The sequence below is a fragment of the Salvelinus namaycush genome, chromosome 2, assembly GCF_016432855.1.
Source record: "Salvelinus namaycush isolate Seneca chromosome 2, SaNama_1.0, whole genome shotgun sequence".
Classification (NCBI taxonomy): domain Eukaryota; kingdom Metazoa; phylum Chordata; class Actinopteri; order Salmoniformes; family Salmonidae; genus Salvelinus; species Salvelinus namaycush.
In genome coordinates this window covers 49961564-50105742 of record NC_052308.1, presented here as the reverse complement: position 1 = coordinate 50105742, position 144179 = coordinate 49961564, and the positions used below count along the sequence as shown (strand labels likewise).

Genomic DNA, 144179 nt, shown 5'->3' with positions numbered 1-144179 from the left:
ATCAATGTAAAACTGATTTATAGCTCAAATATGCACATTTTTTGAACAAAATATAGATTTATTGTGTAACATGTTATAGGACTGTCATCTGAGGAAGTTGTTTCTAGGTTTGTTTGGTTGGATCTTGGTTAGTTAGGTTGGCTTTGTGCATGCTACCTGTGCTGTGAAAAATGTCTGTCCTCTTTTGTATTTGGTGGTGAACTAACATAAATATACGTGGTGTTTTTGCTGTAAAACATTTTAAAAATCGGACACGTTGGCTGGTTTCACAAGATCTTTATCTTTCAAATGCTGTATTGGACTTGTTAATGTGTGAAAGTTAAATATTTAAAAAAAATAGATTTTGAATTTCGCGCCCTGCAATTGAGCTGGATGTTGTCATAAGTGTACCGACCTCGGGCTTGCAGCCATAAAAGGTTAATGAGCAGTTCTCTCTCTGTGGGTCTAACCCCAAGAATTATGGAAAACAGTTAACTTCTTCAGGCTGCAAGCCCGACACCGGGCTTAATATGACAACAGCCACTGCAAGTGCAGGGCGCGAAATTCAAAATCTATTTTTGTAAAATATTTAACTTTCACACATTAACAAGTCCAATACAGCATTTGAAAGATAAACATCTTGTCAATCCAGCCAACATGTCCGATTTTTTAAATGTTTTACAGAGAAAACACCACATATATTTATGTTAGCTCACCACCAAATAAAAAAGAGGACAGACATTTTTCACAGCACAAGTAGGATGAAGTAGCATGCACAAGCCAACCTAACTAACCTAAAACCAACCTAAATAACCTAGAAAAAACTACCTCAGATGACAGTCCTATAACATGTTACACAATAAATCTATGTTTTGTTCAAAAAAAATGCATATTTTAGCTATAAATCAGTTTTACATTACTGCTACCATCATAGCTACAGTAAGAAATCGCACGGGAGTAGCCAGAGAAAATACAGACACCAACGTCAACTACCTTATTACACATCAGAAAACATTTCAGAGAAATATATGGTGGATAGCTAATGAAAGAGAAAGATCTTGTGAATACAGACAATATTTCAGATTCTTTAAATGTTTTACAGCGAAAACACCACATATATTCATGTTAGCTCACCACCAAATACAAAAAGAGAGACAGATATTTTTCACAGCACCGGTAGCATGCAGCTAGCATGCAGCTAGCATGCAAAGCCAACCTAACTAACCTAGAACTAACCTAAATAACCTAGAAAAAACTCCCTCAGATGACAGTCCTATAACATGTTACACAATAAATCTATGTTTTGTTCGAAAAAGTTGAATATTTTAGCTATAAATCAGTTTTACATTACTGCTACCATCTTAGCCACCATCATAGCTACAGTCAGAAATCGCACGGCAGTAGCCAGAGAAAACAGACACCAACGTCAACTACTAATTTCACATCAGAAAAGATTTCAGAAAAATATATGGTGGATAGCTAATGAAAGAGAAAGATCTTGTGAATACAGACAATATTTCCGATTTCTGAAGTGTTTTACAGCGAAAACACAATATATCGTTATATTAGCTTACTACAATAGCTAACACACAGCAGCATTGATTCTAGTCAAACGCTAGCGATAGCACAGTTCGACAGATATATGAAAAAGCATCCCAAATTGGGTCCTTATCTTTGTTGATTTTCCATCAGAATGTTCTCCAAAGGGTCCTTTGTTCAGAACCGTGTTCATTTGGACCTAGAACGAACGATGTCCCTGTTGAATTAGCATGGCACACTGGCCATGCCGTGCTAACCTCTCCGTCTTGACAAAATTCTTGCGTCGCATCACGTCTAAAGTCCAGAATAAATTTCAATAATATAATTAAAGTATATTCAAAAAACATACTTTAGGATGAGTTTGTGACATGTATCAAAGAAAATCGAAGCTGGAGGTCATATTCACCTATAACGAGTGTTTTCCAGGAGCGTAGTCCAGTTCCTACTTCGCGCCCAGAAAAAAAAATAAAGTGCGCACTTATCACTCAAAGAGGTTCTTTTCAGTCCCTGACAGAGATAATCAAGTCATTTTTTCTCTCACTTCCGCATGACAACCAGGGGAAGATGTGTGACGTGTTTGTACAGTCCTAAGTGCCAAGGCCTTTTATAGAGAGTATCTTGAAGAGAGACATAGCTTCTTGGAAATGTCACTTTTTACAGAAAATGGGCTGTAAAAAGAGTTATGTTTCACTTAGAGAAATAATTAAACCTGTTTTAGAAACTAGAAGGTGTTTTATATCCAAAGGTAATAATAATATGCATATTGAACGAGCAAGAATTGAGTACGAGGCCGTTTGAAATGGCCACCTCTTTCCACTGCTGATACTTACTGCTGATTTTTGAGCCATAAGAGGTTAAAGGGCTGGAGAATAAACCCTCCTCCTCACAGCTGCCGATGTCCCTTAATGTTGATGATGTGGTTGTTACTGACAAGAAACACATGGCTGAGATCTTTAATTACCACTTCATTAAGTCAGGATTCCTATTTGACTCCAAATAGACTCCATGCCTCCTTGCTCGTCTAACATTTCCTCATCTCCCACCCCTTCTAATGTGGCTACCCCCGATGCTTCTCCCTCTTTTTCCCCTGCCCCGCTACAAAGTTTCTCCCTGCAGACTGTCACTGAGTCCGAGGTGCTAAAGGAGCTCCTGAAACTTGACCCCAAGAAGCCATCTGGGTCAGATGGTTTAGACCCTTTCTTCTTTAAGGTTGCTGCCCCTATCATCGCCTAGCCTATCTCCAACATGTTTAACCCGTCAGTAATCAACTGACTGGCTTTCTTCATGCCTATAGTATTCTCTCTGGTATGCAATCTGGTTTCCGCTCAGGTTATGGATGTGTCACTGCAACCTTAAAGGTCCTCAATGATGTCACCATTGCTCTTTTAAGCTCTTTTATTGACTTGGCCAAAGTTTTTGATATGGTAGACCATTCCATTATTGTGGGCCGGCTAAGGAGTATTGGTGTCTCTGGGGTGTCTTTGGCCTGGTTTGCTAACTACCTCTCTCAAAGAGTGCAGTGTATAAAGTCAGAATTTGCTGTCGCAGCCACTGCCTGTCACCAAGGAAGTACCCCAAGGCTCAATCCTAGGCCTCATGCTCTTCTCAATTTACATCAACAACATAGCTCAGGTAGTAGGAAACTCTGTCATCCATTTATATGCAGATGATAGTCTTATACTCAGTTGGCCCCTCCCTGGATTTTGTGTTAAATGCTCTACAACAAATCTTTCTTAGTGTCCAACAAGCTTTCTCTGCCCTTAACCTTGTTCTGAACACCTTCAAAACAAAGGTCATATGGTTTGGTAAGAAGAATGTCCCTTTCCCCACAGAGCTTGAGGTAGTCACCTCATACAAGTACTTAGGAGTATGGCTAGACGGTACACTCTCCTTCTCTCAGCACAAATCAAAGCTTCAGGCTAAAGTTAAATCTAGACTTGGTTTCCTCTATTGTAATCCCTCCTATTTCACCCCAGCTGCCAAACTAACCCTGATTCAAATGACCATCCTACCCATGCTAGATTACAGAGACATAATTTATAGATCGGCAGGTAAGGGTGCTCTCGAGCGGCTAGATGTTCTTTACCATTCGGTCATCAAATTTGCCACCAATGCTCCTTATAGGACACATCACTGCACTCTACTCCTCTGTAAGCTGGTCATCTCGGTATACCAGTTGCAAGACCCACTCGTTGATGCTTATTTATAAAACCCTCTTAGGCCTCACTCCCCCCTATCTGAGATATCTACTGCAGCCCTCATCCTCCACATACAACACCCGTTCTGCCAGTCACATTCTGTTAAAGGTCCCCAAAGCACACACATCCCTGGGTTGCTCGTCTTTTCAGTTCGCTGCAGCTAGTGACTGGAAAGAGCTGCAACAAACACTCAAACTGGACAGTTTTATCTCAGTCTCTTCATTCAGAGATTCAGTCATGGACCCTCTTACTGTCAGTTGTCTGCTTTGCATGATATATTGTTGTCTGGATGCCTTATATGGAATAATGTGTGACAAAAGGAGTCTGTATTGAAAACATCAGGAGAGATTTAGGCAATCCCAAGTAAAAAGAGCTCTGCAGTACTATTAGGCCTATGATGTGAATTATATGGAGGATGTACTGTTTCTGTGTGTTAATGTGTATGTGCATGTGTTTTCATTCAACTTTTGTTTTCCAAACCTTTCCCTTGAGACAATAAAAAAAGATGGGAAGGAAGTTGTGTTGAGTTACTGACTAGACTGGTGGGGGTCGGGTGTGTAGGCGGCTCGGGTTGTCTGGGCAGTCCTGCTGAAATTTGATATATAGGCTGTATTAAAGACAATCAAAAGTTGTCTTTGTACTTTATTTGTAAGAGTGGTTCATTTGTTAGGCTATTGGTTAAAGGTGCAACACAATATTGAATTATCATGGATCTAGTTCAGGTTATTTATCATTTAAACTCTTACCCCCAGACCCCCTGCTAAGTTATGTCCCCCTCTGCAAATAGCACTGCTGGGTGATTAAAAAAAGTAATAGTCAATGGATCAATAATATTATAACATTCTCAGCTACAAAAAAAAAAATGTTTTTTACAAGATCGATTAAATCTATTAAAATAGAAATGTTAAGAACTTTTGTGAGACATCACAGCACAGTTGAAAAATATCTGACAGATAGAAATCAACTGGGTGGTGTTCAGAGATAGATGGGGGGGGTTGAGTGGAGCTGAAGGATGGGACTAAAAACAAACAGAAGTTAACTATTGTAAAATATTCTGTGTCTGTAAAATTGATATAGTATGTATAAGCTGGAAGTAGAATCCTAAATGTTGTTATCCATTAGTTTACTCCAAATAGAGGGGGGGGGGGGGGGTTAGGTGAAAATAATATGTGGGGATTGGAAATTATGCAGACAATCACATTGATGAAAGCCTCAATCTATCTGCAGTATTAGAGCTGATCTACCCCCCCCCCCCTCCAAATTTAAAATAAATAATTATGTGCCCCCCCACTTCTAAAACTAAAGTTGCACCCCTGAGTATGGTAGTCGCTCTAATCACCTACTCTGAAGCGCTACTGTGCCCAGATACTGTATTTTAGTGTTCAAAATACACTTTTTGCAAAAGTTGCAAAAACACAAACAATGTACTAAGATAATAGCATTTGTGGAAAACACTACTTGGGAGATGCTAGATAAATGTATTACGGCAAATCTGATCATCATTACCATGCATTTTGACATCAATGTAACCACTGCCCAGTCAAAAGCAGTAGTCAAAGAGTTGCTCGCTGCTGCATTGGTGGAGGTGGAAATCCTCCCAATGAGAGAGACTGATGAAAAGGTTGCTCCCTTAGATGTGCAACTGAGGTAGTTAGAACTAAAGGCAGAGTTGGAGCAACAGAAATTAGAGTTAGAGCACAGGGAAAGACAAAAAGAGCGACCATCCAAACAAGAACAAAAACATGAGCATGCCTTTTGATTAAGAGATTTGGAAGCGCTCCAAAACCAGTCAGGCCATCCTGCACCCTCCACAGAATTCAATATTGGTTAGAACAGCCAGCTTCTACTGCCTTTCAATGAAAAGGAGGCGGACGTAGATTTTACTCTGTTGGAGCGGATTGCAACATTCCTAAAATGGCTGTGCGATACCTGGTCACTGCTCCTCCAAAGTGTTCTTATGGGAAAAGCTCAGAAAGTGTACTTTGCTATCCTTCGGAATTACGAGTGGGTCCCCGAGGCATACAGACAACAATTCCCAAAATTACAAAAAAAAAAGAAGATTGCAAAGTAATGTTAAATTCGCAAGGGGAAAAACATGTCTATTTGATCGGTGGGTGTGGTTCTCAAGAGATCAAGGACCTTGAAGATTTAAAGACATTCATACTGTGGAAAAGCCCACTGTTGATTGACACTAATGTGTTTTGTGCAATCACCGTTTGCACACGGCCCTGCACGCCTGATACAAGCCTGCATCTGTCAGCAGCTCTAAATCGACTCGTTTCAGGAAACTATGTGTATGTTGCGCGTCCAGTGGTGACCCGTCATTCAGGGCAGGTGACCCCCACCTGCTTTGAGCCCCACATTTTTTTTAAAAACTCAATGATATTTTGGCATTAATACGTGTCACATATCAGTTTGCAAACAATGTAAAAAGAAAAAAACATATATCATTCAGTTAATAAAGCCGCATACACGGACATGGTCTCTTTTTTGTTTTCTTGAGTAAGGCAGATCAAAAATGCAGGTGTTTCAGCCTAGCCCAGGGCTTTCTGTGGTGGTGGGGCAAACCAGCAGAAAATACAGAGTGTTGCGCCGTGATTGACTCAGTGTTCTGTCAGTCATGGGTACACTACGTCACCGCCAAGTCTAAGGTTAGACCTCGAAAATTCTAGCCCCTTGTGTTCTGCCATAGAGTTACATTAGAAATGCCGATCCAAGAAGGCTCAAGGTCATTGGCCACAGATAAAATGACGCCAAATCACGTTATATGTACAGTAGCTTAGATTGGACTGATCATGTCAACATCATACTTCCAAAATCTTAGCTAGCAGTCATCATTTAAAAAAAAAAAATATTTCACCTTTATTTATTATTTTTATACACCTTTATCATCATGAATCAAGCACACAATCTACTGGCACATCCTTTTTAATCCTTGTCATATGAAGAGAAATTATAGAGAAAACGTATCGGTGCTCATCGGCCATTGTACATTACACAACAAGTTGGAAATTGATAATGTGGGCTGTGTCGTCCCAAATCTGGGATTAAGGGGCTCTTTTCCAAGTTTAAAATGATAAACATTCAATGTTGGCCATGCTGTCAATGAAGCATGATTTGTGCCGCTCTCAAAACAACTATTAACTCGGCACTGCAAAAACTTGAATAAACAAGCTCCGACTGGGAAAACAAGTTTTGAACGGTCATCCAAATCGGAATTGTGTATCCGGCCTCTTTCTAGAGCTACGACCTGAAGATCAATGACGTCATTGTGATTCGACCTTGTTTTTTATCAGAGTTCCCAGTTGTTTTGAAAGCACCATAAATCCAGACAATGTCAGACATTGACACAATTTGCCCACGAAGAACCACCGCATCACCTTCCTGTTCAAGTGAGCACAGCACAAAAAGGTGGGTCCAAAAATGTATTGTATACTACTGCATAAATTATGTAATATGCCAGGGAGATACAGTTGAAGTCGGAAGTTTACATACACTTAGGTTGGAGTCATTAAAACTCGTCTTTCGACCACTCCACAAATTTCTTGTTAACAAACTATAGGTTTGCTAAGTCGGTTAGGACATCTACTTTGTGCATCACACAAGTAATTTTTCAAACAATTGTTTACAGATTATTTTACTTATAATTCCCTGTATCACAATTCCAGTGGGTCAGAAGTTTACAAACACTAAGTTGACTGTGCCTTTAAACAGCTTGGAAAATTCCAGAAAATTATGTCATGGCTTTAGAAGCTTCTGTTAGGCTAATTGTCATCATTTGAGTCAATTGGAGGTGTACCTGCGGATGTATTTCAAGGCCTACCTTCAAACGCAGTGCCTCTTTGCTTGACATCATGGGAAAATCAAAAGAAATCAGCCAAGACCTCAGAAAAAAAATTGTAGACCTCCACAAGTTTGGTTCATCCTTGGGAGCAATTTCCAAACACCTGAATGTACCACGTTCATCTGTACAAACAATAGTATGCAAGTATAAACACCATGGGACCACGCAGCCGTCATACCGCTCAGGAAGGAGACACGGTCTGTCTCCTAGAGAGGAACATACTTTTGTGCAAAAAATTAAAATCAATCCCAGAACAACAGCAAAGGACCTTGTGAAGATGTTGGAGGAAACAGGTACAAAGGTATCTATATCCACAGTAAAACGAGTCCTATATCGACATAACCTGAAAGGCCGCTCAGCAAGGAAGAAGCCACTGCTCCATAATCGCCATAAAAAAGTCAGACTACGGTTTGCAACTGCACATGGGGACAAAGATCGTAATTTTGGGAGAAATATCCTCTTGTCTGATGAAACAAAAATATAACTGTTTGGCCATAATGACCATCATTATGTTTGGAGTTAAAAAAGGGAGGCTTGTAAGCCAAAGAGCACCATCCCAACCGTGAAGCACGGGGGTGGCAGCCTCATGTTGTGGGGGTGCTTTGCTGCAGGAGGGACTGGTGCACGTCACAAAATAGATGGCATCACGAGGAAGGAAAATTATGTGGATATATTGAAGCAACATCTCAAGACATCAGTCAGGAAGTTAAAGCTTGGTCGCAAATAGGTCTTCCAAATGGACAATGACCCCATGCATACTTCCAAAGTTGTGTCAAAATATCTTAAGGACAACAAAGTCAAGGTATTGGAGTGGCCATCACAAAGCCCTGACCTCAATCCTATAGAAAATTTGGAGGGCAGAACTGAAAAAGTGTGTGCGAGAAAGGAGGCCTACAAACCTGACTCAGTTACACCAGCTCTGTCAGGAGGAATGGGACAAAATTCACCCCACTTATTGTGGGGAGCTTGTGGAAGGCTACCAAAAACATTTGACCCAAGTTAAACAATTTAAAGGCAATGCTACCAAATACTAATTGAGTGTATTTGTGTATAACTTCTGACCCACTGGGAATGTGCTGAAATAAATAAAAGCTGAAATAAATCATAATCTCTACTATTATTTCACATTGTTAAAATAAAGTGCTGATCCCAACTGACCTAAGACAGAGAATTTTTACTAGGATTCAATGTCAGGAATTGTGAAAAACTGTGTTTAAATGTATTTGGCTAAGGTGTATGTACACTTCTGACTTCAACTGTATGTATACTGTAGCTAAGAAAGTAATACTAAGTGTATGTCGTGTAGTAAGATGTTAGTAGCCCACGTGGCTCACCCTAATAATTTGGTATATTTACCCATCTTAATTTCGCCTACTGTTCTAACTTGGTGGTGCACATTTACTGTAGCCTAAAACCTGTTTTAGAGAAATGTAGTCATTGAATAATATAAGAGCTTTCATTCTGCTTATATTCCCCCTTTATTTATCTTACGGTTCTGACTTGGTGTACAGGGCGAACACTGTAAGAATGGCCCATGTTCTGAATTCTGTCGCTGTACATTTAAAAAGTGCCCGTCCTAGCTCGCTCATTAATGTCTTAATCGAAATTTCGGATTGCCTCCTATGCACTTGTCCCCGTATGCCATAGTTTGTATATCTCAATTGTCATTAGAAACCACATTTGTTTAAGTAAGTCAGCCATATCAGCTATGTTTTTTTAAAAGGCAGTAAATGAGGCTGAATGAACTGTTTCGCTGCCAGACAAGGCTCCGCTGATAGCCAGGTGTAGCAGTGGTACTGCTATTGGGACAGCTTTATGTAGGCCCTAACAGTTTGTGGGCACCGTTTGTCACTGTTATAGTGCAATTAACGTATTGTGTTGTGTTGTGTACTGGCTTTGCTGGCATGCATTTGTTATTTTTTTGCCCCACCAAGATTTACATGCTAAAATCACCACTGCACGCGTCACTACTTCACAGGAGAGGAATTTGAACTTAAACATTTTTTGGGGCAGAGATGCCTTCTGGAACATGTGAACTTTCACGTGCCTTACTAACAAACTTGTATGCCATCTGTAAATACGAATAAAATTGTTAAATTATGAGCATAGTTGGTTTAGCCACGGAAACAGACTTTAACCTTCCCGCTGGCCATGATTGGCTGACATAATGGATGGCTGGACATGCCGAGGGATGAGTTTGGATTGGTATGCCATGTAGCACACTTCTGTCTATAACAACATGAGCTGCTCAGTATGTGTAGGTAATCCTTTCTAACGCAGCTTTTTTGAAAGATATCACAAAGAACTGCAAAAGTTTTGCTAATGTTCTTCACTTTCTGGAGGACCGAGTTGTGAAATCAGTGGAATGCCCGGTGGAAGCAGAGTATAATAGCTAATGAGATGGAGAAAATGTAGGGGTTTGATTGTAAATATGCGGAGGGAGTCGAAGAGAACACACTGAAGGCTGTTGTATAAAACACATGTCTCCCCGGGTTATATCTTCAAACTAAGCGCAACCATGGCATCCGTGACAGAGAGGGAGAAGCGTTCATCCATGTATACGGTTAAGAGAGTCTAGCTAGCTACATTTTCAGATATAATACATTTCAAGTTTTGTCAGTCATTTTCATTGCAAGTTGAAGCGTACTGTTAGCTAGCTAGCGTTAGCTGGCTCGTTCATGTGAACCTAACTCACAGCAAAAAAAATTAAAGAAAACAATCCAATGTTATTTGTTGCCTAGACTTTACTGCAAATGACACTCAAGTCTTGAAATAAAAAACAATACACTAATATTGAGGTTAGCCATGACAGCCTTTATAATAGAACGCTTGTGACCACACACAAATATTGCACTTTGGAAAAAAACATCTTAAAGTAGAAATAGAATGAAACATACAGGCATTCTATTTTTGCTCTATTATAGTGGCCACTATAGACATCGATCAAGCGCACAAGGCTACAAAAATAACGTTTTACTGAGTAAAAAAATTATAATCCCCCTCACTCTCACTCTCTCTCTCACACACACACACACACACACACACACACACACACACACACACACACACACACACACACACACACACACACACACACACACACACACACACACACACACACACGCGTGTTACTGTCAAGTTCAACACAACAAAAGCAATATCTTTGGGCTACATTGTACACTTTCTGCCTGTGGACATCTGTTCTACAATGTGCCAGCAAAAGTGAGAAAGAGGGAAAGTGTGTGGTGTTCCTTTCACCTCTATAGTGGCATCCAGTTTAAGCCAGGCCCAGCTCCAGCTACACTTGATCCGTGAATCCACTTGTTTAACAAGCAACGCCTCATTTACACCTAATTCTCTCATTCTGAAAATTAACCATATACTGTAGAGGGAAAACATTTAGTTCACAGATAGTGGTTAGTTCGTTAGCTAGTTAATATTTCACACAGATTGCCATGGTCCAGTAAGCAACTAACGTGTTATAACTTGAACGGCAAGGAGTCGTATACCAGTTAATACTATAGCGAATTGGTTAGGTTACTAATGTTAGCTCATCTGATATTGTAACGTTAGCTAGCTGTCTGACTTTATTAGCAAGCACATTTTAGCAGCAGGAACTCAATTATTTGATCAGATAAGTTGGCTAATGTTGCTCAACATTTCTCTGGCTAGCTAACGAAGAATTCGATCCAGCTAACAAGATAACGTTACTTAACAATGCTAATACTTGTTCCACCACGCTTTCTCCCTCATCTCAAACTTTCAAAATACCAGTAGTTTTTTGGTTACAGCTCATGAAGTACGCTTCATCACCTTCTCGCCCCCGTCTCCGCGGTCAGGCTTCTCACCTAATGTTACCTCTTCTTTATCGTTCAGTTGCAGGTAAGGCCAGCTGCTCTCTGTGGCTGGGTAGAGGGCCTTCAGTGGGGCCATCCTTCCTTCACTCTCCTTGTTAGACAATTTTACCATTGATCATACTCTTTTGCAGGTGCAGCATGCAGCAGTGGGAGGCCAACTTGCCCATCATCTGTTATGTTTGATGTTGTTTTCGCTACCCTTGATGTCACTACTTGGCTGGCTCCCCACCTCAGGACGATAGGTATTTTACTACATTACAGCTTGTTGTAAATTGTATGTTATTGTAAATAATTTGAGTAATGTTTTGAATTTTTCTAAAGATGTGTTTTCTTGCAGACCGTGGGAAAGTTGGTAAGTTGGTTGGTAAGTATATAGTACATGTAACTAACTGTCTTGCAATGTTTACAAGCATGTAAATATTTGTATATTTTTCATTTGCATATTTTTTCTGTGAGTTGAATGAGTCTGCTTGCTGGTAAATATTAGAAACTTGCTCAAATTGGCTGTACATTTGCATAGTTAATATATTTATTGCAAGTTAAATGTTCAATTGAATGATATTAACTGTTCATTTGCCAAGTTTCTTACTGGTCCTTAATTAATTAACCCCTTCCCCCTAGTCATTCATATTTTGTGCCAGAGCCCATTAAGTAACCTTTGTGTTTGCTTTTTCATCCCACCACCCCTGCCTCCTTCCCTTTACTCTGCTTTTGATCTCCAGGGGTTCTGCCATTTTCCGAGACTGAGGCGAGGAGACAAGATGATGACCAGCTTGATTGACCAAATTTCAAGCCCCCCTTCCGAGACTGGCTGCCTGTCAAGTACAAGTGACAGAAAGCCGCAGCACCTCCTGTTTCTTGATTCTGCCTCTTCCCTGTCCTCATTCTTTAACTCTTTCTCTCCTGTCCCTCAAGACAAAATTCTGCATCTAGTGACGTTTGTTTGCCCAACAATCTGCCCACTCATCCCATCCCCTGCTCACTTCTCCATCTCTGGAAACCTCCTCCCATTCCTTACTGCCCTCATCAACCCCTCTTACGTTAAAAAAATTACAGACAGGTATCCTTTCTTTTTTTTCTATGCCATTAAAATGATAGCATGGCTAATTAAAGATTTTGTTTAAATTAAATCAATCAATAACTGTAATCAACATACTTGATCTACCTGTAACCTGTGTGTTTGCGTCTCTGTCTCTTCCCCTTTAACTCTGCTCCAGTTCTCCAGGAGCTAGGGGTTCAGCCTAACACCCAGATGCGGATCCACCTGGTGTCCTCCATTACCAACCACCCTCCAACTTTTCATTATATAATCTACAGCTACTCTTATTGGCATTATCTGCTAAGAACGCTTGCTTGCTTTATCATACTGGGTACATAATACTGTATGCGAGATACACAGATGCACTAAAAACACTAGCACTGCAAACACTCAGAACGAAGAGAGCAGCAGTGCCTGGACTTCGCAGTCTCCTTCTTCAAGTCCTCCTACCAAGACTGGCTGCCTGTTGAGAACAAGTGACAGGCAGAACCACCCACCCACACAGCACCACCCACCCCCCCACACAGCACCCTACTCCTCTCTATTCCACACACCATAATTGAGTATTTGAGTCTATGATTGCCATGTGAGTGTAGAAAAAAAATATCTGTGAAAATAAATGAATGACACACCTGTAGCACAAAAAGATCAAAGTTTATATTCAGTATTTAAATCTTAAATATTGCCAGGTTGGTTATCACAGCTGTTTCACAAGGTGTCCATTGTTATTGTTGTATCCTAGGACCTCCAATAGGCACATATACACTCCGTGGCCAGTTTATTAGTTACACCATCCGCTCACGAAAATAGTTCGCTCCTACAGACAGTGAGTCACGTGGCTTGCTATATAAATCAGGCAGACAGTAATCCAGTTACTGTCCTATTGAACGTTAGAATGGGCAAAACGAGTGACCTAAGCGGCAGCCAGATGCGCCGGTTCCAGTATCTCAGAAACGGACGGCCTCCTGGGCTTTTCATGCACAACAGTGTCAAGGGTTTACCGAGAATGGTGCGACAAACAAAAAACATTTAGTCAGTGGCAGTCCTCTGGGCAAAAACAGCTCATTGATGAGAGGTCAAAGGAGAATGGCAAGAAACAAGCAAGCTACTGTAACAGGTGGCCCACAAACAGGCAAATAACGGCGCAATACAACAGCGGTGTGCAGAACGGCATCTCGGAAGGCACAACTCGTTCGTTCGTTATCATGAATGGGCTACTGCAGCAGATGACTACACCAGGTTCCACTCCTATCAGCTAAAAACAAGTGGGCTCTAGTGGGCACGCGATCATCAACACTGGACAATTGAGGAGTGGAAAAACATTGCCTGGTCCAACAAATCCCAGTTCCTGTCGCGTCATGCTGATGGCAGTGTCGTGATTTGGAATGAGCAGCAGGAGTCCATGGCCCCATCCTGCCTGGTGTCAACAGTACAGGCTGGTGGAGGTGGTGTAATGGTGTGGGGAATGTTTTCTTGGCATACGTTAGGTCCCTTGATACCAATTCAGGTTGTTCTGGAGGAAAAGGGGAGTCCAACCCGCTACTCGATGGGTGTACCTAATAAACTCAGTATATATTCAACCACGAGGTTGTACTAATAAGATATGCAAGATACAACAAAAAAATCATAATAGAAGACGTGAAAACATATTATTTCAATGTAGACAAGATCAGGTGAGGGAAGCCCAACATAAAAACATGCCAGCAAGACAAGCTTGTGTATGAATCAAACGGAGGAATGGAAATTAGCTGACTTTGTGATCTGTAAGGTAAGTAACTTTAATGTGTCAAGCAGATTAGACATTTTCTTTGCTATTTCCAAAAAAGTAGCTGTAAGGGTTGCGGAACTGGTGGCAATGAAGTCAGACGCAGGAGAGCAGAAATAGGTAATAGCCGGAGCAGTTTAATTTCAAAACAAACGGCAATAAAAAAATTACTTACATGGGTACGCCGCGCACCAGTAACATAGTGCACAAGCACTTACAAACAAACAATTCCACACAAGGACATGGGGGGGAACAGAGGGTTCAATACACAACACCTAATGAGGGAAATGGAAACCAGGTGTGTAGGAAAACATGACAAAACAAATGGAAAATGAAAAGTGGATCGACGATGGCTAGAAGACCGGTGACGCCGACCTCCGAACACCGCCCGAACAAGGAGAGGAAACAACTTCGGTGGAAGTCGTGACAGTAGCAATGTTTAAGACCTGGATTTCATGTTGTTGAAATGTTAACAAAGTACCAAAAAGTAGTTCAAAGTAATGTTTTCATCTTTTAACTAAACAAAACTAATTTAAGCAGTGAAATTGTTGCAGAAATCAGCTTCGTTTACATACCCAGGATGAAAAGAACATCAGTTTGGCTGTAATGATCTCCAAAATTTGAGGCATTATCTCATCACACCGTTGTTATGGCAACAGACGCTAATAGGGGGGACACTTTTTGTCAAGTGGACATTATTTGGCATGACATGCCCAGGGCCGGGTCTTTTTTTACTGAGTCCAAATAGTTTTTAATAGTTTGCAACTCAAGCCATCTATGAAAAGCTGAGACTAACAAACACGAACATGTTTTACTCTATGACGCTCACAAGCTACACAAGAGTCATTAGAAGGTGACCGGGAGTCGCATAGGGTGGCGCACGATTGGCCCAGCATTGTCCGAGTTAGGGGAGGGTTTGGCCGGGGGGGCCAAATCGCGCTCTAGCGACTCCTTGTGGTGGGCCGGGCGCCTGCAGGCTGACTTCAGTCGTCAGTTGAACGGTGTTTCCTCTGACACAGTGGTGCGTCTGACTTCTGGGTTAAGTGGGCGGGTGTTAAGAAGTGCGGTTTGGCGGGTCATGTTTCGGAGGACAGATGACTCGACCTTCACCTCTCCCAAGCCCGTTGGGGAGTTGCAGCAATGAGAAAATATTGTAATTGGATCGCAATTGGATATCACAAAATTGGTGAGCAAAAGGAGGTAAAAATAAAATAGGAAATAGAAGGTAAAGGGTTCTTCTACAGAGGAAATCCAAGGACATAGTGTCTATAATACTGTAATGAGCTCACAGTTTCTGTCACAAACAGTTGTCAATGACTAGTTTTATATTAATTTCCCATTGAGCAAACAATTTATGTACTTACAGCAGTCAAATACATTTATTTTAAATGAAAGTAAAAAAAAAAAAAATACGTTTTTTTCGCTTTGGTGGACCTTATTTTTGTGTTGTTGACGTTTGTCAATAACACTCATAAATGCAACTGTTTATGTGAAATTGTTTTGTGTTCTACTTGTAGCCTTGGTCGTCCTGAAAATAAAATGATAAAACACTTCATTGTGAGGCTAAATATAAGGGCTGGACATTTAGATAAATGATGTGTCTAGTCAGTGAGATCATTTTTATAATTGGATGAATTGCGGAGCTGTGCTTCAGCACCACCATTTGTGGATGAAATGACAAAGACTGTAGCCTACATGAAATGTTGGAGGATTTAGAAATCGTAACGTGATTCCCTTCACCTGTTTTTCCAAAGAAAATTCTGTACTACTTATTAATTGTTGTTTGTGACTGTCATTTTGCTGCTATTGACAAGCCTGTTAAAGATATTAAAATAAACTTTTATTGGTAGTCTGGTTAACTTTGGTAAACTTTCATTGGTAGTCTGCAACCACAGAGCTTAATGTTCACTTTTCTTGCGATGAACATTCCATATTCAATCCATTTAAAATAGAAGTTGAACTACACTTTTACATGTCATTAAAATTGTATTGTAACCAAAACTGGAAGCCATCTATAATTGACAGACAATGTTATTTTTGCCTGGATTAATCCTTGAGCAAAATAAAAACGGAGGAGCTAATCCACCGTGGGCTCTGCCGGCTCAAACATACTGTCAATCCATCATCAATTAATCCACTCCTATTTTTTGTATAGGGGCAGTTTCTTGGACACAGATTAAGCCTAATCCTAGACTGAATTTCACTTTTAAACCGGACTGCCTGAAATTGCATTTCTTAGACATGGCTTAAAATAGTCTCAGATTTGCCCTAGTCTAGATTTTAAAAGTCTGACTTCCAGAAGAACGATTCGAGTTAATCTAGATCTAACTGAAGACTTAAATTAAACCTGGCCAGAGGCAGGTTTAGCTTCAGATTAATGAATGTTGGCCCCCAGGTTAACCTTGGCAATGGAGGAAAATGGATTACCTGGACTATTTCAATGATGACCAAGAACACCACCAAGGCCAGACAGAAGTGTGGTTATAGACAGGAGCAACCCATTGAATGATTTTGATTAAATCAATTTACATGACCGTTTCTGTGCGTACAAAGAAAACACAGCTGACATTTGTTTGCTTGAGCCAAGGCTTTCATCTGACTCTCTTTGTGGAAGGCCCATCCCTCATTCCCTACAAGTACTGGTCACCTTGAGATTTTTGGAATCTGGAACCTTCCTTCGTGAAAAAGGAGATTTGTGTGGTGTAAGTGAAGAATAAATATATGTGAACTGAAGGACATTTACATCAAGTTCCCTGATGCTGCTGCCCAAACCAACTACAAGGTAGAGTTATATGAATATGAGAACTTCTCTGGAGTCATTGGCTGTATAGATGCATGTCGTATTCCCATCAAGTGTCCCTCTACAGCAAATGCTGAGGAGCACAGGAATCTCAAAAACTGGTTCTCAATAAATGTACAAAGTGTGTGCACTCCCAATTTGCAGTTCTCCAACATTGTTGCACATTGTAAAGGTGGAACTCATGACTCAAGGATTTTCCAAAAATCCGCTTTGTATGCTCAGCTTGAAGGAGGACAACATAGTGGAATCATACTTGGTGACAGTGGGTATGCACAGACCAACTTCTTGTTCACCCCCTATCTTCATGCAATAGGACCTGAGCAACAACGATACAACAAAGCTCATATCCGCACCAGAGGTGAAGTGGAGCGCGTGTTTGGAAGAGTCGTTTCCAGTGTCTCAAAAACACATTGCACTATCAACCAAGAAGATGTTGCATCGTCATAATTGTAACAGCAGTGCTTCACAATTACCTCAAACAGCATGCTCGCCCAGACCCTCGCATTGAAGATGAGGATGGCCCAGATGTTTCCATGGTAGAGGCAGACAATGACAGAAATGGACAAAGAGATGCTTTTGCTATGCAGCACTTCTCACCGCAAAGATAGCTCAAGTGATTGAAGCAAACAATAGCCATGGATTGGTATCAAAAATGTTTTTAGTTCTCACATGGAAATATCGGGAACCCGAAGTAGTGCTGATTTGAGAAGAACATTGGTACTGCTGCTACTTCATGTTTCTCTCCTCCTTCATAGCCAACTCAACATGAAGGATGTGCATCTTCATATCATGCTCTTCTTTTAAATACATTAGTTTTCACTAATGAAATTCCATGACCAGTTCTTTTGGTGATAAGCACAATTAATATTAGCAGCACAGATGCGAAGCAGTGGGAAGGACGCGCCACACACAGCCTACATCAGCTGGTGAGCTGCGGGGGAGCAAGCGATGAGTGTGGGCAGACAGCCACACTGGCTACGCATCGCGCAAGCGACTCTTGCTTCCCCGTAGCTAACCAGTCACCATCAGCCTTTTCGTTGGCGACCCTTTGCCTGGTTAAGAAACACAAGCTGCTTCACGAAATGAAAAACAATAGTAGCATTGAGTTTAATAGTAAAACAACAATCTAGCCATGTTTTTATCTCACTTGAGTATAGAAAAGTTGTCTGCCTTTGTAGTCTCAGTCAACCCTCCCAATTTCCTCACTGCATTTCATAGACAGGTTCTGTAGCCAACGATGCCCAGTCTCCCTCTTTTGCTCAGAGAATACGGCTTGATTCTAGCCCTTACTGTTCAAAAGATATGACCCATAATGGCTAAGTTTGTTTCTATCTTGCAACCTCAGGAGGCTGAAGAAATTTGGCTTGTCACCTAAAACCCTGACAAACTTTTACAGGTGCACAATTGAGAGCATCCTGTCTGGCTGTATCACAGCCTGGTTTGGCAACTGCACCGCCCTTAACCGCAAGGCTCTCCAGAGGGAGGTGCGGTCTGCAAAACGCGTCACCGGGGGCAAACTACCTGCCCTCCATGACACCTACAGCACCTGATGTCACAGGAAGGCCAAAAAGATAATCAAGGACAATAACCACCCGAGCCACTGTCTGTTCACACCACTATCATCCAGAAGGTGAGTTCAGTACAGGTGCATCAAAGCTGGGACCGAGAGACTGAAAAACAGCTTCTATCTCAAAGCCATCAGACTGCTAAACAGCAATCACTAACTCAGAGAGGCTGCTGCCTACATTGAGACCCAATCACTGGACACTTCAATAAATGGATCACTAGTCACTTTAAACAATGGCAATTTAAATATTGCCACTTTAATATTGTTTACATATCTTACATTACTCATATCACATGTATATACTGTATTTTATACCATCTACTGCACCTTGCCTATGCCGCTCGGCCATCGCTCATCCATATACTTATATGTACGCATTCTCATTCACCCCTTTAGGTTTGTGTGTATTAGGTACTTTTTGGGGAATTGTTAGGTTACTTGTTAGATATTACCGCACTGTCGGAACTAGAAGCATAAGCTTTTCGCTATACTCACATTAACGTCTGCTAACCATGTGTATGTGACCAATAAAATTTGATTTAGCTTGGTTTGACAGTACCGTGCAATATCGAAGAGCCCTTACTGCTGCTCAATCAGCCTATTCTTCCAATCTAATTTATTTTTGATACAGTTGAAAAGCTAACCAAAAAGCAGCATTCCCCAAGAGAGGAGTTGCTCAAACCAGTTCGATAGAACTGGTTCTTATTGGACGGAAACGTGCATGTGAGAGCAATAAATTATACATTTAATAAAAACTGTTGCACCTACAAACTTAGTCAATCCTAAATGTTTAAAGTCCAATGGTCACTTTATGGACGCTATAGTCTTGTTTTAATCCAACGTCTAGAATTTGAGCAAGGTAGGCGCTGAAAATACTCGGAAAACTAAATTGGTAACAACCCTGTTAAAAAATCTGCTATGTGTTTCTCAGCAATGGCTGGACGGATCATCAGGGAGTGTGTTGTATACCTCCAATGAAGTTGATTTGCGCACTATAATCGAGATTGGTATCATATTGGCTTAGATATGATGGTAGGGAGATTTGAATTTAACATTGAGCTTCAATCAATCCAACAATAGTAGTGCTGACCGGCGCGACGATAATATCCATTCATATCAAAGTACTGACAGAATAATATATAGTCGTCTGAGTAAGAACACTTCTATATATTTTTTATTTAACTAGGCAAGTCAGTTAAGAACAAATTCTTATTTTCAACGATGGCCTAGGAACAGTGGGTTAACTGCCGATGTTCAGGAGCAGAACGACAGATGTTAACCTTGTCAGCTCAGGGATTTGATCTTGCAACCTTACGGTTACTAGTCCAACGCTCTAACCACTAGGCTACCTGCCACCACATATAACCAGTTAAATAAATACACATAATATGCTAGGGGAATGATTATGATTGTATGTATTGTAGACTAGGGGCCACGTTATTATTAGTGTGATTATTAGACCTTGGCCAGTACACTGAGGGTTAGTCCTGCTACAGTTTGATGTATGACGTCAGCACTCATCATCCCGAGATGGGTGAATTGGGATCTATAGTACTTGGGCTAGAGGGAGGGTGCCCTCTACTGGTTTCTCAAGACCACTTCCTGCATTACTTGTACTTTATTAATGCCAGTCAGTGTAAGTCTGCCACAGACAGAATCCGTGAGAGAAAACGGAGCATGACATCTATATGGTTCTTAATATTCATTTGACAAGATATTTATTTGACATACATTAATGTGGGGTTTTGATCAAAGATGTCATACCCATAGGAGGCATAAGGGAACGTGCCCCCTCAGATGTTTTTCTTCCAGATGTTAAATTAATGACTAAACTTAAGTTATCATAATTATTTATAAAAATATCTCTCAACAGTATTTTGCGGAGGGGTCACACTGACTGGACCAGGCAAAGAGCCGCCCCCCCCATTCTCCCTAGTAAGTGGTTCAGTCCAAAGTGCACAATGGAGCAAAGATATGCTAGGAAGGATGCTAGATACTCCAGTGCATGCAGACAGTATAGTCAGTGGAGTTGGAGATCCGGTGATGGGCAGGACTTGCAGGAGGTATGTTTGTACATTAGTTTTGATCAAGCTATGTAGCCTATTGATTCCTTCTTGATGAACTAATCAAATGAAAATGTTTTGTTTCCTTGTCATACTAGCCACCTAGCAGTTTTATAAAGCTAGATAGTAGATAGGTTCCCAGCTAGATAGGTTCCCAACCTCATAACTAGCAACCAAGCCATTTCAGGCTATCAATCAAGTTAAAGTAACTTGTCTAACTATCTTAGCCGGCATGCCTGTTGGCAAGGTTGCTAGACTTTAGAAAAGCAAGCAATTACTAAATGCACTGAATAAGACTCACATTCACATTCCTTTCAATCTATTACCCTGATTTTAGCAGCGATGCAGAGAAGCCTATTTTGTTTCTTTAAAAAAATAACCACCAGTCAGGAGGATACAGACAGCTCAAGAGGTATGCTTAGATATGCAGAAAAATACTTGGTTTAAATGTTATCTGGCACCATATAATATCATGACATTTGTGTATTAATTTTGATGCCATGATCTGTGCCTGTATTGATGATGCGTGTTATTATCCCATGTACTGTGTTGTAATTAGGATGTAATATTCTAAGCATGTTTGTGCATTATATTGAGATGTGTGATTTACAACAGTCAGAATGACACTGTCATTAAAATGACCTATGCAGAATTATATTTATGTATTTATACATAGAAATAGGCTAAATGATTATGGCTCTAGATTACAGGAAAAAACTGTTTCAGATGTTTAAGAAAATGTATCCGTTGTGCCCCCTCTAAAATAATACATGCATGACGCCCCTGGTTCTGATTAATTGAAACAGGTTGTGTCTTCAATTCAATACAACTATCAATCCCAGTAAGAGCATTACCCGCATGGCCACACACTGGTTGAATCAACGTTGTTTCCACGTCATTTCAATAAAATGAAGTTGAACCAATGTGGAATAGACATTGAATTGACGTCTGTGCCCAGTGGGTAAGCATACATAGCATGAATACGTCTACACACAAGTCTATAAGTCTACACATAGCATGAATAAGTCTACACACAACTCAAACCTGCTCATACAACTCAAATTCCTTAAAGGTGTCTGAACGTATTTAGAGGAACAATATACTGTAATAATTAGCTGATTGTAAAAGAGATGGCTTTAAAATGATATACATTTTCAACCCTTTCCTGTCCTAAAGTTTTATATCTATAGAAGTAATTTGATCAAATCATCAGATGCACTGACGTGGCATTTCCTGTCAAAGCATGTTTTAACCCTTCTGACACACCTGTGGCTTATCTGTATTGTGTCATCCCTTAGTGACATGCTCTTACTTGCCAGTCAAAGTTATTTCCAAGTAACTATTAAGTAAATATGACTATTTTAGCCTATTGGTCATAAATTAAGGTATACAAATACATTTGAAAAACATTTTTTTTTTTTATTCGGTCAAATCCACCTCGCAGGGATCTACGCCACTGCTTTTAACTATAAGTTACGTATAACTATAAGAAATCTAAAATGTGTCAAATAAATGATATCCAACTCAGGACTCCAGCTATGCATTTGGTTTGTTAACTTGCTAGCTAAGTGACTGATGTCAAGATCAAGCTTCTTGGTTACAGCAGAGACATTCAATCCCCTCCTGGATCAAGATCCCTGTTGCCTAAATTGTTTTGTGCGTCAATTTTTTGCTGTTGAAATAGCGCCCCTTGTGTGCACTTCCGGTAATACTGTAAACCCCAGTATGGTAAAGAAATGGTATGACGGTTTGAAAATCTGGTACTGTCCCACCCTAGTATGAGAAAAGACCTTAAAGCAGTAACTATAGAATAGTGAGAATTCTGTTGAAATGCATTACATTTTCCCAAAGGTGCTTCAACTACAAATACTTTAAAAATATATATATATATTTATTATACAATGTTTTGCTGACTTTATGGTTTTATTACTGTGCCAGTTTTGCATGTGAGCAAAGAATGACCTCACATTGATTACATTCCTTCCTGGTAAAGGAAACAAGATTTATCTGCAAAGCCAACCCCCAGGTGTGGTGGACAGTATCTCAACAGTTCATGTTCTAAGAAATCTATGTTCTATTTTCACCTTTTGTGAAACCTATGTTCTAGGTTTAATTTCTGCAAAAACTGACAAAGGAAGTGTGGTGTCGTTGTTGCTAGGTAACGATCTAGTGGTTGTTGATCCACAGCACAAATACTGCAGCAGCACTTCCTGAAATGCCCACACACCACTGTGACTGACGTGTAGCATACTAGATGTGATACCCACCACAATGGTTTGGTCATTTTATACTGTAGGTTCCATAACATGCATTACGTGTGTTGGTGTCATCGTTGCATGGGTGGGTAAGTGTGAAATATTGATTTGCAAAGTCAAACAGAAGGGATTCAGGGACTTTGTGGTAATCAAGCAAGTGAAGTGAAATGGAATCCACAGTGGCAAGAAAAAGTATGAGAACCCTTTGGAATTACCTGGATTTCTGCATAAATTTGTCATAACATTTAATCTGATCTTCATCTAAGTCACAACAATAGAAGAACACAGTATGTTTAAACTAATAACACACAATTATACGCTTTCATGTCTTTTTTGAACACACTGTGTAAACATTCACAGTGCAGGGTGGGAAAAGTATGTGAACCCTTGGATTTAATAACTGGTTGACCCTCCTTTTGGCAGCAATAACCTCAACCAAATGTTTTCTGTAGTTGCGGATCAGACCTGCACAACGGTCAGGAATAATTTTGGACCACCTCTTTACAAAATTATTTCAGTTCAGCAATATCCTTGGGATGTCTGGTGTGAACCCCTCTCTTGAGGTCATGCCACAGCATCTCAATCGGGTTGAGGTCAGGATTCTGACTGGGCCACTCCAGAAGACGTATTTTCTTCTGTTGAAGCCATTCTGTTGTTGATTTACTTCTGTGTTTTGGGTCGTTGTCCTGTTGCATCACCCAACTTCTGTTGAGCATTAATTGGCAGACAGATAGCCTTACATTCTCCTGCAAAATGTCTTGATAAACTTGGAAATTCATTTTTTCCGTTGATGATAGCAATCTGTCCAGGTCCTGAGGCAGCAAAGCAGCCCCAAACGATGATGCTCCCTCCACCATACTTTACAGTTGGGATAAGTTTTTGATGTTGGTGTGCTGTGCCTTTTTTTCTCCACAGTGTTGTGTGTTCCTTGCAAACAACTAAACTGTAGTTTCATCTGTCCATAGAATATTTTGCCAGTAGCCCTGTGAAAAATCCAGGTGCACTTTTGCAAACTTCAGATGTGCAGCAATGTTTTATTTTTGACAGCAGTGGCTTCTTCCGTGGTGTCCTCCCATGAACACTAGTCTTGTTTAGTGTTTTACGCATAGTAGACTCGTCAACAGAGATGTTAACATGTTCCAGATATTTCTGTAAGTCTTTAGCTGACCCTCTAGGATTCTTCTTAGCCTCATTGAGCATTCTGCGCTGTGCTCTTGCAGTCATCTTTCCCTTACTGCCACTCCTAGGGAGAGTTGCAAAAGTGCTTTCTCCATTTATAGACAATGTCTTACTGTGGACTGATGAACATCAAGGCTTAGGTCTTCTGAGATCTTTTGTTCGAGGTATGGTTCACATCAGGCAACGTTTCTTGTGAGTAGCAAACTCAAATTTTGTGAGTGTTTTTTATAGAGTTAGGCCTCTCTAACCCACACTTCCAATCTCATCTCATTGATTGGACTCCTGACTCCAATTAGCTTTTGGAGAAGTCATTAGCCTAGTGGTTCACATACCTTTCCCAACCTACACTGTGAATGTTTAAATTATGTATTCAATATAGACAAGAAAAATACAAAAATTTGTGTTTAGTTTAAGCACACTGTCTATTATTGTAACTTAGATGAAGATCAGATCAAATTTTTTGACAAATTTATGCAGAAATCCAGGTAATTCCAAAGGATTCGCATACTTTTTTTCGCCACTATGTTAGGAAGCGATGGGAGACCACCACCCCTTTGCTCAGTCCAATGTTTAGAAATGCATGCATTTGTGTAAGGTCTGTAATAAGAGATTGGTGGCCAAATCAGATTTACACCCTGGAACAGATAATGTAATAACACTGCATACCATAACTTGCCATAATGTAATAACTTTTATAATATAATCAAACTGGTTAATGTAATACATTGACGGATAGCGTAATGAACAGAACGTAATAACTCTATCCTGACAATGTAACTTATTACATTTTCCGGTGGGTATTACATTCAGGTGAGTACATTTTTTTAGTGAATAAACAAACCACAGATAACGTAATACCATACTCCACCCTGGTGACGAGGGTTTAAATGTCCTCCTTTCATGTCTGTTTTCCTCTCTTCATGTGTATCCCACTCTACTTTCCTACAGTTTTGTAAAAACTAAAATATTAAAGGAATCAGAATTTGGATGTGATTAAAAGAAAGCAGCTGACATTCTTTACATTTCTTCACCACACTTACATCTAAGAACGAAAGAACAAGTCAAACAAAAGTGTCAACTGTTTATTACATCTTCATAATGTCATTCAAATAGGCTTTCAGCCTGATCATTGGAGATACTTTGCATATATCACCAGGTTAGACAGAGTAAAAAGAGATAGGATGCCGTTGGGGACACAACTATTCCCTGAATAGGGAATAGTGTTCCATTTGGGACTCGACTATACACATACACCACACACAGGCAATTTCAAACTATAAAACTAGTATTTAAACAGGTCCTGTCATTGAAAGGGAAGTCATTTATATATCGTTGACCCTCTGTACAATTCCATTACATGTAGCATCTTTGCATAATATAAATAACAACTCAAGGTTGTGTCAAGGTTCATCCTCTGACTTAAAAAAAACCCTCAAGCATTGGGATGAAAACACAGGGCCCCGTATTCAGAGTAAAACAATCCATATCAATTTGATTCATTATGATCTAAAAGGAAAAGTTGATACTAGATCAGCACCCGACTCTGAGACGCTTTATGATTACGGATTATACTACCGAAGGGAAACAGAGGTACTTGAGCTAGATAAAAACTTTATCGACTTGACACTGTTATACTTAGATCAGAACCCCTCAAAAAGCATTTCACCCAAATCAGAGTACATATCCAAATAATATACAATAATCGTTTCCCAATTGTTTCCCCCTGATGCTAAGCTGTATCTGAAAAATAGACTTGAGTTCAAAAGCACCCACTCAAATAGGATGAGAGAGAAGTTCATTGGCAGGGCATGGATAGAATCCATCTCGGTTTCTGAAAGTCACACTGTAGCAAAACGGGCGCCTGGGTCGTATTCAACAGGGCAGAACGTAGGAAAATGTTTTAAAGCATATTTCAACTGAAAATGGTTCTTATTGGACTGGCAGTGTAAGTAGTCCCTTCTTGTTTCAGTACGTTTTCTACCATTTGGTGCCTAATGAATAGGACCCGGTTTCGGGAGCCCTAGTGGGGAAGTCATGGCTTGCTCTATGTGATGTCCTTCAGTCTCGGTGGCCGGTGAATGTTTCTGATGACGCACTTCACCATCCACTCGATGCCTTCGTTAACCCCCTGCCTGAGAGGGAATTCATTATGAGCAAAGAGTACTGCTTTTCTTAAAGCAAAGATGACAAATAGTAAATTTGTGCGTGCCTGTACACACACACACAAGTTCTCTCAGACCAGATGTACAACGGAGAGTAAAGTGGAATAGAAAACTCTGTTCTTACCCTGTTAGGGCTGTGCAAGGCTGCACCAGGCAATCTCGTTTACCGATCTTTGGAGCGCAGTCGCTAAAAGCGGTTTTGATGTCCGGCACAGACATACAGTTCTACCGAAAAAAACACAAAGAAATATGCCTAAATGGATACGATCTTAGAGATTTTCAAAGAGACAGAATTGACCTAGCAAGGGATAGCTGTATGTGGTGGAAATTATCAATCACATTTATTTCAAGAGAACAATAACACCGCATTAAGGTGAGCTTGAACACTGAGTATACCAAACATTAGGTACATCTTCCTAATATTGAGTTGCACCCCCCCACCTTTTGCTCTCAGAACGGACTCAATTTGTCGGGTTATCCACAAGTTGGGATGCTGGCCCATGTTAACTCCAATGTTTCCCAAAGTTGTGTCAAGTTGGCTGGATGTCCTTTGGGTGGTGGACCATTCTTGAAACTCAAGGGAAACTGTAGAGCGTGAAAAACCCAGCAGCGATGCAGTTCTTGATACAAACCGCTGCGCCTGGCACCTAATACCATCCTCCGTTCAAAGACACTTACATTTTTTGTATTGCCCATTCACCCTCTGAATGGCACACATACACAATCCACGTCTCAAGGCTTAAAAATCATTCTTTAATCTGTTTCCTCCCATTTCATCTATTCTGATTGAAGTGGATTGAAATGACATCAACAAGGGATCATAGCTTTCACCTGGTCAGTCTGTCATGGAAAGAGCAGGTGTTCTTCATGTTTTGTACACTCAGTGTATAGTACGGGTATGGTATAACATATTATAACACCGAGTCATCTATGAAAAGTATGCATGAGGGATGGAGGACTACTTTGTTGTGATCATATTATAGGCCAAACAACTTCTGCTGGCAACAAGCCTTGTCATATTTTAGTTTATACAAGAAATGGTTAGTTTAGACTTCTTTTCAAAACAACCCCAGACTGGATTAGATAGGCCTACCTCCACATCCTGCTTGTTGGCGAGCACCAGGAGAGGCACACCTTCCAAAACCTCACTGCTGATCATTTTCTCTGGAAAAAAAGAAAATGGAACCGTCAGTCCAAGCTATGGTTCAATACTTGACCCTTCTGTTAGGAAGAGTGGATTTGCTGACTCCCTCTCATGAGACGCTAAAACACAACATCACAGTTTTTGCTTTGTACTGCTCGATCTTGAAAACTATACTGCTGACATGGACAATTAGGGTCGTTGCATTGCATTGGGCAGGATTAGGCTAGATTTGGCAGCCGGCTGCGGCGGCACTTTAGGGCGGCATTTTGGTCATTGGCTGCCCCTGTCAGGCACCCCTCATCGGCTACTACACCGCCGACGGCGCCCCAGCCACCAGCTCATAGCCGCCCCCACCACATTCCCGCTTCTCTCGAAGTTCACTCCCACTAGCTATGGTGATGTGTGCTTTTTGTGATTATCCAATTGTGAAACTCACCCTCTCTCTCTCTGATTGTATTAACAGTGAATAAAATACTAAAAGATTGAATTAACTATCCCTTTAAAGTCGTTATATTGGTGCAAGCAGGGGCTAGGGAGTTTCCACCATATTTCTCACACCAGTCCATTCCTTTTACATCCATAATGTGGAGTGTACATTCAGTAAGTGAATCAGACTGTAGCCTATGACAAATGTCACTATGTGCCCTCTTGACGTTTGGCATTCTTCTCTAAATGCTTCAGGCAAGCTAGTGAGGAACTCACCAAATGCCTCTTTTGATTCTGCTAGTCGCTCCTCATCGGTGGAGTCTATAACATAGATCACACCGTGGGACTCGGCGTAGTACTGCGGATTCACAAAGCAAACAATGCCATGTTTCAGTAGTCAACCTCAAATCATTGTACTTGAATGACAAAAACAGACATGACATCTAGCTAGATATGGTGTGTGTGTGTGTGTAATTTGATATCGGTGCTGCTCACTTTGTCCCATAGCGACTGAAGCTCCTCTTGACCACCAAGGTCCCAGAACATTAGACGAGCTTTTCCCACATCGATTGTGCCGACTGCGTGAAGGAAGTAGTCAGAAGAACATATTAGAATGGCATGGCCTCTTGAAAACCAATGTGCTACAATTGAATGCAACACAACAAGCTCAGTCTTACTGGTTTGCTATACTTACTGTTAAGTCCAACTGTAGTGGTGATCTTGGACAAATTCATTCCCTTGTAGTTCTTACTGAACTTGGTCTTGGTCTGTTCCAAAAAGGTCTGTGTGTAGAACATACATGACTAAATCAAACAAGCAGCAGCAGTTCATCCAACAGAGACAAACAAAGACAATGCGCGGTGCTCAGCGTGCTCTTCCAACGAGAGAAAACTGCTGAGACAGACTTACCGTTTTTCCTGCATTGTCAAGTCCTAGGATCAAGATGCAGTATTCGTCCTTCTGGAACACGTATTTGTACAGACCAGATAATAAGGTGTACATCTTCGAATTGTATTTTTTTTTTTTTTTAAATACAAAAAATAAACACTTGCTGATGATGCGCAAGGCAATAGACAACTCACATTGTGGAAAGATTCAGCTGTGTGGCTAGCCACGTTAGCAAGTCAAGTTAGCTAGCTGTTGTTATGACTAGCTACTTGTCTGTGGTTTGAGGCAGGCAAGCTAACATTACCTGTCCGTAATCGATACTAGCTAGCTGACTTACTGCCACTAAATACTAAAGTGAAATATAATGCGCCAATCAAGGCACAAATTCCTGGCTAGCTACAGTGCAGTAGCTTGCTAATGCTAGCCAACGTTAGTTAACTGTCTAGCTCAAGTTAGTGCTGCTGCGTGTAAAACGAGATTTGCGAGCGGACAACCTTCAGCAACTTACAAACTGCATAAGGAAATCAAGCTAAAATGATTAGCTATGTCGACAAAATGTCATCTAGCTACCTTGACAGATGGATCTTATTTTATCACAACTAATTTGGGTGTAAACACGGTGGCCATCTGTATTTAGGAAGTAGCTGGTAAAGCAATGCATTGTGGTACTTCTTCTTCGATGGGGTTTAACGGCGGTTGGCATCCAATGTTAATGGTCCATTGCCGCCGGCAGCTGGAGGGGGCATTGAACAAGAAACAAAAAAACATTCCGGGAAAGGCGTAAAACGACTTCATACAAAATAAAACACGTTAACTATAAATTGTTTAAATAAATAAAATAAAACATCATACTTCAATCACAGTCCACTCCAAAATACATCCCTTGTGATGGGGCTACATTCACCAACAGAATTTATTGCACTGTCTCGGCTGTGAAATCACAAAAAAAAAAAAAACGTTCAGCGGCATTCACAATGATTCCAATTTTCTTAGACTTCTTTTCCGCTTGTGTTGTACAGTTTATGACCATTGAAATGAATAATACAAAGTCCACTTTTTTAACATGCAGCACTTCACTATCTATCGGTTGATGAGAAACCTTGTCGTCGTGGTGGCTCTACTACCATTGCTTCTTCCCCGCCTCTCGTTACTTCAAATTTTATCACCCCCTCCAGATAGGAGACGCTGGACACATCTTACCCTTGCCACTCCATTCTCCTTCACCCTAACAGGGCACTCCAAAAATTCAGGCACATGTTCACCTCCATAGCTGCAGCATTTGATTTATTATTTGCTTCAAAATTGTATTCACATTTCACATTTCTCTCTCTCTCTCACACACACACACACACACACACACACACACACACACACACACACACACACACACACACACACACACACACACACACACACACACACACACACACACACACACACACACAGCCTCTCTCTCTCTTTGTGTGTGTGTACGAGAGAGAGAGAGAGAGAGAGAGAGAGAGAGAGAGAGAGAGAGAGAGAGAGAGAGAGAGAGAGAGAGAAAAAAAATGTAATGCAAATTGCTGCTTGTAAGGACAGACTGTTGGTAAGGACAGTCATTATCAACCTGACAATAACTGAAAAGGTTCAAAGCTCACATGCTCAATATTGTATTGTTGAGAACACAATCAGAACTCTATTTTACATTTAATCCAGCTGGATACAAATTCGACTCTGACCAAAATATGCAGATTATTTTATGATGTACTTAGCAGCACCAATGGCTGTCTAGCTAGCTTGCTTTCTAGCTAGCTAGCTAGTTTACTTCTTGGGCAACAATATTTCTGCCAGAAGAGGATGGTGGGGGGAGCTATAGGAGGACAAGCTCATTGTAATGGCTGGATAGGAATCAATGGAATGGTACCAAACACTCAGTTCAATTGAATCCATTCCAGCCATTACACTGAGCTCATCCTACTATAGCTCCTCCCACCAGCTTCCTCTGATTTCTGCTAAGTTTATTAGCTAGCTTACTAGTTAGCTATCATTCATATACATGTGTCATCAAAAATAATGTTAGCTAGTTACCTAGCTAGTATTAGCTGTGTGAATGGCAGTCTAATCACATTGATTGGGAATTCACTGACTGGCTATAGCTAGCTAACTAACTACATCATACAGTGCATTAGGAAAGTATTTAGACACATGTTCCACACTTTTTTTATGTTACAGCTTTATTCTAAAATGGATAAAATATATTTTTTCCTTTCTCCCCAGATATGAGTGTTTTGTCACATCCTGTCAGTATCATTTGTTTTCATTCATTTAAAGCGTTGGGCCAGTAACCGAAAGGTTGCTAGATCAAATCCCGAGCTGACAAGGTAAAAATCTGTTGTTCTGCCCCTGAACAAGGCAGTTAACCCACTGTTCCTAGGCCATCATTGTAAATAAGAATTTGTTCTTAACTGACTTGCATATTTAAATAAAGGTAAAAATAAATAAAAAATGCGGTGGGGTTGTTTTTCAGCAGCAGGGACTGGGAGACTAGTCAGGATCGAGGGAAAGATGAACGGAGCAAAGTACAGCTCCTGAGCGCTCAGGACCTCAGACTGGGGCGAAGGTTTATCTTCCAACAGGACAACGACCCTAATTACATAGCCAAGAAAACCCAGGAGTGGCTTCGGGACAAGTCATTGAATGTCCTTGAGTGGCCCAGCCAATGCCTTGACTTGAACCCGATCGAACATCTCTGGAGAGACCTGCAAATAGCTGTGCAGCGACGCTCCCCATCCAACCTGACAGAGCTTGAGAGGATTTGCAGAGAAGAATGGGAGAAACTCCCCAAATACAGGGGTGCCAAGCTTGTAGCGTCATACCCAAGAAGACACGAGGCTGTAACCGCTGCCAAAGCTGCTTCAACAAAGTACTGAGTAAAGGGTCTGAATACTTATGTAAATGTGATATTTCAGTTTTCTAAAAACCTGTTTTTTCTTTTTTGCTGACTTTATGGGGTATTATGTGCAGATTGATGAGAAAAAAAATCTATTTAATCCATTTTAGAATAAGGCTGTAACGTAGCAAAATGTGGAGAAAGTGAAGGGGTCTGAATAGTTTCCGAATGTATAACATTGCTGTTGAGAAGTAAAATCTAAAATTTGTTTCTGTTTTTACTAAGCCAGCCATATGGTTTTCAACAATGAACTTAATTGCAATCCTCACTTTAAAAACATTATTAGTGGCGATGACAGCTTATCAATTTTGAGATAAATCATCAGTGAATGATGAAAAGACAGTTACATTTTCAACTTGATCAAGGCTTGAAATAATTTACTTGTAAAAACCTGAGAAAAGGTAATGAGAGCCACTTAACCTTCTGAGTCTGTCTCACTAATAACCATAAGCAGTAGTATAATTTCTTAAATTGTTATACAGTAAATCACCAGTATACAAAACACAAGACAAAGTGGAATCTACATGTATTCAAATGTAGTACTTTCTACAATGTCTGTGTGCATCACAGTTATCATAAAGATATCAACAACACATTTGTTTAAAACTGACTTTCCTTGAAGAGCAAGCAGAGACATTAAAATTCCGACATGATGATAACACTTTACCGAAGACATTTTCTCGACTATGTGAACTTCTCTTTTTACTCAGATTTGCTTCCATCCACTCGTCTTCAAATATTTACATGTTCACCTTCTGTGCCATTTCTTTTCATGATACATTCTTATTGATACATTTTCTCTTTTCACTCTTCATGAGTGTCATCTCCCTTTTTATGTTGATTTTATTCGGACTACATTCCTTTGGAATTCAAACTCCTCTTTAGCACAAAATGCAGGTTGCACAAAAAACTGACTGCCATCCATTGTCACTTTGTGTCACCACGCTGTCAGATCATCTCTCTCTCTCTGTACACTATAGAGGGGACTGCCTTTCACTAAAACACAAGACAAATGCTGCCAGTCCCTGTCCTCTTTCAACCCAGGACACTCAACCCTAAGGCACTTACACGATCACTTCAAATGGGTTGGTACATTGTACTGTATTGTATGCTTGCCATTATCTATTGAAAATGCATCCCTTTTAATATATATATTTTTTTTCATACAATATATTAATTTTTTTAATTAGATGGAACATTTTATATACAATTTATAGAATTTGATCATGTGTTCAACAAATGTATTTCCCTGGTCAAAACTGTTCATTTGAATATACATTGCACAAATTATATTGTTCAGTCCATCTATACTGTACATTAACAAGAAATGATGTCACTGTTAAGGCATGTTCTGTATTGTCCTGATAGGAGTCATGCATTTGCAGTATTATAGTATACCAAGTCTTTCCATCAGCAAAAACAGTGGCATACTACAGTTTTGTTCACAGCAATAGGTGAAAACATCACAGAGTGCGCTTGAGAATAAGGAAAACCATTTTTTGTTTTTCTCAGAGAAGAGGAAGACTGACTAAACATCCATTTTGTGACAATACAGCTTGAGAGTGTGAAAATGTCTTCCCATTGCCATCGGGATTCTTCACCTTGATGACACAGTTTGGGTTTGGACTAGAAAACAACATGTAATATACTCACCTGTATGCTGCTCTGAAAGCTTGAGCATTTTGTTCAGAAAAAAATATTGTGAAGAATTGAATAATAGTCAACATGTAAACTCAGCAAAAAAAGAAACATCCCTTTTTCAGGACACTGTCTTTCAAAGATAATTAGTAGAAATCCAAATAACTTCACAGATCTTCATTGTAAAGGGTTTAAACACTGTTTCCCATGCTTGTTCAATGATCCATAAACAATTAATGAACATGCACCTGTGGAACGGTCGTTAAGACACTAACAGCTTACAGACGGTAGGCAATTAAGGTCACAGTTATGAAAACTTAAGACACTAAAGAGTCCTTTCTACTGACTCTGAAAAACACCAAAAGAAAGATGCCCAGGGTCCCTGCTCATCTGCGTGAACATGCCTTAGGCATGCTGCAAGGAGGCATGAGGATTGCAGATGTGGCCTGGGCAATAAATTGCAATGTCCGTACTGTGAGACGCCTAAGATAGCGTTACAGGGAGACAGGATGGACAGCTGATCGTCCTCGCAGTGGCGGACCACGTGTAACAACACCTGCACAGGATCGGTACATCCAAACATCACACCTGCGGGACAGGTACAGGATGGCAACAACAACTGCCCGAGTTACACCAGGAACGCACAATCCCTCCATCAGTGCTCAGACTGTCCGCAATAGGCTGGGAAAGGCTGGACTGAGGGCTTGTAGGCAGGTTCTCACCAAACATCACCGGCATTGATTTCTTTCTTCTTAAAGTATAGTCCTTCTAAGAATTATTGTTCATGTAACACAACACATAGTTGTAGTCTTCCCGGTCCTGACCATTCTTCCTACCCTGACCTCGAGCATGCCTGCCATTCTGTCCCTGATTGATGCTGCCTTAGATTACTGACCTCTGCCTGCCCTTGACCTGCCGTTTGCCTGCCCCGTTTTGTAATACACATCTGAGATTCGAACTGTTGCCTCCTGTGTCTGCATCTGGGTCTTATCCTGAGTCGTGTTAGTAACGTAACAAAATGTGGAAAAAGTCATAGGGTCTGAATACTTTCCGAAGGCACTGTATATCTAATTGTGTGTGTGTCAAAACTTGCACATTTGTCTGTGTATGTGTGTGCGTGTGTGTTACTTGGAGAAAGGGGAGTGTGTGTGTGTGCGTACTGTTTGTTTGTGTTTGTGCAGTGCCTACAGCATATGTGTGTGTCTGTGCAGTGAGGGGCACAGAGAGCCAGCCAGCGAGGACCTGGGCCCAGATTCACAAAACCTTCTTAAGAAGAAATGTCTTCTTAACCGCCATTTTTCCTTAACCACAGACTTATGAAGAAAGTTAAGAAAAGTTGCTATTCCTCAATACATTTATTGGAAAATGTTCTTACGTTTTTCCTTAGAAAAAAAGTGAATCTTGAACATAATGTTTTAGGATTTGTTCTTGGAAATGTACTTAACAATATATTACAATATTCTAGAAGTGTTAAATAGCTAGTGTCAGCTCGTCAATTTGCAAAGAATAACTTGGCTAACTTAGCTAACGTTAACGTCGTTAGCTATGTTGGCTTATGTCGTTACGCATTAGCTAGCTAGCTAGCTACCTAACTTACCAGTCGCGCAGTCCCTCAACCACCTTCTCCTCCAGCTGGTCCATATGAATGGTCGATCCCCCTGCTTCCGTCTTCTTCAACTCATTGCTTCTCTCATCCCCCTTCTTCTTAGCAGCCGACTTGATGTCAGACCACTTTTTTTTACGGTGTCACTGTCCCTTGCCATACCCCAGATGGCAGAGGCAGACTCTGCCACTCTCGCCCATCTTCTCTTTTTGGTCTCTGCAGTGACCCCGCAGTTATCGAGTCTCCGCAACAGCAACCTTTTCCTGGTTGCTATTTCCTCCAACATCACTTCAAGCTCCTGTTTGCTGAAATCTTTATTCCGCTTTCGTTGGTTATCCATTGTTGTTTTTGATATAGCTAGTCTGATGGCTATAATGTGTGAAAAATAACATTTGTTTTTGTGTATAAAGGCTTCGCGACTCATCTAAAAAATATATTTTCGAGACAAAGCAGATAAATAAATGTAATAAAATTAAATATCAACACTTTATTATAGTGGGCCAAATCCTATCATCCCTGTCACATAGGCTTATTTGTTGGTTTCAAGCACGTCATTAATGTCAGCGCCACATAAGTAGATATTTACGAAGTTCGTAAGAATATTATGAATTCCTAAGAACATTTTGAGGAATTGCACTTACGAACTATCTTATGAACTTCTTATTTTTTTCCTTAAGAAACTTCTTAGGTTTTTTCGTGAGTAGTGTTTTGTGAATCTGGCCCCAAGTGTCTTTCAGGTTCTCTTAGAGGGGCTGTTTGTGGAGAGAGGCCAGAGTGTGAGAACACAGGCTGTTAGATCAAACCCTTGAGGGCACAGAGCAAACTTAATGTAGCTCTCTCATGCATGCTCTCCCACTCCTGATATCACACACCAACAGCCCCTCAAGGCCAACATTGCTGTTTTTACCTCCATAAAAGCACATAACTGTAGAGGCTGACAAAATGACATTCTGAGACGGAAGATCCTATATTGTATCAGAGCGCACCACACTGAACATTATTTTATGAAAGCACTATTTATTTTGTGATGCTAATGAAACTTAGTGCATACAAAATATGGTTGAGTAGGCTTTGACATTTTAAGGTTGAGACCTATTGGATTAAAATAAACCTAGGCCTGTGAAGAAAACATATCAAAATATGTCAAAGGTGATTTCAATGAGTGTTCGGTGCCCTATTGTGATTCAGCTCTGAAATTACATGGGTTACATTCTATTAGTCAGTCGGCAGCAGGGGCGTAGGAGTGACTCTGACATTGGATACAGACAAATCTTAACTTATAAATGGGCAAATCTACAAGGCTAAGGGGGGTGTCTTACAGAGGGGCACTTGCTATGGTACAGTCCAATCAGTCTTAGGGGCCATGGCAATTCATACTGTACTGAATATCAGTCTGAATGTTAACCTTATCACATGTGAGTTCCAAATATCTCTAACGGTCACCCCAGCGTGAGATTTTTTATGCGAGTGATGTCAGAATGTACTCACTGTTCCAAAATGTGATTGTTATGCAACATGACAGTTAACCCGTGCTGCCCTTAAGCCATGGCACACTGTCTGCAAATTATCCTCAGGCCATACTTGTCAACTTCAAATTATTTTCAAACAACGGTTTGAATTGCGGTGTGGCCACCTCCTCGTTAATTCACATAAGAAGTAGCCCATTTCATTGTTGCGGACAATTTATGTTTGAGGCTTTACTGAGCTGCACAAACTTCTCTCTTTGACGAAAGCCCAAGCACTTCCCCAGCGTTTCCCCAGATCAAGTATGCAGACATTTGCGCATCTCTAGTCAGAACAGGCCTTGCAAAAACATTTTCCCCCTGGCACATTTTCTGGCTGGAGCCCACATTGCCTTCATTGTTGTTTTCCTTACAAATAATAACTTTGCATTCCTATCTACTGTAGCATACCATATGTAGGTACAGTGAATTCGGAAAGTATTCAAACCACTTCCCTTTTTCCACATTTTGTTATGTTACAGCATTATTCTAAAATCGATTAAATAAAACATCTCATCAATCTACACACAATACCCCATAATGACAAAGCGAATACAGGTTTTTAGAAATGTTTTCAAATGTATTAAAAATAAAAAACTGAAATACTTTATTTCCATAAGTATTCAGACCCTTTGCTATGAGACTCAAAATTGAGCTCAGGTGCATCCTGTTTCCATTGATCATCCTTGAGATGTTTCTACAACTTGATTGGAGTCCACCTGTGGTAAATTCAATTGATTGGACATGCTTTGGAAAGGCACACACCTGTCTATATGATATGCAGTACCAGTAAAAAGTTTGGACACACCTACCTTATTTGTACTATTTTATACATTGTAGAATAACAGTGAAGACATCAAAACTATGAAATAACACATCATGTAGTAACCAAAAAAGTTTTAAACAAATCAAAATATATTTTATATTTGAGATTCTTCAAAATAGCCACCCTTTGCCGTGATGACAGCTTTGTACACTCTTGGTATTCTCTCAACCAGATTCACCTGGAATACTTTTCCAACAGTCTTGAAGGAGTTCCCACATATGTTGAGCACTTGTTGGCTACTTTTCCTTCACTCTGTGGTCCAACTCATCCCAAACTTTTACAATTGGGTTTAGGTCGGGTGGTTGTGGAGGCCAGATCATCTGATGCAGAACTCCATCACTCTCCTTCTTGGTCAAATAGCCCTTACACAGCCTGGAGGTGTGTTGGGTCATTGTCCTGTTGAAAAACAAATGATAGTCCAAGTGCAAGGCAGGTGGGATGGCGTATTGCTGCAGAATGCTGTGGTAGCCATGCTGGTTAAGTGTGCCTTGAATTCTAAATAAATCGCTGACACTGTCACCAGCAAAAAAACAACAACACCATCACACCTCCTCCTCCATGCTTCACGGTGGGAACCACACATGCAGAGATCATCCGTTCACATACTCTGCATCTCACAAAGACACGGTGGTTGGAACCAAAAATCAAAAAATTGGACTCATCAGACCAAAGGACAGATTTCCACCGGTCTCATGTCCATTGCTCGTGTTTCTTGGCCCAAGCAAGTCTCTTATTCTTATTGGTGTCCTTTAGCAATTCCACCATGAATGCTTGATTCACGCAGTCTCTTCTGAAAAGTTGATGTTGAGATGTGTCTGTTACTTGAACTCTGTGAAGCCTTTATTTATGCAATTTCTGAGGCTGGTAACTCTAATGAACTTATCCTCTGCAGCAGAGGTTACTCTGCGTCTTCCTTTCCCGTGGCAGTCCTCATGAAGCCAGTTTCATCATAGCGCTTGATGGTTTTTGCGACTGCACTTAAAGACACTTTCAAAGTTCTTGAAATTTTCCGGATTGACTGACCTTCATGTCTTAAAGTAATGATGGACTGTCGCTTCTCTTTACTTAGCTGTTCTTGCCATAATATGGACTTGGTCTTTTACCAAATAGGGCTATCTTCTGTATACCACCCCTACCCCTATACAACTGATTGGCTCAAATGCATTAAGAAGGAAAGAAATTCCACAAATGTACTTTTAACAAGGCACACCTGTTAATTGAAATGCATTCCAGGTGACTACCTCATGAAGCTGGTTAAGAGAATGCCAAGAGTGTGCAAAGCTGTCATCAAGGCAAAGGGTGGCTACTTTGAAGAATCTCAAATATAAAATATATTTTAATTTATTTTACACTTTTTTGGTTATTACACGATTCCATATGTCAGATGACCTGGCCTCGTTATTTCATAGTTTTGATGTCTTTTAGATGATTCCATATGTCAGATGACCTGGTGTCACGCCCTGACCGTAGATTGCTTTGTATGTTTCCTGTTCAGTATTTTGTTTCACCTTTCAGGACTGTTCGTTTGTCGATTTTTGTTGTTTGTCAAGTGTTTTTGTATTTTATTGAAAAAAAATATGACCACTTACCACGCTGCACCTTGGTCCTCCTCTCCTTCTCCAGACGACAATCGTTACAGAACCACCCACCAACAACGGACCAAGCAGCGTGGTAAAAAGGAGGAATGGACATGGGAGGACATTCTGGACAGCAAGGGATCTTACACATGGGAGGAGATTCTGGCTGGAAGGGATCGCCTTCCATGGGAACAGGTGGAGGCAGCCAGGAGAGCGGAGGCAGCAGGAGAAAGGAACCGGCGGTATGAGGGAACACGGTTGGCAAGGAAACCCGAGAGGCAGCCCCAGAATTTTTTGGGTGGGGCACACGGGGAGATTGGCGGAGTCAGGTAGGAGACCTGAGCTAACTCCCCGTGCTTACCGTGGCGAGCATCGTACTGGTCAGGCACCGTGCTATGCAGTGGAGCGCACGGTGTCTCCAGTACGTGTTCATAGCCCGGTACGTTACATCGCAGCTCCTCGCATCTGCAGGGCGAGAGTGGGAATCGAGCCAGGAAGGAGTGTGCCAGCCCTGCTCTCTAGGCCTCTAGTGCGTCTCATCGGCCCGGGTTATCCTGCGCCAGCTCTGCGCACTGTGTCTCCAGTACGTCTGCACAGCCCAGTGCGTCCTGTGCCTGCGCCCCGCACGTGCAGGGCCAAAGTCACCATACAGCCAGGACGGGTTGTGCAGGCGCTTTGCTCGAGACCTCCAGTGTGCCTCCACGGCCCAGTGTAACTGTCACGCCCTGACCGTAGATTGCTTTTTATCTTTCCTGTTTAGTGTTTTGTTTCAGGACTGTTCGTTTGTCGATTTTTGTTGTTTGTCAAGTGTTTTCGTATTTTATAAAAAAAATATGACCACTTACCACGCTGCACCTTGGTCCTCCTTTCCTTCTCCAAACGACAATCGTTACACCTGGCCTCGTTATTTCATAGTTTTGATGTCTTTTAGATGATTCCATATGTCAGATGACCTGGCCTCGTTATTTCATAGTTTTGATGTCTTTTAGATGATTCCATATGTCAGATGACCTGGCCTCGTTATTTCATAGTTTTGATGTCTTCACTATTATTATACAATGTAGAAAATTCCAAAACCCTGGTGTAACGTCCTGACCAGAGTTCTTATGTGTTGTGCTTGTTTTAGTGTTGGTCAGGACGTGAGCTGGGTGAGCATTCTATGTTGTGTGTCTAGTTTGTCTGTTTCTGTGTTCAGCCTAATATGGTTCTCAATCAGAGGCAGCTGTCAATCGTTGTCCCTGATTGAGAATCATATATAGGTGGCTTGTTTTGTGTTGGGATTTTGTGGGTGGTTGTCTCCTGTGTCAGTGTTTGTGCCACACGGGACTGTGACGGTTAGTACGTTTGTTGTTTTGTATTCTTGTCTAGTTTTCATGTCATTAAATTATGGAAACTTACCACGCTGCACATTGGTCCTCCGATCCTTCTCGCCTCTCCTCGTCTGAGGAGGAGGAAGAGCTAGACTGCCGTTACACCTGGAATGAGTAGGTGTGTCCAAACTTTTGACTACTGTACATCGAGATTCGTAATATGCTGAAAAGTGGCCAAACTAAATTCATATTTTTCAGGCAATGGGCACAGCCATCTTTGACTTTGTTTATTTGCGTCTTACAGTGAATAGCATTCTGGGATTAGGGAGTTTTGCTTGTCAAACATAAACAAACATGGCTGCCATCATAAAGAATTTATCTATTTTCTAAACAATACTAATTTCCCCTTGTGCTCACCACAGATGTGGTACATTGTAAACACGTTAGGTCGCTATCTTATGTTTAGTTATTTTTTTGTCCCCGCAACCTGTTATTTAGAGTGGTTTGGCTGTGGATGTTTTCCGTGTGATGTTTTGATGATGAAGTTTGCATTTATCTTTTACAATAGAATGTGAAATAAATTTGTAAAGATCTTCAGTACAAAACATTGTTTAGATGCTTTTCAGACAACAAATCTGTTTAGATGCATGTGTTGCATCATACGTTCTGTTACTGTTCCAATCACATATTTGCGATGCTGTTGAGACTGGGACGGAGGTTCACCTTCTAGCAGGACAATGACCCTAAGCATACTGCTAAAGCAACACTCAAGTGGTTGAAGGGGAAACATTTAAATGTCTTGGAATGGCCTAGTCAAAGCTCAGACCCAAACCCAATTTAGAATCTGTGGTATGACTTAAAGATTGCTGTACACCAGTGGAACCCATCCAACTTGAAGGATCTGGAGCAGTTTTGCCTTGAAGAACAGGCAGAAATCCCAGTGGCTAGATGTGCCTAGCTTATAGAGACATACCCCAAGATACTTGCAGCTGTAATTGCTGCAAAAAAGGTGGCTCTACAAAGTATTGACTTTGGGGGGGTGAATAGTTATGCACACTCAAGCTTTCTGTATTTTTTTGTCTTATTTCTTGTTAGATTCACAATAAAAAATATTTTGCATCTTTAAAGTGGTAGGCATGTGTAAATCAAATGATCCAACCCCCCCCCCCCAAAATCTATTTTAATTCCAGGTTGTAAGGCAACAAAATAGGAAAAATACCAAGGGGAGTGAATACTTTCGCAACCACTGTATCTATCCTGTTGACTAGTCACTTTATCCCTACCTATCTGCCCCCGACTCGGTACTGGTACCCCATGTATATAGCCAAGTTATCGTTACTCATTGTGTATTTACTGCTCGTGTTATACAGTAATTGTTACATTCTTTTTCCATTTGCACCTGTTGTTTACAAAGCATGTTACAAATACAATTTTATTTTATCCAGCACAGTGCTTTTTCTCTAACTCACACACTGCCTCGCTGCTGGTATCAACCAACCGAGAGTGAGAATGAAGCAGTCAGTGGAGGCGGGAGAAGTGACTCACGTTCTAGCAGCAGATACCTTTTGAAAATAAATGTCCCTCAAGGAATACAGCGACTCGTTTTTCAAAATTATTCTATTTATTGGGGAGGATCATTTAACCTGCTTCTAACATTGGCGGGGGACATGTCCACCCCAGCTCCTGTGCCATTGGTCAGAAGCATATCTTCAGGTTTTAATAATGTGTCTAATCTAATTCTGGGATGTGGTGAAACTCACCTTCATGAGATGAATTTGGAATAACTTGCACTCTGTGATTTTTTTTTGTTTTTACATGTTGAGTCTTGTTTCTCTGTAACATAGACAGCCTATAGACAGAAACTAAAACAGGAAACACCTGTGCTCAGGTCTGTTCAACGCTGGTCCGACCAATCTGATTCCACGCTTCAAGATTGCTTCGATCATGTGGACTGGGATATGTTCCGGATAGCGTTGAACAACAACATTGATGTATACGCTGATTCGGTGAGCGAGTTTATTAGCAAGTGCATCGGTGATGTTGTACCAACAGCAACTATTAAAACCTTCCCCAACCAGAAACCGTGGATTTATGGCAGCATTCGCACAAAACTGAAAGCGCGAACCACTGCTTTTAATCAGGGCAAGGCGACCGGAAACATGACCGAATACAAACAGTGTAGCTATTCCCTCCGCAAGGCAATCAAACAAGCTAAGCGTCAGTATAGAGACAAAGTAGAGTCGCAATTCAACGGCTCAGACATGAGAGGAATGTGGCAGGGTCTACAATCAATCACGGACTACAAAAAAGAAAACCAGCCCCGTCGCGGACCCATATGTCTTGCTCCCAGACAAACTAAACAACTTCTTCGCTCGCTTTGAGGACAATACAGTGCCACCGACACGGCCGCTACCAAAACCTGCGGACTCTCCTTCACCGCAGCCAACATGAGTAAAATATTTAAACGTGTTAACCCTCGCAAGGCTGCTGGCCCAAACAGCATCCCTAGCCGTGTCCTCAGAGCATGTGCAGACCAGCTGGCTGGTGTGTTTACGGACATATTCAATCAATCCATATCCCAGTCTGCTGTTCCCACATGCTTCAAGAGTGCCACCATTGTTCCTGTTCCCCAAGAAAGCTAAGGTAACTGAGCTAAACGACTATCGCCCCATAGCACTCATTTCCGTCATCATGAAGTGCTTTGAGAGACTAGTTAAGGATCATACCACCTCCACCCTAGCTGACACCCTAGACCCACTCCAAATGCTTACCGCCCCAATAGGTCCACAGACGATGCAATCGCAATCACACTGCCCTAACCTATTTGGACAAGAGGAATACCTATGTAAGAATGCTGTTCATCGACTACAGCTCAGCATTTAACACCATAGTACCCTCCAAACTCGTCATTAAGCTCGAGACCCTGGGTCTCGACCCCACCCTATGCAACTGGTTCCTGACTTTCTGACTGGCCGCCCCCAGGTGGTGAGGGTAGGAAACAACATCTCCACCCCGATGATCCTCAAAACTGGTACCCCACAAGGGTGTGTTCTCAGCCCTCTCCTGTACTCCCTGTTCACCCTTGACTGCGTGGCCATGCACGCCTCCAACTGAATCATCAAGTTTGCAGACGACACTACAGTGGTAGGCTTGATTACCAACAACGACGAGATGGCCTACAGGGAGGAGGTGAGGGCCCTCGGAGTGTGGTGTCAGGAAAACAACCTCTCACTCAACGTCAACAAAACAAATGAGATGATCATGGACTTCAGGAAACAGCAGAGGGAGCACCCCCCTATCCACATCGACGGGACAGCAGTGGAGAAGGTGGAAAGTTTTAAGTTCCTCGGTGTACACATCATGGACAAACTGAAATGGTCCACCCCCACAGACAGCGTGGTGAAGAAGGCACAACAGCGCCTCTTCAATCACAGGAGGCTGAAGAAATTTGGCTTGTCACCAAAAACACTGACAAACTTTTACAGATGCACAATCGAGAGCATCCTGTCGGGCTGTATCACCGCCTGGTACGGCAACTGCTCCGCCCACAACCGCAAGGCTCTCCAGAGGGTAGTGAGGTCTGCACAACGCATCACCGGGGGCAACCTACCTGCCCTCCAAGACACCTACACCACCCGATGTCACAGGAAGGCCAAAAAGATCATCAAGGACAACAACCACCCGAGCCACTGCCTGTTCACCCCTCTATCATCCAGAAGGCGAGTTCAGTACAGGTGCATCAAAGCTGGGACCGAGAGACTGAAAAACAGCTTCTATCTCAAGGCCATCAGACTGTTAAACAGCTATCACTAACATTGAGTGGCTGCTGCCAACATACTGACTCAAATCTCTAGCCACTTTAATAATAACAAATTGGATGTAATAAATGTATCACTAGTCACTTTAAACAATGCCACTTTATATAATGTTTACATACCTTACATTACTCATCTCATATGTATATACTGTACTCTATACCATCTACTGCGTCTTGCCTATGCCGTTCGGCCATCGTTCATCCATATATTTATATGTACATATTCTTATTCATTCCTTTACACTTGTGTGTATAAGGTAGTTGTTGTGAAATTGTTAAATTACTTGTTAGATATTACTGCATGGTCGGAACTAGAAGCACAAGCATTTCGCTACGCTCGCATTAACATCTACTAACCATGTGTATGTGACCAATAACATTTGATTTGATTTATAAATTAAGTCTGGTTAGTTAGAGACTGAAGCATTCATTGTACTCACACCATATTGATCGAATCAATGAAAACAATCTTATGATAAACAATGTTTATTATACAGTTTTCATTAGGTTCATGGATTAGAGTGTTACTACATGGCAATGCTACATAATAAGTAAAATATATATTCATGGTATAGTTAAGCAATAATGCACCAGGGGGTGTGGTATATGGCCAATATACCACGGCTAAGGAGTGTTCTTATGCAAGACGCAGCGCGGAGTGCCTGGATACAGCCCTTAGCCGTGGTATATTGGCCATATACCGCAAACGCCCGAGGGGCCTTATTGCTATTATAAACTGGTTATCAACGTAATTAGAGCAGTAAAATCGATGTTTTGTCATACCTGATATACCACGGCTGTCAGCCAATCTGCATTCAGGGCTCGAACCACCCAGTTTATAATAAGGTTCAAAACATGCCGGCAAGCATTGATTCCAAAAGATGGAGTATTTCAGTAAAAAAACTACTAAAACAATAATGACTGAAATCATAGAGTCAACATTTTCATAACAGCTTTGAAATGCTTACAGCAGTGTTAGGCAACTAGATTCAGCTGCGGCCCGATTTTTGTCCGAGTGAATGGTTGGGGGGAAGGAAAATAATAATAACTTGTACACTGCAAATTGACCACTACTAAGCCCAAAAAACATTGTATTTCAAAATAACAATAATTTCATAGCTTGATTACATTGAGAGACGATCACATGCCTCTTTTTGTATTTGTAGAAATACAGATTATATATATTTTTTTGCTGAATTCTTCGTCTTTTTTTTCTAAAAACTTTGGTGTGCCAAAAAAACATTTGGGGGCTGATTGCTTGCTTACAGCATGTCACAAAATCCACGTGACTGTGAAATTGATACTTTCAGTAAAATAAAATGAATATATCCTGTAAACACATATATGCTGTACGATAAGTGCCCCCCCCCCACAAAAAAATGTAAGCTTGCAGGGGTTGCAAAATGCAAGTGCCATGAAGTATCGCTCTGTCTGTAGTCCTTTTAAGAACTTTGTCTTTCTAATACTTGTTTGTATTACATAAAAGACATCCAAGGCATTTGAGAAGTATACTCTTTGGAAAATAATTGAATGTAAATAAGCAAGCAAGGCAGCGTAGATGTGAAAATATGTAACAAACAAAACAAACATGATATTTCTTGATATTTTTGCAGAGATGATGTTGTTGAAAATGTGTATTCTCCTCTGCAGTAAATTATGTTGCCAGTTGAACCTAGGAAATATAATTGTTTTGCGTCTTCTGGGTCTTTTCATTTAGAATGACGGGAGTAAAGATATGTCAACAGGACAATTACAAGGCAGTTGCTGAAAAGATCATTTTATCTCACGCAAGTCTGCATTTTAAAGGGTTTTAAGTTAGCTCTCTATTTGATGATTAATTTATGGAGTAATTTAACAATACTTTTTAATCTCTGGATGAACCTATTTAGACCCAGTTGCAGAATGTATCTGTTCAATCATTGTGTATCCACAATACAAAGTGTGAATAAAAAATGTCTGCTGTCAGTAATTCATACGTGTGTACCTTTGCCATCAATATTTGTCTAGATATTCTGATCGGCACTGGAGAAAATGGAGGGAAAACAGCAGCAGAAATATTGGCAGAGCGAACGGAAGTTTGACTAAAATAATCATTAAGTAAAAGTAAAACATTACACATACATTCTTAAATGTTTTTGCCTTGGAAAGGACAATAACGAAACATAACACAAAAAAATTACATGTTGAAATATCAATGGATAAAGGGGCTTTTCAAAGGATAAAACAGTTTGTTAAATGCCCCCATTTGGCTTAAAATCAAATATCATGTCAAAACCTGTGAGTAAGGCTTTTGCAAATAAAATATGAAATGTTAATTAAATAGCATGCCTGAATATTTTGTTAACATTTCTATCATCATGAAATGATATTATATACTTTCATAAAAATGTGTTGCAATCACCAAAATATCAAAGCGTTCATCTAACTATAGCTGTTGTAACTTTATGTTAGTGAATTCTGTTAATGTTTCCAGTTGTGTCATATTATGGATGTAGTTGGCAAATAGTGCATTTGAATACTATTTGGCAAACAGCTGCAAGGTGTTTGTGCTTGCACATGCAGCTTGTTTCCCCAAAATGTCACACATTTATCTCACAGCAAATGAATAAACAAATAAATATAATTACAATTATGTGATATAAAAAAAATCTATAAAATACATCTTTACAGATCATAAAGACAAAACAAAATGTCCCAATATTGGTTGTACTCCACCTCTTGCCAAAGAAAGCATATTTGTGGATATCACAAATATAATATTGTGGGTATCGAATAGAATATGTACAATCTCTATAGTGAGTAGTGTACTGTGAACATCATCAGTGCGTTTGTGCCTTGTGCACATTTATGCAAAGAAGCCTTAAAGGGTTGTGTACAACAATTACTACTAAAATAGTGCACATAGAACTGGTTATCACATGTCCCTATATCCAATAGGGTTTATGGACACGAGCCATAATGTTGACTATAATATTACATTCCTTTGAAATAAATATATTTAGCTGATCAACCATAAAGCAAAACATGTCATCTGTTATCCACTGTAAATAACTAAAGTCATTTGCGATGTAAATACAATACATGACATGTTAGATGAAATTGGGAATCTCTTATGCCACAATAACAATCAAATGCAACAAAAGAAAATGGATGTCATAGTTTTGAACAAATTCAAGTGCGTTCTTTAAATCTGTAACCAACTCAATGATAATATAAGATTGGCAATTAATATGCATTCCGTTCCCGAGTAAAAGATCAAAACAATCACTGACAAACTTAACCTTGAGTTAATGAGTGTGCGAATACATGAGAACAAATGTGTGTGCGTTAAGTCAAGTTGCCGCAAACATTCCCAGCATGAAAAACTACAGGCGCTTTCTCAGCAAAAACCGTTGGAGCGTGGTCTGATAACCTTTTTTTCTCACTCTCTGCTGCAGTCATTCAAGAGGAGCCAGGTTATTCGGTTCTCACAAGTACCATTGGTGGTAACACCTAGTATATTGGGCATTCAACTCTGAACTCCAAGGCAGAGTGACCATTTATATGAGCAGTTCCAGTTTTGGCCTACTTGGATCCTGACCACTCTCTGCCCCCGTAAGCGCCTTCCCCGGTGGCAGAGTGGGGCGAGGGGGCACAGAGGTCCGAGTCAGTGTCGGATTCACCTTCTGCGATGTAGGGCCTTACTTTGGCGCAGCGGGCTACAACACTGAAGTAGCTGTTGTTCAGGAAGTCCAGATTTTCCTTGGACTGGGAGATGCTGAAGCCGCTGAACGAGCGCTCCAGTTCCTCGCGGTCCACCGAGGGGATAGAGATGGATGTGTTGCTGTCCGCCTTTCCCTCTCTATCCCCCTCACTACTGCCACCACCGCTGTTGCGGTGGGACCCCCGATTGCTCCCACTGTGGCCTCCAGATGAGCGCTCATGGGCCGGTGGAGGAGGGATGCGGACCAGGGAGGGATCCCCTACGGGGGAGGGGGAGTTGTCCTGGCTGCGCTGGTGTACCTCTCTGACGGGGTGCTGCTGCCAGGAGGTGGAGGGGGGGCAGTGGCCCCCTAGGCCGGAGCAGGCTGGTGGGGGGTCGAAGTTCTTCTGTCCGGCCGAGCTGTTGGAGCGGATGATTTTGGTGATGGAGCCACTCTTCGCCATGTGGTCCACGGGGCTGTGGTAGGGCGGTGCCGGGTCGGGTTCTTTGGACCCAAAGTAGGCGTCAGTCTCCGACTGGGGGATGCCCATGCGCTGGATGTAGATGTTCACCAAGAAGTCCAGCTTTCTTTCCATTGACATGACCTGCCCAGAAGGAAAGACACCATGACGTGATGGAGAATTGGAAAGCCCAAGGGACAGACATGGACACAGTCAATACTGCCATTAATTGCTAAATGGAATACCTTACCTTTTTCTCCACTTTCCCCAAACGCCCCATCATGCTTGTGTCCTCCTCAACCCCCCCGTCTGTGGTTCCTTTGGGACGGTCTTTATCTGTGATCGGAGTACCTCGACCAACAATCTGGTCAACTCTACCGATTCAAAACACAAAACGGGAAATGTCTAGAATAAAGCCAATAGAGTTGAATAAAACCTGTTTGAAATTGACACAGCCGGCACAGTAGGAAACATTTTTTTAATTTTTAAATCAACCTTCAAAAGTTAAAGAAAAAGGATGTATATAACCCCAGACATTCTCTGATCCTATTGCAAGAGGTAGATGAGTGCAGGTTTAGAGAGGAGAGCACCACACACTCAGGTATAGCTCTCACCTGCCTAGCGCTGAGCACAGTGGGAGTGGGATGGGCACATGCATGGGATGGCATACGGAGAGATGGAGGAGGAGGACCCGGTGCCTTACAGGGTGCAGGGTTAGGGTCATCTTTTCTTTCAACTACTCATCATTGCCATTCATTGGCTCTTGAACCCAGCAAGACAATACAGCAATACATTACTTTACGTTTGTATGCCTACTGAAAGCTGTTATAAGAATGACATAATACCTGTCTTAAGTGGGTATTACAGGTTCTAACAAAGGACGTAACACCCTATGAAGTTGCCAGGGATGGTAATATAGTTGCCACAGATGGTCTGCTTTATAACATTGTTATGCCAGTTGTCAGAAGTGTAAAGCTAGTTATCACAATCAGTCATGACAAGGGTTCTATGACTGCTATGACAAAGGTTCTGTATGCGTTCTGAAAGTAAAGTGTGAATCGAATGTTTACACTCCAAGGGAAGGTTGCTTCAAGTAAAGTGTCACTGAAAAATTGCTTGGACATATTGGATCAGCTATACTTATTGCCCTAAAGCACCGTCTGGTCTCAGACTAGAAGTAACATAGTAAATGTAAATCCGGGATACTCAAATATGACTAGATTCAGGAAACTAGGCGTATGTCGCAAGTCATGACTTAACACGAGAGTCGTTTGAGCGTAATTATTTATTTTTTAAATCAAAATGTGTTTTTCTTGGCAGAAATGCGAACTTTCATGTGCCTTAATAACAAACGTGTATACCATCTGTAAATACGAATACAATTGTTAAATTACAAGCCTTGTTGGTTAAGCCACAGAAAGTTAGCAACCTTCCCACATGTCGAGAGAGGAGTTTGGATTGTACTGCCATAGAAGCTCGTCAGTCTGTGTTGGTAATTCTGTCGAACGCAACTTTAAAAAAAAAAATATTCTGTGCAGCTGCATAAGTGATCCTCCACTTTCTGGAGGATCACATTTTGAAATCAGTGGAATTCGAGTATGATAGCGAAAGAGATGGAGGAAACACCTGTCTCCAGATTTCATCTTCAAACTAAGGGCAACCATGGCATGGCATTCCTGACAGGGAGACGCATCCATGCACAATGATGTATACAGGTAAGATAGTCTAGCGTTAGCTAGCTAACATTACATTTTCAGATATTACACGTTTTCTAATTTTGACAGAAAGGGGTTTCATTTAAAGCTAACATTAGCTGGCTGGCTCCCTAGCTGATGTTATTATTCGTTTCCCAGAGCTGCTTGCTGTTCTAGTTAGAGCCTAATGTTAGCTAGCTAACATTGAATATGGTTGGTTAGCGCCCAGCACTGTGGCATTATTAGCACTATTCATTGTTGTTTCACTAGCTAACGTTAGCTGGCTGGCTCGTTAGTTAACGTTATGTGACGTGTGTGAACTTACATTTGTTTACCTAACTAGTTACATTGTTTACCTAGCTAGCAAGCTATATGTCTTAAGCTAAAGTGTACTGTTAGCTAGCTAGCTAACGTTAGCTGGCTGGCTCCCTAGCTGACATTCTTTTCCAGATCCGTGTGTTGTTCTAGTTAGAGCCTAAAGTTAGCTAGCTAACATTGAACATGGTTGGTTAGCTCCCAACACTGTGGCATTGTTGGCACTGTTTATTGTTTAACTAGCTAACGTTGTCTGGCTGGCTCATTAGCTGACATTACGTGACGTGTGTACAACACCCGCTGAATATGGCCGGTGTCAGTAAACGTCTGCAAAAAAGCTTAGGATGAGGGTGTGAACGGTGCTGAATGGGTGTAGACAAAGAAGAGTTCTACACAGGCGATTTTCTCAAAAGTGTGTTTACAAGTTCCAAAGCAGAATTACTTTCCCGTTGTTCCTCAAATGCAGTGTTAGATATACAATTTTGTAGCTCTGAGTCTCTACTTTTATATAATGTAAAAAACAATTTCAAATTTTGCTACATAAGACTGAATCCAGGTGGATTCAATCGTCTAGCAACCCAAAGGTTGTGTGTTTGAATCTCACCACAGACAACTTTACCATTTTAGCAACTTTTCAACTACTTAATAGATTTGTATTTAAATTTTTTACCCCTTTTTCTCCCAATTTCATGGTATCTAATTGGAAGGTACAGTCTTGTCTCATCGCTGCAACTTCCGTACAGACTCGGGAGAGGCGAAGGTCGAGAGCCGTGCGTCCTCCGAAACACAACCAAGCCGCACTGCTTTTTGACACAATGCCGCACTCCTTTTTGACACTTAAGCCAGCCGCACCAATGTGTCGGAGGAAACACCGCACACCTGGGGACCATGTCAGCGTGCACTGCGCCCGGCCCGCCACAGGAGTCGCTAGTGCAACAAGGACATCCCTGCCGGCCAAACCCTCCCCTAATCCAGACGACGCTGGGCCAATTGTGCGCCACCCCATGGATCTCCCGGTCGCGGCCAGCTGCGACAGAGCCTGGACTCGAACCCATAATCTCTGGTGGCACAGCTAACATTGCAATGCAGTGCCTTAGACCACTGCGCCACTCAGGAGGCCCTACTTAATACTTTTTAGATACTTTGCAACTATTTACATTTTAGCTAACCCTTCCCCTAAGCCTAACCTTAACCCTTTTAGCTAACCCTAATCTTAACCCTTGAACCTAACTCCTAACTACTAAACTTAACCCTAACCTCTAGCCTAGCTAACATTAGCCAGGTAGCTAATGCTTACTTAGCATGTAAGTTTGCAAGTTTGCAAATTCGTAACATATTGTACATTTAGCAAATTCGTAACACATTAAAAAAAACAATATTCGCAACATATCATACGAAATGGATGATGTACATCCACAGATTAATACATACCATACAAACGTAACATATCATACTAAACGGAGTGTTCCGGATTTACATACAGAATAATACTAAATGCTCTGAGACCAGGTTGTAAAGCACCATGAACCTTATAAAAACCATCCATAACATCTATGCAAGATTGAAAACTGACTGAGGCCTACTTATAAGAGGGTTGGCAATGAACTAGACATTTTAAACATCTGAATAAGAGAGCAATATCCTAGAAAAAAAATATTCACAGAACGGCTCCATGGTCAGGCAAAACATGCGTACCAATTTTGCAAACATCCGAAGCGGCCAAGATTAGAAAACTATGCAACTTCTAAAATGTAGATTGTGCATCATGTGGCATGCTTCAATACACTTCATGCCAACATGCATCCAAAACTGAAGAATTTACTGTATTGTTCATAGACACCTCACAGGTCATAGGCTGTAAATGAATTTCGCTATCTTTACATATAAGCCCTTCACATTGTCAATGCGTTGCAGGCAATATCAATTAATGAAATGTATTTATGAAGACATTTTTAAATCTGCAGCACAACCCTTTTTTGCTCGGCTACATGACTTGACTACTTACCTATGAGCTTCACTTCTCCTATGTCCTACAGGAGCATTTACCATATTCTTAACTATTGGATAAACCATGTTAGTCTTCTTTTACTTTAATTCTACTTTCCATTAATTCTCTAGTACGATTGTCGCAGTATAGTGCAAGAAAAATAAGAATTATTACGAGTTCGATACACCGAGTGCACAAAACATTAGGAACATCTGCTCTTTCCATGAGACTGACCAGGTGAATCCAGGTGAAAACTATGACCCCTTATTGATGTCACTTGTTAAATCCACTTCAAATCAGTGTAGATGAAGGGGAGGAGACAGGTTAGAAAAGTATTGTTAAGTCTTGAGACAACTGAGACATGGATTGTGTCTGTGTGCCATTCAGAGGGTAAATGGGCAAGACAAAAGATTTAAGTGCCTTTGAACATGGTATGCTAGTAGGTGCCAGGCGCACCGGTTTGAGTGTGTCAAGAACTGCAATGCTGCTGGGTTTTTCAAACTCAACAGTTTGCCGTGTGTATCAAGAATGGTCCACCACCCAAAGGACATCCAGACAACTTAACACAACTGTGGGAAACATTGGAGTCAACATCAGCTTTCTACACCTTGTATAGTTCATGCCCTGACGAATTGGGCTGTTCTGAAGGTAAAAGCAGATGCAACTCAATATTAGGAAAGTGTTCCTAATGTTTTGTACACTCAGTGTATGTGTATACACATGTGTATAAAGCTGATCAGCACTCAAAGGGCGTCAGAGACTATGAATCACTGAGTTTGAGTAATTATTAGCTGAGAATAACTGAATAGTTGCTGCAAGATGTTTGCCACTTTGATCAAGTCACTGCATCACATTGCGATATAGACACCGCTAGTCACACGCTGTCACAGTAGGCCGAGACAAAAAAAGGTTTCTCGCTGCTTGTCAAGAGAATAGATAATGAATTAAGGGTTAAGCTCTTGATGAGAGAGATGTAGTCTGGTGAAGCCTAACCTAGGAGAGTTTTTTGGTGACTCTTTGGGTCCATCAGTTGAATACTTCTTATGGCGGGGAGTTGAGGGTCCAGGGGGACCAACAATCATATCTATCCTGGCAAAGTGAATAGAGAAGACACCAGCACAATGCAGGATGACGGCGCAACAAGGACCAGTCCGACAGGCACACATCAAATGAACGAAACCAAAACAACAGAACCAGGAGACAAAAGACAAGGACAAATAAGTGAAAATATATTCCAAACATATTTGCCAATAGTAAAACAGCAAATTGCTGTTTTCATTTGGTAAATTAATCGGCCACTATACTGTAGCTGTATGATATGTCAGTGAAGCCATAATTTTAAGAAAGAGATTTTAAAGTTTAATTTTTTTTAAATTCTAAGTAGGAATATATTTACATATATGTGGTACCATTTGTAAACTCACAACATATATTGTACTTATTTGACAACGATGCCCCTGAGATGAGACTGAATGCTCAAGATGTCGCCTTGTGTTATCCATGGTGGACAGACACTTACTATTGTTGTGTAATGCGTATAGACGTTGAATTCAGATTCAATGCGTTCTGACCTTTGGGGGAACAAAACTCACAACTCCATAATTGCAACAACAATAAAATGGCTGGGTTCACTTGGTAAGAACAACCTCATGAAAAATGAGCTTGGTCATGGTATCAGGGTTGTGTCTCTGGAAATTGGACCCTTTGTGGTAAGTCTCTTAACATCATAAAATATGCATGGAGCAGGTCTGGCCAAATGCTAATTGGCTCGATAAGAGTTGTATTAACATGCATACAGGACAGTTCGAAAGAAACAGACTACATCAACGTTTCATTGAAATAGCCACTTATCGTCACTGAATCGTCATCCGTATTGTGAGTTGATCTTTTCTTGTAATTATTTGAGGTACAGTAGCCTATACAGTGATGTGGGTGGGACTCAGGAATATCATGAATTATCAATCATCCAATGATTCCAGCCAACAGGGGCTGTTTGCTCACGGCATTAACATGCCATTTGGTTTAGGAATATTTGATTGACAGACTATCATAACATCGTCAACAATAGGTTTAAGGAATTGAATTTAGCTATGAATTGTGTGACAACAAAGCATTTAAGTTGTTATTATAAAAGAGAATGTGTTCTCAGTAACTTACCTGGTTAAGTAAAAGTAACAATATTGTATTTGGCCACTGATTTTTTTTTAAATTGTTGGACATAAAAGACTGTAAAAACACCGAAAATCAGCTCCAAGTGATTTCATTTTGGAAATCTGTTTCAAAGTATTCCCACGCATCATAGAGAGATACAGTATATGTGATTGTCTACACATTTTTTGTAATTACACTACTGTTCAAAAGGTTGGGGTCACTTAGAAATGTCCTTATTTTTGAAAGAAAAGCTAATTTTTTGTCCATTAAAATTACATCAAATTGATCAGAAATACAGTGTAGACATTGTTAATGTCCTAAATGACTATTGCAGCTGGAAACGGCGGATTCTTTATGGAATATCTACATAGGCGTACAGAGGCCCATTTTCAGCAACCATCACTCCTGTGTTCCAATGGCATGCTGTGTTAGATAATCCAAGTTTATCATTTTAAAAGGCTAACTGATCATTAGAAAACCCTTTTGCAATTATGTTAGCACAGCTGAAAATGGTAATGGTCTTCTTTAGACTAGTTGAGTATCTGGAGCATCAGCATTTGTGGGTTCGATTACAGGCTCAAAATGGTCAGAAACAAATAACTTTCTTCTAAAACTCATCAGTCTATTTTTGTTCTGAGAAATGAACGCTATTCCTTGCGATAAATTGCCAAGAAACTGAAGATCTCGTACAACGCTGTGTACTGCTCCCTTCACAGAACAGTGCAAAACTGGCTCTAACCAGAATAGAAAGAGGAGTGGGAGGCCCTGGTGCACAACTGAGCAAGAAGACAAGTACATTAGAGTGTCTAGTTTGAGAAACAGATGCCTCACATGTCCTAAACTAGCAGCTTCCTTAAATAGTACCCGCAAAACACCAGTCTCAACGTCAACAGTGAAGAGGCGACGGGATGCTGGCCTTTGGGATGCTGATCATGATCTCTGATAATTCTGACACTGTCTTTAAGGTCCTCGATTAAATCAATGCAATCAGTGATTGATATAGAGGGGGACTGGAGGGCCTTCATGGTAAAATCACTGATATCACATAACACATAAATTCTTCAACATCCTTTCTTTAAAAAAATTTAACAGTGAGCTTTGTTTGGACATTTAGCTAACTAGCTAACGGTGAGTAGCCTACACAGTGTAGCCTAACCTACACAGCGATATCTACTGTTTACTGCATATTGTATCAGTGCGAAGTGAACACACTCATTATTTTGAAATTGATAAGATGATTGTTTTTTTAAACAATTTCCTTTTACTGTTTTTTCCAGGTAAATAATCAAGCATAATTAAAATTCAATACATAGCCCTAAATTAAATATATTTGAAGTACAACGCTAGATTTTATGTAAGAAGTCCTTGAGTGTCCTGAAAGGCATCTGACAAATATAATTTATTATTATTATCGTCAATACATATCCCTTTCGTTTTCCCACCCCTATCCCACTGCTATGCATGTTTAGGCCAGTGCTTGACTTGGACTGAAATAGGTGCCGGTACCGTTTATATTTAGGTGCAGAAACTCTTCAATACTTTTGAGCTAATATTCTATAGGAGGTGCAAGAAGTCAAGCAGAAGAAAAAGGTACTCAGTTCCAGTGAGCTCCTGCCCAAGTCAAGTACTGTGCTTAGGTAAAAATACAAATAACACTGACAAGTAGAGCATAATTATTATTATTTTTTATATTTTTTTGCTTAATCTGATTGGGTGGGCTTGGCTCCCCAGTGGGTGGGCCTTTGCCCACCCACGCCCACACATGCCTACGCCCCTGTGGAACACCCAGGAACACTCAAAACCTCTGGTTTGTCTTTGGCATTTAAATCAAATCAAATTTTATTGGTCACATACAATTGTTTTAGCGATGTTATTGCAGGTGTAGCCAAATGCTTGTGGAACTGACAGTGTTTTAACTATTTGAGGATATGAAATACACAGACAATCATAATAGCAGTCAAAATAGTACCGGCACCTATTTCAGTCCAATTGACTGGGAAGTTTGTCAGGATCAGAAGAAATATGAAAGTAGCAAAGCACAGGTAAAAAGTTAGAAGAAAACCCACTGTAGTCTTCTGAACACCTAACCCTGGGATAGAGTTAAAAATTTTAGCAGGACAATTACACATATTTTAATGCCACACCTTTGAATGGCTTTCCATGAGGTGTTGATTGTTCCTGAGTGGTTCAGTTTGAGTTCTGACTTAAATCTGCTTGAAAATCAGAGACAAGGTTTGAATATTGCTGTCCATCAATGATTCCCAACTAAATGTACTGAGCTTGAGCAATTTTGATGTATTGTGAAGGTTGGTAGAATCTTTTCAAAATGTTTCACAGTTGTAATGGTTTCCAAAAGGTGCTTCCACCAAGTATTACCCCTGCGGTGTGAAGACATACGCAATCAATACAGGTCTGAGTGAGATAGAGAATGAGAGAGAATAGGAGGGAGGTTATCTTGCCTGGACTGGAGATTTTTGATGCGGGCCAGCATGTCCAAGTGGCCGGCTGAATACTGCTCTATGACATCCATCACGTCGTACGGCCGCAGGCTCTCTTTGAACTTCCTCTTGGAGACCATGAACCTCATAATGCTGAGGAGAGAGACGTTTGAGATATGAACACAACCTCAATAGGATATTTTAAATGGAACATTTCATAGATCATTATATTGGGTTGGGGACAACTATGTGGGCCATGAGGTATCTCAATTCAACTTTTTACATGTCTGTATAACAGTGTAAATCAATTTTCCCAGATTGAGATTGAAGAGCAGGAGGGTGATATGAATATCCCAAACTTGAATATACCAGTGCTGGGTAAAATAAATCATACAGATAATGAGAGAAAGAGATTGACCTGACCCAGACACACTCTGAAAGACAAAACTTGTCTTGGCTTACCAAATGGACCTGATAGTGACCTTGAGTCCGGGAGTTAGGTCCTGAGGGACAAACTCACAGTGGCAGCTCTTATTGTCGTCTGCTATGTCCTCTCCAGGGAGGCTGGCTTCTACGAAACACAACAAGCACACGAGAGCTCCGGTGTTAGCGTGTTCCTGTGGCATGGGGCGGATGGAAACACTCAACTGTCACCTGCACTCTCCCCTAACCTCGACTCATTCAGTCTTTAAGGATGTCAGTCTGCATGGAACCAAGCGAAGGCACGGCTATTAACTTGCACAACCCAGGGTTACAGTGTGGGATTGGGCGTCGAATCGAGGGCAGGTTAATGGCAGTGTCGGTTCATCTCATTTGCTGATGCAGGATAAGAAAAAGGAAAGAGGTAGAGGGGGGGGGGGGGGGGGGATTGGGAGGAAGGGGGGACATAGCGGTACAAGTTTCTGAGGTTAATGGATTTACCTGACTACTGTGGCCCAAAAATATTAAATACGGAGGCTTGACGTGACGTGCCGAAGCCAGTGTGCTCTTATCTTAAGCTACGCTAGCAGCTAGCATCGTTGTGCATGACACTGAGACAGTCAGCAGACAGGCCCCTGCAGTGGACCACAGCCTAGTCAATCTGCAGTTTGAGACACTTGAGTTCAAGGTGTATGCCTATTCAGAGTGGGATGCAGAGAAAGTCTTTGAAGTATTTCAAACTGCTAAATGTCTATTATGGCAGAAGGGGGACTATGTGCCTATATGAGGTTCAATAGGCACCTATATACAAGCCATAGCAGGACAGCTAACTCTGCAATCAATATATCTAGCTATATCTTGAAGTAAACTTAATAGTGGAAACAGTGTAACACTGTAAATCGGTCCTACTGTATATAATTCATTATATTAGGCATAAAATATACTCCTTTCAATATCAAACTTTTTTTGTGTGTGGCTGAGTCACTGGATTTATTGTAAATTTGACTGTTAGGGGGGAGCAGAGAAGAGGTTTGGATATTGGCTTGTGCAGTTACACATTTAACTTTCAATTATTGTAATAGTTGCTCTTCTATTTTTGGGATCTAAAGGCCAGACTCAAGTTGGCAGCAAATTGCATCAGTGAAATAGGAGGTTCAGACTGGTGACAAGGCTGGGTAAATCCTTCCCTATATATTTCAATGTTGGCGTTGTATTTGAGATGGTAAGGATTTCTCCCTTTTCAAGACCATAATGGTTTTATGGTGTGCAAGAGGCTTTGTTCATCTTTGGTTCTGTGTATCTAGTGTATGTAGTATGTGTATCTAGCATAATCAAGTATGTCTCTGAGCTCAAGTATGTGAACTCTGAGCTCGAGAAAGATATCTGTATGGACAAATAAAGAGCTTGAACTTGCCTGAAAGTGTCAATCATTTTGGGCCACAGCACTGACCTATCCCAGTTTCACTCCAACAGACAAAAACATTGTGCGCCTAATGCCAACCAAAATACAGAGCCGTGAAACTGCATCACGTCTTCCCCCAACATGGCTTCCATTTTAAGGGGAGGGGATCTAGTGTCACGGTTCTATAGTGCTGTGCTTCAAAGGCCCTTAGTGGGTGCCGAAGGCCAACTGACAGAGACCGGACAGCTTCCTTCATGCAGGTTAGAATGCAACAGCGGCAGCCATTTTGAGTTGAGTGCATGGCTTTCGGGCTGCTTGCTTGTAGTTGGAGTGGGCTATTATGAAAATGATGGGGCCCACCCATTACTGTGCTCATGGAATGGGTCTACAGTTGGGCATGCATTATATTGCTTCAATCATATAAACACTTGTTTTTATTCATTTTGATCTGGTGGCCATCCCCCAAGCAGACATGGGATTTGTTTCTTACTGATTAACCCCTCAATTGCTGCAAAGGAGGTGGAGAGGAGAAGGAAAAGACAATAAAATAAACCTGGTTAAATTGTGGGATAAAATCATAATACAATCACCAAAAAAAACAGGCTTATTAGGAAATTATATACAATATCATGATGTAAAGAACCCGAGGGCAGTGGTGATATTCAGTTGTCTCAGTGGGTATCTGGTCATGTATTACAGAACCTCTCTGAAGGTACAATGCAATAAGGACTGCAGGGGTATTGGCCAGATCTGCATCGTGAAAGGGAGGGGTGATAAGTAAAAATGATGGGCATCAAATGTAGTTTGGTACAGGAGTTAGTGGAATGGACTGAAGAAGGAAGGACTGCAGCAACAGGTTTTAATAACCCCTTAAGAAATACGCAAAATCCATTATAATGCAAAACATAGGCATTCACAGAAAGTGTTACCAAGATTTTCATACTGGTTGCAGTCACTGTTTCGAATGCAAAATTGTGAAAAGGAATGTTGTGACAATGGTCATTTGACAGTGAAAACCCTACACTGTCATGTAGCAACCAGTGACAATGCTGTGGAAATATGCATCGGATGTTAAATAAGTTAGCTAGCAAACTCAATCAAAAATGTCACTCTGAAAACAAGGTTCCAAAGCCGTTTAAGCTATGACTTCATATGAACATGACCCAACTGATACAGTATCAAAATGAGGCTAAAGCAGCAACTCTGTAACGCTGCCAACTTATTTAGAAGTATACACATTGGTATATTTGTCAGATTTGAATTAATTCCACTGCTCAGATATGACAAGATGTGATATATTGTACAATAGTCAAATAGTGCCAAATCAGTATATTCAAAAGTCTTTCCCCAAAGGATAGATCAATATAATGTCACATACTTGAACATATTATGTGCATAGTGTTACAATTATGAAACATTTGTAAATTTTGTGATAAATGATCAGTAGGTATCTCACAACTGCACTTTGTAACATGTAGGATCTTTTGTTTTCCAAAGGTGTGCAGTTGAAGATTCTTCCCAAGTCACAACTGGTTGCTGCATTAGAGTTACGGGCAGTGGAAATCAGTAAATGCAGCATCATAATGCCTTCATAAGGCTGCCATAGAACTGACATAAGGCCTGCTACAGTATACCATTACATGTAAGCCCAGATGGCATTATGAAGTGACGAAACATACAATCAGATTAAAATGTCTTACAGTTCTCGCTTTGTAAGTGTTATGTCACTTTGCAAAATGCTAATGACATCACGACAGGTTTTATGTCATCATTTTGACACTATAATTTGTCATGATTATGTTATAGACGTATCATGTCAGGCTAACTTAAATGTAACAGTTTACTTGAGTCCTATAAAAAAAATGTTTTTTTGCTAGCCTGGGAATCCAAAATGAATTGCATTGTTTTACCAAGCTAATAATTTGCATGACGTAACAGACATATCAACAGAGGTCAGTAACAGTCATTACTATAAACTGACAGATTGTTATGGCTTGTTACTGGGGTTGAGATGATATCTTAACCATGCTACTAAATGATTGCTGTAATTTAGCCAAATAATTTTGCAACAGTTATCAGCTAATGGCATGAGACTGAAATCAATGAGAGACTGATATGTGCACAACACTGATTACATGCACACTCGGTTTTTGGCACTAATTTAACTCCATTTCATGACTTTAGAAAATTGTTTTAAGCATCATTTAGAATTATTTTAATCTGGTTGATCACCAGAACTGATGTGAGAAATCAGATTTAGACAGATTTTTCTGATTTCATGATTTCATGCCTTACTTTTTTTAACCATTTATCTATTTCCGAGCAAACGGAATGAGCAGCAGCTACGTTTAGCTACATACGGACCGTTAGTGGAATTCCCACGAGAGAGTAACGGATAATTTGATTGGATGTTAATTATTCGACTAGGCTACCTGTATTTGACATTGTGTTGTTATTTCGCTGAACACTAGATTGTTTATTTTTGGCAGTGAAACGAGGCTACTCAGGTGAGAAAAAAACCTCACGCAAATGTATAACCCCGTTGGAAAATATAAATGGACTGTTTGAAAATGTGAATAAAAATTAATTAATAAAAATAAATAATCGTTTTTTAAAATTATAACAAAAAATAAATGTGAATCACATTTTTATTTGGCGTACCCCTGACGGCTTTGCTCGTACCCCTGGGGGGTTTGGGAAAACCTGGTGTAGCTCAATAAAGTGACTTTATTTGTGCCCTGGTCCTATAAGAGTTCTTTGTCACTTCTCACGAGCCGGGTTGTGACGACAACTCACACTCATTCTTATGTTTAATAAAGGTATCGTATAGTGTGTGTGTGTGTGGCAGGCTTACAATGATGGCAAAAAACAACATTTGAGAGTGCGCTGACCCTGGTGCTAGAGGAGGTACGCAGCTGGAGGTTGAATGTTTGAAGGGGTACGGGACTATAAAAAGTTTGGGAACCACTGAGCTACACCATAGATTTTAGACACCTTGGGAGAATTTGGACATGAAATTAGAAAAATCGGTCTAAATCTGATTACTCACATGAGTTCTGGTGATTAGTATGGACAGTACATGGTTTATGATGATGTTATCATATTCAAAAACAAAGTAAATCAAACAGACAACATGAAGGTGACGCTATTGCCAGCAAATAAAAATAGACTTTATCCTGTACTATATTCTAACTTCTTTACAGCTGTTTGCCAAATGGAACAAATTAAAAAAACTAATTTCAAATATGGGCCGGTTTCTCAGACACAGATTAAGCCTCATCCTGGACTGGAAAGCACTTTAAATGGAGATTCTCTATTGAGCACACTTTTTAGTCAGGAACTGGGTTTCTGTGTCTGGGAAATCAGTCCAAAAAGTATACCAAACCAAAAACAAAACATGATAGCATATCTGAACATGAGGTAATAAATCCCTTTATATATTGCTTATCGGTGTGTTGATCGTGGATGTTGAAACAAGCATCTCTGTTTTCCTGACCTGGTGAGCTCTTCTGTCTGAATTCTTCATCCTGCATCTCAATCAGCACTTTAGCACACCGTCAAATAGAGAAACGAAAAGGAATCGATGAGGATTGCGTTTTGCCTAGCGTGCATCAAATGATTGTTTTCTGTCAACGTACAGAGAAAACACCATCAAGCAACAATTGCATGAATACAGACACATAAAACAGACCGGACATGTTTAACAGAACTGCCTCATGTAGGGAAAACATATGCTGCCATGCTGTTTAATATCTATGCTTAATTAAAAGTAAAACTTAAACACTTTAAGACTTGAACATCTAATGTCATGGTCGTTTGTAGAGATGGACCAAGGCGCAGCGAATGTAGAGTTCCACATGCTTTATTAATAGTGAAACTTAACAAAAGAAAACAATAAACGAACAAACCGTGACTACAGAGGTGCAAAGTGCACTAACTCCAAACAATATCCCATAACCCACAGGTGGAAAAAATGCTACTTAAGTATGATCCCCAATTAGAGACAATGATAGTCAGCTGCCTCTAATTGGGAATCATAACAATACACCAACATAGAAAAAACAAACTAGAACCCCACATAGAAAATATAAACTAGACTAAACCCCCTAGTCACGCCCTGACCTACTCTACCATAGAAAATAATGGCTTTCTATGGTCAGGACGTGACAGTATCCCCCCCCCCCCCCCCCCCCCCAAAGGTGCAGACTCCGACCGCAAAACCTGAAACAAAAAGGGAGGGTTAGGGGGGGTATCTAGTGTCGGTGGCGGCTCTGGTGCGGGGCGAAGAACCCGCTCATCCGCCAGCATCAGGGGCGGCTTTGGTGCGGGACGAAGTACCCGCTCATCCTGCGGATCCGCCAGCATCGGGGGCGGCTCTGGTGCGGGACGAAGAACACGCTCAGCTCTCGGATCCACCATTTTGTGGTGGCTCTGCTGCGGACCGAAGAACCCGCTCATCCAGCCATGGACCCAGGCTGAACACCGTACCTGGACTGGACCTCGGTGCAGAAGAAGACTCCCTTCATGGAGCGGGACTAGACGCCGTGTCTAGACTGGGCATCGGGGCAGGGGAAGGCTCCAGCCATGGAGCTGGACTGGACGCCGTGTTAGGACTGGACATAGGCGCAGAGGAAGGCTCCTGCCTTGGAGCTGGACTGGACGCCGTGCTCGGACTGGGCATCGGCGCGGTGGAAGGCTCCTGCCATGGAGCTGGAGGTTCTGGACCGTGGACAGTCGCAGGAGGTTCCGGACCGTGGACCGTCGTTGGTGGTTCCGGAATGTGAAACGTCGCCGGAAGCTCTGGACTGGGAACTGTCGCCGGAAGCTCTGGACTGGGAACTGTCGCCGGAAGCTCTGGACTGGGAACTGTCGCCGGAAGCTCTGGACTGGGAACTGTCGCCGGAAGCTCTGGACTGGGAACTGTCGCCGGAAGCTCTGGACTGGGAACTGTCGCCGGAAGCTCTGGACTGGGAACTGTCGCCGGAAGCTCTGGACTGGGAACTGTCGCCGGAAGCTCTGGACTGGGGATCGTCGCCGGAAGCCTGGTGCGTGTGGCCGGCACTGGTGGTACCGGGCTGGTGACACGCACCTCAGGGCAAGCGCGAGGAGCAGGCACAGGATGTACTGGACTGGGGAGGCGCACTGAAGGCCTGATGCGTGGGGCCGGTACAGGTGGCACCGGACTGGTGACACTCACTTCAGGGCGAGTGCGGGGAGGAGGCACAGGACGTACTGGACTGGGGAGGCGCACTGGAGGCCTGATGCGTGGGGCCAGTACAGGTGGCACCGGACTGGGGACACGCACTTGAGGGAGAGTGCGAGGAGCAGGCACAGGACGTACCGGACTGGGGACATGCACTTCAGGGATAGTGCGAGGAGCTGGCACAGGACATACTGGGCTGTGAAGGCGCACTGGAGACCTGGTGCGTATAACCGACATCAATTGTACCGGAACTTTAACACACTTCTCAGGACGAGTACGGGGAGCTGACTCAGGTGGCATCGGACGGCTAACACGCTCCTCAGGGCAAATGCCATGCATACTACGCCAAACCAACAGCTCTCTCTCATCACTCTCCTCAACTTTCTCCAACCACTCCTCGCTCAATCTATCCCAATATTACTCCTCGGTCTCTGACTCACCCCTCAACTTTGCCGACCACCCCGTGTGGCCCCCCCCCCCCCCCAAAAAAAAATATTTTGAGGCTGCTTCTTGGGCTTGCGTTGTGGCCGCGAACCCTGTCGTCGTCGCTGTCCTTCCTTCACCGCTTGCGGCTCCCACCATGGAAGGCGATCCTGTCCTGCCAGGATTTCTTCCCAAGTCCAGGATCCCTTCCCATCCAGAATCTCTTCCCAAGTCCAGGATACTTCCTCCTCCTGGGCACGCTGCTTGGTCCTTTATTGATGGGATATTCTGTCATGGTCGTTTGTAGAGATGGACCAAGTCGCAGCGAATGTAGAGTTCCACATGCTTTATTAATAGTGAAACTTAACAAAACAAAACAATAAACGAACAAACCGTGACTACAGAGGTGCAAAGTGCACTAACTCCAAACAATATCCCATAGCCCACAGGTGGAAAAAATGCTACTTAAGTATGATCCCCAATTAGAGACAATGATAGTCAGCTGCCTCTAACACACAGAAAATATAAACTAGACTAAACCACTAGTCACGCCCTGACCTATTCTACCATAGAAAATAAAGGCTTTCTATGGTCAGGACGTGACATCTAAATACTTTAAGGGGTGGTGACAATGCTAATAATATACTACCACTAGGATTGTTATAAGACATGTAATGAGAACTCATGAGTTCGACATAAACCTGTTTCATAGAGCTATATAGAGGACAGCGGTTATTACACTGTCATCATCAGTTCAAAGGTTTGTTATAACCTGCTATAGTCAGAGTAATGTAGCTAACCAAATCCTTACGATAGCATTAAGTGGCATTATGACCATTGTTATAACTTGTCATTGTCACCTAACTTTAAAACATCAACTACATCAGCAGAACAAAATCACCACACTGTATGTCTTTCTCTAATTGTACTGTTCCAAGTTTGTTTCAAATGAACCAAACAGAAAGGTAACAAAGATATACCACAGATAATAGAAAAAAAAGTATGAAACCCGGGAAAGAACAGAGCAACAAAAGATACAGCACATAACACAACATGCAATTTGAACTCACAGCGCATCACACCACACAACAAACTAATTTCCAAGACGGCCGCACGGATGACATTGCAACACTAAAGCCACAAAGAATAACACATCATTCAAAAGCTAGACGGAACTCAACATATCAAGTACCACAGAAACACACTGTGTAAAGATAATCCTACCTTCCGAGTTTTGGCGCGAGGCGGTGCCCTTAATGCGGAAGGCTTGACGTGCTCGGCTGCGTTCTCCGAAACTCCAACTCTTGGGCACTTTGTTGGGGCTGTCTTCATTGCTGTTGTCAGCGCTGGGGGACCTGTGAATGGGTTGGCCCCCCTGGCCTTGACCCTGGCTGCCTTGTCCACTGGGGCCCTGGGGTGAACCTTTCCCTTTGGTCCTTGAGCTCCGGGGACTGGAGAAAACACGCTCCTTCAGGCTGACCTTCTGACTGGAGGGGTCAGGGGATCAAGAGACGTTGAGAGGAGATATGTCATGTTATCGCCACTCAATCAATACAAGTCAGTATTGTTCTGTGTATTCATGCACACCATGCACATCTTTGGTTTACTAGCCGTACAATGTTTTGGTATTGCATTCATTCAGCCCCAACTGAATATTGTCGGAGTATCACAACAAACGCCTCACAAGTTACTCTAATTACTTGGCAGTAAGTAATCAGTTAAAATACGCTTTTCAATAAATCTTCTCATTTTATAGGACTTGTCTAAAACACAAACACCTTACCCAGGCCTTTTCACACTCATGAGCTCAACATATTGGTGACTGTATGACTGAATCACCTGAGTAAGTATGGGCACTATGTCAGAGCACAACATTGTGCCACGCTCATAAATAACTGTCATGCTCGTCGAAATGAATGGAAATGAATGAGGTGCGTAGAGTTCCACATATTTTAATAAATCGAAACTCACCAAACAAAACAAACAAGCACAAACGAAACGTGATGTTCTGGGCTACTTACAGGCAGCTACAAAAAAACAAGATCCCACAAACTAAAGGTGGAAAAAAGGCTGCCTAAGTATGATCCCCAATCAGAGACAACGATAGACGGCTGCCTCTGATTGGGAACCATACCCGGCCAACAAAGAAATAGAAAAACTAGAATGCCCACCCAAATCACATAAAAAAGGCTCTCTAAGGTCAGGGCGTGACAATAACGTTGTCATTGACGTCACGCCATCATGCAGCATTAGTCAGAAATTGGATGGGTTAAAAAAAATAAAGTGTCAGTAGGTAGCCCACAGGCTCTCTGTTGTTGTGTCCTTGTTTGTGTCCCAAATAGCACCCTATTCCCTATGTTGTGAATTTCTAAATAGTGCACTATATAGGGTATAGGGTGCCATTTGGGACGCATTCCTTGAATACAAAGCAGTTTGTTTGTTTATTAGGATCCCCATTAGCTGTTGCTTATGCAGCAGCTAGTCTTCCTGGGGTCCACACAAAACATAATACAAATCATTGATAGACAAAAACAGCTCAAGGACAGAGCTACATACATTTGAAATAAGACTAATACGTCTGAAACCTGTTTTCACTGTCATTATGGGGTATTGTGTGTAGATTAATGAGGAAAAAACAAACAATTTAATCAATTTTAGAATAAGGCTGTAACGTAACAAAATGTGGAAAAAGTAAAGGGGTCTGAATACTTTCGGAATGCACTGTATGTGTATTAAAGTAGTCAAAAGTTTAGCATTTGGTCCTACATTCCTTGCACCCAATGATGACATCAAGCTTGTGACTCTACAAACATGTTGGACGCATTTGCTGTTTGTTTTGGCTGTGTTTCAGATTAAACTTCGACATTAATGTGTGTGCTACCATGATTACGGATTGTCCCGAATGAATCGTGAAAAATAATAATATTGAGTGAGAAACAGACGCCTCACAAGTCCTCAACTGGCAGCTTCATTAAATAGTACCCCAAAAACATCAGTCTCAACATCAACAGTGAAGAGGCGACTCCAGGATGCTGGCCTTCTAGGCGGAGTTGCAAAGAAAAATCCATATCTCAGACTGGCCAATAAAAATAACAGATTAAGATGGCCAGCATCCCGGAGTCGCCTCTTCACTGTTGACGTTGAGACTGGTGTTTTGCGGGTACTATTTAATGAAGCTGCCAGTTAAGGACTTGTGAGGCGTCTGTTTCTCAAACTAGACACTCGAATGTATTACGGGCCATTGGAACACAGGAGTGATAGTTGTTGATAATAGGCCTCTGTACGCCTATGTAGATATTCCATGAAGAAGAAAAAATCTGCCGTTTCCAGCTACAGTAGTCAGTTACAACAGTAACAATTTCTATACTGTATTTCTGAACAGTTTTATGATATTTTAACGGACAAAAAATGTGCTTTTTTTCACAAACAAGGACATTTCTAAGTGACCCCAAACTTTTGAACAGTAGCGTACATATCAGCATACATAACTATAATCACACACATCAGCATACCATTCTGCAAATATACATTTCAACATCTACAATGTATTCGGAAAGTATTCAGACCCCTTGACTTTTTCCAAATTTTGTTAGGTAACAGCATTGTTCTAAAATTGATTAAATTGTTTATTTTCCCCGTCATCAATCTACACACAATACCACATAATGACAGAGCGAAAACAGGTTTTAAGAAATTATCACAAAAAAAAAAAAGATATATATATCTCACATTTACATAAGTATTCAGTCCCTTTGTTGAAGCACCTTTGGCAGCAATTACAGCCTCAAGTGTTCATGAGTATGACGCTACGAGCTTGGCCCACATTTTGGGAGTTTCTCCCATTCTTCTCTGCAGATCCTCTCAAACTCTGTCAGGTTGGATGGGGAGTGTCGCTGCACAGCTATTTTCAAGTCTCTCCAGAGATATAAGATCAGGTTCAAGTCCGGGCTCAGGCTGGGCCACTCAAGGACATTCAGAGACTTGTCCTGAAACCACTCCTGCATCGACTTGGCTGTGTGCTTAGGGTCGTTGTCCTGTTGGAAGGTGAACCTTTGCCACAATCTGAGGTCCTGAGCACTCTGAAGCAGGTTTTCGTCAAGGATCTCTCTGTACTTTGACCCTGTTCATCATTTCCTCAATCCTGACTATTCTCCCAGTCCCTGCCGCTGAAAAACATCCCCACAGCATGATGCTGCCACAACCATGCTTCACCGTAAGGATGGTGCCAGATTTCCTCCAGATGTGATGCTTGGTATTCAGGCCAAAGAGTTCAATCTTGGTTTCATCTGACCAGAGAATCTTATTTCTCATGGTCTGAGAGACCTTTAGGTGCTTTATGGCAAACTACAAGCAGGCTGCCATGTGCCTTCTACTGAGGAATGGCTTCCATCTGGCCACTCTACCATAAAGGCCTGATTGGTGAAGTGCTGCAAAGATGGTTGTCCTTCTGGAAGCTGGAAGGTTCTCCCATCTCCACAGAGGAACTCTGGAGCTCTGTCAGTGACCATCGGGTTCTTGGTCACCTCCTTGACCAAGGCCCTTCTCCCCCGATTGCTCAGTTTGGATAGGCGGCCAGCTCTAGGAAGGGTCTTGGTGGTTCCAAACTTCTTCTATTTATGAATTATGGAGGCCACTGTGTTTTTGGTGGCCTTCAATGCTGCAGAATTCTTTTGGTACCCTTCCCCAAATCTGTGCCTTGACACAATCCTGTCTCGGAGCTCTTCCTTCGACCTCATGGCTTGGTTTTTGCTCTGACATGCAGTCAACTGTGGGACATTATACAGACAGGTGTGTGCAAGTTGTAGAAACATCAAGGATGCTCAATGGAAACAGGATGCACCTGAGCTCAATTTCAAGTCTCATAGCAAAGGCTCTGAAAACGTATGCAAATAAGCTATTTCTGTTCTTTCTTTGCAATACATTTGCAAAAATGTCTAAACGTGTTTTCGCTTTGTCATTATGGGGTATTGTGTGTAGATTGAGAAGGGCAAAACATTATTAAATCAATTTTAGAATAAGGCTGTAATGTAACAAAATGTGGTTAGAAGTTAAGGGGTGCACTGTATATACAAACAAGTTATTTAGGTCAGAGAGGGGAGAGGCGTGGGTCATGAGGTAGTGTTTAATTTGTTTTTTAAAGCTCATTTAGCAGATTGTACAATGAGATGGGAGTTCCATGTAACCATGTCTCTATATAAAATGCCTTCAGAAAGTATTCAAACCCCTTGAATTATTCCACATTTTGTTGTGTTACAGCATGAATTCCAAATTGATAAAAAACATTCTCCAATCTACAAAAACATTTTTGCACATTTATTGAAAATTAAATACAGAAATATCTCATTTACATAAGTATTCACACCTCTGAGTCTATACTTTGGAGAAGCACTTTAGAAGTGATTACAGCTGTGAGTCTTTCTGGGTACATTCTAAGAGTTTTCCACACCTGGATTGTGCAACATTTGGCCAGTATTCTTTTCAAAATTCTTCAAGCTCTGTCAAAACGGTTGTTGATCATTGCTAGACAACCATTTTCAGGTCTTGCAATACATTTTAAAGTAGATTTAAGTCAAAACTGTGACACTGCCAACATTCTTGGTAAGTAACTCTAGTGTAGATTTGGCCTCGTGTTTTAGGTCATTGTCCTGCTGAAAGGTGAATACATCTCCCATTGTCTCGTGGAAAGCAGACTTAACCAGGTTTTCCTTTAGGAATTTGCCTGTGCTTGGCTCTATTACGTTTCTATTCATCCTGAAAAATGTGCCTGTCCTTAACGATTACAAGCATACCGATAACATGATGCAGCAACCACTATGCTTGAAAATATGAGTGGTACTCAGTAATGTGTTGTATTGGATTTGCCCCAAACATAACACTTTGTACTCATGATAAAACGTTTCCTTCCTCTCCAGCAACTGAGTTAGGAAGGACTCCTGTATCTTTGTAGTGACTCTGTGTATTGATACACCATCCAAAGTGTAATTAATAACTTCACCATGCTCAAAGGGATATTCAATGTCTGCTTTTTAAAATTTTTACTACCAATAAGTGCCCTTCTTTGCGAGGCATTGGAAAACCTCCCTGGTCTTTGAGGTAAAATCTGTGTTTGAAATTCACTGCTCGACTGAGGGACCTTACAGATAATTGCTTGTGTGGGGTACAGAGATGCGGTAGTCATTCAACAATCATGTTAAACACTATTATCGCACACAGCGTGAGTCAGTGCAACTTATTATGTGACTTGTTAAGCAGATTTTTACTCCTGAACTTTAGGCTTGCCAAAACAAGGGGGTTGAATACTTATTGACTCAAGACATTTCAGCTTTACATTTTTATTCATTTGTTAATGTTTTATTTTGAAAAACATAATTCCACTTTGACATTATGGCCTGGCCTTAGTATTCTTTGTTTTCTTTATTATTTTAGTTAGGTCAGGGTGTGACATGGGGAATGTTTGTGTTTTGTCGTTTTGGGTGGTTTTATGGTAAAGGGGGTGTTGGGTGTAGTGTATGAGTTTGTGTTGAGTGAATGTTTCTAGGTATGTCTATGGTTGAGTTAATGTTTCTAGGTATGTCTATGGTTGAGTGAATGTGTCTAGGTATGTCTATGGTTGCCTGAGTGGTTCTCAATCAGAGACAGATGTCTTTCATTTGTCTCTGATTGGGAGCCATATTTAAGGCAGCCATGGGCATCATGCATTTGTGGGTAATTGTCTATGTCTAAGTGTTTAGTGTCAGCACTTATGTTTGAATAGCTTCACGGTCGTCTGTTTTGTTGTTTTGTATAGTGTTCGTTTCGTTTTCGTCTTCTTTCTTAAATAAAGAAGATGTACTTTCCACACGCTGCATTTTGGTCCTCACTCTCTCCCATTGACGATCGTGACAGAATTACCCACCAATGCGGGATCAAGCAGCGTGATAAGCGGCAACAGGAGCAGCGCAAGGAGGAATGGCAATGGGAGCGTAATCTGGACTACACTACGTGGGAGGAGATCGACAGGTGGGCGATCGACCCAGGGCGAGTGCCGGAGCCAGCCTGGGATTCTCTGGCGCAGTGCGAGGAGGGATACCGGCGAATGGAGGCAGCACGACGACGCGGTAGGAAGCCTGTGAGTCAGCCCCAAAAAATTATTGGGGGGGGGGCTTAGAGGTAGTGGGCCGAGGGCAGGTAGGAGACCTGCGCCCACTTCCCAGGCTAACCGTGGAGAGCGGGAGTACGGGCGAACACCGTGTTACGCAGTAGAGCGCACGGTGTCTCCTGTACGTGTTCATAGCCCGGTGCGGGTTATTCCACCTCCCCGCACTGGTAGGGCTAGATTGGGCATTGAGCCAGGTGCCATGAAGCCGGCTCAACGCGTCTGGTCTCCAGTGCGTCTCCTCGGGCCGGCATACATGGCACCAGCCTTACGCATGGTGTCCCCGGTTCGCCTACATAGCCCGGTGCGGGTTATTCCACCTCCCCGCACTGGTCGGGCGACGGGGAGCATTCAACCAGGTAAGGTTGGGCAGGCTCGGTGCTCAAGGGAGCCAGTACGCCTGCACGGTCCGGTATTTCCGGCGCCACCTCCCTGCCCCAGTCCAGTTCCACCAGTGCCTACACCACGCAACAGGCTTCCAGTGTGTCTCCAGAGCCCTGTTCCTCCTCCACGCACTCGCCCTATGGTGCGTGTCTCCAGCCCGGTACCACCAATTCCGGCACCACGCACCAAGCCTCCTGTGCGTCTCCAGAGTCCTGTGCATCCTGTTGCTGCTCCCCGCACTAGCCCTGAGATGCGTGTCCCCAGCCCGGTACCACCAGTTCCGGCACCACGCACTAGGCCTAATGTGCGTCCCCAGGGTCCAGTATGCCCTGTTCCTTCTCCCCGCACTAGCCTGAAGGTGCGTGTCCTTAGCCCGGTGCCTCCAGTTCCGGCACCACGCACCAGGCCTACAGTGCGCCTCATCCGGCCAGAGCCATCCGTCTGCCCAGTGCCATCTGAGCCATCCGTCTGCCCAGCGCCATCTGAGCCATCCGTCTCCCCAGCGCCATCTGAGCCATCCGTCTCCCCAGCGCCATCTGAGCCATCCGTCTCCCCAGCGCCATCTGAGCCATCCGTCTCCCCAGCGCCGTCTGAGCCATCCGTCTGTCCCGAGCCATTAGAGCCGCCCGTCTGTCCCGAGCCGTCAGAGCCGTTAGTCAGTCAGGAGCCGCTAGAGCCATTCGTCAGTCAGGATCTGCCAGAGCCGCCAACCAGACAGGATCTGCCAGAGCCGCCAACCAGACAGGATCTGCCAGAGCCGCCAACCAGACAGGATCTGCCAGAGCCGCCAACCAGACAGGATCTGCCAGAGCCGCCAACCAGACAGGATCTGCCAGAGCCGCCAACCAGACAGGATCTACCAGAGCCGCCAACCAGACAGGATCTGCCAGAGCCGCCAACCAGACAGGATCTGCCAGAGCCGTCAGCCAGCCATGAGCGTCCAGATCCGTCAGCCAGCCATGAGCAGCCAGATCCGTCAGCCAGCCATGAGCAGCCAGATCCGTCAGCCAGCCATGAGCAGCCAGATCCGTCAGCCAGCCATGAGCAGCCAGATCCGTCAGCCAGCCATGAGCAGCCAGATCCGTCAGCCAGCCATGAGCAGCAAGATCCGTCAGCCAGCCATGAGCCGTCCAGCCAGGATCCGCCAGAGCCGTCATCCAGCCAGGATCCGTCCCTCAGTCCGGAGCTGCCGTCCCTCAGTCCGGAGCTGCCCCTTATCCTGGTGCTGCCCCTTATCCTGGTGCTGCCCCTTATCCTGGTGCTGCCCCTTAGTCCGGTGCTGCCCCTTAGTCCGGTGCTGCCCCTTAGTCCGGTGCTGCCCCTTAGTCCGGTGCTGCCCCTTAGTCCGGTGCTGCCCCTTAGTCCGGTGCTGCCCCTTAGTCCGGTGCTGCCCCTTAATCCAGTGGGGTTAATGTGGAGGGTGGCCATTTGGAGGAGGCTACGAAAGCGGGTAGTGACTATGGTGGGGTGGGGACCACGACCAGTGCCAGAGCCGCCACCGTGGACAGACGCCCACCCAGACCCTCCCTTAGACTTTATGCTGGTGCGCCCGGAGTTCGCACCTTAAGGGGGGGGGGGGTTATGTCACGCCCTGGCCTTAGTATTCTTTGTTTTCTTTATTATTTTAGTTAGGTCAGGGTGTGACATGGGGAATGTTTGTGTTTTGTCGTTTTGGGTGGTTATATGGTAAAGGGGGTGTTGGGTGTAGTGTATGAGTTTGTGTTGAGTGAATGTTTCTAGGTATGTCTATGGTTGAGTTAATGTTTCTAGGTATGTCTATGGTTGAGTGAATGTGTCTAGGTATGTCTATGGTTGCCTGAGTGGTTCTCAATCAGAGACAGATGTCTTTCATTTGTCTCTGATTGGGAGCCATATTTAAGGCAGCCATGGGCATCATGCATTTGTGGGTAATTGTCTATGTCTAAGTGTTTAGTGTCAGCACTTATGTTTGAATAGCTTCACGGTCGTCTGTTTTGTTGTTTTGTATAGTGTTCGTTTCGTTTTCGTCTTCTTTCTTAAATAAAGAAGATGTACTTTCCACACGCTGCATTTTGGTCCTCACTCTCTCCCATTGACGATCGTGACAATTATGGGGTAATGTGTGTGACAAAAAAAATAATCTCATTTTAATCCATTTTCAATTCAAGCTGTAACACAACAAAATGTGGAAAAAGTCAAGAGGTGTGAACGCACTGTAACACTGTGCGTTGTGTTAATTTTGTATAGTGTTGATATGAACCCTCTAAGTACAGTGAAGGGCAAGGCGTGCTGCTCTATTCTGGGCCAGCTGAAGCTTTCTTGGGTTATTCTTTGCTGCGCCTGACCACATAACCGTGAAATAGTCAATATGTGATCAAACTAGAGACAGTAGGACTTGTTTGGTCGAGTGTTGGTCACCTTAGTGACATGGCTGGTACTCTCAACATTGGTGACTGTTTTGAACGGTCTTCAGGTCCAGTGTCGACTTTAAAACTGACCAGAAATTTGGGATGGAGATGAGTGAAATAGATTATTTTGACCTCGTTGTAAGATAAGGTTTTTGATACTGACCTTGGGGAGGGCTCCGGTTGGGGTTCCTTCCTGTTTGGTCAGGAAACACAAAGACACACACACACACACACAAACAAACAAACAGACACATACAGTACATTCAATTGTCAATAATCTGTCAAATCTGACATAGTAGTATTGACGCTATATTTTTTATAGATATAGTAGCACACTATATTTTCCATAATGTTTCATAATGCTATAAAGATTTTAGGAGATGATGAATTCGGATTTTGTTTCTGACCTGAATGACAGTCCCGACTTGCTCTTCAGATTTCTTAGTAGATCCAGTTGATTTAGTGGCGGGATCAGTCTACTTATAAATAAAAGACAAAAGATGTGTTGGTGTTACAAGGAAGAATAAAAAACATACCCCAGCACAGCTTTACTGCATATAGAATGGCTTGGTTTTGTTTCAAATGTTCTATATGAATGTATATTATTCCCGAAGCAATCCCTGCCATTTATGGGTAGTAGGCCATTTATGGGTAGTAGGTTGTAGATTTCAATTTTACTTGATTTCATATGCCTCCTTACCAAGACCTTGAATTCTGTGAGGATGTTTTCAATTGCCCTGTAACCAGAACTAGAACCAGAACTACATTTTCATAATTTTTTTGGAATGCAGATAAGAGAATGTGACACAGTAACAAACAACTGCAATTACTATCCCATTCATTAATCGTCCAAAGTTTTGTAAAAGATACTTGTCTTACGTAATATAATGTTCGATTAAACTTCACTGTAGTCATACAGCCCTTGAATTCAATTTGACACCCCAACTTTCAAAGTAGCCTGTTGTTCCTTATGAGACAGGCACACTTTAATTTATCTAAGACTTGCAGTACCTATCCAATAGAAACCTTTCCCTGCAGATGAGGTAAAAAGTACCCAGTCCTTCGGGCCTGGGGCCCACTATGCGACAATCAGATATGGCCCAGTTGCAGGCCCGTTTGCCTTTTTCCCTTCAGCCATCAATCAATACTCAAGCTCAAGTTAGCCATCTACACACCTGGCATAGAACATTCACATTAACAAAGACTAATCACTACCAATATGTTTAGACACGCATGTGACATCACCAAGGGGACCAAATAGTCACAAACGAACTGAAATTGTGAACCATAATTCATCAAAATTAAATTTGAAAACATCAGTCTTTTTCATTTGTCTTCATCTGTGTGTGTGTTTGTGTGTGTGTGTATAATGGTATGCCGTGCTGTATTTTTGTGTGCTATGCCAAGAGAGCGAGAGCAAGATAGAGAGCGACAGCAAGTGCGAGTGTGCGTGCGCGCTACTGGGCATCTAATATGATGAGAAGATGGTGCTGCAGTGGATAGCTGACCAATTCTGCTATTTTGTGTTTTCTTTACACTGATATTAACTTTTTTTGCACATAATATTTCTACCATAATTTCCTATGACCAAAAACATCTTCTGGATATCAGAACAGTGATCATTAACCTAAATTCTTAACTATATTTTTGGCTAAGGGCTTGTAAGTAAGCATTTCACAGTTCCTGTTGTATTGGGCGCAATTGACAAATAAGATTTGATTGACGATTTTTACTTCAATGAGTCAGCAGCTGTGGACTGCTCATTCTGGGCCAGGCCCTAATCCCCGGGACTCGAAAAAGGAAGAGATGGCGCAAGAGAGGCAAACGAGCAGGCTCCCTGATGAGACTAAATAAACCGCCTCTACCGTCCATTCTATTGGCGAACGTACAATCACTAGAGAACAAACTGGACAAGCTCCTTTCGAGACTATCCTATCAACAGGACCTGAAGCACTGTAATATCCTATGATTATCTGGGTCGTGGCTGAGCAAGGACATGGATAATATACATCTAGCAGGTTTTTCTATGCATCGTCAAGACCGAATGGCAGCTTCTTGTAAGGTTAAGGGGAGGTGTCTGTCTCTGTTAAAACAACAGCTGGTGTGCAATCTCTAATGTTAAGGAAGTCTTTTGTCCACCCGATTTAGAATACCTCATGATAAGCTGCAGATCATACTATTTACATGTTTCATAGCTGTCTATTTACCACCACAAACTGATGCCGGCACTAAGATCACACTCAACGAGCTGTATATAGCCATAAGAAAACAAGAAAATGCACATCCAGAGGTGGCACTCCTAGTGGCTTGTGATTTTAATGCAGGGAAACTGAAATCCGTCTGACTTAATTTTTATCAGCATGTCACCTTTACAACTAGAGGAGACAAAACTCTAGATCACCTTTACTCCACACACAGAAACACATACAAGGCCCTCCCTCGCCCTCCCTTTGGCAAATCAGACCATAACTCTATCCTCATGCTTCCTGCTTACAAGCAAAACTCAAACAGAAAGTACCAGTGCTCAATACGGTGGTCAAGTGGTCCGATGAAGCGAATATTAGGCTACAGAACTATTTCGATAGCACAGACTGGAATATGTTCCGGGATTCATCTGATAACATTACCACATCAGTCACCGACTTCATTACCGTACGTACGTACATACATATCAATACATGACTAAGATCGAATCCTACTATGCCGGCTCTGATGCTCGTCTGATGTGGCGGGGCTTGCAAACTATCACGGATTACAAAAGGAAACCCAGCTGCGAGCTGCCCAGTGATGCGAGCCTACCAGACAAGCTATATTTCTTCTAAGCTCGCTTTGAGGCAAGCAACCAAGCATGAGAACACCAGCTGTTCCGGACGACTGTGTGATCTCTCTCTCCATAGCCGATGTGAGTAAGACCTTTAAACAGGTTAATATTCACAAGTCAGCAGGGCCAGACGGATTACCAGGATGAGTACTCAGAGCATGCGTTGACCAGCTGGCAAGTGTCTTCACTGACATTTTAAACCTCTCCCATTCTGTAATATCAGCATTCAACACCATACTCCTTTCCAAGCAGCTCAGGACCCTGGGACTGAACACCTTCCAACTGCAACTGGATCCTGGACTTCCTGACGGGGCCCCCAGGTGGTGACGGTAGGCAACAACACATCCGCCACACTGACCCTCACCACAGGGGCCCCTTAGGACTGCGTGCTTAATCCACTCCTGTACTCCCTGTTCACCCACAACTGCATGGCCACGTAGGACTCCAACACCATCATTAAGTTTGCTGATGACATGATGGTGGTTGGCCTGATCACTGACGATGAGACAGCCTATAGGGAGGAGGTCAGTGAGCTGGCAGTGTAGTGCCAGGACAACAACTTCTCCCTCAACGTCAGCAAGACAAAGGAGCTGATAGTGGACTACAGCAAACGGAGGGCCGAGCACGCCCCCATCTACGTTGAAGGCTGTAGTGGAGTGGGTCTCGAGCTTCAAGTTCCTCGGTGTCCACATCACTAAGGACTTATCATGGTCCACAAACACCAACACAGTCGTGAAGAAAGCACGACAATGCCTCTTCCCCCTCAGGAGGCTGAAAAGATTTGGCATGTGCCCTCAGATCCTTAAAAAGTTCTCCAGCTGCACCATTGAGAGCATCTTGACTGGCTGCATCTAGGGCTGTGGCGGTCTCACGGCAATAGCCTGTTAATTAACATAAACAAGTTTAGCATCTCCAGGCCTCCACCCATACAAGCTGCATTCAAGCCGCTGATGTGCGCCTTTAGAACATCTACATTTAAAAAGTATAATAAATCTATTTAATATACACCATCACAATAAATCCATTATTTATTTTAGTCAGGTCTAAAGAAACATTATGATATGAATAACAATTTATTTTAGAAGAACAGAATATGAGTTGGTTTACTGTATGTTATCTGGCAATGCTCAATGCCATAGGCTTGTTCATTTAGCTGAAAATATATGCTTATAAGTCCTGTGCCATTATTTTACAGACTCCTTTTTAAAATCTGCGTCCTTCTCCAAAGCTCAGTTGTCCTGAGTCTGCACAACACTGCCAGGACCTAGGATCAAGGGAGGCACTCAAGTTTTTTAATCCCATATCGCTTGACACATTCATGAAAATAGTAATGGCCTCTAAACCTTCAAGCTGCATACTGGACCCTATCTAACTAAACTACTGAAAGAGCGGCTTCCTGTGCTTGGCCCTCCTATGTTGAACATAACAAATGGTTCCCTATCCACCGGATGTGTACCAAACTCACTAAAAGTGGCAGTAATAAAGCCTCTCTTGAAAAAGCCAAACTTTCATAAAAAATTATCGAATCTCCCTTTCCTCTCAAAAACGTTTGAAAAGCTGTTGTACAGCAACTCCCTGCCTATCTGAAGACAAACAATGTATACGAAACACTTCATTTTTAGACCCCATCGTAGCACTGAGACTGCACTCGTGAAGGTGGTAAATTACCTTTTAATGGCGTCAGACCAAGGCTCTGCATCTGTCCTCATGCTCCTAGACCTTAGTGCTGCTTTTGACACCACATTCTTTTGGAGAGATTGGAAACCCAAATTGGTCTACACGGACAAGTTCTGGCCTGGTTTAGATCTTATCTGTCGGAAAGATATAATTTTGTCTCTGTGGATGGTTTGTCCTCTGACAAATCAACTGTACATTTCAGTGTTCCTCAAGGCTCCGTTTTATGACCACTATTGTTTTCACTATATATTTTACCTCTTGGTGATGTCATTCGGAAACATCATGTTAACTTTCATTCCTATGCGGACGATACAAAGCTGTACATTTCAATGAAACATGGTGAAGCCCCAAAATTGTCCTCCCTGGAAGCCTGTGTTTCAGACATAAGGAAGTGGATGGCGGCAAATGTTTTACTTTTAAACTCGGACAAAACAGAGATGTTAGTTCTACGTCCCAAGAAACAAAGAGATCTTCTGTTGGATCTGACAATTAATCTCGATGGTTGTACAGTCGTCTCAAATAAAACTGAAGGACCTCGGCGTTACTCTGGATCATGAGCTCTCTTTTGACGAACATATCAAGACCATTTCAAGTACAGCTTTTTTCCATCTTCGTAACATTTCAAAAATCAGAAACGTTCTGTCCAAAAATGATGCAGATAAATGAATCTATGCTTTTGTCACTTCTAGACTAGACTACTGCAATTCTCTACTTTCTTGCTACCAGGATAAAGCAGTAAATCAACTTCAGTTAGTGCTAAACACGGCTGCTAGAATCTTGGCAAGAACCAAAAAATGTGATCATATTACTCCAGTGCTAGCCTCGACACTGTCTTCCTGTTAGGGATAGGGCTGATTTCAAGGTTTTACTAATAACCTACAAAACATTACACGGGCTTGCTGCTACCCATCTCTCCGATTTGGTCCTGCCGTACATACCTACACATACGCTACGGTCACAAGACGCAGGCCTCCTTATTGTCCCTAGAATTTCTAAGCAAACAGCTGGAGGCAGGGCTTTCTCCTATAGAGGTACATTTTTATGGAATGGTCTGCCTATCCATGTGAGAGACGCAGACTCGGTCTCGACCTTTAAGTCTTTATTGAAGACTCATCTCTTCAGTAGGTCCTATGATTGAGTGTAGTGTGGCCCAGGGGTGTGAAGGTGAACAGAAAGGCACTGGAGCGACGAACCACCCTTGCGGTCTCCGCCTGGCCGGTTCCCCTCTCTTCATCGTGATTCTCTGCCTCTAACCCTAGAGTCACTGGTGCTCTTCCATCCCATCCCTAGGAGGGGTGCGTCACTTGAGTGGGTTGAATCACTGACGTGATCTTCCTGTCCGGGTTTGGCGCCCCCCTCAGGTTCGTGCCGTGGGGGAAATCTTTGTGGGCTATACCCGGCCTTATCTCAGGGTAGTAAGTTGGTGGTTGAACCCTCTGGTGGTGTGGGGGCGTGTGATTTGGCAAAGTGGGTGGGGTTATATACTGCCTGGTTGGCCCTGTCCGGGGGTATTGTCGGACGGGGCCACAGTGTCTCCCGACCCCTCCCGTCTCAGCCTCCAGTATTTATGCTGCAATAGTTTGTGTCGGGGGGCTATGGTCAGTCTTATATCTGGAGTATTTCTCCTGTGTTATCCGGTATCCTGTGTGAATTTAAGTATGCTCCCTCTAATTCTCTCTTTCTCCCTCCCCTCCCGGAGGGACTGAGCCCCGGGACCATGCCTCAGGACTACCTGGCCTGATGACTCCTTGCTGTCCCTAGTCCACCTGGTCGTGCTGCTGCTCCAGTTTCAACTGTTCTACCTGTGGCTATGGAACCCTAACCAGTTCACCGGACGTGCTACCTTGTCCCGGACCTGCTGTTTTCGACTCTCTCTCTACGACACCTGCTGTTTCTAACTCTGAATGCTCGGCTATGAAAAGCCAACTGACATTTACTCATGAGGTGCTGACCTGTTGCACCCTCTACAACCACTGTGATTATTATTATTATTATTATTATTATTTGACCCTGCTGGTCATCTATGAACGTTTGAACATCTTGGCCATGCACTGTTATAATCTCAACCCAGCACAGCCAGAAAAGGACTGGCCACCACTCAGACTCTTGTTCCTCGCTAGGTTTCTTCTTAGGTTCCTGCCTTTCTAGGGAGTTTTTCCTAGCCACCGTGCTTCTACGTCTGAATTGCTTGTTGTTTGGGGTTTTAGGCTGGGTTTTTGTATAGCACTTTGTGACATCGACTGATGTTAAAAGGGCTTTATAAATACATTTGATTGATTTGATTGATTTTATATTAAAAACAATATAACTGAACTTAGCTGAATAAAATAGAAAGGATATTATTCCCATTCTGGAGCATGTGCGCATATGAAGTGTTTATGTTGAGCATAAAAGTGATCCTTTGAAACAGGTCCTATACGCTAGATTTAGAGTTACTTGGCAACTTTCGTTGTGAATGATACAACCCTTAGAATGTCTTAGAAATCAAAACATATATGGGCTGCATGATGCAACTAAAGGCTATTGATGATTTGAGAAAGTCAGGGGAAAAAAGCTTGGGCTCCGTTTCTTGCTTCAGGCTGCACAGCTATTCAGTCATCAAGTGATCATATTTTCATATTTTTCATATTTTCGATTTAGAATGGCCCGTCAATGGGCAGGGGGGGGCAAGGGAAAAACAGGGGCAAGGGGAAAAAGACATGTAATCCATGTGCACTCGAATAATGGAGGACGTGCGCATTCCGCCGCTACGTTATTTCAAGGATGGCGGACAGGATACTTCGGGTTAATCATGGAAATGTGCTTAATATGAGCAGCTGAGAAAGAAATCGAAAAAAACACAGATTTCACTCCACACATCAACCACTGTTTGAGGAGCATGCGCTCGCTGCGTGACAGGTGATATACCGACCAAACTCTGTATGTCACGGGCTCTCCAGCCCTGTTCCTGCAGTTACCCAGTGCTTCGGGAACATCGATAGTCAAATGTTTTCACAACAATACATATTTCACTAAACTGTTGACAACCCCTCTATGTGCTTGAGAAAGGAATGAAGGAGATGGAAACGCATGGTGGTGATATTCTGTAGCTGAAAGGTCATGTGTCAGTATATTAATTATATAAATATAAAACATTCCCTATTACTAGACTATTGAAAATTATACAAATGTACGTTCTCTCCCAGACTCGTAGATAGAAGTTTTGGAGCGTAGCATAAGACAACCCAGTCCATCCAGTATGCATAACAATACAGTCCACAATTTTATTGCGGTGTGGCGGTAATCCGGTCACCGCAAAAGCCCTAGCTGCATCACCACAAGGTATGACAACTGCTTGGCATCCGACTGCAAGGCGCTACAGATGCTAGTGCGTATGGCCCAGTACATCATTTTTTTCTCATCAATCTACAAACAATATCCCATAATGACAAAGCAAAAACAGGCTTTTAGACATTTTTGCTCGTTTATTTAAAATAAAAAACTGAAATATCACATTTACATAAGTATTCAGACCATTTACTTAGTATTTTGTTGAAGCACCTATGGCAGCGATTATAGCATCGAGTCTTCGTGGCTATGACGCTACAAGCTTGGCCCACCTGTATTTGGGGAGTTTCCTTCCATTCTTCTCTGCAGATCCTCTCAAGCTCTGTCAGGTTGGATGGGGAGCATTGCTGTACAGCTATTTTCAGGTCTCTCCAGAGATGTTGGATCAGGTTCAAGTCCAGGCTCAGGCTGGGCCACTCAAGGACATTCAGAGACTAGTCCTGAAGCCACTCCCTCCTTTTACTGAGAAGTGGCTTCTGTCTGGCCACTCTACCATAATGGCCTGATTGGTGGAGTGCTGCAGAGATGTTTGTCCTTCTAGACGCTTCTCTCATCTCCACAGAGGAATTCTAGAGCTCTGTCAGTGACCATCGAGTTTTGGTCACCTCCCTCACAAAGGCCCTTCTCCCCCGATTGCTCAGTTTGGCCGTGCTCTAGGAAGCGTCTTGGTGGTTCAAAACTTCTTCCATTTAAGAATGATGGAGACCACTTTGTTCTTGGGGACCTTCAATGCTGCAGAAGCTCTATGGACAATTCCTCCGACTTCATGGCTTGATTTTTGCTCTGACATGACCCGTCAACTGTGGGACCTTATTTAGATAGGTGTGTGCCTTTCCAAATCATGTCCAATCAATTGAATTTACCACAGGTGGACTTCAATCACGTTGTAGAAACATCTGAAGGATGATCAATGGAAACAGGATGCACCTGAGCTCAATTTTGAGTCTCAAAGCAAATGGTCTGAATACTCATGTAAATAAGGTATCCGTTATTTTTTTAAATACAAATTCTAAAAACCTGTTTTTCGCTTTGTCATTATGGGGTATTGTGTGTACATTGCTGAGGATTTCTTTTTATTTAATCAATTTTAGAACAAGGCTGTAACATAACAAAAAGTGGAAGAAGTCAGGGGGTCTGAATACTTTCCGAAGGCACTTTGTATCTACATACAGTTGAAGTCGGAAGTTTACATACACTTAGGTTGGAGTCATTAAAACTTGTTTTTCAACCACTCAACAAGAAGTTTGTGAACAAACTATAGTTTTGCTAAATCGGTTAGGACATCTACTTTGTGCATGACACATTTCATTTTTCCAACAACAGTTGGAAGATTATTTCACTGTATCACAATTCCAGTGGGTCAGAAGTTTACATACACTAAGTTGACTGTGTCTTTAAACAGCTTGGAAAATTCCAGAAAATTATGTCATGGCATTAGAAAATTCTGATAGGGTAATTGACATCATTTGAGTCAATTGGAGGTGTACCTGTGGATGTATTTCAAGGCCTACCTTCAAACTCAGTGCCTCTTTGCTTGACATCATGGGAAAATCAAAAGAAATCAACCAAGACCCCAGGAAAAAAATTGTAGACCTCCACAAGTCTGGTTCATCCTTGGGAGCAATTTCCAAACGCCTGAAGGTACCACGTTCATCTGTACAAACAATAGTACGCAAGAATAAACACCATGGGACCACGCAGCCGTCATACTGCTCAGGAAGAAGACGCATTCTGTCTCCTAGTGATGAACATACTTGGTGCGAAAAGTGAAAATCAATCCCAGAACAACAGCAAAGAACCTTGTGAAGATGCTGGAGGAAACAGGTACAAAGGTATCTATATCCACAGTAAAACAAGTCCTATATCGACATAACCTGAAAGGCCGGTCAGCAAGGAAGAAGCCACTGCTTCAAAACCGCCAAAAAAAAAGCCAGACTACGGTTTGCAACTGCACATGGGGACAAAGATCACACTTTTTGGAGAAATGTCCTCTGATCTGATGAAACAAAAATACAGTTGTTTGGCCATAATGACCATCATTATGTTTGGAGGGGGATGCTTGCAAGCTGAAGAACACCATCCCAACCGTGAAGCAGTTGTGGGGGTTGTGGGGGTGCTTTGCTGCACTTCACAAAATAGATGGCATCATGAGGAAAGAAAATTATGTGGAAATATTGAAGCAACATCTCAAGACATCAGTCAGGAAGTTAAAGCTTGGTCACAAATGGGTCTTCCAAATGGACAATGACCCCAAGCGTACTTCCAAAGTTGTGGCAAAATGGCTTAAGGACAACAAAGTCAAGGTATCAGAGTGGCCATCACAAAGCCCTGACCTCAATCCTATAGAAAATGTGTGGGCAGAACTGAAAAACGTGTGCGAGCAAGGAAGCCTACAAACCTGACTCAGTTACACCAGCTCTGTCAGGAGGAATGGGCCAAAATTCACCCAACCTATTGTGGTAAGCTTGTGGAAGGCTACCTGAAATGTTTGACCCAAGATAAACAATTTAATGGCAATGCTACCAAATACTAATTGAGTGTATGTAAACTTCTGACCCACTGGGAATGTGATGAAAGAAATAAAAGCTGAAATAAATGATTCTCTACTACTTTTCTGACATTTCACATTCTTAAAATAAAGTGGTGATCCTAACTGACCTAAGACAGGGAATTTTTACTAGGATTAAATGTCAGGAATTGTGAAAAACGGAGTTTCAATTTATTTGGCTAAGGTGTATGTAAACTTCCGACTTCAACTGTATCTACCTCAATTACCTCATGCCCCTGCACATCGACTGCACCCCGTGCATATAGCCAAGTTATCATTGTGTATTTATTCGTTGTATTATTATTTCTCTTAATTATTTATCTGAATTGTTTGGAAGGGCCCCTAAGTAAGCATTTCACTGTTAGTCTACACCTGTTGTTTGCGAAGCATGTGACAAATAATATGTTATACGGATTTGCCCCAAACATAGCACTTTGTATTCAGGACAAAATGTAATTTCTTTGCCTAATTCTTTGCAGTATTACTTTAGTGCCTTACAAAACATGCGTCCTGTTTGCAGTGATACTTGTTATTCTGTGCAGGCTTCCTTCTTTTCACTCTGTCATATATGTTAGTATTGTGGAGTAACTACAACGTTGTTTATATATTCTCAGTTATCTTCTATCACATATATTCAGGCCGTAACAACAAAATATGGAAAAGGTCAAGGGGTTAAATACTTTCTGAAGGCACTGTATTTCTATAATAATAATAATAATAATGTCATGCTTTAGAAATGAATTCATATGGTCCTTTGTGGTTGAGCTGGTAGCGCATGGTTGCTGTGAGTTACTTCGGATAAAAGCTGATAAATGGAATTCATTATTATAAATTAGGTAAATGTCTATTGGCTTGGACTAGGAATCCATCAGCCCTTTAGCCCCTACGCAGATCCTGATTGGACGTCTTCATTAACCTTCAGGTTGAGGGGGAAAAACAGTGGGCAAAGGTTAGAGCTGGGATCGATCCTGGACACTAGAGAGGTGCAGACAGGCCCAATGTAAATCTAGGCGCTGATTTACTATATGATCAATACCTGTACATCGGCACGGACACGGTGCGCTCGTAATAATCCCAAGTCGACTCCAGGTCTGGCCGGGTGAGATTGGTGGCGTAGAAGCGCCACGCGGCCTGAGGGGGGAGAGAGAGAGAGACAGAAAGAGAGAGATGAAATAGAGAAGGATAGAGAGATGGATGAATAATACATGGAAGAGGTAGAGAAAAATAGAGAGAGCGAGGGAATGGGAGTAAGATAAATAGAAAGTGCGCGCGAGGGAGAGAGCAGGTCATGGTTTTGAAGGGTAGGTAATGAATACAGCGTTTTCTTTATGTTCACTTTGCTGCTATCTATCTCGGTGCTCTGAGAGTGCTTTGAAATGAATGAGATCATACAAATCTTTACGTGTACAGTTTTACCTTTTTGGAAGGAAAACTATTTCACTAGTATTGTAATTAATTATAGGTCATATTTCATAGAAATCTGGAAATACTGGACAGTTACTTTAAGGTAGCGAGGTGTGACAACCACATATCCCAGTCTTAGCAAGAAAAACTTTTCAATAAAGCAGCTATCAGAAAAGTCAAGCATGAGTGTCAGTGCAAGAAAGGCAAGGGTATTAGGTTTTTGTAAAAACCAAAAAAGAATACTGCCCAAAATGAATTATAGAAGTTGACTAAGAGGTGGGTCCAGGATCCAGGACTAGAGTACCAGGTATTGTGACAAGGTGTGTGCCACATGGAACTTTTTGCGACATATAAACAAGTGAGCATGGTAACATCATGTACAACGTGTCTTGAAAAGCGTACCCTGAAACCGTCATTTTCAGTTCTTGTAGATCAAAGAGTATATTGTGAAATTCCCAGTAATGGTCTAAGGTACCCCACCAGGATACCAACACTCTAAATGTTTTTTTTTTTTTGAGTGGGTAAGCGCCCTGCTTTGTTCACCTGAATAAGCCCTGCCGCAGGATTCCGCCGCTTCTCAAAGTGTTTTTGTCGATGTTGTTCCTGGACCTTCAAGGCAAAGCCAGAGCCCAAGATACCCTTAAAGATACAGAGAAACCATTAGTCACAACAACAAGCCTTTGGAAAACATTATCGATTCACAATTAATATTGCCAAGTCCAGTGAACTACTTCAGAGTAACACTTGACTATCAAATTGCAGATGCTTCAGGCACTCATCATGAGTTTCCTATAAGCACTCCATTTCCTTGCGTTCAGTGCACATTAATAAGTTAGCTCAGCCATTTCTTCACAAATCAAAAGTCTTTAACTTACTGCAGGAAGTGCAAAGAAAGACACTCCAATCAAGGTGAAGGTTGCGGCCAGAAGACGCCCGTTCCACGTTATGGGAAACTTGTCTCCATACCCAATGGTAGTCAGGGTGATCTGAGAAGGCAATCGGCAGACATCTTGAATTACATCTTTTATCAATATTCAAAGTGTTTCTTCATCTGGGCTCCCGAGTGGCACAGCGGTCTAAGACACTGCATCTCAGTGCAAGAGGCGTCACTACAGTCCCTGATTTGAATCCAGGCTGTGATTGGGAGTCCCATAGGGCGGCACACAAATGGCCCAGCATTGTCCGGGTTTGGCCGTCATTGTAAATAAGAATTTGTTCTAAACTGACTTGCCTAGTTAAATAAAAAAGAGCTATTAAATGTAATTCAACTTCATGGTAATTGTGACACAAGTGGGTTAAATACCACGGCATGTTGAATCACACTAATATCCTTTAGATTTCGATTTCACACAAATACTGGGTGTTTTATGGAGGACCCATAGAAATTATCCTATTAAGAAATGCTGGGTGTTTTGTGGGGACCTGATGAAATTCTTCTGTCAAGCACTAAGCACTGGATATTTTTATGGGGACACGCAGATATTTGGCTTTAAACAAGCGTTGAATGTTTTGTGGAGACCCGCAGAAATTATCTTATAAAAATGAGTGCTGAGTGTTTTGTGGGACCTGCTGACAATCTCCTTTCCAGCCACTGAGTGTTTTTTTGGGACATGCTAACATTGTCCTATTAACAACTGCTGAGCGTGGTTTGTGAGGACCAGTGAGACAAGGCTTAGAGTGATGACTTACCAGGCCCCACCACAGCGCGTCTGCGTAGGTCTCAAACTGGTCGTTGTCCTCTTTCTCTGCCAGGTAAACCAGGAAGGACGCCAGGATGAGGCAGAGGAAGCCAATGTACCACGCTGTGATCAGCTCCTGCAAAAAGTCAAGGTGTCAGGATGGACTAAACAATATACTGTAGCTCCTTCATGAAGGAAAACCTTGCTTTATCAAATCAATAGATGCCAGGTATTGCATATTTATGTTATGACCAGAATACCAAAGCAATATTAACTTAAACTTTTACACTCGTGGAAATCGGCCTATTTGGAGAGGGCCGAATTTAAATGTTTCTAAAAGAAGAACTATAAAAAGCACATGCATTCTGCATGTCATCCTTGTAACTGTGGATCAAACATAGCGATCATAAATGTTGATATTTAAAAGCTCATGTGATTTACACTAAGGAAAAGTGAAGTGCACATTTGGACTAACGGGGGGGTGTGGTTTGTTTGTATGGTATTTCTTATAATCCTCAACGTGTCACCTTTCAGAACACATTGATTTACAGCGTTTCCCTCACAACAACAAAATGTGTAAAAGTTGCCTAATCAGCGGGAGGAATGGAGGTACTGTACAGCCACTGCATTCCAATTGAGGCACTTATCAGTGACAAAATCTGCCATTTTAAACGCTTTATGGGATGACACCGGCTGTGAGTGGAAAGGGATACAAAGTAATTTAAAAAAAATGGTTGTATGGAACAAGAGGACGGCAGTGTGGTTACATTGGATTTATAATTGAATGAAATTGCCAGAGGAGCCATACACTAAAAATGAGTTCCTATAGTCTATATGGACAGTTCAACATCTCCAAGTGTTCCCAACACCAGTCCCAAATGTGTATGAAAGTATTTATTGCACACACCGTATCATGTCCCAAAACAATTGATGTAACTTATACATTTTATCACTGTTATATTCACCTACGTGATCAAATATTGAGAGAACAGAATGCCACAGCTACATGACGTTATACACTGAGTGTACAAAACCTTAGGAACACCTGCTCTTTCCATGACATGGACTGACCAGGTGAAAGCTATGATCCCTTCTTGATGTCACTTGTTAAATCCACTACAATCAGTGTAGGTGAAGGGCAGGAGACAGGTTAAAGAAGGATTTTTAATCCTCGAGACAATTGAGACATGGATTGTGCCATTCAGAGGACAAAATATTGAAGTGCCTTTGAACGGGGTATGGTAGTAGGTGCCAGGAACACCGGTTTGAGTCTCAAGAACTGCAACACTGCTGGGTTTCTCACGCTCAACCGTTTCCCGTGTGTTTCAAGAATGGTCAACCACCCAAAGGACATCCAGCCAACTTGACACGTGTGGGAAGCATTGGAGTCAACATGGGGCAGCATCACTGTGGAATGCTTTCTACACCTTGTAGAGTCCATGCCCCGACAAATTGAGTCTGTTCTGAGGCCAAAAGGGGGTGCAACTCAATATTTGGAAGGTGTTCCTAATGTTTTGTGCACTCAGTGTACACGGTATAGTAAACACTATTCGTCCATTGATTAATCAATATAAGAACAACCTGATGTAATAGGTTTGACCTACAACTCACATACACAGAGGGACCATGTCCTTCAATAAAACGGTCAACCCAAAGAATAAGATTTAGAAGTAAATACCTCATTTAGGGAAGTTCCTACATGAGGGAAATGAAGGTCAATATCAATTGTCAAAGTGCTGTAAAACTCAACGCTTTACTATTGATGATAAACAACCCTTTTATTGAGCATCACTGAGCAGCAACTAACATGATAAAAACCTGTCCGTAAACCCAAAATACATCAACTGAAAGTCAGATTTTGTACCACAGGAAATTCTTTGAGACCAAATGTGTTTTTCAATCCAGCAAATGTGGTAACCTAGAAATATGTCAGGGTATAATTTGGTAATAAAAGATCCAGTGGTTGATAGAGTATCAGGTCCACTTTGTTTGAGGGACTGACTGGTGCCGAGGTCAACACAAGGAAACACTGCGGTTGGCTACTCTGAGAAATGGGCACTCTGCCCCTCTTCAAAGAGAATGGGCATTCCCTGGCATTATCTATCATTCCGGCTGCTGAGGCAGCTCCCCTGATGCCACTGTTGTCCATATTTAAACACAGGGAGGAGAGAGATAAAGAGACAGAATTGGGGATGAGATGGAGAGAGAGGGAGGAGGTAAGCGAAAGGGAGAGAGACAGAGGCAGAATAAGTGACAGAGAGATGGGGATGAGATGGAGATGGAGAAAGAGAGAGAGAAACAGAGAGAGCGTGAGAGAGAGAGGAAAGAACGACTGATTGAGGGGGCATCCCTGAACGTGAAACATCAATGTGGCAAAATAGTCATGACCCTGACAGATGGCTGTGCGGAAATAGGCGCAGCTCAACATCACAGAGACAGACATGGTGGATAATTATCCCTGATTCCCTGGCTTATTCCTTCAGTGTTGGCAGAGTTGCGATTCTTTTTTTACACCTAAAAAGGACACGTTTTTGTACTATTTGTGTTTGGAATATTGGTTGTCTTGAGGAAAGAAGCTGGCTCATAACTTTATTTATGCGGTTTCATATTAGAAGATGTAATATTAATATCTGCTTGGGTAAATAAATAAGACTAAGTGATAAAGATGATACTATATATTTTAACAAAAAGCAAGTCAGAAAAAAGGAACTTATCACAGAAGAAACTCTTCAAAAGTGAGAAAAATTTACTTTACACACGCTTTAGACAGTGACTAACAACCAACGTACAATTTTAACTCACTCTTAATCAAGTCCAAACTTCTGCATATTTAAACAATGTTTACAATGCAAAATACACCGCTACCCAAGATGATCATCAATTTGTTAAAGATAGAAATGTACTGGGTTTTTCTCACTGACACAACAGCTTCCCTATTCCCCATGCGGCAAGCGCTGGTTTAGAAAAGACGGGAAACTGCTGAGAAGACGAAAACGAACAAGCAACAGAATTAGTTGGGCTAAAAATAGCCTCCACTTTCTGGGCTGGTTCACGTGGAATTCTGTACCAGGTTTGTGAGGACACAAAGTGTAAGAGAGCCTGCATCAGTCATTGATAGATCATATAGTCTACGGTGCGTTCAGAAAGAATTGAAACCTCTTTAGTTTTTCCACATTTTGTTGTTATGTTACAACCTGAATTTTAAAAGGATTAAATTGAGATTTAATGTGTCACTGATCTACACACAATACCCTATAATGGCCAAGTGGAATTTTGTTTGAAGAAATGTTAGGAATTAATAAAAAATGTAAAGCTGAAATGATTGAGTCAATAAGTATTCAACCCCTTTGTTATGGTATGCCTAAATAAGTTCAGGAATAAAAATGTGCTTAACAAATCACATAATAAGTTGCATGGACTCATTCCATGTTCAATAATAGTGGTTAACATTATTTTTGAATAACTACCCTCTCTCTGTACCCCACACATACAGTTATCTGTAAGGTAGAGCATTTTAAGCATAGATTCAACCAGGTAAGTTTTTCAATGCCTCACAAAGAAGGCCAACGATTGGTAAATGTGTAAAACAAACACAAAAAGCAGACAATGAAAATCCCTTTCAGCATGGTGATAATGGTAATTAATTAAGCTTTGGATGGTGTATAAATACACCAAATCATTATAAAGATACAGGTATCCTTCGTAACTCCGTTGCTGGGTAGGAAAGAAACTGCTTAGGGATTTCACCATGAGGTCAATGGTGATTTTAAAACAGTTACAGAGTTTAAATGGTTGTGATATGAGAAAACTGAGGATGGATCAACATTGTAGTTAATCCACAGTACTAACCTAAATGACAGAATGATAAAAAGGAAGCCTGTACAGAATAAATATATTCCAAAACAGGCATTCTGTCTGCAACAAGGCACTTTTTAGGATAAAACTAAATGGAATAAAGCTAAGCACAGGCTAAATCCGAGAGGAAAACCTGGTTGTCTGCTTTTCAAAAGACACTGGGAGACAAATTCACCTTTTAGTTGGACAATAATCTAAAACACAAGGCCATATCTACACTGGAGTTGCTTACCAAGAATACATTGAATATTCCTGAGTGGCCTAGTTACAGTTTTGACTTGAATTGGCTTGAAAATCTATGGAAAATGGCTGTCTAGCAATTAGGGATGTCCCTGACTAAAACAAATATTGCTCGACTGAGAGTCGTCTGTTCTTTCGACCAATCAATTGGACTAAACTTGAAAACATGTATTTTTCCATATATAGACCCACCCTATGTGTTTTAATCAAATACATGTACCGAGCTTGTCTGATGCTTTAAGCGCACTGTTTGATTAAATAATTAAAACACAGAAATGACTAGAGGGAGTCCGACCGCAATTAATTTGATTGTACCGGGTCGGGCTCAGACTTGCTGCACTATGTTAAAAAATGACAGCAAGTGACTGTGACTAGCACCCGTTGGCTCTCTCTCCTCCCTACTGCAGCGACAACCACAGAACATCAGTGTTTATCGTCCGTTGCTGAAGATGCAACAAAATTACAGCCAATTCTGACTGAAAAGTTCTGTTACCGAAATCCCTAATTTCTTTAACATTCCCTAATCCCTCAACCCTTGCTCTATTTACGTGAAACATGCATCCATCACATGCACGTGAGGAATAGGACCTGACCTATAGCAGATCATAATCACATCAATAAATTGGTTATAACAAACTCCGAACACACGTGACAGCAAAATGGATACAGAGGATGTGACAAATAAACTCGAAACAGGGGGATGTTCACTGGTTGCTCAGGAGGCAAAAGGTGAAGTCAGATGTGTGTAATACATTTGAATAGCTGTGGAAAGATACTGGAGATCAAGAAAAAGAAGGTAAGGAGCAAGCGTTGTGGGTCAAACAGGTGCTGTTAGATTACAATATAATTTTTCGGACCGTTTGGAACAATGTAAATAACACTAAATAAATCATAAGTGTACCAGTGAGTCTGTTGTAAGCAGACTAAAAGTAGTTCCAATCATTCGTGAATGTAATTTCTGAAATGGAACTGTTTATTTATTGTTTACACTAATTATTCAAGGGTCGCTTGATTGTATTTCAAATCCTGAATGACTCGTATCCTGTATGACGACATGAACGAATGAATGATTGATTGATACAGTACTGTAGCCTATATAATAAGTATTGAAAAATACAGTGCATTCGGAAAGTATTCAAACCCCATGACTTTTTCCACATTTTGTTAAGATACAGCCTTATTCTAAAATGTATTAAATAAAATAAATCCTCATCAATCTACACACAATACCCCATAATGACAAAGTGAAAACAGGTTTTATTAATTGCTTGCAAATTTATAAAAAATATAAAACAGAAATACCTTATTTACATAAGTATTTCAGGTCCTTTGCAATGAGACTCGAAATTGAGCTCAGGTGCATCCTGTTTCCATTGAGATGTTTTTACAACTTGATTGAGTCCACCTGTGGTAAATGTGCACACACCTGTCAATATAAGGTCCCACAGTTGACAGTGCATGTCAGAGCAAAAGCCAAGCCATGAGGTCGAAGGAATTGTCTGCAGAGCTCCGAGACAGGATTGTGTCTGACAAGATTCTCCGGTCTGATGAAACCAAGATTGAACTCTTTGGCCTTTATGCCAAGCATCACGTCTGGAGAAAACCTGGCACTATCCCTACGGTGAAGCATGATGGTGGCAGCATCGTGCTGTGGGGATGTGTTTCAGTGGCAGGGACTGGGAGAATTGTCAGGATCGAGGCAAAGATGAACGGAGCAAAGTACAGAGAGATCCTTGATGAAAACCTGCTTTAGAGCGCTCATGACCTCAGACTGGGGCGAAGGTTCACCGTCCAACAAGACAACGACTCTAAGCACACAGCCAAGACAACGCAGGAGTGGCTTCGGGAAAAGTCTCTGAATGTCATTGAGTGGCCCAGCTAGAGCCGGGACTTGAACCCGATCAAACATCTCTGGAGAGACCTGAGAATATCTGTGCAGCGACGCTCCCCATCCAACCTGACAGAGCTTGAGAGGATCTGCAGAGAAGAATGGGAGAAACTGCCCAAATACAGGTTTGCCAAGCTTGTAGCATCATACCCAAGAAGACTCAAAGCTGTAATTGCTGCCAAATGTGCTTCAACAAAGTACTCAGTAAAGGGTCTGAATACTTATGTAAATATTATTTTAGTTTTTAATATTTTATACATTTGCTAAACAGATTAATGAATACCGTTATGGGGTATTGTGTGTATATAGATGAGGGGAAAAAACGATTTAAACCATTTTAGGATAAGGTTGCAACATAACAAAATGTGGAAAAGGTCAAGGGGTCTGAATACTTTCCGAATGCACTTTGTTTTAAGACTAAACAGGATGCACTCTTAGGCCTAGAGCTCGATGGTGGTTATACAAGGCTGCTATTTTAAGCCTACTAATGACAATGACATTACTTATTATTATTATTATTATAATAATAATAAATGATGATCATAACAATAATAGCAATAAGTCGATCAATAAAAATGTGGATTATTATTATTAATAGTTTTTTTAAAACACTAAATAAATTATAAATAATACTAGAGAGGCATAGCAAAGATATCAGTAGGCTATTAAACAAACACTCAAACAGGCAACATGAGTAGGATCTGTCGCTATATAGATATATATGGATGATTTATAGAGCCAGGCACATTTAACAGTTAAGCTATTGATTATAGACCTAATTAAGTTTGGATTTCCTCTCTTCTCACCTTTCTTAGACAATTAAGGCAAGAGATGTTTTCTCGTCTCCTAACTCCGCTGAACTTTGCTATTGTGCACATAGCAACATGGAAGGTTCTCCTGTCTCCAGAGGAACTTTGGAACTCTGTCAGAGTGACCATTGGGTTCTTGGTCACCTCCCTGACCAAGGTCCTTCTCCCCCGATTGTTCAGTTTGGCCGGGCGGCCAGCTCTAGGAAGAGTCTTGGTGGTTCCAAACTTCTTCCATTTAAGAATGATGGAGGCCACTGTGTTCTTGGGGACCTTCAATGCTGTAGAAATGTTTTGGCACCCTTCCCCAGATCTGTGCCTCTACACAATCCTGTCTCAGATCTCTATGGACAATTTCTTCGACCTCATGGCTTGGTTTTTGCTCTGACATGCACTGTCAACTGTGGGATCTTATATAGACAGGTGTGTGCCTTTCCAAATCATGTCCAATCAATTGAATTTACCACAGGTGGACTCCAATCAAGTTGTAGAAACATCTGAAGGATGATCAATAGAAACAGGATGCACCTGAGCTCAATTTCGAGTCTCATAGCAAAAGGTCTGAATACTTAAGTAAATAAGGTATTAATGTTTTCTATTTTTAATACATTTGCAAAAATGTCTAAACCTGTTTTCGCTTTGTCATTATAAATAAAATTCATTTATTTTAGAATAAGGATGTAATGTAACAAAATGTGGAAAAAGGGAAGGGGTCTGAATACTTTCCGAATGCACTGTATATTATGAGGTAATCAATTAGCAACAATATGCTATAAGCTTAGACAGAACACCAGTAAGAACACTCCCAACCACTTGCCTTGGTGCATTCTGCTCATACTCAATCCCAAGGCTCTGTTAAAGATCAACTTACAGTAAAAACACACTGCCTTCATCATTGTTAATATATTAGATCACGACAAGGCTGCACAGCAATCTAGCTGTTCGATCTCACAGGAAGGCAGAAGAAAGACACGGTGTGACGAACCAAATTCAATAAGAGGAAATAGTCCATGGCCGCTTCGGCTTCTGCCTGTGTCAGACTCCGGACCTGATCCATTTTAACCTGACACTCCTCTAACAGAAGATCCCTTTAGGTTCTCTGCACATCACCGCCCTCTGCTCTTTCTCTCTGGCTCTCTATGGGGATTCTGCTGCTATGCATCTTTGGGACTGGGAGAGGGAGACACTCTTAATTCCCAATTGAGAGTGCTCCATTTATCAGACCAAGAGTGTGTCCCGAATGGCACCCTATTCTCTATATGATGTACTACTTTTTACCAAAGCCATATGGGTCCTGGTCAAAAATAGTGCACTACATATGGAATAAGATGCAATTTGGAATACAAACCTAAGCTTCACGAGCTTTTGACAAATTGGAGGGTACATTTAGTCATACTGGGTATGGGATTGGTCACAGGATGTCTCGTGGAGAGCTCGGTGATGAGTGTGCTGTTTTCTGTGCTACGGGTGTAGTAGAACAATCTGAGAGCCGTAATGTTTCTATTGGTTGTTTGAGCAGCCTGTCAATCAATCTGGTTAGGGGGAGGGGACAGTCATATGGCAGTGTGATCAATGAACTTGGATAAAAACACTTGACATGTGGTATAGGTTGACTTGACTTGTCTGTGGAAGCTCAAGTCCAGATATTGGATTTATTGAAACATGCTGCAATGCGGGCAAAGAGCCAGATTGGAGTGGCGAGGTACATGCATCAGTTCAATGAATCAAATCTCACACACGTGCACACATAGATACACGTGTACGCACACAGGCAAGCACCCGCCCAGTCATTTCTTACCTTGCTGTGAGCGTAAACAACAGATCCCAGGAGTTTCCAGGTGCCTCCGCGGCGGTCCATCCGGATCATGCGCAAGATCTGCAGGAACCTCAAACTCCTGATGGCAGAAGTAGCAAAGACATTCCCCTGGGTTCCAGCCGCCAGCACAGAGATGGACGCAATCAGCACCATGACGTCTGGGAAAGAGACATTTTATTTTTATTTGTGTGCATATTCTGTATATACACATATATATATATATATATATATATATACACACACACACATACCCCTTCAAAAGTGTGGAGTCACAGAAATGTCCATGTTTTTGAAAGAAAAGCAAATTTTTTGTCAATTAAAATAACATCAAATTGATTAGAAATACAATGTAGACATTGTTCATGTTGTAAATGCCTATTGTAGCTGGAAACGGCAGATTTTTTTAATGGAATATCTACATAGGCATACAGAGGCCCATTTTCAGCAACGTTCACTCCTGTGTTTTACATTTACATTTAAGTCATTTAGCAGACGCTCTTATCCAGAGCGACTTACAAGTACATACATTCATACTTTTTTTGTACTGTGTTCCAATGGCACTTTGTGTTAGCTAATCCAAGTTCATCATTTTAAAAGGCTAATTGATCATTAGGAAACTAATTTGCAATTATGTTAGCACAGCTGAAAACTGTTAGTCTGATTAAAGAAGCAATAAAACTGGCCTTCTTTAGACTAGTTGAGTATCAGCATTTGTGGGTTCGATTATAGGCTCAAAATGGCCAGAAACAAAGCACTTTCTTCTGAAACTCATCAGTATATTCTTGTTCTGAGAAATTAAGGCTATTCCATGTGAGAAATTGCCAAGAAACTGAAGATCTCGTACAACAATGTGTACTACTCCCTTCACAGAACAGCGCAAACTGGAGTGGGATGAGTGGGAGGCCCCGGTGCACAACTGAGCAAGAGGACAAATACATTTGAGTGTCTAGTTTGAGAAACAGACGCCTCACAAGCCCTCAACTGGCAGCTTCATTAAATAGTACCCGCAAAACACCAGTCTCAACAACAACAGTGAAGAGGCGACTCCGGGATGCTGGCCTTCTAGGCAGAGGTCCTCTGTCCATTGGCTGTGTTCTTTTCCCCCAACTTAATATTTTATTTTTATTGGCCAGTCTGAGATACGGCTTTCTCTTTGCAACTCTGCCTAGAAGGCCAGCATCCTGGAGTCGGTTGACGTCAGAGCTCAGACTGCGCTTCACAGCACTGTATGGGTTTTGACCGATAGCCGTTCTGAACATGAGCACCGCACGCAATAAAATGTTGCCGCATCCCTCCTGCTAATTGGTAAACTTTTGCAAATTTTTTGTTGTCGGAGTGAAGGAAAATGCCGTAAATTAAGAGGACCCAATGTATTTTGAAAGATGAGACGTTAAGGAATTATAACAAATACTGCTTTGATGTCATACAAGCAAGCCAAACACCTACGAGTCCAAATGTGCACTTCACATTTCCATATCATAAAGCTCATCTCATATACAGTGTCAACGTTTGTGATCACTATGTTTGATGTACAGCTACAAGATGACATGCTGTTATACCATTGGTTGTTCTGAAAAGAACGAGCCTATGTTTGTCTATTGTGAAGAAAATTTGCCGCGGCACACGCACCTGAATGCACTGAAAACAAAATTGTTTACGATCTGTTTCTCTGAATTTCCTTCTGAAAACCTAACACTGCGAGATTGTATTTTATAACTTTGCTAGTCATGTTGGCAATAGAACAAGCTTTCAAATGATGCCCACCTGACCAAGATTGCGATTGATAATGGTCAAGTTTTGCATTGTGTAAACAGTAATTCTGTGATGGCGGGGAATCAGGTTGTGTTCCAAACAAAACAACTTAATGTGCTCGCTTTAGTTCATCAACGGCACAACTAGGAGATCTCAAAAAAGCACCATATACACTGAACAAAAATATAAACGCAACGTGCAACAATTTCAAAGAGTTACAGTTCATATAAGGCAATCAGTCAAAAAAAATGAATTCATTAGGCCCTAATCTATGGATTTCACATGACTGTGAATACAGATATGCATCTGTTGGTCACAGATACAGTGGAAGTCGGAAGTTCACATAAACCTTAGCCAAATACATTTAAACTCAGTTTTTCACAATTCCTGACATGTAATCCTAGTAAAAATTCCCTCTCTTAGATCACCACTTTATTTTAAGAATGTGAAATGTCAGAAGAATAGTAGAGAGAAGGATTTATTTCAGCTTTTATTTCTTTCATCACATTCCCAGTGGGTCAGAAGTTTACATACACTCAATGAGTATTTGGTAGCATTGCCTATAAATTCTTTAACTTGGGTCAAACGTTTTGGGTAGCCTTCCACAAGCTTCCCACAATAAGTTGGGTGGATTTTGGCACATTCCTCCTGACAGAACTGGTGTAACTGAGTCAGGTTTGTAGGCCTCCTTGCTCACACACGCTTTTTCAGTTCTGCCCACAAATTTTCTATGGGATTGAGGTCAGGGCATTGTGGTGGCCACTCCAATACCTTGAATTTGTTGTCCTTAAGCCATTTTGCCACAACTTTGGAAGTACGCTTGGGGGCATTGTCCATTTGGAAGACCCATTTGCGACCAAGCTTTAACTTCCTGACTGATGTCTTGAGATGTTGCTTCAATAAATCCACAATTTTCTTTCCTCATGATGCCATCTATTTTGTGAAGTACACCAGTCCCTCCTGCAGCAAAGCACCCCCACAATTTCTATTTATTTTTACCTTTATTTAACTAGGCAAGTCAGTTAAGAACAAATTGTTATTTTCAATGACGGCCTAGGAAGAGTGGGTTAACTGCCTTGTTCAGGGGCAGAACGACAGATTTGAACTTGCAACCTTTCGGCCAACGCTCTAACCACTAGGCTACCCTGCCGCCCCATGATGCCGCAACCTCAGTGCTTCACGGTTGGGATGGTGTTCTTCAGCTTGCAAGCCTCCCCCTTTTTCCTCCAAACATAACGATGGTCATTATGGCCAAACAGTTCTATTTTTGTTTCATCAGACCAGAGGACATTTCTGCAAAAAGTACGATCTTTGTCCCCATGTGCAGTTGCAAACCGTAGTCTGGCTTTTTTTATGGCGGTTTTGGAGCAGTGGCTTATTCCTTGCCGAGTGGCCTTTCAGGTTATGTCGATATAGGATTTTGATATTGATTTTCCCATGATGTCAAGCAAAGAGGTACTGAGTTTGAAGGTAGGCCTTGAAATACGTCCACAGGTACACCTCCAATTGACTTCAATTATGTCAATTAGCCTATCAGAAGCTTCTAAAGCCATGACATAATTTTCTGGAATTTTCCAAGCTTGTTTAAAGACACAGTCAACTTAGTGTATGTAAACTTCTGACCCACTGGAATTGTGATACAGTGAATTATAAGTGAAATAATCTGTCTGTAAACAATTGTTTGAAAAATTACTTGTGTGATGCACAAAGTAGATGTCCTAACCGACTTAGCAAAACTATAGTTTGTTAACAAGAAATTTGTGGAGTGGTTGAAAAACAAGTTTTAATGACTCCAACCTAAGTGTATGTAAACTTCCGACTTCAACTGTACCTAAAAAGGTAGGGTCGTGGATCAGAAAACCAGTCAGTATCTGGTGTTACCACCATTTGCCTCATGCAGCGTGATACATCTCCTTCGCATTGAGTTGATCAGGCTGTTGATTGTGGCCTGTGGAATTTTGTCCCACTCCTCTTCAATGGCTGTGCAAAGTTGCTGGATATTGCCGGGAACTGGAACAGGCTGTCGTACAGGTCGATCCAGAGCATTCCAAACGTGCTCAATGGGTGACATGTCTGGTGAGTATGCAGTATCATGGAAAAACTGGGACAATTTCATCTTCCTGGAATTGTGTACAGATCCTTGTGACATAGGGCCATGCATTATCATGAGGTGATGGCCATAAAAGTGATTTGAAATGACTTAGGAACTGTGCACACTTTGGAGAGGTGTGTGGCCACTTGTAGACACTCGTTAGTCCTCTCACTCAAACTCTTGTAATTTTTGTTGCCTTATGTTGCACCTACCCCACATTTTCCAGGAATATTCTTATGTTACTGAATGTATCTAGAGTATTTTCAGATTTCTTTATCAACAAATGCAGCTAAAAGTACAGTAAATGTAAAATGCATATCAAATCAGCAGTGTAATGTTTGGATTCAGTCTTGTGTCAGGTGTACTGCTGTCGCCTCAACTTTGGTCTAATAATTTTCCCATATTCTCCAAACTGTTCCCTTTTTAATTGCTACCATGCTAATGCATATGCATTTTATATTTCTCTGTAAGAAACCTTTAAATTTAGCCCTAACCATATAGACCAATTCCCACGAGTGTGAAGGGTTAAGTGACCGCTAGTAGACAGTTTAATCTCACTGACGACTCAGAACAGGCAGGGGTGACACAGAAAACCACAGGGGTGGTTGAGGTCAAACTCACCGATCACACAGAAGGGCTTGCGGGCAAATTTCAGACGGCCACTCCATCCTCTGTATCTGCAGCAGCATCCGGCGGCCCATATCCTCACTATGTACTCCACACCAAACACTACGATGGTGACTATTTCCTGTTTAAAGACAAAGGCTTCCTGTTATCACAGAGTTGCCCATGCATATTAACTATTATGATAATGCTTTGATATATGCTTTTATTTTGAAGGTGGATTCATATAATATATTACATTGAGGTAAACGATAAGCAACGCAGTATGAATAGGTGATCTAATGAACAGCTAATACATGCCATTCACTCCATGTGTCTGTGTTACTGGTGTGTTTTTTGTTGTTGTTACATGTGCATTCTACATTTTACATACATGTCACTTCTCTTTCTTTTCTTCACGGTAGTTACCTGGCAAGAATATAGTTACTTGACATGCATCACATTTGGATAGACAGTACCCAAACACATACTGGTACAGCAGGGGTACTCAACTCTTACCCTACGTGGTCCGGAGCCTGCTGGTTTTCTATTCTAGATGATAATTAATTGCACCCACCTGGTGTCCCAGGTCTAAATCAGTCCCTGATTACAGGGTAACAATGAACAAATGCAGTGGAACTGGCATCATGTCACGTTCCTGACCTGTTTTCTCTTGTTTTTGTATGTGTTTAGTTGGTCAGGGCGTGAGTTGGGGTGGGCATTCTATGTTATGTGTTTCTATGTTTAGGTTCATTGTCATTTAGCCTGATATGGTTCTCAATCAGGGACAGGTGTTTTACGTTTCCTCTGATTGAGAACCATATTAAGGTAGGTTGTTCACACTGTTTGTTTGTGGGTGGTTGTCTTCCGTGTTTGTGTCTGTGCACCACACGGGACTGTTTCGTTTGTTCGTTCGTTTGTGTAGTCTGTACCTGTTCATGCGTTCTTCGTGTTTATGTAAGTTCTCTAGTTCAGGTCTGTCTACATCGTTTATTTGTTTTGTAGTTTGTTGAAGGATTTTCGTGTTTCGTTTTTACTTTAATAAATATCATTATGGCATATAACAACGCTGCGCTTTGGTCCAATCCCTACTCCTCCTCTTCGGAAGAAGAGGAGGAGGACAACCGTTACACATCAAGGTCCAGAGTTGAGTTTGAGGGCTGTACAGTATAAATTATCTATCGTGGTTTTTCATTACTATTACACAATATGAGCTTTTAAACCCCACCCATCAGCTACTCTCAGTCCATCCCACCCATCGCCATAAACCGCCTTCTTTTCATTTCCATGTGTCATATATTTATCAACTTTGCTGTTTCACATAAATTCTTAACCTTTCCAATCACATAGTATCCACAGTTTTTAAAGTTAAAGATGAATATTTTTACTGAAAGTATTATATTGTTGATTGATTTGACTATGTCTTTCCAAATCTCCCAACAGTGGGGTTCATTTTAGGTAAATGTGATTTTTCAGCCACTCCTGAACCTGTGACCAGAAACAAGCCACATACTGGCAATACCAGGATCAGTGATCTAATGATTCTGTCTCTTCACAGCAAAATCTGCAGAGCTGAGATGGTTGTATGCCCCATATACATCAGTGTTACTTAGAAATTTCACGAACTGTACAGTAAGTGGGAGACAAAGTGCCTACCAGTATATACAAGGCATCTTCAGAGCTCTTCTCATACTCCTTAATGGTGGAAAACACAGAGAGGACCAGACAGGAGAAGACCAGCAGAAAACTGTGGATAACAAGATAAGAGAAAACATATTAAGGTCAATCTGTACCACGTCCAATCCAATCAATATACACTTCAATTACAAATAGTCTTCTGTCTCCACCGATAATAACTATAAGTACCCCTATATACCACAGGCAAGTCAATAAACCTGCAAGTAATACCAATTTCACACACTGAGAGATCTGATGGGGTTTCAGATGCTTAACAAATTCAATTGATTAATATGGAATTGCTGAGCTTCACTGTATCCCTCTCCCAAGCCATGAAGAGACATATGAGCTATTGTAGGAGATGCAAGAGATTAGTCTGACAGTAGATGGTTAGGAACCCAAGAGGGGTTGAGTCCTATAGATCAGAGCTGGGGAGGAAGGGAAAAGTCCATATATTGACAGATATGTCATTTTTCACTCTTTGGTAAAATAGATTGAAATGGTGAGTAGTGGGTTTATAGTAGACAGTGATGCTAAGGTCGGCGTTGGGGCAAGGGGGAGACGAAGCTTAACTGAAAAAGGCAAAGGAAATAAAATAAGAAAAATATTGAAGACAGTATTGGTATTTCAGAACTTTCTGGTAAAAATAAATAAATACAATTGGGTCAAAGTGATAGTTCACTCCAAAATCAAAGTTTGTCTGATGTTTTCAGACCTTAAAAGTGGTTAAATGTCAAGACGACACCGAGCCCACACCATCTGTTGTGTAGATCCAAGTAAATCCCAAATTAATGGCAAAGACATGCAGCTACTAATTTAAGCATTTTAAAATGGGCTATCCCATTTCATGGCATGAAGCTGTGAACAGATGGTGTGGGATGTGGGCTCATCTCAATATTAAACCACTTTGCTGTTTCTCTTCTAAGAATGTCCAACACGTCTGAATGTCTGATTTTGCAGTGAATGTCTGACAGTCGCTTTTTTTTTTAAGTGATAGGATAAACATCAATGTTTATCACTTTATAGCTGGAATCCTTAATCGTGAAACGTCCACGTCTGTTTTGGGATATTACAACAAAGAAGTTACGGCAAACAACAAACACTGTTTTTTCCCCCTCAGACGTCATTACTCGCGATAGTACAGCAGAATATGTACTGCACATTTTTTTTTACAATGCTGCGCTCCTCAGATTCGTTTAGTCAACAAAACAAAAACAATAAATGCGCCTAGGGCGACCAGTGGTGCTTTCACCTTTTGCAGATCTAAGCTTTACATGAACCACAAATTAAACCAAAATGGATCCAAAATAGAGGCCCCCACTCCATAACACTTACAATTGTCTTTCCCATTACTCGTTGACACTGCTTTGGCAGATATAGTGGCTTGCGAAAGTATTCACCCCTCTTGGCATTTTTCCTAATTTGTTGCCTTACAACCTGGAATTAAAATGGATTTTGGGGGGATTTGTATCATTTGATTTACACAACATGCCTACCACTTTGAAGTTGCAATATATTTTTTCTTGTGAAACAAACAAAGAAGACTAAAAAACAGAAAACTTGAGTCAATACTTCGTAGAGCCACCTTTTGCAGCAATTACAGCTGCAAGTCTCTTGGGGTATGTCTCTATAAGCTTGGCACATCTAGCCACTGGGATTTTTGCCCATTCTTCAAGGCAAAACTGCTCCAGCTCCTTCAAGTTGGATGGGTTCCGCTGATGTACAGCAATCTTTAAGTCATACCACAGATTCTCAATTGGATTGAGGTCTGGGCTTTGACTAGGCCATTCCAAGACATTTAAATGTTTCCCTTTAAACCACTCGATTGTTGCTTTAGCAGTATGCTTAGGGTCATTGTCCTGCTGGAAGGTGAACCTCTATCCCAGTCTCAAATCTCTAGAAGACTGAAACAGGTTTCCCTCAAAAATATCCCTGTATTTAGCGCCATCCATCATTCCTTCAATTCTGACCAGTTTCCCAGTCTCTGGGAACAGATGGTGTTCTCGGGGTGATGAGAGGTGTTGGGTTTGCGCCAGACATAGCGTTTTTCTTGATGGCCAAAAAGCTACATTTTAGTCTCATCTGACCAGAGTACCTTCTTCCATATGTTTGGAGAGTCTCCCACATGCCTTTTGGCGAACACCAAACATGTTTGTTTATTTTTTACTGGATACTTCTGTAAAGCCCAGTTCTGTGGAGTGTACGGCTTAAAGTGGTCGTATGAACAGATACTCCAATCTCCACTGTGGAGCTTTGCAGCACCTTCAGGCCCTCTCTTGGCAGGTTTGTTCTGGTGCCATATTCTTTCCATTTTTTAATAATGGATTTAATCGTGCTCCGTGAGATGTTCAAAGATTCTGATATTTTATTTATAACCCATCCCTGATCTGTACTTCTCCACAACTTTGTCCCTGACCTGTTTGGAGAGCTCCTTGGTCATCATGGTGCCACTTGCTTGGTGGTGCCTCTTGCTTAGTGGTGTTGCAGAGTCTGGGGCCTTTTAGAACGGGTGCATATATACTGAGATCATGTGATGCTTAATTAAAGTCCACCTGTGTGCAATCTAACTAATTATGTGACTTCTGAAGGTAATTGGTTGCAGCAGATCTTATTTAGGGGCTTCATAGCAAAGGGCGTGAATACATATGCACGCACCACTTTTCCGTTTATTAATAATTTTTTGAAAAAATGATTTTTTTTCATTTAACTTCATCAATTTGGACTATTTTGTGTATGTCCATTATATGAAATTCAAATAAAAATGACAGGTTGTAATGCAACAAAATAGGAAAAACGCCAAAGGGGGTGAATACTTTTGCAAGGCACTGTAGCTGCAGTGATATGTGGTTGTTTTATCTTCTGGTCGGTATCAGTCAATGCACTTATTGTAAGTTGCTCTGAAGACTTTCTAAGAGCGTGACTTCATTGTAAAATGTCAAATGACTTCGTTGTAAAATGTCAAATGACTTCATTGTAAAATGTCAAATGACTTCATTGTAAAATGTCAAATGACTTCATTGTAAAATGTCAAATGACTTCATTGTAAAATGTCAAATGACTTCATTGCAAAATGTCATATCCTTCAAGGACATTGAGCGAGACATCTGCTAGGAAGTGTCTATCATGACTGACAATGCTTGCCTTGGCACATCGCCGTGTGACACAAAACATTACAAACCAGGGTAAATGGATACTTGCTCGTCACCATGACAGAGGCAGAGTCCCAAAAGGCACCCTATTCCCAGCTTTATACTGAACTATAGAGGGAATAGCGTGCAAATTGGGATGTAACCATATAGTACAGCCAGTGCTCGACTACTCGGAAACAGTTCTCGAGTATGTCGATAAAAAAATCCCACGTCAGTGTGTTTACAGTGACGCCATTTGAAAAATAAACTGATGAATCATTGGATGAGCAGTGCTGTGTCAAGGACGACTAGAGGGAAAAAAAGTTATAATACTAGTTAAAACCTGTACATATACTCCTTTCAACTTTTTATAAGACTGTATGAACATTTACAATGGCTTGTAATAAGTATTATGTGTTATATATATATATATATGTTATATATGTGTTATATGTAGCAACATTTCAACTGAATCAAAATGTCTGCAGGCTAGGAGACCTGGGTTCAAGACCCACAAAGGGTGGTGCAATGTAACTGTTTGCTACAATACATTTAAAAAAACGAAGATAGTAATTACTTGATCTTTAGAAAGACACTTGTTTTGGGTTTTCCATATTAGAACCATGTAGTGGATCAGTTTACAGTGAGCATCTTGGTGTGGGTCATTTCAGATAGAAGTGCAACTGAAATCAGACTTGGTGAACAGTGTATTAAATGACACCAGATGAGAAGAGATATCTCCTCTAATTTTAGCCCATTGATTCTGAACAGGGCACTGGACACAGGAAACAGCAGATTGTATGTCCTCGACCCGGTTTTGATTGGAGTGCACTGAGTACACCAAGGTGGTCCCCTTCTCCTGGCCGTGTTCATTAGGGCACACCGTAACAAACCGTTTTGCACTGTAAAACGGAAACAAGCGTCTTATTGGGCAAGTTCAGGTAGTTTCGATTCCATGTTTCAGTCTGTTTTCTTCCGTTTGGTGCCTATTAAGAATCTTACATTTGTCTTTGAAATCACTGTCTACTGTATGGATTCACAACCAAGAAGATAGAGGCTTGGATGTGAAACATCAAATAACTTGGCACAGATGCTGGATGCTAAGTGCAAATACGCTAATAAAATCTAAAGATAACAGATCGGTGCACTGCTGTCATTGATAAACAGATCCTTTTCAATTTTTTTCATGACTAGCCAGACCAATTCATGTCTCCCCTGAAAAAGAGATACTGTGGCTCTACCATTCTCCAGAAGTGCAGACTCGTTTACTCCCCTTCAAGCATTTAAAAGCCTTAGCTTGTTGCAAGTTTAGCTGGAGGGAGATAATAGGAATATAGCCCAAAGCTCTATTGGCCATGCTCTGTTTCATGTCTGGGCCTGCTCCTCTGTAAAGGATGACCAACAGGGTTTTAACAGATGGGGATTTTCCTTTTGTATCGCTTATCTCTGCCTTAACGTATTAGTCAGTGTCCTAGAGAATGGTCTCCCTCTCTCTCCCTCCCTCAATCTTTTTGTATTTTGTATTATTTTTTTTTTCTCCCTCTTTCGGTCTTGTTCCCTCTCTATCTCTCCTCTCTGTTATCTTTCACCGGGCTCTGGTCATTGATAAACCATTTCCTCTGTCCGTTTCCGAAGTAGTAGAAGGCTGTTCTTTCTCCCTCACAGTGCCGGTGGGGTGAGCTAAAGTAAGCAGTCACGCCATCTCGCCTCAGGCTCAGACAGATGCTGCCAGACAGGCTGGAAGAAATACAGCCCACTCAGCAGCAGCAACAGAATCAGTACCGTAGCAGCAACAGCAGTAGCACAGAGAGTACCAGGATCAGGAGCCAGGGGAAAAGCCTGGCCTGTTTCAGACCTGCACCACTCCATCCCTGCCAGCCCCGAGGGGAGGGGGGGGGCAAGGGGGGAAAGAGAGAGAAAAAGAGAGTGAGTGTACTCCAAACAAGCCCCCACAGTGCTCCAGTTCCAGTCCTCCAGCTAGCAGCTCGGGGGACCAAAAACAATATTTCAACTCAACGCACCAACAAAAAAAACAGACAGCTGAAAATCCATCACTCCCTCAGCAGGGTAGCCCTGCAGTGATGTCTCACTTTGGTTTGTGTGTATGTGCGTGTGTGTCTTCCGTCCACGAATGTGTGTGTCTGTGCACAAATATGTCGGCACAAATACGCGTGTATTCGCATGTGTGCGTGTATCAAATTAAATTGTATTGGCCACATACACATATTTAGCAGATGTTATTACGGGTATAGTGAAATGCTTGTGTTCCTAGCTCCAACAGTGCAGTAGTATCTACAAATTCACACAAATCTAAAAGTCAAATAATGGAATAAAGAAATATATAAATAATAGATCGAGCATAGGTGTGTTTGTTTTTAGTCATCCCAGACATCAATTTTTCCCTGTGACACTGTCTGTAGTTAAGCAGGTGACTGGTGAAGCAGCAATCAATTACTGCAGCTACAGCCACAAGCTCCTGGCTGAGTCCCCTCAGTAAGCCGAGCACTTCTCCGCCGCAATGTGGCATGCAAATGAGTTCATGGAAAAGCTCTCTCCATCAGGGAATACGAGCGTCGTGTCAGGTTGAAGGTTTGCGCTCCCATCTTAGCACAGCAACTCCGGCGAAGCCTTTGATTGGATTTGAGGACACCGAGCTAATTGGTGCCACCGCCAACGTTTCTGTCTGAAGTCTTTTTGTACATGTCGAACACAGCCCGGTTTAAAATGGAGGCCCACTTTGGACTCCGAGGGAGTGTTGCTCGCTGGAGCGATCGATCGGCTAGGTTTGGTGCTGTGAGGTTGTTGTAGCATAAGCCGGAAGGTGGAAATGGAGAACGTGGTAGTGAACTGTGTAATCTGATGGTCAAAGACTAACATGGGGAGGATTCATGAAACAACTAAGCACTCTGTACATTGAATCGAAGGCTAGTTGTACGATAGATGTGTTTTGGAAAGGTTTGTCTTGGAAAGTGTTGTAGTATCAAGATGCATTAGGTGTACAGTATATATACCAGGGTTCCCCAACTGGCGGCATGCGGGCCAAGGTGGTTTTATTTGGCCCATGTTTTCTGAGCACCAAAAAATAAATACAAATTCTTGAAATTTCATTGTTGGACATAAAACACCAGGAAATCAGGTCCAAGTGATTTTAATTTGGGAAATTTGTTCCCAATTACTGTATTTCCAGCAATAATAGAGAGACAACATGATGATAAACAAATGTGTGCAAGGTTCGAAATTATTACGTTTTAATCAAATATTATATCTGCTTGGGCTTCTTGCGGTCAATTGCAGTTTACAAATTATTTGTAATTATGTTCCGGCCCCCCGACCATGCGCTCAAGAAAAAAATTGTCCCGCGGTTGAATCTAGTTGATGATCTCTGATGTATACTGAACAGAAATATAAACACAACTTGTAAAGTGTTGGTCCCATGTTTCATAAGCTGAAATAAAAGTTCCCAGAAATGTTCCATGTGCACAAAATTGTTTACATCCCTGTTAGTGAGCATTTCTCCTTTGCCAAGATAATCCATCCACCTGACAGGTGTGGCATATAAAGAATCTGATTAAACGGCATGCTTAATTACATAGGTGCACCTTGTGCTGGGGACAATAAAAGGGAGCCTCTCCATCAATAAAATGTGCAGTTTTGTTACACAACACAATGCCACAGAGGACTCAATTTTTGAGGGAGCGTGCAATTGGCATGCTGACTGCAGGAATATCCACCAGAGCTGTTGCCCGAGAATTGAATGTTAATTTCACTACCATAAGCTGCCTCCAATGTCGTTTTAGAGAATTTGCCAGTACATCCAACCGGCCTCACAACTGCAGACCACTATTTCCTACATAGTGTACTACTTATGACTAGGGCCAATAGGGCTTGGGTCAAAAAGAAGGGCACTTTGTAGGTAACAGGGTGTCATTTGGGATTCAACGTATGACTAAGGCAATGGAGGTTAAAACCAAACAGGAAAAGTTCTGAAAATACCTCCATGAAAATTGAATCCTGCTGTTACAAATAACAGCCTTAGGAAAACCAAATGGCCAAGAAAATTGTAGAGAAATGAATAATTTTGTTAATCAAAATGATATATATTACTAAAAGTTAAATGTTTTATATATCTCAAATTACTGGTGTAATTCCACCGAGTCATGGCACTCCATTTCAGAACTCTGTTTCATTGACTGAGGATATTGCCTTCTACTCACTTCCTGAACATATAGCCTTCTATAACTGTGATATCAGCTATTCCAATGGGAAAAACACTATGTAAATAAATAATACCATCCATCCAGATACTTTAGTAATTCTACTCTGTGATAAACATATTCAAAACTCATTAGTCAACAGTCCTCGAACATTCACACCCCCTTCATCTGTAAGCAGCTGGTTGGAGATTGAGGGATGGCTTAAAGATATGGCTTCTTCTAAAGGGAAGCAGACTGTTTTATATTCCGAGCATGCTGAAGTATTCTCGGGCTCGTGAATCCAGAAAACACCTCAGATGTGGCTGGTGTGGTGGTTAATTTCTATACTATCAAATAAGGAGACAAACTTATAGCACAAGTCAGAGTTATACTTAAACTAAATCTTTAATAATAAGAGCTTTGCAATATCAATGACTTTCAACGATTCACCATTTCTAATGATCCGTTGAGAGTGATAAAACAAAAGTACAAAGGTCTTTTATAACCAAGATACACCCCTTTCAACCTACATGACGAACAACAGATACATGGAATGTGTCACAAGGTTAACACTCCAAACTAGAACCATCTCTCCCCGGTACGGTATAGAGCAGAAACATTAACTCATGTTCTCTGGAATGCTCTTTAGGTTTTATCACCCAAAGACATCGTAAATCTCCTCTGTCAGTGTTATCTCAGAGGCCCATCCTCAGTAGAACACACACACAATAGTTAACAGAATACTCTATTCTGTCGAATAAAACAAGCACTATAATGCAATACAAGCATTATAACATAATCTTGCAATTTCCCTGACACTGGCCATGGAGTGCATTCTGTGTTTGAATAGACAATCAGCTGTGGGGTCAACATTGAGGTGTGTGTATTGGTGTGTGTGTGTGTGTGTGCAGGGTAAGTTACTTTCTAAATGTAAATCTGTTACAGTTACTAGTTACCTGTCCAAAATGTTAAATCAGTAACATAACTTTTGGGTTATCCAAACTCCATAACGTAATCTGATTACTTTCCTGATTACTGATTACTATTTCCTGACAAACCTGGAAGTGTCACTCTAAAGCATACACATATGGCTGGATATGATTAGAGCTTTTATCAACATGAAAATTCAAGCCTGATTCAACCTGAGCCCTACATTAAAGACATTTTATGAGGCAAAGCCCAAATAATTTTGCATAGGTTATAGGCACATTACAGACAATAGAAAAACATAAAAGCCCATAGACGTGGCTATGCTCTCTTGTGTAAGTACATGAAACAAGCTCCAGTAATATTTTGGAGTGTGGACTGTATTACTGGATTGTATTATTTTATATGGACTGGAATTAAACACGCAATGCTGGTGCAGGACATGCGGCCTTCAAGGTCACAATTCTAGGCTAGCGATTTAGAGTTGAATTATGAAATATAATATTGAAAAACAACAAAAAATAGTAGGCTGATGCACTGTCCTAACTTTCATAATATTTAGCCTCATGTTGTGCGACGTGGGTATTACCTCTTTCTCTCTGTAGTTTCTTCATTCCTTCCTCGCTCTCAACAGTTATCCTTATCTTCATCACTGTAATGACATGCTTGAATACTATAGGTCTAGAAAATGATGCAGACGGGTTTCTCTTCAAAAAGAGTTATGGGTCAAAATAAATAACTTCTATTCTATAGCCTATTGCTATTGTGTGTTTTCTCTTCTTTCAAACAGCGAGTTCTTTTGGCTGCTGTATTTAATAAGACATGTCATTTGTATAGCGCTTTTCATTACTGAGGAAAAATAAATACAAATTACAATAAAAACGACGTGCACACACCATTAAGGCAGGTAAAATAGCCATAGTAAGCTAGGTGCAAAATACATTTTAGGTTGGGATCAGGACTATGATTAAGACTGTAGAGGTGGATTTTAAGACCTGTTTTAAAATGTCTGATTGGTGGAGAGGCTCCCAGATGGTCAGGGAGAGCATTCCATGGGTGAGGGGCAAGGAAGCAGAAGGCTCGGTCCCCCATAGTTCAGAGATGTGTCTTGGGGACTTGAAGCAGTAGGGTGTGGCTAGAGCGGAGAGTGCACCGTGGCTCGCTGATTGAGTTGAGGTCGCTGACGTAGGTGAAGCTCGATCCATTCAAGGCATTAAATACAAGCATGAGAATTTTGTAGTAGATCCTGTAGTTGACCGGTAGCCAGTGGAGTTGGCCCAGGATCGGTGTGATGTGGTCTGACTTCTTGGTCCTGGTCAGGACCCTGTTCTGGATTAGTTGGAGCCTCTGTGGGGATTTGGCAGGGAGGCCCCCAAACAGCGCATTGTCAATCCGAGAGCAGATGAAGGCGTGGATGAGTTTCTCTGCATCTGGTTTGAAAAGAGTGATGGTATATTTTTTAGATGGAAAATTTATTTTTAAATATTTGTTTTATGTGGGCATCGAAGGAGAGAGAAAGATCAAACTTGACTCCTAGGTTGAAGATGACATATCGATGGCCTGGCCGTTGATTGTACAGTGGTTGCTCAACTAAAAGTTTTGAGATTATGCTGCGGGCCTTAGAGGTAATTTGTGGTTTAGTACGGTACCCTGCGTCACCACTTCATTGCTCCAGACCAGCGCAAGGGGGAGTTAGAGCACTGATTATGCTTTTGGGTCCCAAGGCGCTAATGTGTCTCTAACTGACAATGAATGGGTGACATAAACCAAATAGAAACGGATAATTCTGCACGACTTCAAAATTGAATTTCAATTAACTGAATGATGAGGATGAAGAAGGTGATTGAATTTAGAACAATAGTGTACGAATTGCTATTCCTCTGTCCTGCACACGCACACCATGAAAAATACACTTATTTTTTTTGTTACTACTCGTCAGTATTACTTACTAAAACTGTTGTTACACTAAGGTTTTTATTCTAAGATAAACTAAAATGTTCAATTATGTGTTGTCTGAATATAATTAAGTGATGTCTGCTAAATAATCAAGTTGATAGCGCAGTCATATAGCCTCGGCACCTACATAAAGCTGAGTGATTAAAATAAATAAGTACCAACATTCTTTCTGATAGTCTTTAATAAAGAAATGTTTTGGTTATCCTGACCTGGACACCATTATGGGCTATTAGCAGGACAATATACTCTTGCACAAAGTATCAAAATACAGAGAGGTGTTGGCAAGGCAATTGATCAGCATTAAAAACTTTGTGGATGGGGCCTCCTGAGTGGCACAGTGGTCCAAGACACTTTCGCTCACTTTAAGTTTTTTTTAAACAAAATCCTCTCCAAAATATCACAATTTTATAAACAAGCCATAGAAAGTTGGTTGCAATTTCAGTTTAATCCACCAGAAAAGACAACAAATAATAAAACAAATATTGTGGTTAAACTCAAATATACTAATTGATAAAAAAAAACTTTATTGGCTGTACTAGATTTTCCATTCCTCCTGAAAACCCTAATCGACTCACTTAAATGAATAGAGATCCTGGTCATGGTGCTACAGTATGTTGTTACAGCATAATCAAAGTGAGGACAATAGGTGATCTGCTGTATACTTATGGCCTATTGTTAGCTGAAAGGCATACCTTTCCAGTACTCCTCACCCTCCCCCAAACACCACCCTTAACACAGTTACCATTCAAAAATGAGCTTTTAATTTTTAAAAAATGACATTGCGACCAAAGAGAACAGACAAAATGGACATTGTTTTCATCAAGCAAGCTTCGATGAAACAAATATGTATATACCCTATCAATGTGTAGTCATACTGTGTAATAAAATTGATAATTAAATAAAGGTTAAATAAAAAACAATTGTGTACTAAAAACGTCAATGTGTTTTTGCAGAGCATACAACCACGCCGACAACCATCCGTGGAGATCAGTGGAGAAAGGGCTGGACAGTGGGCCGCACCAAAAAAAACACATGGTTGCCAAGAAAGCGGTTAGTTTTGCCAGATTCTTATAATGTGTACGCAGCATTTGTGTGTTGGAGTCACTTTTAATTCTTAATTGATCTGCCGTTTCTATCATAGGCCACTGTAATCGATGGGGGCTCAGGGCGGTACCATTCTGCTCATCTGATGAAGGTGCACATGGATCAGATTCAAACTTTGAAGACCAAGATCGAGTCATTGAAGGCAGACCAGCAGAAAGAGAAACATTATCTGACGGCAGAGATACGGGCGACAGCTGATGCATTGGTCCAGAGCCAGGCGGTATTGGCAAAGAGTCAGTCGTCATTGGCGGAGAGTCAGGCGGCATTGGCGGAGAGTCAGGCAGAGAATGATGCGTTGAAGAGGGCGAGGAACGAGATGGAGTCACAATCCATGCCAGGCACACCTGTGAGCTCTGGAACTCCACCTCCAACAGGCAGAATCAACATACCTGGTGGGTTCGTCAGGTCATCGGTTCACCCTGACATGTCCATTCCTCTTCTGACAACAGAACTTGACAAACTGCTCACCAGGCACACCAAGGTCTGTATGTACCGTTATGCGGTTCTGCTATTCCAATGATGTGTAACCGAAGAGAGATACCACGAGGGGACACAGAATACCAACTGTGTCACGTTCTGACCATAGTTCTTTTGTGTTTTCTTTGTTTTATGTGTTGGTCAGGACGTGAGCTGAGTGGGCATTCTATGTTGTGTGTCTAGTTTTCATGTTTCTATGTTCGGCCTGATATGGTTCTCAATCAGAGGCAGGTGTTAGTCATTGTCTCTGATTGGGAACCATATATAGGTAGCCTGTTTTGTGTTGGGTTTTGTGGGTGGTTGTCTTCTGTCTTTGTGTCTATGCACCAGATAGGACTGTTTCGGTTTTTCCACATGTATTGTTTTGTAGTGTTCATGTTTATCGTCTTTAATTAAACATGATGAACACTAACCACGCTGCGTCTTGGTCCGATCCCTGCTACACCTCATCAGACGAAGAGGAGGAAATCTGCCGTTACAAACTGGGATGGATCCCGATGCAAATGTGGCTTACCAGTGAACTTCCAGGTGTACATCATTAATACTGTGTCTCAGAAGTTTCTGCCCATGACTGATGCAACCCGAAAAAGCATTAAAGACAGAGTTAATGAGTACTTGAGGTCACTGAGAAAGTCTGGACATGGCCTGCTCTCCCTTATGTAAGGAATTAGGCACTTTACCCTGTTTACTACAGTATGTACTGTAGGCTGTTTACTTGTCAGACTGCACAGTAGCCTAATAAACAAATGCAGGTGGCTTCTATCTTCAATATGCTTTAAATGCTTTATTATCCAAATGTTTAAATGGTGTGTGGATGACCTCAAGCAACCGCAAAATGTTGGATAAAGCATATACTGTGTAGTACTGTATTTCTTCATCAGCATCTTTATTATTTCGTTAATAAAATAATTATAAAATACTCTTTCAAAATGCAGATGTTTATTTCATTATGGATTAATAACGAATTACTATGGGAATAAATATCACTGAATGACAGAAATATTGGAACAAAGTAGGCTAATGAAGGTAAACAAATAGTTGCTTACTGGAAATACTCTTTCAAAATTAATGAAAGAGACAGCATTCAGAGGTCAAGACAGCGCTGCTCTCAGACAAGCATGGGGACTGGTCTTGATAAATCAAGATTTGTATTTTCACTGAATCTCTGTTTTGGTATTGGTTAGACTACAATTAGGGTGTGAAAATGTTAGGATTATTTTGCTCTTACTATAGTACTGTAGCCTACTCCTGACCGGTCATGTTGTGCAGCGCCATTAAGGGGCTATTAGCAGGACAATAGACTCTTGCCAAGAAGGACGGTAGGGGGGAAATTGTATCGGCAAATTTATTTTTTAGTTAGGTTGGCTGTATCACAACCGGGCGTGATTGGGAGTCGCTTAGGGTGGCGCACAATTGGCCCAGTGTCGTCTAGGTTTGGCCGGTGTAGGCCGTCATTGTAAATAAGAATTTGTTCTTAACTGACTTGCCTAGTTAAATAAAGGTAATGTTGTACAGCGCCATATTTTCCAAACGGAAACCCTGAGGGTTTTTGTTTTTTGTTTTTTTAAATTATAGAAACACCATAATATTAATCAAATTAATTAAGCTACATTTCTTAAAATTAATCCCATATACTATGTTCTTCCAAAAAAAGGTTTTATGAGGCAAAGGTGGGCTTTTGGTTTCTCTCCCTCTAAAAACAGAAATAAATCATTCAAAATACAAACTGGGGGCCTAAAAAGGGACGTGAACATCTGCACTTCGGAACTTGAGAAGATGCGGTTCAAAATGTCGTCACTTAAGGATCAAGACACGCAATAACGTGAGGGTCACGGGGATTGCTACAAACCGGGAGGGAGGTGATGCAATTGCTTTCCTGCAAGAAATCCTTCCCAAATGGATTGCGTAACTTGATACTACTCCGATTCAAATGGAAAGGGCCCACAGGATCTACAACCAAAATGCAAAGAAGGACAACCGCAATGCTATTCTACAAGGAGTGCGGGAAGCAAGAAAGAATGCGCTCATCCAAGATGCCGGGAGAACCATACGTTTTTATGCGGACTACAGTGCCTTCACAAATGAGCGAAGGAAAGCATTTTCAGATGTCCAGAGGGTGTTGTACACGCAGGGCATATCCTCTTTTATGATCTATCCCACTACCCTGCAACTTACTTTCAACGGTGAGCAGCTCTCCTTCACCTCCGCAAAAGAGGCAGAGGAATTTCGGAGAAGTCTCCCCGGAGAGTGATTTCCTTTACGGATGCCAAGGAAGGGCCCGGACAGCAGGATGATAAGGAGGCGGAGAATGAAATGGGAGCAACTGGGCACTAAAGATGCAGTTAACCCGGCTAGCTAATGTTTAGTTGACTACTCAACTATTATATATCTTAATTTTGGACAGGAACTTCACCTAGTACCGGGACCGAAAACAGAGGACGCTTTCCTTCACTGTTGGAGCTAAGGATTAACATTAGCTGGCTAGCGGAGCTTTATTTGGGACGCTTAATATGATTTCTTCAATATTATTATTATTAAGTACCGGATTACAGAAAATATGGTAATGTTTTCACTGTTTGAACTCTTGGATTTACAGCAATCGTCGGACTACCTAACGTTTCAACGACATATGTTGAAGTTGGAACGTGATTAGTAGGGGTTGATATCTTTGGAGGTGATTAACGTTTATCACTTCATTGTGTCCCTATTTTCCTAAACCACTGTAGACAGGTTTTGTTTTCATGTTTGGCTACACAGCTTCACAAGTGTAATTTCGCTTGGTTATAATCACCCTGAATGTCTACTTTCAATTAAAAAAAATATATATATATTATATTTTATTTAGGAGGAATAGGTACGAGTTCTAGAGACCTACAGAGCGGGGTTGTGTGGATGGGGGGGGGGGGGGGGGGGGGCTGAATTTCAAGCCAAAGTAGTTGAATTCTTAGCAAAAAACAAAGGACTCTGTAGAGGACCCAAGGTTTACATGGATGGCTACTAAAGGGTTTATCAGAGACTTTACATCTTCTTTTGCATCCCACTTCAATAAAGCCAGGAATCACAGGATCAAGTTATTGAAGAAAACATTTTAATCACTTGAACAGAACCTGAAAATGAATTACTCAAATAATGTCAGCAATGATTTGAGGGTGGTTAAAATGGAACTGAAAGATTTATTAAGGAGGAGAGCTGAGTTCATCATGCATTGAGTGAGGCAGAACTATTATTTTAATGGGAGCAAACGCAGCAGGCTTCTAGCCTTAAAACTGAAACAAAGTGAATCTTGTACTTCTATAGAATCTATTCAATCACCAGTTAAAGGCTTACTTTCTAATCCACAGGAAATGAATGCAACATTTCAGTCTTTTTACCAGGAGTTATATAAATCTTCCATCCAGTTTGAACCAGACAAATGCAAGCAGTTTTTAGATAATCTTGATTTGCCCGTATTGGAGGAGAAGCAATCTGCGGATCGGGGCCGACCCATCTCATTAGAGGAACTGGATTCAGCACTGAAAGGTGCTAAAAAGGGTAAATAACCTAGCCCGGATGGCATTCCACCTAAGCTGTTACAAAAAAAATTGGGCATTTTAGGACCTGTATTATTGGAGTCAATTCATTCGGCCATCGACAAGGTTTAAAAATATATATATTAATCTCTCTACTGCCAAAGAAAGGGATATATCACACAGACTGTGTAAATTATTGTGCATGTAATACATGAACTACAACAGCTGGACACACCGTGTGCAGTGCTGTCTCTAGATGCTGAGAAGGCTTTTGACAGGCTTGAATGGCAGTACTTGCGGGCTGTTTTGGAAAAAATTTGGTTTGGGAAAGAATTTTAGCGATATGGTTCGTGTGTTATATGCTAACCCTGTTGCTATGGTTTCTACTAATGGCATACACTCAAGTCCATCCCCTATTTTCTGGGGATGTTGACAAGGAGATGGCCTATTCCCAACGTTATTCATTTTGTCGCTAGAGCCTTTAGCACAACGTCTAAGGCAGAAGGTAGTTGCTTCTCCTATACTGATTAAATACTCCTCTCATACCATATCACGATATGCAGACAATATTCTCCTATATATGACAGATATTCAAAATCCAATCTGATCTTTATTATCCACATTTGAAGAATTCAAATAGCTGTCCGGATATAAGATAAATCAGCATTATGTCACGATCGTCAAAGGGACAGAGAGGACCAAGGCGCAGCGCGTGGAAAGTACATCTTCTTTTTATTTAAAGAAGGAAAAAACAAAACAAACCAACAAAACAGACGACCGTGAAGCTATACAAACATAAGTGCTGACACAAAACACTTCGACATAGACAATTCCCCACAAACAGCTAAAGCCTATGGTTGCCTTAAATATGGCTCCCAATCAGAGACAACAATAACCAGCTGTCTCTAATTGAGACCCAATTCAGGCAACCATAGACTTTCCTAGATACCTACACTCAACCATAGACACAGCTAGACTTCTATACTAAACATAAACCCAACTACTCTAATAAACCCCCTAAACCTTACAACCACCCTAGACACTACAAAAAACACATACATTCCCCATGTCACACCCTGACCTAACTAAAATAATTAAGAAAACAAAGAATACTAAGGCCAGGGCGTGACATAACCCCCCCCTTAAGGTGCGAACTCCGGGCGCACCAGCACATAGTCTAGGGGAGGGTCTGGGTGGGCCTCCGTCCACGGCGGCGGCTCCGGCACTGGTCGTGGTCCCCACCCCACCATAGTCACTACCCGCTTACGTAGCCTCCTCCAAATGGCCACCCTCCACATTAACCCCACTGGATTAAGGGGCAGCACCGGACTAAGGGGCAGCACCGGACTAAGGGGCAGCACCGGACTAAGGGGCAGCACCGGACTAAGGGGCAGCACCGGACTAAGGGGCAGCACCGGACTAAGGGGCAGCACCGGACTAAGGGGCAGCACCGGACTAAGGGGCAGCACCGGACTAAGGGGCAGCACCGGACTAAGGGGCAGCACCGGACTAAGGGGCAGCACCGGACTAAGGGGCAGCACCAGGATAAGGGGCAGCACCAGGATAAGGGGCAGCACCAGGATAAGGGGCAGCACCAGGATAAGGGGCAGCACCAGGATAAGGGGCAGCACCAGGATAAGGGGCAGCTCCGGACTGAGGGACGGCAGCTCCGGACTGAGGGACGGATCCTGGCTGGATGACTGCTCTGGCGGATCTTGGCTGGACGGCTCTGGCGGATCCTGGCTGGACGGCTCATGGCTGGCTGACGGATCTGGCTGCTCATGGCTGGCTGACGGATCTGGCTGCTCATGGCTGGCTGACGGATCTGGCTGCTCATGGCTGGCTGACGGATCTGGCTGCTCATGGCTGGCTGACGGATCTGGCTGCTCATGGCTGGCTGGCGGATCTGGCTGCTCATGGCTGGCTGGCGACTCTGGCAGATCCTGTCTGGTTGGCGGCTCTGGCAGATCCTGTCTGGTTGGCGGCTCTGGCAGATCCTGTCTGGTTGGCGGCTCTGGCAGATCCTGTCTGGTTGGCGGCTCTGGCAGATCCTGACTGACGAATGGCTCTAGCGGCTCCTGACTGACTAACGGCTCTGACGGCTCGGGACAGACGGGCGGCTCTAATGGCTCGGGACAGACGGATGGCTCAGACGGCACTGGGCAGACGGATGGCTCAGATGGCGCTGGGGAGACGGATGGCTCAGATGGCGCTGGGGAGACGGATGGCTCAGATGGCGCTGGGGAGACGGATGGCTCAGATGGCGCTGGGGAGACGGATGGCTCAGATGGCGCTGGGGAGACGGATGGCTCAGATGGCGCTGGGCAGACGGATGGCTCAGATGGCGCTGGGCAGACGGATGGCTCTGGCCGGAATAGGCGCACTGTAGGCCTGGTGCGTGGTGTAGGCACTGGTGGAACTGGACTGGGGCGGGGAGGTGGCGCCGGAAATACCGGACCGTGCAGGCATACTGGTTCCCTTGAGCACCGAGCCTGCCCAACCTTACCTGGTTGAATGCTCCCCGTCGCCCTACCCGTGCGGGGAGGTGGAATAACCCGCACCGGGCTATGTAGGCGAACCGGGGACACCATGCGTAAGGCTGGTGCCATGTATGCCGGCCCGAGGAGACGCACTGGAGACCAGACGCGTTGAGCCGGCTTCATGACACCTGGCTCAATGCCCAATCTAGCCCTACCAGTGCGGGGAGGTAGAATAACCCGCACCGGGCTATGAACACGTACAGGAGACACCGTGCGCTCTACTGCGTAACACGGTGTTCGCCCGTACTCCCGCTCTCCACGGTTAGCCTGGGAAGTGGGAGCAGGTCTCCTACCTGCCCTCGGCCCACTACCTCTAAGCCCCCCCCCAAGAAATTTTTTGGGCTGACTCACAGGCTTCCTACCGCGTCGTCGTGCTGCCTCCATTCGCCGGTATCCCTCCTCACACTGCGCCAGAGAATCCCAGGCTGGCTCCGGCACTCGCCCTGGGTCGATCGCCCACCTGTCGATCTCCTCCCACGTAGTGTAGTCCATATTACGCTCCCATTTCCATTCCTCCTTGCGCTGCTCCTGTTGCCGCTTTTCACGCTGCTTGATCCCGCATTGGTGGGGAATTCTGTCACGATCATCAAAGGGACTGAGAGAGGACCAAGGCGCAGCGCGTGGAAAGTACATCTTCTTTTTATTTAAAGAAGGAAAAAACAAAACAAACCAACAAAACAGACGACCGTGAAGCTATACAAACATAAGTGCTGACACAAAACACTTCGACATAGACAATTCCCCACAAACAGCTAAAGCCTATGGTTGCCTTAAATATGGCTCCCAATCAGAGACAACAATAACCAGCTGTCTCTAATTGAGACCCAATTCAGGCAACCATAGACTTTCCTAGATACCTACACTCAACCATAGACACAGCTAGACTTCTATACTAAACATAAACCCAACTACTCTAATAAACCCCCTAAACCTTACAACCACCCTAGACACTACAAAAAACACATACATTCCCCATGTCACACCCTGACCTAACTAAAATAATTAAGAAAACAAAGAATACTAAGGCCAGGGCGTGACACATTAATGTTACAGAATAAAGCGGCCAAGAAAGTTTCACTTCCCTCAACAATTCCTATGAAAGCACAGCCCAATGTATTTGGGTATCAGTATACAAACATCTTTGCATGGTCTGGTGAAGTTTAATTATGAGAAGATTTACACGGAAGTTGAACAGGATTTAACCGTTTGGGAGAAGTTGCCTGCTTCTTTACAAACTAAGGTTGCTTCCATAAAGATGAATGTGTTGTCACGTATTAGTTTCCTGAGCATGATGATCCCACTCCCTCCACCAGTAGGCTATTGGGGAAGGATTGATAAACGTACACGTAAATACCTTTGGAATGGCAAACATCCAAAGATTAGGTTTGAGGTGTTACAATGACAGAAGTGTAATGGTGGACTTGCATTACCAAATGTTTGTATTTACCACCAGTCTTTCCAGTTACGCCCACTTAGATCATGGTCTGATCAGTCTCTTGGAGAACTATTCAACTTGTTTCACCTACTAGATTGCAAGATGTGTTATTGTCTGGTATATACACTGCTCAAAAAAATAAAGGGAACACTTAAACAACACAATGTAACTCCAAGTCAATCCCACTTCTGTGAAATCAAACTGTCCACTTAGGAAGCAACACTGATTGACAATAAATTTCACATGCTGTTGTGCAAATGGAATAGACAAAAGGTGGAAATTATAGGCAATTAGCAAGACACCCCCAATAAAGGAATGGTTCTGCAGGTGGTGACCACAGACCACTTCTCAGTTCCTATGCTTCCTGGCTGATGTTTTGGTCACTTTTGAATGCTGGCGGTGCTTTCACTCTAGTGGTAGCATGAGACGGAGTCTACAACCCACACAAGTGGCTCAGGTAGTGCAGTTCATCCAGGATGGCACATCAATGTGAGCTGTGGCAAAAAGGTTTGCTGTGTCTGTCAGCGTAGTGTCCAGAGCATGGAGGCGCTACCAGGAGACAGGCCAGTACATCAGGAGACGTGGAGGAGGCCGTAGGAGGGCAACAACCCAGCAGCAGGACCGCTACCTCCGCCTTTGTGCAAGGAGGTGCACTGCCAGAGCCCTGCAAAATGACCTCCAGCAGGCCACAAATGTGCATGTGTCAGCATATGGTCTCACAAGGGGTCTGAGGATCTCATCTCGGTACCTAATGGCAGTCAGGCTACCTCTGGCGAGCACATGGAGGGCTGTGCGGCCCCACAAAGAAATGCCACCCCACACCATGACTGACCCACCGCCAAACCGGTCATGCTGGAGAATGTTGCAGGCAGCAGAACGTTCTCCACGGCGTCTCCAGACTCTGTCACGTCTGTCACATGTGCTCATGTGCTCAGTGTGAACCTGCTTTCATCTGTGAAGAGCACAGGGCGCCAGTGGCGAATTTGCCAATCTTGGTGTTCTCTGGTAAATGCCAAACGTCCTGCACGGTGTTGGGCTGTAAGCACAACCCCCACCTGTGGACGTCGGGCCCTCATACCACCCTCATGGAGTCTGTTTCTGACCGTTTGAGCAGACACATGCACATTTGTGGCCTGCTGGAGGTCATTTTGCAGGGCTCTGGCAGTGCACCTCCTTGCACAAAGGCGGAGGTAGCGGTCCTGCTGCTGGGTTGTTGCCCTCCTACGGCCTCCTCCACGTCTCCTGATGTACTGGCCTGTCTCCTGGTAGCGCCTCCATGCTCTGGACACTACGCTGACAGACACAGCAAACCTTTTTGCCACAGCTCGCATTGATGTGCCATCCTGGATGAACTGCACTACCTGAGCCACTTGTGTGGGTTGTAGACTCCGTCTCATGCTACCACTAGAGTGAAAGCACCGCCAGCATTCAAAAGTGACCAAAACATCAGCCAGGAAGCATAGGAACTGAGAAGTGGTCTGTGGTCACCACCTGCAGAACCATTCCTTTATTGGGGGTGTCTTGCTAATTGCCTATAATTTCCACCTTTTGTCTATTCCATTTGCACAACAGCATGTGAAATTTATTGTCAATCAGTGTTGCTTCCTAAGTGGACAGTTTGATTTCACAGAAGTGGGATTGACTTGGAGTTACATTGTGTTGTTTAAGTGTTCCCTTTATTTTTTTGAGCAGTGTATAATAAGAAATGCATGTTGTATTTTGGTCCGATAATTTCTAATACAATAGAGAATTTTAGGAAGGTTGAGAAGTGCGTAGGTGGTAACTGGAAATGGCATCTCCATACCCCTCTATGGCATAACAAGGCTATTACTTCCGGTAATAAACTGTTTGAGTCTAGAGCCTGGTCTGCAAAAGGGGTCAATAATCTAAGGGATATATTCAACTCCAAGGTTCTTCTTATTTTTCAGGAACTTTGTTTTCGTTTTGATTTGCCAGGGTCGTCATTCTTTATATATCTTCGACTATGGTCAGCGCTCCGTGCATATGGGGTTCCATGGGGTACAAGTTTGGGAAGGCGCCCGGTGATAGAGTGGATTTTAACATTCCAGTCCAGAGGTTTTGTGTCTACTATTTATTCTCATCTTCAACGATTAAAGCAGAAAGATCTTTCAATGGTTAAAGCATGGGTAAATGATTTGGCTGTCGATGATGAGGCTATTGACTGGGAGAATGTCTGGGAGAATATATTTCACTCATCAAAGAACCCAAACCATCAATTAATTCATTTTAAACTTTGTCATAGATCGTACTGGACACCACTTGTAAGATTTCATGCAAAACAGGCTCAAATCCCATACTGTGACCTATGTAACCTCAATACACTTGGTACATACAAACATATGATATGGGATTGTCCTGAGGTTTATGAGTTTTGGAGGAAAGGGTCGTCTATTCTCTCTGACATGATTGACAAAACTGTACCCCTTGAACCAATTATGCTGTTGCTAAACGATGATACAGGCATGCAGCTGAATGAGAAACAGCGAAAAGTGTTGCTGCCTGGGTTGACTGCTGCCCCCCAAAAATGTGTTCAGCGCTGGGTGCCACCACATGACCTACATATAAGGAAATGGCTAGCATACTTTCAGGATGTAATTATGTTGGAGTTATCCACTGCCCATATGAATAAAGCCAGTCCTAGCACTCTGGAAACATGGAAAGTAGCCACCTCAGATATCTCTAAACTGTTAGATGTGATGTAAAATGCTTATAATCGCTGGTGTTGTATTAGAAAATGACTATGCTGTGTATATTCAAGTTGTTTATTTTATCTTGGGGGGGGGTGGCAGGGGTATGTTTGGAATGGGTGGGAGGGAGTGTAAGTAAAAAGGGGGGGAAATGTAATGTTACTTTTATGATTGTATTGCCCTTGTGACCCAATAAAAAACAATTGTTCCCACCTAAAAAAATTGTAAGAATGTCTCACCTCGGGTTCAAGAATGGCCTTTTTCCTCGCTCACTTTCGGTTATTTGAAAACAAAATAATCTCCAAAATATCATTGTTTTTTAAACAAGCCGTAGAAAGTTGGTTGCAATTTCAGTTTAATCCACCAGAAAAGACAGAACAAATAATACAACAAATATTGTGGTTAAACTCAAATATACTAATTGATTAAAAAAACTTTATCGATTGGAATCTTTAACAAGAGGAAGGGGGAAAGTATTATTATTATTAACCCTGTTTTACACAAGCGACGCAGGCTGTGAATTCTGTAAACAACGTTTCTAGGATGGGCTTTTAGCAGGACAATATATATTGGTCATGTTGGTCATGGCTCCTGAGTGGCACAGTGGTCTAAGGCACTGCATCTCAGTGCAAGAGGCATCATTACAGTCCATGGTTCGAATCCAGACTGTAGCACATCCGACCGTGATTGGGAGTCCCATAGGGCGGCGCACAATTGGCAGCACTGAGATCCAGAATCAGAAGCCATCAGAAGGGCATTGGTAACATTAACCAGAGCTGTTTCGGTGATGTTCAAGGGCCGGAAAACCTTGTACAACTGATTAGATGACAGATGCGATTGAAGCTGGTTTGTAACCACTTTCTCCAGTACTTTTGATAGGAAGGGGAGGTTGGAGATGGACCTGTAGTTGGATAGGATGTCCTGGTCAAGGTTGGGCTTCTAACGTAAGGGGGCCACTGCAGCTGTTTTGAAGATCAATGGTACCTCTCCGGTCAACAGGGACTTGTTGATCAGGGTGGTGACAAACATAAGCAGGCTACATGAGCAGGTTTTGAGTAGGGATAGGGTCAAGGGAGCAAGTGGTGGCCTTCATTTTAGAGATGATTGACTGCACAGCGGAGGATGTGACTTCTGTAAAGTTGCTGAAGGAAGGGGCAGTCTGTGTTGAGGGCTCAGGCCGTCTTAGAGGCCATGATGTTTGTCCTGATGGTGTCAATCTTAGTCTTGAAAAAATCAGAGAAGCGATTGCACTGTTCAGAGGAGGCTGCTGAACAGCATGAGTTTGCAGCGTTGAATAGGTGGATGATGGCAGAGAACAGTGTTTTGGGGTTAGCTTGCCTGGTGGTCTTTATAGGCCAGTAGGTGGACAGCGAGGCCATCCTTCCTCTAATGTCTCTCAAGTGTACTGCCATGAGTCTTCATTCTGCACAGTTCATCAGTGAACCAGATTCAACCACAAAGACCAGGGAGGTTTACCAATACCTCGCAAAGAAGGGCACCTATTGAATATCCCTTTGAGCATGGTGAAGTTATTAATTACACCTTGGATGGTATATCAAGCGTTGTATATTTGAGCGTTGATTGATCATGCAGCTAGCAGAGCAGGCCATAGAGAAGCAATATTTAGACATTGCATATAATGTAACAGTTCCATTTCACATGCTGTTCATAGAAAAATGTATTATAATTGACTGGTTTCTCACAGTGATTTGATCCGGGAAACAGAAGTGGGTTTGGGCTTGAAATCTCAGTAAATCTAAGTAACCCATTTCCCGCTATTTAACCCTAATATACTGGAGGCAGGCTGATACCTGTCAGCTACTACAGCGAGGTGCAAATTGTGTCTGTTAGTCTCCATGTACGGTGTGTAAGCACATGGCAAGGTAGACACACACGCATTTATGCAAACGCACGCAGACACTGGTACACATACGCAGACGCACACACACACACTTAAAACCGGTGCTTGTCAAGCACTCTAAAACAAAGGCTGGCACCACCGTAATGACTCAACACAAATGGCAGTCAACTCAAATGGCAGTCAACTCAAATGGCAGTCAACTCAAATGACAGTCAACTCTAATGTCTCTCCGTAATGGTGTCGGTTTTGACACACTCATAAAATACTTGAGCACACTGCTCTCCTTCCAAGTGGCTAACTGATTACGTCTAATGAATGAATTGCAAGGCCGGATGTATTTCCTGAGGAAAACAAGTCATGGCGACTGAGCACTCATCACTTTTCAGGGTGTTTTTTTGCCTGTTTTACACCAAGCTGAGAGAACAACAAGTTTTGCCTGAATGCATAAAGCCTCTCAGCACAATCTGCCCTAGAATACAATCGTAGAAGAGTTTTAAGGACACAGCACCATCTTGAGCAAATAAGGGACGATAAGGGTAGAAATAGAAGACTACGGCCTGTATTCATTAAGTGTTTCAGAGTAGGAGTACTGATCTGGGATCTGTTTTGCCTTTTAAATCAGAATGAATAAGAGGGGGGATTAGCGCGTTGGGTCAGTAACCGAAAAGTTGCTAGATCCAATCCCCGAGCTGCCATGGTAAAAATCTGTCATTCTGCCCTTGAACAAGGCAGTTAACCCACTGTTCCTAGGATTCATTGTAAATAAGAATTTGTTCTTAACTGACTTTCCTAATTAAATAAAACATCAGCACTCCAACTCTTTGTGAATATGGTTACAGAAGTAGGCCTATTTTTTTCTGATAATATTGGCATACTCAATCATTTTCTGTAAATTTCAAGGCTTTCCTTCAAGCCCTCGATTTTAACACATGTAAATGCAGTCAGCCTTACCATAACATCAAACTACCACATTACCAACCAGTGTTTTACCACAAAACCCACAAGTCAGAATAAGCTTATTCCATCTCTAGAGAATCTAAACTCCAAAAATGGACTTACAAAACCGAATGGCAATACGTGAAACTACTCAGAAGCCGGGAGGAAATGACATGGCCAATCTTTTCTCCATCGATGTCTCGCCTGACCTTGCCTGATTGCGGCCAAGCTACAGTCTTTGGTTAGCGTTCCGTTCAACACACAACACAGGCTGGGTTCCTCACTTGCACAATTGATGGAATGTCTGCGCAGTGTGACAGACGCCTCTGAGGAGCAGACATTATGTTATTAGAGCCAGTCTGTGCGTACTACACAGCGTAGCCATAGACCTTCGCTAAATTGCAGAGCCCAAGCCACCCAACGTGCCTATGCACATTGTTAAGGATGACCAAGCAGGCAACGAGAGACAATGTAAGGGTTTTATTCTTCAAAATTGAAAAATACAAGTGCTTTAAAACAGACAAAATTAATAAATTAAATGAAAAAAACTGCCTGTCCTATAAAGTCTCAACTTAAAAAATAACTGAGGTCTAAAGTGCAGGAACAGAACATTCATAAACCATAAATCAACTCCCAGGAAGGGACGTTACACCAGACAGGAAGCGGAAGAGAGAGGCCCAACTAGGTGGACAATCTGTCTCCCTCCAGCAGATGATGTATTTTCGTTACAGAGGTCAATGAGTGTCGAATTTGGTCAATAACAAAAATTGTATGACTTACTTGCTACATGAGGTTTATTTGATTGAATAGTAATGCTTAAGTTGTTATGAATGTTCGGATATAATTATGACACGTGACATCCCTGGCAACTTTGAGAAAAAAGTTGTCTCGAGATTGGCTATGCATATTCATGACATGAGGCTAGTAGCGTAACATCTCTCTCCATTGAATACAGGCGGTTGACGTCAACAACCCTCATCAAATATTCATAAAAGGATTACAATAATGAGATGCATCCACCAATCCAAAGAAAGGATAGGCGGGAGTTAGACAGCCTGCCGTGCCGCTTTGTGGACAACAACTCCCATTGTTAGGGCATATCTTGTCAGTATATCCATAATCGTTGGTTATACAGAGACTATAAGGGGAATGTCCAGTTCCATTCTCTGTTCCAAGGGAGTCTGCAAAACACACATTTTCAATACAGACAATAACAATATAAAGTTTCGATGTACTTGTCAGGTTCTTAAATACAAGCATTATTTTAGCATTAACAGTACACAATATAAATGTATAACTGTACTTGGCTATTTTAAACTCGCCCTGGCGGTGAACAGAGGCGTTTTTCAAATGCTTTGGGATTCCAGTCGGACCTCCTTTACTAGACAGAAAACAGCGGCATACATGCTGCAGGCACGGTGCCGGTAACTCTACTGAGACACAGAGGTTAACAAGACATCACATAGAACTTTGACTGTTTGTTTGAGAATAATAATGGTTAAATCATAAAGTTAGATTAGCTAAATTATACCAGTGACTGTTACCACGCGAACTATGAAGCGTGCACTCAACATAGAGAAACAATGATAACAAATGTCATGACTTGTAATTCTGCAATAAAGTTATATATGGGGAAAGATTTATAAGAAACAAAAACGGGACCGTACAGATAATTGTATGCATTCATATATTATGTGTTTTATATATTATGTGTATCGCCATGTGTATAGTGCAAAGTGAGTGTTAACATGCGTGAAATGAAAATGGCCTGGGTTTTACTATGCGGTCCAAATTGCGGCCATCACACACATGAACGCACACATTAACACACGAACGTCAGTATGGTTGCACACTCAGAGGTACAGCCCCGCACATAGACTGTACATGCTCTCAAACATACGCACCAACACACAACTACGTATAGTAAAACTACCAGTAACACTTACTTAAAGCCTTCAGCTATCATAGTTTAGAACTTGTTATAATAAAGCTTATACTGTATGTTTTATCTATGTATTTATCAACATTTCAACTGATTCAAAATGGCCGGCATTTAGTTATTATGAGAAGATACTATGTCATCATAAAAGGGTCATGCATGTTAATGACAAGTCCACCAATGAAAGCGGTTCTTTGTAGCTCAGTTGGTAGAGCATGGTGCTTGTAACGCCAGGGTAGTGGGTTTGATTCACGGGACCACCCATACGTAAAATGTATGAACGCATGACTGTAAATCACTTTGGATAAAATCGTCTGCTAAATGATTCAAAATGACCGGCATTTAGTCATTATGAAAAGATACTAAGTCATTACAAAAGGGGTCATACATGCTAATGACAAGTCTTACAATACATAACCACATCATAATGCATTATAACCTACCTGTTGGCTTTAAGTAAAGTGTTGTCACAGTACAAAACCTTGTCCCCAGGCTATTGGGCAAAGCATTTGGCGGAAGTGTCTGGGAATGAGATTGTCACACTACCACCTGCAACATACTGCACATATCTTCCTTGTTAGCAGTGAGAGTGCCTGGAGTCTGGGCTCGGCAAGCACACCAATCCAACTGGGAGACTGGAGCTGGTAGCACCCTTACCCAAATGGCAGTCACTGTTTTTCAGCCTCATTAGCCACTTGGCCCACAGTCTTTTGCCGGACAGGTGTTGCCTCTACATGCCACTACAGCTGCTATTACGTCTTCTCAATGCTACCTCCTGGGCCCACATGAAGATTTTTGTTTTGTTGTACATTTTGGGTAATTTAGTTGAAATTAATCACACTTGGGCTACATTATAATGAGACTTCCCAATGGCACTAAATCAAAGTGGGACCAATGTGGGCCCGCCCAATACTTTTCTTTGGCCCCAGCCTCAGTCATGGAAACACAAAAGGCTGAGTCTTTAGGCCGAGCACCGATGTAAATCCCAAAGGTGGAAAAAGGACATGAAGCCTAAGTCGGGTTCATTTAATGTTCTTTTGAGCTCCCTTTCTTTTTTTAGCTTAAGGCAGAATGGGGCACAATGTTCATTTTGGGATGAGTGAGTCTGCATTAAAAAGTTTTAGAATCCTTATCAGTATTTGGTGATTAGGAAACAAAAACACAAATACATCTAATCTGACCGAGTGCCTGGACTAATTTGACAGGAGTGCCTGGACACGGAGATTTATATCACTCAAAGCATTCATTGTGGATGCATTCTCCCTCTAGATACAATCTGTTGCATGCTGGCAATAGTCTCCTGTATCGAGACTGCTGTGAAACCCTCCTCTCATCCCTCAACAATCTTGCCAGACAATTCCTTATCTCTGTCTTTCTCCTCTTGCTTTATCACTGCAAACGCCAACCAGGCTTTCAGGCACAGTTCTCATGTTGAAGGAGGAATCCATTTGTCCCGTCGTTATCTCCTAGGCGGTGTGTTACTGTTCCAGGCAGCCAGATGTAATAGTCAGTGCCTTGGCAGGCAGTGCCTTGGTCTTATCAGTTCTACTCAGGTGAGCTCACTATCTACCTCCCGAATGACTCATTAATCAGTCGAGTGCTGAGGCGCCACTTGCTCAGACCCAGCACAGCCCAGGATAGATCTCAAGGCCCCCTGGGGCCATAACTGTGCCAGCACTGTAAAATAAACCATGCCTCGACATTGGGTTGGTCACAGCAAGCACCCAATACACATTCATGCATGTACAGTATGCACACACGCCTAGATATACATAGGTGTTTGTTTGGTCAATGCAAAAGGTCCGTGCTGCCGCTTGCGCGCGAGTGTAAGCGGCAACACAGAGTTCTAGCAAAAAAAACTAAAACAAAACAGCATTCACAGTTATGTTATTGTCAGCTTGGAATAGATAGCAGTTTTATGCTAGATAAAGGCATGTTGTTTGTTTTTTATTTAACTAGGCAGGTCATTTAAGAACAAATTCTTATTTACAATGACGGCCTACACATGCCAAACCCAGACAACGCTGGGCCAATTGAGTGCCGCCCTATGGGACTCCCAAACACGGGCGGTTGTGATACAGCCTGTATTCTTGTCATTAGATTTTCTGTTTAATAAGCATTTCCACATTGACCATTTCACCCCTGGGCAGGTTAACCTGGGTTCAAACTCTAGCCATTGGGTGAAAATGCCAAAGAGTCTGAACCAATGACATATATAAACCATGGATTGCTGATGCCATGTATTGGACATTGAGAGGCCATATTGGCATTCCCAAGTAGAAGCAGTCCTCCATAGGATTGAATGGAATTCTACCAGTAGAGGCTGCTGAGGAGAGGACGGCTCTTAATAATGGCTGGAAAGGAGCGAATGGAATGGCATCAAACACATGGAAACCATGTGTTTGAGGTTGTTGATACCTTTCCACTTATTCCACTCTAGCCATTACCACATGCCCGTCTTCCCCAATTAAGGTGCCACCAACCTCCGGTGAATTCTATAGTATTTAATTGAAAAAATGTTATGACAGAATTACATGTTTTTAAGCATTTTCCTGTTGTAGTGGGAACAATAACATTAGCAATCTCTGAAAACTATATCATATAACTACATAATGTAATTTAAAAGTAGGAATTCAGCTGTCTGTAATATAATAAATGTGGCAAAAAAAAATGTAGACATTAATAAATGCATTTCTAGAGCTTCCAAAATATTTTTTACAATGGTGGGCGAGTGCCAAGATGGAGGCACGGTGGCTTTAACACAGCGTCAGTCATCTAGTGCAGTGGTTCTCAAACCTCTCCTCGGGGACCCCCAGCCGTTCCATGTATTTGAACTATTCCAGAGGTAGCACACCTGATTCAACTTGTCAACAAATCATTAAGCCCTTGATTAGTGAATCAGGTGTGCTAGTTCAGGGCTACACTAGAACCACTGATAAATCATTGGTCTGAACCCACTAGCCTGTTCACCACAGGGTGAACTCTGTCCCAGTGTGAAAACGCCCATACCAGATTCCAAATGAGTAGACGTAGTGCTTTTGCAGGAAATAATGTTGATAAAAGCCTATTACTGTGATTGTCTATGGGAAGGAGAAAGAGAGAGACTAACTGCATATGACTTGATAAAAGTATATTATGTTCGTTCTATAGGAAGGAGGAAGAGAGAAACAGAATAGGCGTATTATTGGATATCAGTACTTGACAAAAGCCTACTGTATTCATTGGTAAAGAGAAAGAGAAAAACTGCCTAAGGATGTGAACCTCATGTTTCTGACTTAGGCCACAACTGTATTTATAGAGAAAACAGGATGTGAGCGATGGGAAGATGGAGAGACAAAGCGTATAAATGCTCATTGATCAGAAGCTCTACTCTGTTCCCAAAAAATATCCATACTGCATTGAAAAACAAATGAAAACAGCCAGACAGAAAAAAATATCATGATTCAATAATCTAGGCGCAAATGCAATGGTGTTCGAGCCATGTGCTTTGCTTTATGTGAACACAAAGTAGGAACTAGTGGAGCTGTCCAGTTGCTTTTGGTGCTGAATTAAGAAAAGTCCTGGAAGGGTTGCAGCAGTAAACAGACTAGTAACTATGTTTAGAGGGGAAATTCTGGCGTGACTGCCACTGTAAAGCGTTGAAAATTCAACATATCTGTGTAATTTAAGGAATTCACACTGACACAGCAGTAGTCTATGATCTGATGGAAAAATGCATAATCCACGTTCCTAAAAGCATAATCACATGGATCGCCTAGATTGCCTTTTAAATGGATAAAGTACTATCAAATGGCTATGTCAACAACATGAACAAAAATGTAAAGGAATGACAGATTTCAAAGTGATGCCAAGTAGCCCAGATTAGATTGTTATCACAAACTAATAACAATGTAGCCCGTACCACCATTCACACCCATATAAAGGATATGTATGGAATAGGCTACATACATGCCTAATTAAAGTACGATGATATTGAAATGATTTCTGCTCGTGCCAACCCACTGGGCACAAACTGGTTGAATCAATGTTGTTTCAATGTCATTTGTCAATGTATTGTGATGTGGAATCTAAGTGGAAAACACATTCGATTTGAAAAAAGTCATCCAAAGTCAAAACCGTTGTTTTGAGTGTGACATTTTAACCACAGGATTATGTCATCATTGTAAACTAAATTTCAACAGAGACAAACCTTGTGGAAAATATGTTGAATTTGTACCTTTAAAACAACGTCAGATCTTCAACGTTATATCCAGTATATATATATTTTTAACTATATCTTTGGCAGTACCTCCTACTGGATCTATAGCTACCCTTTGGTCTCCCATCCAGGGTCATTGTCTCATGGCCATCTGCACTGATCTGTCTGATAACTCGCAAACACTCATGGGATAGCTCAAAAGGAGGTTGGCTACAATGTGCTGTTCTAACACTAGAAGATATTACCAAGGCAACATCATCCTCTGAAACCCCTTTCATCATCAAAAAAGTCAGAGTTAATCTTCCCCAAAACTTATTTTTTTCATGATCAAGTTCACTACTTAATCCTAAATTTAGCTAAGGTGTTTTGTGGTTGTAGAATCAGTATTTATGTGCTACCTAGCTAACGTTAGCATCTGTTGGGTAGGTTACTTTCTAAATGTAATCTGTTACGGATACTAGTTAGTTACCTGTAATCATTAAGGTAATTTTTGGATTACCCAAATTCAGTAATCTGATTATTTTGTTACTTTTGATTACTTTCCCCTTAAAATGCATTAGAAGAAGACAAAAAGGATTCGCTCAGGTGGAACAAACTTAAACTTGCACCTTTTTTCAAAGCTAAATTCAAAGTCATTGAGAAAACAGAAAGGTGTGATAATGTATTTGTTTTTTTCGCAAACATTTAAAAGTGATCCAAGAAGTAATCATCTAGTTTTTCAAAATTATCTGTAATTTGATTGCAATATTTTTCCTGGTAACATAACTGATTACAGTTCAAGTTTTTTTGTAAGCAGATTACATGTAAACAGTTACTCCCCAACCCTGCGTCTGCTTGCTGGCTGAGCCAGTCTCATATCAATCCATAATGAAATGAAAGGGATGCTAAAAAACGCCAGTTCACACACAATGCTGAATACTCCGTCTAGCTAGCTAGTGTAGTGACATTCTAGCTAATAGCACAAGTGAGTTTTCATGATCAGGCAGTTTCTGTTCAGTTGTGATAAGTGTGCCGAGTGCCGCATCACACACTGTACTTGCACTGGCTGTGACGTTATCACGTTGGCCAAATGCTATAAAGAAGTGAGGCACAGTGCCAGCTGTCAGAGTCAGATACATGCTGATTTTTGAGAACATTCCCATAGCTTGGGTACCATACAACTTCATTAGCAAGCTGACAAATTAACTACCGTAAAGGCCATTAAAACAAGCTCACACTAGGCTGCTAGATGGTGAAAGTTTGCTCAGGTGATCGAGCATGATTTGCCATAGTAGCCATTAGCCAGTGTGGCATAGCTACGGAGAGCGGAGTGATTTTCAGAATAAGGAACTAGTGTTAGGCTGAGCTAAATCTAGATTTTTGGGGGGGATGGGTTACACATTAATAGTTGATATGTTGAATTCACGTTTCCATCTCAACCAAAAATTGAAGTCATAAAAAATAGGACTAAATCAAATCTAACTTTAATTAAATTGTACATGGTCCTTGATTTGGTCCTACTCTTCAGCTTAGATTTTTGGTTGAGATGAAGGCGTGAATCCAACATATCAATGATTCATTTGTAGATAAAGTGGAATTAAAGCCAGACCAAGTTCCACAGATGGAAATATCCAAGCAGAAGATGAATCCCCTTTAAATGTTGATATTTGGTTGCATTGACAAACAGAATTCAATATCACATTTCAAATACAATGAGTAGCCTATTAACTTGTCGACAAGTTAACAAATTATATGTTGGATTCACGTCTCCAACTCAACCAAAAATACAAGTATAAGAATTGGATTAAGCCGGTGGCTCAGATGGAACTATCCAAGCAGTAGATTCAGTGCATTCGGGTATGTGTTCAGACCCCTTGACTTTTTCCACATTTTGTTACGTTACAGCTTTATTTTAAAATTGATTAAATTGTCGTCGTCCCCCACAATCTACACACAATACCTCATAATGACAAAGCAAAAACAGGTTTTTAGAAATGTTTGCAAATGTATAAAAAAAAAACTGAAATATCACATTTACATAAGTATTCAGACCCTTTGCTCAGTACTTTGTTGAAACACCTTTGGCAGTCTTCTTGGGTATGACTCTACATGTTTGGCACACCTGTATTTGGGGAGTTTCTCCCATTCTTCTCTGCAGATCATCTCAAGCTCTGTCAGGTTGGATGGGGAGCGTCGCTGCAAAGCTAGTTGTAGGTCTCTCCAGAGATGTTCGATCTGGTTCAAGTCCGGGCTCTGGCTGGGCCACTCAAGGACATTAAGAGACTTGTCCTAAAGCCACTTGTGCATTCTATTGGCTGTGTGCTTAGGGTCGTTGTCCTGTTGGAAGGTGAACCTTTGCACCCAGTCCTGAGCGCTCTGCAGCAGATTTTCACCAAGGATCTCTCTGTACTTTGCTCCGTTCATATTTCCCTGGATCCTGACTAGTCTCCCAGTCCCTGCCGCTGAAAAACATCTCCACAGCATGATGCTGCTACCACCATGTTTCATCGTAGGGATGATGCCAGGTTTCCTCCAGACATGACGCTTGGCATTCAGGACAAAGAGTTCAATCTTGGTTTCATCAGACCAGAGAATCTTGTTTCTCATGGTCTGAGAGTCATTTAAGTGCCTCCAAGCAGGCTTTCATGTGCCTTTTACTGAGGAGTGGCTTCCATCTGGCCACTACCATAAAGGCCTGATTGGCAGAGTGCTACAGAGATGTGGAAGGTTCTCCCATCTCCACAGAGGAACTCTGGAGCTCTGTCAGAGTGACCATCGGGTTCTTGGTCACCGCCCTGACCAAGGCCCTTCTCCCCTGATTGCTCAGTTTCACTTGGCGGCCAGCTCTAGGAAGAGTCTTGGTGGTTCCAAACATCTTTCATTTAACCTTTTCATAGGTGAGTTCCAAATATTTCTAACGGTCGCCCCAGCATGAGTTGTTTTAAGCACGTGACGTGAGAACACACTCACTATTCCAAAACGTGATTGTTACGCAACATGTTAGTTAACAAGCGCTGCATGCTCATTATCTATAGGCTGTTTCAACTTGTCAATTTCTAATTATTTTCTAACAAGTTGTATTTTCTAACAACAGTTTGAATTGAGGTGTGTTCCGCCTCCTCATTAATTCACATAGAAGTAGCCCATTTCAGTGTTCACAGGCAATTTATGTTTGAGGCTTTACTGAGCCGGACAAACTTCCCTCTTTGAGGAGAGCCCTTCCCCATTTTTTCCGCACATCAAGTATGCAGACATTTGCGCAGTCTTGTATGAACTGGCACATTTTCTGGCTGGTGCTCACATTGTTCCATTGTTGTTTTCCTTACAAATAATAACTTTGGACATGTGTGCGTTGCTATCAAAGTAAGTGCCTTATTTTCTGTATATCGTGTTGTCGTTTCTACTGTAGCATACAGGGTCTGTATGTATGCATGTATGTATGTATGGAGCATAATGCACAGTACCAGTCAAAAGTTTGGACACACCTACTCATTCAAGGGTTTTTCTTCATTTAAAAAAAATATTATCTAGACTATAGAATAATAGTGAGGACATTCAAACTATGAAATAACACCTTTGGAATCATGTAGTATCCAAGAAAGTGTTAAACAAATCAACATATTTTCTATTTAAGATTCTTCAAAGTAGCCACCCTTTGCCTTGACAGTTTTGCACACTCCAGCTTCATGATTTCAATTAACAGGTGTGCTTTGTTAAAAGTAAATTTGTGGAATTCTTTCTTTCCTTGATCCAATCAGTTGTGTTGTGACAAGGTAGGGGTGTTATACAGAAGATATCCCTATTTGGTAAAATACCAAGTCCATATTATGACAAGAACAGCTCAAATAAGCAAAGAGAAACGACGGTTCATCATTACTTTAAGACATGAAGGTCAGTCAATCCGGTAAATTTCTAGAACTTTTAAAGTTTCTTCAAGTGCAGTCGCAAAAACTATCAAGCGCTATGATGAAACTGGCTCTCATGAGGACCGCCACAGGAAAGGAAGACGCAGATTAACCTCTGCTGCAGAGGATAAGTTCATTAGAATTACTAGCCTCAGAAATTGGAGCCAAAATAAATGCTTCAAAGTTCAAGTAACAGATACATCAACAGTTCAGAAGAGACTACATGAATCAGGCCTTCATGGTCGAATTGATGCAAAAAAACATACGACTGAAGTACACCAATAATAAGAAGACTTGCTTGGACCAAAAAACACGAGTAATGGCCATTAGACCGGTGGAAATCGGTCCTTTGGTCTGATGAGTTTTTTTGGTTCCAACCGCCGTGTCTTTGTGAGACGCAGAATAGGTGAACGGATGATCTCTGCATGTGTGGTTCCCACCGTGAAGCATGGAGGAGGTGGTGTGATTATTGAATACATTTTAGAATAAGGCTGTAACGTAACAAAATGTGGAAAAAGTCAAGGGGTCTGAATACTTTCCGAATGCACTGTACGTCTCCTTTAAAATGTTGATATTTGGTTGTGTTGTCAACCAAACACAATTTCAATATTACTTTTGTAATACAGTGAATTAGTCTTACAAACTAATGTAACATTCAACCTTAAAATGAATGACACATTCATGGCCACATTTAGGTTACTGTAACTACACATTTCTTCTGTAGTCATATTCAAGATAAGTTCAAGATCGCATGCATAGGTCGTCGCAGGTCTGTGGGGACATTCAAAATTGCTGTAATAATAATCATGTGCAGAATCTTAAACGGCATTGATCCCTTGCACCCAGGGAACCTCAACTGCAATCCAGGTCATTGGTTCTGCTATTAGATGCAGCACTGTTATAACACATGAATCTGTTGTATAAATAAACAAAATATCTGACTTCGTATTCCCATTTGAACTTTGCTGTGCTTTTAAATGGTTGAAAGGGCAGTGAGACTAAACCTAAAATCAGACATTGTTTTTCCATTGGAATTTGGTTGTGCTTTTAGATGGTTGAAAGCATAGTGATAACTCATTGGCAATTCAACTAACTTTTAGCTGTCTTTTTGATTGGGTGAATATACAGATAACTGCTAAAATAAAGGAAACACAAACAAAGTGTCTTAATAGGACATGTGGCCACTACGAGCTACCAGAACAGCTTCAATGCTCCTTGGCATAGATTCTACATGTGTCTGGAACTCTACTGGAGGGATGCGACACCACACTTCCACAAGAAATTCTATAATTTGGTGTTTTGTTTCTGGTGGTGGAAAACACCATCTCAGTTGCTGCGCCAGAAATCTCCCACACGTGTTCAGTTGGGTTGAGATCTGGTGACACACACACCCTTTAAACCCCTAAGTTCCCTTTCAATGTCACTGAGATCTCTTCTTCTAGCCATGGTAGCAAAAATAATGGGCAACTGGTCATTTTTATACATGACCCTATTCATGAAGGGATGTTAATTGCTTAATTAACTCAGGAAGCACCTGCTATCAATATACTTGTATCCCTCATTAACTGGAATGTTTCCTTTATTTGGCAGTTACCTGTAAATTGTAATCTCATTGCTCAATGTTTTAACCAGATATTACCCAATATACACGTTGAAATTACGTGGTATGCCCAGTTGGGAAACTACCGCACGCGCAACAACCCTCACGCTACACTTCCCGGTGAGTCTGTCGTTTGAATGTCTTCACTGCCTATATAAAGACAATAATTAACAATGTTTCAGACGCCTCCCGAGACCGTGTTGGAGGCTGGGGGCATTTTTTTTAGCACCCTGGTCATGCTTTTAACCCATGTAAACAAATACTTACACGTATGCGTGGTAAATGAATGCCCATCCTCTTGGTCTCTCCAAAACATTGTAAAGAAAATTCTGCAGTCTTCTGTAGAAGACAGTTCTCTTTGGAGGCTTGGGTTTGCCGGAGAGGCTGGATCTCGGTTTGCTAAGGATGCTGCCCCGTGTTGTTGCCTTGGCGTCCGCACCTGCTATGAGCAGCGCCGCATCTCTGTTTGAGTCGGTAGCCCCAGGTTCTAGCCCGACAAAGCCCACTTTGAGTTTTTTCTCCGCAGCTGGACCCGGATAAACACCGCCGTTGCCGGATTTCTTGACCATTCTGTCGAAATACTGTCATGTGGAGCTTGGAGATTTTTTCCGCCCTTTACCAGGTAACAGCATCGCAGTGCTGGGCGTATATAATGATCCGTAGAGCGCCCGAGAACCTGACTGCACGTTGCTGAGGCTACCCTGCCTCTCTGAGAAGCCAATTGAAATGCAGAGAAGAATCTGCAACGAACACAATTCTCCTACCTCGGCGTCTTCCGGCCACCTGACAACAAAAAGGAAATTAAGTGAAAACAAATGTTTATATTATAGCTTATATATAAACGATGTAAACACTGACAGTCAATTGCCTAAAGGCTACAAACAAAAAGTGTACATATGATTTCCTCCACGTTTGGCTATCCATCTTTAAAAATGATATTATCGAATGAAATAGCCTATGTTCAAGGTTAGAACCACTCATCACAAGTCTTTTTCAAGCAATAATAGCAAAGTACTTCATAAGTTAGTGTTCATGTGGTAGGTTACTGTCCTAATTTGCCTAAAGCTCCAAACTAATGCCGTAAGCAAATACAACAACTATATACAAAAACTACTACTGTAATTTAAGCACTATAGTGCTTGAATTACAGTCCTTGCCCGTATTCATAAAGTGTTTCAGAGTAGTACTGATCTAGGATCATCCTAGATACGCACTTTTAGTCAGATGCTTTATGAGATGCATTGGATTGCTACAGTATTCAGATTCTTCATGTGTTTGATCCAAAATGCCCCCCCATCTTCCCCTTAGGGACACAGACCTAATTACATCTAATGACAGTCAGTGGTAGTACCACCCTTAAAGAGACGTTTGGGAACTTTGGCGACTATGTAAGTATACATTTTTTTAAACACCACAAGAAATCCACTTTTTTCGAGCTGAAAGACGATGGCCAGAGCTTACCTATGATGTTGCACAATGATTTGTCAATAAGTCATCGGTTTAGTCAAAGTAGGATATATTGTGGCTTGAAGTGACATTCGAACTGCCCACTTCGTGTAAATCCATGTCAATGATGTGTCTTTTCCTATGAGATGGTGTGGAAATAATTTTTAGCCTACGTTTTCTTTCAGGGCTGGGTTTTATTTGAATGTTAGCACCCATCAGCATGGCATTGTTTATTTATCAGAAACACCTGCAATGTTGTTGATCTTTGCGAGTCGCAAATGAGCCCAAGGCGATGGTCAAGTCGTGCATCGTCCGAAACATGACCCGCCAAACCGCGCTTCTTAACACCCGCCAGCTTAACCCGGAAGCCAGCTGCACCAATGTGTCGGAGGAAACACCGTTCAACTGACTACTGGGATCAGCCTGCAGGCGCCCGGCCCTCCACAAGGAGTCGCTAGAGCGCGATGAGCCAAGTAAAGCCCCCCCGGCCAAACCCTCTTCTAACCTGGACGACACTGGCCCAATTGTGATACAGTCAGGAATTGAACCCGGGTTTATAGTGACGCCTCTAACACTGCAATGCAGTGCCTTAGACCGCTGTAACACTCTGGAGCCCCACACCTCCACTTCTTTACCTAAAAATGAACAATCCATTTTAAAATGTGTAAATGTTCACAAAATTACAATTTTACAAAAGGTATAATTGCATGTTATTATTGTATTTTGCAACCCTGCTCCCCCTGTCGCCCCAAGTGTCTATCATATAATGAACAGGCACCCACTAAATAAAATTCAAGGAACATGTTTATTTATTTTGTTGTACTGTTACATTTCTAATGGTTTTTCGTGTCCGATGCGCTCAAGATGTTGTTACATGTCATTTGCGACGTGCATCATAAGCAAAGTTATTGTAGCCTATCATTTCATTTCATTTCTTCCCCTGTGAGAACCATTAGCATGGACTGACATGGCTTTGCTGCACCGTAGCCGAAGCCTGCCAGCAGCCTACCTACCAAAGATGACACCGTGTCCTTTACAATGTTCAAAAACACATCTCTTATGGAAGATGCCAAAACTTGAGATAACATTAGATGGCGAAGCCAAAGATTCTGGTTTCCATCTGTGGCAAAGTTTTCCTTATTATATTTATGACAGATCCAGCTCCAGAACCAGTAGCCAGCTGGCTGATCTTTTGAATAGGGTGTACTTAAAAAAAAACAGTAACAACAGACGATATTAGCTAGCTAGATAAGGTTAGGAATATAGCTAGCTATGGTTAGCATGCTAGCTAGCTACACTGACATCTGCCAGTTCCCTATTTGTTGATGTTTCTGCGGTCCACATGGAAATCACCAGGACATTCTTTCCCACACAAATTCATGAGGGGTGGGAAAGTGTGCTAAGTTGTCATCAAGCCAAAGGTTGGCTACTTCGAAGAATCTAAAATAGAAAATATATGTTGATTTGTTTAACACTTTGGTTACTACATGAGTCCATATGTGTTATTTCATAGTGTTGATGTCTTCACTATTATTCTACAATGTAGAAAATAGTAAAAATAAAGAAAAACCCTGGAATGAGTAGGTTTGTCCAAACTTTTGACTAGTACTGTATAAGGAGCCTGGAGGTGGAACCTAAACAAGTATTTACGCTCTAGGGCAGGAAATGCATCAAAATAGGGGCGGCATTACAGTTTAAATTAGCAACAAAATCCCTAGTTTGAAAGCGACACGTTTACTGGAAGCTGTGCAGCGCCATTTTGAGTACTGCAAGCTTGGCCCACGTGGGCCAGACCCCTATCAATTCAAGTTCCAGCCAATGCGCTTCAGTCACTTGCCATTTGAGTGACAGCTAGCATGATGCACATTGACAGTTGCACAGCGAAGGAAGGCTGGCCCAGGCCTACCCCGCATTATCCAATGAGGTTCCAGGTCGGGCCCAACGGCTCAGTAACACAGCAGAGAGAGAGAGACATTTCGTACTGCACATATATAGTATGTACAGATATGTATGCAATTTTCGGGGACCCATTTTGGCTCGAGCGCTACTTTCAGAACTACTGGCTAAAAGTATGCAAATCTTCTGGAAAGTCTCTTTAAGGACCCATCCCCCCCAGAGGTATAAGCTGGAGTAGGGGGATCTTGGATCAATTTTGCATTTTCACCAATAATGGTTAAAGCTGAGATCCCCAAAAGGTGAAACAGCACCACAGTTCGCCCAAGACTAAAAAATAAATAATCATATAGTACATACTCTCATGTTGTATCGCGCCTGCAATGATGTCCAATAATGTCAGAGGAATTAAAATAGTTTTGTTGTTTGTGTAACGGCAGTCTAGCTCTTCCTCCTCCTCAGACGAGGAGAGGCGAGAAGGATCGGAGGACCAATGTGCAGCGTGGTAAGTTTCCATAATTTAATGACATGAAAACTAGACAAGAATACAAAACAACAAACGTACTAACCGTCACAGTCCCGTGTGGCACAAACACTGACACAGGAGACAACCACCCACAAAATCCCAACACAAAACAAGCCACCTATATATGATTCTCAATCAGGGACAACGATTGACAGCTGCCTCTGATTGAGAACCATATTAGGCTGAACACAGAAACAGACAAACTAGACACACAACATAGAATGCCCACCCAGCTCACGTCCTGACCAACACTAAAACAAGCACAACACATAAGAACTCTGGTCAGGACATTACAATACCCCCCTCCTGAGGTGCGGACTCCGAACGCACCCCTAAAACTCAAGAGGAGGGTCTGGGTGGGCATCTGTCCGCGGTGGCGGCTCCGGCGCAGGACGAGGACACCACTCCACCATTGTCTTTGTCCCCCTCCTTAGCGTCCTTTGAGTGGCGACCCTCGCCCCCGACCCTGGTCTAGGAGCCTTCACAAAAGTCCCCCCTAGATAGAGGAGACAGCTCAGGACAGAGAGGTAGCTCAGGACAGAGAGGTAGCTCAGGACAGAGAGGTAGCTCTGGACAGAGTGGCAGCTCCGGACTGAGTGGCAGCTCCGGACTGAGTGGCAGCTCCGGACTGGAGGGCGGCTCATGACTGGAGGGCGGCTCATGACTGGAGGGCGGCTCATGACTGGCTGGCGGCTCATGACTGGCTGGCGGCTCATGACTGGCTGGCGGCTCTGGCAGCTCCTGACTGGCTGGCGGCTCTGGCAGCTCCTGACTGGCTGGCGGCTCTGGCAGCTCCTGACTGGCTGGCAGACAGCGCTGGGCAGGCAGGCAGCTCAGACGGCGCTGGGCAGACGAACAGTGCAGGCGGCGTTGAGCAGACGAGCAGTGCAGGCGGCGTTGAGCAGACGAGCAGTGCAGGCGGCGTTGGGCAGACGAGCAGTGCAGGCGGCGTTGGGCAGACGGCCGACTCTGACCTGCTGAGGCGCACAGTAGGCCTGGTGCGTGGTGCCGGAACTGGTGGTACCGGACTGGAGACCCGCACCTCAAGGCTAGTGCGGGGAGCAGGACCAGGGCTCTGGAGACGCACTGGAAGCCTGGTGCGTGGTGTAGGCACTGGTGATACTGGGCTGGGGCGGGAAGGTGGCGCCGGATATACCGTTCCGTGAAGGAGTACACGAGCTCGTGAACACCGAGCCTGCCCAACCTTACCAGGTTGAGTGTTCCCCGTAGCCCTGCCAGTGCGGCGAGGTGGAATAGCCCGCACTGGGCTATGCTGGCGAACCGGGGACACCCTACGTAAGGCTGGTGCCATGTACACCGGCCCGAGGAGACGTACTGGAGAGCAGATGTGTTGAGCCGGCTTCATGGCACCTGGCTCGATGCCCACTCTAGCCCGGCCAGTGCGGCGAGGTGGAATAGCCCGCACTGGGCTAAGCACGCGTACTGGGGACACCGTGCGCTCCACCGCATAACACGGTGTCTGACCAGTACGACGCCCTCTCACTCCACGGTAAGCCCGGGAAGTTGGCGCAGGTCTCCTACCTGACTTCGCCACACTCCCCTTTAGCCCCCGCCCCCCCCCCCCCCCCCGGGCTTCCAGCCGCTCTCGGGCTTCCAGCCGCTCTGCCTTGCTAGCGCCTCATAATGCCGCCTCTCCGCTTTCGCTGCCTCCAGCTCCGCTTTGGGGCGGCGACACTCCTCTGGCTCTGCCCAGGGTCCTTTACCGTCTAGGATTTCCTCCCATG

At 42.1% G+C, this 144179-nt stretch overlaps 2 protein-coding genes across 3 annotated transcripts; both read right to left on the bottom strand.

Moving 5' to 3' along the window:
- Positions 1–25153: 25153 nt before the first annotated feature.
- Positions 25154–29350, bottom strand: LOC120064344 (ADP-ribosylation factor-related protein 1-like). Of its 2 annotated transcripts, XM_039014872.1 has the most exons (8): positions 29276–29335; positions 28727–28777; positions 28512–28599; positions 28313–28395; positions 28094–28175; positions 27341–27411; positions 26372–26472; positions 25154–26217 (listed from the first exon to the last, which is right to left on the bottom strand). In XM_039014872.1, the coding sequence occupies exons 3-8, from the start codon at positions 28549–28551 to the stop codon at positions 26130–26132; spliced, it is 465 nt and encodes a 154-aa protein (XP_038870800.1). In that variant the 5' UTR covers positions 28552–28599; positions 28727–28777; positions 29276–29335; the 3' UTR covers positions 25154–26129. The 2 variants fall into 2 exon arrangements, with proteins under 2 accessions (XP_038870800.1, XP_038870790.1); XM_039014862.1 differs by having other exon boundaries at positions 28727–29350.
- Positions 29351–47471: 18121 nt separating this feature from the next.
- On the bottom strand, positions 47472–139138 carry LOC120022102 (potassium voltage-gated channel subfamily KQT member 2-like). The gene is made up of 16 exons (XM_038965928.1): positions 138837–139138; positions 102154–102244; positions 100516–100642; positions 96033–96208; positions 87456–87581; positions 86642–86752; positions 86310–86405; positions 85399–85493; positions 74397–74465; positions 74153–74182; positions 65308–65570; positions 57098–57206; positions 56657–56788; positions 53040–53135; positions 48301–48424; positions 47472–48194 (listed from the first exon to the last, which is right to left on the bottom strand). Exons 1-16 carry the CDS (start codon positions 139136–139138, stop codon positions 47472–47474), a joined length of 2670 nt encoding a protein of 889 aa, XP_038821856.1.
- Positions 139139–144179: the final 5041 nt, after the last annotated feature.

Coding starts and splice junctions, on each gene's coding strand:
- LOC120064344 (XM_039014862.1), bottom strand. CDS start 28,819: ATGTACACCTTATTATCTGGTCTGTACAAATACGTGTTCCAGAAGGAC. Junction 28,600..28,726: donor TTGACAATGCAGGAAAAACG/GTAAGTCTGTCT, acceptor TTCTACACACAG/ACCTTTTTGGAACAGACCAA. Junction 28,176..28,312: donor TTCAGTCGCTATGGGACAAA/GTGAGCAGCACC, acceptor GTGAATCCGCAG/TACTACGCCGAGTCCCACGG.
- LOC120022102 (XM_038965928.1), bottom strand. CDS start 139,138: ATGGTCAAGAAATCCGGCAACGGCGGTGTTTATCCGGGTCCAGCTGCG. Junction 100,643..102,153: donor AAGATGCCTTGTATATACTG/GTAGGCACTTTG, acceptor GTCTTTAAACAG/GAAATAGTCACCATCGTAGT. Junction 48,425..53,039: donor TCACCAAAAAACTCTCCTAG/GTTAGGCTTCAC, acceptor TTGAATCGGTAG/AGTTGACCAGATTGTTGGTC.